This window comes from Perna viridis, chromosome 14, assembly GCF_037379345.1.
Source record: "Perna viridis isolate PV_CMFRI_1.1 ecotype Kerala chromosome 14, ASM3737934v1, whole genome shotgun sequence".
NCBI lineage: Eukaryota > Metazoa > Mollusca > Bivalvia > Mytilida > Mytilidae > Perna > Perna viridis.
Genome location: NC_142458.1, coordinates 17,611,619 through 17,714,966, shown reverse-complemented (window position 1 = coordinate 17,714,966; position 103,348 = coordinate 17,611,619). Strand labels below are relative to the sequence as shown.

The 103,348-nt window shown below is 32.4% G+C and overlaps 4 protein-coding genes and 1 long non-coding RNA gene across 17 annotated transcripts; 2 read left to right on the top strand and 3 right to left on the bottom strand.

Annotated features, from left to right (window-relative positions):
• Window positions 1-15,921: 15,921 nt before the first annotated feature.
• On the bottom strand, window positions 15,922-28,697 carry LOC148598455 (uncharacterized). 3 transcript variants are annotated; one of them, XM_088562378.1, is made up of 10 exons: window positions 28,536-28,697; window positions 26,464-26,655; window positions 24,201-24,301; window positions 23,279-23,402; window positions 21,367-21,501; window positions 20,267-20,443; window positions 19,596-19,727; window positions 18,447-18,494; window positions 18,050-18,122; window positions 15,922-16,576 (listed from the first exon to the last, which is right to left on the bottom strand). In XM_088562378.1, exons 1-10 carry the CDS (start codon window positions 28,579-28,581, stop codon window positions 16,057-16,059), a joined length of 1,548 nt encoding a protein of 515 aa, XP_088418504.1. In that variant the 5' UTR covers window positions 28,582-28,697; the 3' UTR covers window positions 15,922-16,056. The 3 variants fall into 3 exon arrangements, with proteins under 3 accessions (XP_088418504.1, XP_088418505.1, XP_088418506.1); XM_088562379.1 differs by having other exon boundaries at window positions 26,464-26,616; XM_088562380.1 differs by having other exon boundaries at window positions 16,434-16,612.
• Window positions 19,643-21,711, top strand: LOC148598456 (uncharacterized). Its single transcript, XR_015918743.1, has 2 exons — window positions 19,643-19,953; window positions 20,303-21,711. It is a non-coding gene; the product is annotated as an uncharacterized LOC148598456 (long non-coding RNA).
• A 2,315-nt stretch (window positions 28,698-31,012) lies between the features above and the next one.
• On the top strand, window positions 31,013-46,291 carry LOC148598454 (proton myo-inositol cotransporter-like). Its single transcript, XM_088562377.1, has 9 exons — window positions 31,013-31,613; window positions 35,706-35,865; window positions 36,292-36,503; window positions 37,384-37,495; window positions 38,297-38,460; window positions 40,556-40,694; window positions 41,390-41,628; window positions 42,557-42,709; window positions 45,358-46,291. Exons 1-9 carry the CDS (start codon window positions 31,091-31,093, stop codon window positions 45,522-45,524), a joined length of 1,869 nt encoding a protein of 622 aa, XP_088418503.1. The 5' UTR covers window positions 31,013-31,090; the 3' UTR covers window positions 45,525-46,291.
• A 2,147-nt stretch (window positions 46,292-48,438) lies between these two features.
• On the bottom strand, window positions 48,439-64,141 carry LOC148598453 (uncharacterized). Of its 3 annotated transcripts, none has more exons than XM_088562382.1 (10): window positions 62,807-64,141; window positions 58,699-58,884; window positions 58,337-58,437; window positions 55,280-55,379; window positions 54,754-54,867; window positions 53,211-53,378; window positions 52,296-52,433; window positions 51,225-51,302; window positions 50,068-50,149; window positions 48,439-49,386 (listed from the first exon to the last, which is right to left on the bottom strand). In XM_088562382.1, exons 1-10 carry the CDS (start codon window positions 62,853-62,855, stop codon window positions 48,942-48,944), a joined length of 1,461 nt encoding a protein of 486 aa, XP_088418508.1. In that variant the 5' UTR covers window positions 62,856-64,141; the 3' UTR covers window positions 48,439-48,941. The 3 variants fall into 3 exon arrangements, with proteins under 3 accessions (XP_088418508.1, XP_088418507.1, XP_088418509.1); XM_088562381.1 differs by having other exon boundaries at window positions 50,035-50,149; window positions 62,807-64,138; XM_088562383.1 differs by having other exon boundaries at window positions 50,035-50,149; window positions 58,699-58,773; window positions 62,807-64,138.
• On the bottom strand, window positions 58,895-95,662 carry LOC148598452 (uncharacterized). 9 transcript variants are annotated; one of them, XM_088562387.1, is made up of 12 exons: window positions 95,369-95,648; window positions 90,165-90,333; window positions 88,796-88,904; window positions 83,987-84,133; window positions 80,524-80,706; window positions 75,717-75,836; window positions 73,272-73,340; window positions 71,844-71,921; window positions 70,606-70,687; window positions 69,463-69,878; window positions 64,164-64,430; window positions 58,895-61,851 (listed from the first exon to the last, which is right to left on the bottom strand). In XM_088562387.1, the coding sequence occupies exons 2-11, from the start codon at window positions 90,225-90,227 to the stop codon at window positions 64,417-64,419; spliced, it is 1,281 nt and encodes a 426-aa protein (XP_088418513.1). In that variant the 5' UTR covers window positions 90,228-90,333; window positions 95,369-95,648; the 3' UTR covers window positions 58,895-61,851; window positions 64,164-64,416. The 9 variants fall into 9 exon arrangements, with proteins under 9 accessions (XP_088418513.1, XP_088418512.1, XP_088418510.1 ...); XM_088562386.1 differs by lacking the exons at window positions 58,895-61,851; window positions 64,164-64,430 and adding an exon at window positions 90,756-90,776 and having other exon boundaries at window positions 69,006-69,878; window positions 95,369-95,647; XM_088562384.1 differs by lacking the exons at window positions 58,895-61,851; window positions 64,164-64,430 and having other exon boundaries at window positions 69,006-69,878; window positions 95,369-95,647.
• Between the last annotated feature and the right edge of the window lie 7,686 nt (window positions 95,663-103,348).

The window sequence follows — 103,348 nt, the reverse complement described above, 5'->3', positions numbered from 1 at the left end:
TTTGTCGAATTGAAGAGACACGGATGCCTTTTGTTTTGTTTGTGAGTCCTTAGGCTCTCTTTTCCTCCGAAGATTAAAAAGAAACATCGCAATTCATAGTGACAGGTTTTCTTAATAACAGGGTTCTGTAAAATGTTTTATTGTATTTTATATTTTTACATTGATTTTTTTAGTAAAGATAAATCTTCAATTAGCTTCAATAGCTTGATGTTTCATTTTTTTTTAATATCGACAAACGAATAAGTATATTTAATTTCACTGTTTTTAATTTCTGAACTTTAAAAATAGTACTCGAAACTTTAAAGAATCTGTGTTCTATTTTAAATATATGTATCTGTTATTTGTATTTGACAAAACTTTTCAGCAACATAAATTCCTTATTACTATATGAATCGTTGGCATTTTGTTTTTGATAGTGTCTTAATCACGATTCAGATCAGGTGAGATCGCGAAAATATAATAGTTGTACGAAGTTTTTATAACTATCAAAATTTAGCACGTGCGTCAGTTGATGAAGTGATGTAACAATGGATAGTTTGCATACATTGCATCACAAGAATAATTTGCTGGCGTAATTTGTGCTTTATTCGCAAGGATATTAAAATTCTTAAATGATGGGTTACGACATATTTCTGATTCTGCCAGTTCTCTTGAAGATAATGCAATTTCAGTCCCGTGTAGCGAAAATGTAAGAAAATACCATTCTTTTTTGAAGTCCAAAAAGAGATCAGGATTAAACTTGTTATTGTCTGTTAACTATCCATGTGCTATGTTTGATTTTATGACAGCACGTTAAGGTATATAATGTACCAGTTTACAAGCATTATTCACGTATATGTATAATTCGTAAGTAGACAATTTTCTTCTCTAGTACGACAGCAAAGGATACATAGCCCTGCATTCAGAACTACTGTACATGTACGGCATTGCATTAGTATTTGTTCACAAAATATTTACAGTAATTGTTACAAGTCCAAATTTACCGGTTTTTGAGAGAGAATAAAACGTTATACGTTATTCTATTGGCCTTCATTTACTCTTGATCATAAATATGGAATACGTTTAATTTTTTGTCAGTATGTATCTTCATTTCTTTCTTCTGATTTAGAAAACGTAAAATCAGTTTATAAAGGTAAAATATTATCATGTCGTGGCCTTATACTACTGGTGTTGTTTAAATATCGATTAAAATAAATAGTATCACGAATCTGTCCAATCACGAAAGGGCGGCTATGCATAAAGATGTTCTTCAGAGTTCTTTATCTGCTGTTCGATGTTATCCAGCTGATCAATATGCCACCAAAAGTTCCAAAGCACAAAGGATGGCAAACAGAAGATTTGCGCCACTCTGGTTTCACCAAGGATAAAATTACCCTCAATATGCGCCAAGGTACATTGTCAAAAATCCTCCAGGGCCAAACTAAGAGAAGAACCATGATACCACGAAAGACGCCGCATTTTGTACTGTATTTGTAGAAATAACCGGAAGAAATCGTCATCAATCTTACGACTTCAATGGCAATATTTAATTAATACAGAATTAATGTTAGACTTTCACGCATTACTGTGTGTAGACGATTGCTCAGTCGGGTCTTAAAGCATACCGATCTGTCCACTGATATCTGATTAAGACTTAAAGAAGCAAAGACGGCAAGCATGGGTGCAGTTACACCAACGCCCAACTTTGAGATACTGGTGTCACCTTATCTTCACTGGTGAATTCAGGCTTTACCCCATAGATTTGAAGGAAAGGTGCGAGAAAGGCGCTAACAGTGTGAACGGTTCAGGTAGGACTGCATTGTTGGTACGTACTATGATGACTGGACGTGGTTCTTTACATATTTGCGGTGGAATTCATTACGGTGGGAGAACTGATTTAGTTATGCTCCGAAATACCGTCATTGACGAACGTTATCGGCAATTCCTCCAAAACAACTAGTATTCTGTATGTAAGGCAACATCTCCGCAGAAACTTTCTGCTACAATATGACAATACTTCGCAATATCGTACAAGGTTAGTACAGAACTTTATTGACCAGCAGCAGATTGGTCAGTTGCCTTGGCCTCCGTATTCTCCCGCTGATTACCAGATAGAGAATTCATGGGATATTCGGGCATCAACACCAACAGACTGATTGAGAAAATGTCAATATTCAAGCCATATTTGCTAGTCAGGGGTCTACGCTAAATGTTTATTATATTTTGTCATTTAAAAAACAAGACATGATACAATTATAGTATTTACGATTTTGCACGAAAATCTAATGTAAAATTTGTAATTCGTTAACCTAAAAAATCAAATTCTAAACAAAAATCCCCGACTTTTTAAATGTTTTGGCGGTAAATTATGGTATTTGTTAATTCATTTTTGACAAACATAACTTTTTCCTTAAACAGTTTTCTATCTGCAAACTTGTTGATCATAAATAATATACATTCCATATTTATGATAAATAGTATAAAAGAGGAATCCTACACAGATAATTGGCGCATGCCTGTTTCAAACTGACCCGATAAGTTCTTGTTTTAAGTCAAACATTATCAGCAAGTACTCATCAAAGGATTTTTCACAAACAATACACAGTATGTTAATGTAAACATTAGATGAAATGCTAGGAACGATCGGCAATAACTTGTATTTACACTATTTACATCTCTTCTATGGAATGGACTTTCTACTCCCATTACCCCCATTCCCGTTTATATTCAAAGATAGAAGAATTTATGTTTACAGAGTGACCTAACTCTGCAAACAACGAAAATGACAACCGCCATAATCGCTATGGCCCCTTCTATTACTCCACTAATCAAAGGACCTGAAGTAGTTTGACATTGTTTTTGAATCGCACTGCTATTGGATTTCATAAATAGTATTATCTGACAGTGTGTTTTTTATTATTCGGGGGAATTCTTTTTTAGGACATAGGTAATATAATATTTACAAATGTATTTCGAATTGTACTAGTTTTTTGCTTTAACATATAAATAAATATTTTTCAATAACACACTGTAAAGTACTTTTATTCGTAGCATCAGAGTATTGCTACTATATCTTTGTTAAATGCTACCGCTTTTGCATTTTCTGTATATACATCTAGAATTGATAAGATACCGCAAAACTTTTCCTGTTCGTAGGGGAAACATTTTTGTGGTCTTCGTGGACTGGCTAAACCAAGAAATTTGGTTCCCGACGATAAGGAAATTTCCGATTCGTGTGTATGGTACAGTAGTTAAATCAACAAATTCAAGAATCTACGAACTGATCATTTTCCCCTAAACCACAAAAATGTAGCCACGCACAAGATCTTATCTAAGACAAAATGTGATGACAAAAACTTCAAGGATAATTAGTGGACGATGTTATTCTTCATGACATCAAAAACATTTTCAGGATTATAAGAACAGAAACTAAAAACTGTAAAGGGGTGCGCTCATGTGTAACGCGATCAGGTGTAACGGTCAGAGTTTTTATTACTATTCACGTCTTGAGTAGTTTCTTTAACTGGGGTTCTTTTAGGGGAAATTACGTTTGCGTATGAATTTGTAACATTCGTTTTTAATTCAGATATACTTTTCTGAATATTAACAAAAAGCTTATTGTGGCGAGAAAATTCATCATCAACTGTTTGACAAAGGCATTGTACACTTGATAACTGAATTCTACAACGGATTTTAAATGCTGATTTAAAAGTTTATGGCTTGCATCATACTGTGTGAATTTCCTAGTGCAGTTTTGTGAGAGGTTTTCGATCTTTCCGATTAGGATCTACCTTTAGTTTATTGTCCTCTTTCTTTAGGATGTCTATTGTTTTCTTATTGTCTTTATCTGTTTTTTTTTCCAAATCACTAAGTCTCTGTAGTACTGTTTGTAGATTAACTCTAGTTTCAATATCAGACAAAACAGAGTTGCAATTGGGACGACGGGTCTCATTTGCCTGTTTGTGTTCGTCTTTGCGAAAAACTTCATAAATGTTACATTTGTCGCCATTTAGAAACATGTACAGAAGGAAACAATCCCGTGCTTACTTTTGTGTAGACGTGCCTTTTGTTGTACTAATCTAGTAAAAAGGGACCCTTCAGGACAACCATCCAATGACTTTGCACGATTGACGAGTATTGTGCGATACCACGTGGTTGTGTTTTCACATTCATGTGTAAGTTCTGTAAGTTTAGAAGTGTATTTTCCTTTCGGGAGGTTTAACAGTTCATTGTCTAAATTAGTCATAAAGTTTTTATCTGGGACGAACTCTTGAGATAATGGTAAGTCATTTAAATCAGTCAATGTATTACCGGTACATATCTCTTTGTTTGAATTTTCGTGAACACGAATCGGGGTTTGAGGGTTGGTCAACATATGAAGAAATTCACTATTCTGAGGGGAATACTCCCAGAAGGATGTCTCCTTTACATGATGTATGACTGGTAAAGATGTCAATAGAGTCAGCTATCTTGATTCATAATAACCCCACTGTTCCTTAATGGTCCTTCCCACAACGGGCCATGTTACCCTTTAAATTAATGGGCAATTCCAATAATAACTACCAAGTTAAAGACTAAACACTTTACATGAACAAAACAAGCTACGTATATACATTTGAACAATATGCATTACACATACATGACCTACATGCGAACAGCTGAAGTGTGTCATTGCAAGGTCTTTCAGTGACAATTACATAAACAATACCAGTAGTATTTACCCGTCTACCAGAAAGGCAGCTTATTGGTTCAGTTTCGTTTGTTTCTTCTCAAATATGTATATAGGGAATGACGTAAATTCTGCATGTCTGTTTATTTTCGAATATCATAAAAAATGTAACATGGACATAAATAAAATAAAAAAAACCAAGCAAATCAAACAAACGATAAATCAGAAAACGACACAATGGGTAGGGAAAAATAAACAGAACAAAAAATAAAGAACGACAACTACAAACACAGTTTTAAGCATTACAATACGATACTTGTAACTTGTCTGTTCGATGAAATACACAGATATATTTAGCTAACCCTATTAATATAAAAAAAAAAACACATAAAAGATTCGAGTTAATATGAACGTTTCTCGATAGTTAATTTGTCTTACATTTACACACGTTGTGATATTGTTGACAAAAGATCGTACATGTACTTAATTATTTTTGTCGTATTGCGAAGATTTTTAATTTTTCTCTGTTAAATAATTCGCAATGTAACCAATGATTTTTTTCCAATAACAACTATTCAAACTCAAATTAACCAAATGAAACTTTGACAAGTACTATAAACTTAAATATACATGAACGTGCGCAGTCTAAAAGTTTCCATTCCGAAGAAATCAAAGATGTTAAATTAGCCTATAAATCTTAAAGATATGAAATCCACAAAGAAAACAAAACATTTTATTTCTTTTACCATACCAATACTTTATCTTCGAAAAATTCAAACTGTATAAAATGCTACAAATTGGATGCATTTGAACCCACATTGTTGTCTTTTCTAGTGTGACAATTAAAGTGTGTTTCAAAATTTCAAATATTTGAATTAAACGTCAATTTCTTTTCTTGATTATCAGTGTGTTGGCATATGCTTGACACGAACTGCAAATAAATATCTTCAAATTTTCGTAGTCGTATATGTTTAAATGGAATATATCAATGAAATGTTAAAAAAATATATCAGACACAAGGGGGATATTTGAATTTTCAATACCTTTGATGAGTGCGAGCATTTTAAACCTCAAATTTGAATACAAAAAGTAAAAATTCAATGGGTTTTTGTTTGTTTGTTTATTTGTTTCTGTTTTTAAGTTTTTATTTGTGTGTGTGTTAGTGTTTCAGTATGTTAGCATAATTTTGGCATAAAAAGCAAAAGAAAAGAGTAATCAAGGGAACCAAGATTCTAGCGGTAATTAATAATTCAAGGACAAATAGCAGATTTGGAAACTAGACATAAACAACAAAGAAAGCTGGGAAACCTCTTAATATTATATCCATAGAATATTAAAAATATATATATATATATATATATATATATATATATCAGAAAAGAGAAATATCAAAATTCAGAAGAAAGGGCTAAAAGCTGTGAAACATCTTTAAATTTTGCTAGTAGAAGATCTAAATATGAAAAGATAGCCATAAAATATATATACATACAAGGGCAAGTACTCCATTGCATTGCAAAACCTCAAAATTGGATGACAAACTATAGAATGAATGCATTTAGACCTATATGGTTACTTTTTGCTAGTGCAAAAAGTTGTAACCTTTGTTTGGAAACCTTAAATATGTTAATAAAAAGTAAATTTACACTGCGTTTTGTTTGTCTTTCAGCTTGTTAGAATACTTTCGACGTATACAGGAAGTATAAGTGCTAAAACTATGAAACAACTGAAAATTCCTTGTTAGAAAATCTGAATATGTAAAATTATCCATAACATTCTTTTTTTTACTGCGTGCTATTATCTTTTCTACGAATATATCAAAATTGGATAAAACACTATAAAATGAATGCATTTAGATATATTGTGATACTATTTTCTACCATAAATTTGTTTGAAAACCTCAAATATTAAAAAAAAAGTAACTATCTACTGTTTTTGATTGTGTATGCGTTTGTTTTTATCTTTTTAACGTGAATAGCCAAAAATGTAAAAACCTTGAAACGTCTTCATGATTTTTCAAAATAGAAGACATGAATATGTATGTTAAGTACAAAATGCACTCATATGACATTTGAATAATATTTTTTGTAAAATAAATTTTAGATTGATACATCATTGATACAACGTTAAATATTCTCGAGGGTATTTTCGGACGAATTTATATTTTTATTTATTATTTTTATTAAAACAAAAGAGCCTCGTGCAGGAAATTGATCATTTCGAATTCGATCACTCGGGGTATAATAAATGTTTTGAATTGCTCTTCATTTCGCCACTTTCGCCGCAATTTTGTTAAAAGAAAATTGTTACAAATCAGGACCATTGATAATAATATTTGATGTAGTTATATCCTTAATCTTTTGCAATATTACGATATCAGTTGTTCTAGAGCCAACATTATAAACATTTTTGTCTGCTTAAATTAGATTTAGATTGAAAGCCAGAGAATGCCAAACAAATAGAAGAATTATCGTCGGAACTTTCAACCTGAATTTAAGTTCAAGTTTTTACTGTATTTCTACTTTATATCGGATGCACATATTCCAGTCTATATTTTGTATATAAACCTAAACTAGTGGTGCATTTATTGGCAGGGTTAATATGATTAATAGATGGTATTCCTGTTTCAAATTAAATTAAACTAGACTGGTAATGCACACCCGAATTAGGAACACATGTAGTACCCTTAAAAGTGACCTTTTCCAAAAATTTTATAATATGGGCTTTGTAGCTTTAGATTTTTTTGTCTTGTAACAACCGCATTATTCAACGGCGGCATAAATTCAGAGCTTACACGACTTGGGTGTTCCAATTCATATCGATATAATTCTATCTGGCAACACTAGTACACATTATGAAATAAATTGTGCAACCGAATATTCTGTACGCTTTCTGAGGGAATAAATCTTTTCCTTTTGCGATAAAAGGACCAGGAAAGTATAAGTTAAAGTACTATCATGTTATTTATTTATTTAGAAGAACTTATTAGAGCTAACCCCAGCTAGTAATTAGACTGTTTACATACCCTGAAAATATTCAATGATTATTTCCTCTCGAAAAACTGAAGTCCATGAGTAAACGCCTTCTTTATTGCAAGCAAAGGGGGGTGAGAGTGTTTTGTTGACCATTAAAATTTATGAAGTGCTTTGTCGTATGCCAATCCCAATACTGAACCAGGGGGATATTTACCATTGTCTGAAAGAATATTAACAGTTTCTGTATCATTTCATACGTACTTTGATCACTATTATTTTGTATTTACGGGGATATTACAAGATTTGTTTCTAATTTTTACAAGTGACACAATAATCAGCACAAACCTTTTTGATGGATGTGTCACCTAACAAGATACGTTGGGTGTCGATCTTTATCCTTTTAACGGACACCGAGTGGCGTATATTTGCGTAATCGGAACTGCTTGGTTTAATTTTTTATGCCGTCTCGTTTGGTTCATATTACGTTGTTTAGAAGGACAAAACAAATAAATATACAATATGACATTTCAACCTTATCAAAATCCTATGACATGACTGAAACATAAAAACAAGATACGAAACAAACACAATCAACTCAAGCAATGTGGACAACAGATCGACGACATAAACAACGGAAGATGAAGCAAACAAGACAATACAAAATATAAACTAATGCACTCGCATTATGAATATGAACACCTACAACAAAAGATGGGATTGACATCATTTGTTACGGTAGGATATGAAATCATGTGGGCATCAATTTAGCATGACCATGACTGTCAATCTGGTAAGGCGTTATGACTTCACGAGGACGAGGATAAGGTGTCACTTATTTATAGGTTAAGGTGTAAGTAAGCATCAGACGAAGGTTTTTCAGTTATCAGTCTGTAGATTTCCAACTGATATATGTAGATCAACTGTGAGAAATATCGACATCAAGGTCTTTTAGGGGAAAAGTCTTTTCCATGTAACAGAAACTAAATAAAATTGAATAGTCGCTTCTCTTTATTATAATATTCCTTGTAAATGAAATCTTGGATTCATACCAACTTAAAAATACAGGTCGGCCAAGAGTTGCGTACCGTTCTTCAAGACAGATATTCCAATAATCTTCCAAACTCGACAACGATTATGTCGATTAGAAATGTCAATACATTAACAAGATCAAAGTCAAAGTACTTCTTGTTATAATCATTCGGTATTCACGAATACAGTCTTTTCTTTACCATATACTATATGATAACTTTCCGTTGTTTTGTACTGAAATATTGGTAAATAAGATCACGTAGAACTGAAACATTGGTAAATAAGATCACGCAGAGCTGAATGTTAAAGTGAGTTGTACAAGGTGCATAAACTAGTTTTTTTGTTTTGTTTTGTTTTGTTTTGTTTTTTGTTTTTGTTTTTAGTTTTTGTTTATTTTTTATTGGTACTATTAAAAATACGATATCAAAAGAGAGATACGTCTGTATGTCATTTGATTTTTTTTCTGAAAATGTATTAGATTGATGTTACTTGCAGAGTTGATGCAATTACAGCAACACATTAGTTCATTGTACATGGCTACACATGTCAGTAAAGTTGTAAAGATATTGTAAAAGATTTAGTACTGGCAATATTCCCAACATAAGTATAATACTAAATGAATGTGTTTAGTTGCTAAGTGAATTGTCATGACCCATTTCCTGTATTAGACACTCGATGTCGTTGTGTATTTTGTACATATACAAATAGGTGTTGTAAAGGACTTCGTCTGCTGATACTATGACATATATGTCACGAAGATCTATATATAGTCTTCTTGTTCTACATATCGTCAACGATTCATGTACGGCGCGATTTTAGAACTTCTCGAGTGACTCATTTGAGGAAACTTATTAAAAATGTCTTGATCTTCTTTTCTTAGTTCCTCTCTTCTTTTTAAACTCTTCTTATAAGTTAAAGCTAGTGTCGAAACAAAAAAAATGAGAGATACATAGTATCTGGTAACTTACAATTATGACTACAATAAGATAGCATTTCCATAATTGGTAATTGTATATGTAAAAGTCCGCACCACGGACCGTTGCTAATGTAAATTCTTGCTTGTCGCATTTCCATGGAGACAGCAATATACGGTCTTTGCACATTGATGCCATACATTTGTGTTGACTATCGACTGTACCATTATGATCAAAACCTTTTGAAAAACAAAATATCAGTAAAAGAATAAGACTTTTTTTTCATGTGTAGTGCGTAAATAATTTACAACATTCCGTATTGATTGTTAATTACATCATTTTGTAAACAGTAAGCTTTTTTTATATTACGCTTGCAAATACGTGTGAACACAGATGCATTAAACAAGTGTTATACTTCAATTTCTCATCGTTTGTGTGCACTAAGTACTTGCATTCAATACAGATTATATATTGTAAGGAATGAAGTCACGCATGATTTGACTTATTCTCAGACAAACTGTTTTCTTAGAAACCTTTTTATCATTTAGAATTTCCTTGAATGTTTGATACAGTTGGTTCTTACGTTTATACAGTAATCTCAATACACCTGGTTTATCCCGAAAACCAGATGAAGTATCATTTTGATATACTCCTTTAAAATCATCATCTGCATAGCACTGACATTCCTGTGTACTATCCTTTTAAAATGAGAAGATGCATAGAAAGCAAAATATAATAGATCCACACAAAAGAACAGTGTACTAGTTGTTGAAATGAGAAGTAATTGTCACTTGTAGTGAAACTCACCAATGCTACAAAGGCTATGAGATGAGTCTTTTGATATAGAGAATAATAAATATAAAATTTGTATGTTTGCGTTATAATCACCATGTAATTTATCTTGTCTCTGACTTGTAATTTTAAGTTAATACTTTTTTTTCTTTGGGGAGTGCGGAGGGCATTTCACCTCAAAAGGATTCACATGGAATATGTTTGTAAAGAAATAAAGAGCGAGACGCCAATTTTATTTTAGTGTACGTTAAGCAAATATATATTTTGTTGCTTCTTTCCAATGCAATCCACTCCAAAAAAGGTAAACCTAACCAAAATGTTTGATTAAATACAAAAAAATAACGACAGTAATTAATAGATATGTACTTTGCAACTTATTTTTACACTACTTATGCGTTTTATCTTAATGCAATTTTTATTCATTGTAATTTTGATATCAAAAGGATATGTCAAACCTTTGCAGTCTTTACTTTGAACGACTAAAAACACTGAACAAAATATATTTTCTCCATACAAATATTTTGTAAGATTCCATGGCTAGAATAAATATTTCAAAGAAGATACCGTTTAAAAGCTTCAATGTGTGTATTGATTCTCTTAGCAATATAATGATAATTAATTCTCTACTACATGGTGTTTGTTATACCTGGTAACTAAAATATGCCGAAGTCTTACATTGGTGTTGACAATACCCTATGGAAATTTGTAAGCTAAATATTCTTCGTGTTCGTCCAATATCATAGAATCCTAAAACGAAATGTAGTGAAGACCACTTAAAAAGTACCGTTGACACCAGGGATCTTACTATTGCTATAGCTTGCTAACCTAACTGTATTTGAAACGTGAGTTGATGTGTTGTTTTAGTTATGTTATTAATCAAATCTTATTTGAACATCGGTAAACTACTTCCAAATTCAGCGTTGTTTTGTATTACAATGTATATGCTCTGTAAAGTGAGTTAAAGGCCTCACACAAATGATGTGTGAAATAAAAGAATAGAGTTGTTTTTAATATTGAAATATATTAATCTATTTTCAGAAAAAAATGGTATGTTCAGATCTGCCTATTAATATTGATTGTTGTATTTGAATCAACCTTTCCAAAATTTGCATATACACAATACACCTTTAAGCTCTATCCACGGCGAAAGTGTTTATATTTGATAACCCCAATCCAAAAACTCTTTATCCGAAAGATCTTCTTCCATGGATACCAAAGTGTTATTGTTTATCAATCCATTGTTTAAGCATTTCTGGAATGCAATGAGCCAGCTTATTCCAAGGGGATAGCAGTGTATTGTTGTCAAAAAGCCTAAATAACTGATATTCTATATAGAGAATACGTGTTCTGTTACTTTGATAAGAAATAAACGAGCACTAGCATTCAAATAAATTCACAAAGAGCGTATTATCCATAAGATGAATTAGGATACATTCAAAGTATAATCTTAACATATCAAAACTAGAGACTTCATAGACTGACATATCAAGAAAAGAGACTCCATGATAAGTCACAAAATAGAGAGAACAACAACTATTACACGTAATACTGAATAAGATCTATTATTAGTGTATCCTGGTTCCCGGGACTATGTTCCAGGTATTAGCTACTAGCAATACTCTCTCACGAGATATTTGTATATGTGTAACATACTGAATATTGCGATCAGTCTATTATTAGTCCTACTCTTCTATATGGTTTATTATTTACAGTCAACATTATATAAAACGAGATAAAATAGTTCAGAATAAATGTTGTTATAAAAACTCAGGATAATTTTACTTAACCGCAGTGACAAATGGTGATTACACTACGAAAGTGCATTACAATAAGTGAAGGTTATGTCAGTTAACCCATATGAATTAAGAAAAGGAAGTATAAGCGAGATAACGATGAAACAATGTTATGACATCTAGGGACACCTATACACAGATGATACGTACATAATTCTGTACTTTAACGCGGTTTTTTTAAAAGTTTTGTGCAAATTTAAGTTAATTTTCTTTGTATTTGTGTAGACACATATCCTACCGAGCAAACGAACAAAACATAAATAAAACAAACACAAGAACAATTCATTTATAATGTTATTGTTTCTTCGTTATATTATTTTTTCATGTTTTTCACAGCATTGTCAATAATGGCCATTAACCTTACCATTCTGAGATATCGTCGTTCAGAAAACATTGTCTACTTAATCATTTTCAAAAGAATGTGTGGTCATCGTTCGGGAATTAACACCACCAAATTCCCTACAGTCTATCAACACCTTTATCAACATGATCATTCAATCCTCTCTATGAAAGTTCGTATTTTAGAATAAAAATTACTATTCTACGAACAGACCCCTTCTAAGTAAAAACTATCGTAGGGAAAGAGAGGTGTACTGGATACGCAAACTAGGTACTGCAATACCTTACGGCTGCAATGACAACATCAAAAGTATAGGAAACTTTTCAGGCCAATATAACAATAGCATTAATGTGGTGAATTTATTTGACAAAAATCCAAGACGGGGAAGGAGTAATAGCCATCGCCAATATACGTCATCTAAGTTACAAGATGTCTCCATAGATGGTCTCCTTCCTTTCATACAAAAACTTCTTGGACTTCATCACATTAGAAACACATTTTATTCTATACCTCTCACACTACTACACTCCCTTTAGAAAACAAGTCTTGACACTCCTGTTTCTGATCCCACCTCATCATGACTTGTTGCCATCATTTTGGATATTGATTTCCAAAGACTCTTTAAACAAGTCTAAAAGTGTGAAAAGTCAAGATGAAAAAAAACCGAATTTCTTCCACTACCGCTTGTCAACAAAGGTATAGATTTAATTAATTTGGCTAATATCCTCCATCACAAAAACGTCACCAACAAAAATTCTCCCATATTTTAAAGACGAATCCATACCAATTACTTCATATTTATATACTTTACCCATTGCATCAAAAATTTTCAATTAGAAGATTGTTGCAGAACCTCGAGATTGAGGACTTCAAGGCTAAACCACATGACTGTTCTTGTAACAACTTTCCATTCAAATATGGTCCTTCTGGTTACTTCGTTACGGGAGATTGAACCATCATCGAAAACGAATCTCTGCGTAATGTCCTTTCTAAAGGTCCCAAGTACCGTGAACCATGCTCCATAAATTTGATTTATAACTTTTAAGTTCTTATGGATGCCGTCGAGGACTATGCAAGAAAATGAATAAAACGAGAACAAGAAGACATTTATTCTCTGTCAGAGTCGTTAAAGGCCGTTAGGTCTTTAATTTTGAAACGAATGAAAGTTTTATGTAGGTCAATGAGTGCCAAAACTACATCAGTTTTCAAAGACTCCGATGTAGCAAAAATATTGTCTACTATACATGACAAATATGTTATCGTACCAACAGACAAAGACCAAACATTGTTTTTGTCAGCAAAACGTTTTACATCAAATGTTTATTATCAGAGGTAGACGTAGAAAATAAAAGCAGTGATAAGACCTATACTGCTACCACACTCTCCAAAGAAGAGATTGTGAAAAACCATAAATCTGTGCTATCCTCTTTTAGTCTCTCTACCAAGGAGGATGATTGTTATTTACCGTCTATGTACTGGTTTCCTAAACTCCACAAGAATCCATACAAACACCGTTTCATAGTTGGATCTGCAAAATGTACCACCAAACCTCTTTCAAAACTTTTAACTTCTATACTCACAACTGTCAAAGAGGGTCTGCAGTCCTACCACAACACTTGTTACTCCCGTAGTGGTATTAATTCAATGTGGATCCTGAAAAATTCGAAAGATCTTTTGGAGACAATCAGTTCAAGACTATTATCTGAATATAATAGCATTAAAACCTATGATTTTTCAACTCTGTATACTTCTATTCCCCATATTTAGATAATATCCCGACTTAAAAATACTATACATCGTTTTTTTTTTTGTTTTTTGTTTTTTGTTTTTTGTTTTTTTTTGGGGGGGGGGGCTTTCAAAAAACGATAGTACACCTAGATACAAATGTATAGTTCTTAGTAGAGATTCCTCATACTTTGTAAGAAATAATTCCAAATATTCTTACAAATATACAGAGGAAGATGTTTAAACAATGCTGGAATTTTTAATCGACAATATATTTGTCCAGTGTGATGGACGTGTTTTTCAATAAACGGTCGGCATTCTAACGGGAACAAATTGTGCTCCTTTGCTTGCTGACCTATTCCTTCACTCTTATGAGGCTGACTTGATAACTGATTTGATCCAAAAGAAAGAATATCGTTTGGCTATATCCTTTAATCTCACTTTCCACTATATAGATGACATATTATCTTTAAACAATCCTAATTTCGGGGATTTGATACATCGCATCTACACCAAAGAACTTGCAATAAAGGATACTACAGACACTATAAGGTCAGCCTCATATCTTGACCTACACTTAGAAATCGATGGTAAATGAAAACTTTACGACAAACGTGATGACTTTTCATTCAGAATTGTCAACTTTGGCAGCATCCCTTCAGCACCTGCGTATGAACTGTTCATATCACAACTTTTAGTTACTTTATGTTCTTTGTTGCGTATGTCTGTTTTCCATGTCTGGGCTTTGTCCCTGAATTGCATTCTTTTGATTACCCTATAACCTTGGTTTCCTTGATTACCCTTTAAAAGACTAACCATACAAATAAGAAAACTGCTTTGCCGCAACTCAAATTATTAATTATGGGTGAGTCATTTTCTGATCTATCTGTTCACACAAAGCACAAAAATAGAACATGATACACCTTAACGTCAGGTTTTGAACCGTGACGGGGTTTTATCAAACATAAATTTTTGCGGTTTTGATATAAAGTTTTTTAAAAACAACAATCGTACAGAACGTAAATTTTGTTCATCATTCCTCTATGCAGAAAGTGACAAGATATGTAGGTCTACTAGCGAGGCATCTTAAATAAGGTGGTATCAACTCAAGTTTAAAAAAATAGTTTCATAAAGGTATGCTAGTAAACGATTTAGTTATGTATTTATTTATTTATTTGTTGAGAATAATCGTTTCCAACGCTGATATCGAAAGTATAAACTCGTCAGATATTGGGATAATGTTTCTAGGTGATAAGGGCATTCACTTTGACAGATTACTAATATGATAAAAAAAATAAAATAATTAACCAAAAATTGACTACGAATGCCGGAGAACGCATATATTTAACGAACGAACGGAACTTGTTCCGCACATGGTTCAAATCGTCATGCGTTCCTGACGCGAGCAAACATTAAGGTAACACCCTATACATTACTGCTATCTCAAAACATATTCTTAGAATGATAATACCATTAAAACTACAAGCATTAGAGACACATCTGTCTATAATTACAATGTAAAAAAGTAGAGGTTTGCTTTTCTATAAAGGACAAATTTAAATAAATATTGAAATGAATTTGGGAAGACAAAATTGTTTATTTTGGTGTTTTTTGTTTTTTTTTTTCGTGGTATGATTCCTATGCAATAGTGTACATGTGGTGTGAAGTGGAATAATACTAACATTGGACAATAATCAGAAAGACAAACTAAATTACAATATTAATTCAATATATGCGTTCAAAAAATGCTGCAACTGTTCAATGTTCAAGACGCAAAAAAAAGAAGAAAACAGCAGAAGAAAACCCTAAAAAGATCATGCTTTCGGAACCTGACTCTATTCACTTATGTTTTGCTCTGATTAAGTTTGGCATATTCATGCTCAACTGAAATGTCAGCGGTATTAGTACATGCATATGCTTCGACTCTTTCTCCATTCTGCAGGTCTGTGTAAGGATGAAGTTCCGAGTAATCATGCCGTTCTGTGCGATCATGAAGTACTGTGTAATCACGGCGTTCTGTGTGATCATGTAGTTCTGTGTAATCATGACGTTCTCTGCAGGTGTGATTATGAAGTTCTGCGTAATCATGACGTTTAGTATGATCACGAATTTCCGTGTAATCAGGAATCTCCGTGTAATCATTCACATCATTGGTCCTTTCAATAATATTAACGGACTGGCGCACAAACTGTCTCCTTGGATTAATTTCACTTTGTGTAGAAATTGTCGGGTCGTTATTCCCAGTGAAGGCTTTGGGTTCTCTGTGTTTTGTAACAAGCTCGTTCTTGTATGTAACAGGATCATCGCGTATTTTGTCATTTTGGTCAGCTCTTTGAGTTTGTGGTGTGCTTTCAATTTTTTGCCTCCAATTAAACAAAAATTAAACACTTTACTTTTGTCTAGTGGATAAAGAAATAAAATATCAGACAAATATGCTGAAGATGTCATTTTTCAAGATGTGAGGATCCAGTATAGGTTTATAAAGAAATATTTATTGGACTTTACCGCTTGAATCTGTTTTAACAATAATGTGAATGATGTAAACAAAAAAGTCCCTGGCGAAACTGAATACCTAAACAATATTATAGTATTACAGGACGAAGTGTCAATTACGTCATATATATTAATATGCTCTTAAACACGAATGTATCAAAATCGTTCTGTCGCGAATGACGTATGCAATTTGAATTTTAAACATAGGCGGACATCATGTGTCAGAAGTCTCGAAAATTCCCAGAGGTCAAAACATTTCGGCAAAGCGATGACAAGCGGTGCAGTATCAACAAAGTAAAATGTTAATTAAGTGTAGGATACAGAGAAATCTTATACTATTGACGTCATAATTTGTTATGGAAACAACAAAAGAGACATAACTTCGCTATAGAGCAATCAGGTTTTACCGAAAATGCAAAATAGAAAATTATCAAACCACAAATTATAGAAAATGAGTTGTTTGATATATTCATTAACAGGTTAATACTTGTACCAAAAATATACGTTGCTTCGACATGTTATTGAATGTGCAGTAACCACCGTTGATACACATCCCATGGTTGCTATTTATGGCAAGTATCAAGAAACGTTCAATATTAAACTTCTGATTGTTCATTACTAGGAAGTAATCACTGATCACATGGCGTACATAATACTTTTCATGACATTGGTTAATAAAATAAAAAAGTTGTGTAACAAAAGTTGTCAGTTGTATCATTTGCTCATATGAAATACAATTGCACATTTTTGTGTGTTCGTTCTTAATCGTGACTATGTAAGTAAGTTACATTTGTTTAAATTTGCCAACCTGAATTGTAGTTTGATAGAATCTTATTTTTGGAATGGTAAATGTGCTAAACCTAATGAAAAATTAAGCCTTTTTGTCCAAATTTATAAGTAACGGGTATTTTATGTTTTAAACCATGTAGATAATGCAAAATGTTATATCAACTATATATGTATTCTAAACTTTTGACATGTCTTCTTTTAATCACTTCAAAATAAAAGTGAAATTGGTATTTTATTGTGACGTCATCTGTGAAATGTGGGGACAGTTTTACAATAAATACAGTGTAGTCATATGTAAGTCCATTGTTTTCCAACTGTTGTAAACCACTATTTTACCACTGACTGATACAAATCTCGACTAAATGATGCAGGTGTACAAGACAACAATAGTGCAAGAAGTTGAACCTATACATATAAATTAGAAAATTTGTATTTTTCCAGTGCAAATATCATTTATGTAATGGACCGTATTGCACGACATTATGGCCATATTTATTTACTTATTTGTTGGAATATAATGGTTTTTGTTTACATTAGATAATATAAATAATCACCTTGCGAAATAAACTGTGACTAATACAGATAGAACAACGACAATTACTCCACCTATGGCACCTATTATTGTTCCTAAAACAGGTAATAATGAAATAAATTATACAACATCAGAATAATTGCAGACAACAAAAAGAAGTAAGCGAGCAATAGACTATAATATTGCGATATCAAAAGTAAAGAGTTTCTTCATTATGAAACTAATAATAGAGAGTGACATTTCATTCCAAAAGCAAGGTTATGAATTTTATATGTATTGATTGTTGTGAAATTTGTTTTTATTTCACATTGAATCTTATTACAAATACTATAATGAAAAAAGCAAATTAAATCAAAATAGGAAGGCAGTATAACCAGCCAGGTTATGTTTAAAAAATAAAAATTAAAAGTGACAGGTACCTATATTTATTGAGCTATTCATATTTTCACTTTCATTTTTTGTATAGCCTAAAATAAAGACAAAACGATTATTTATCTGCCTTGCAATTCGATAACTAAGGTACATGAAATTCTAAGATCGCGTTTTTTACCATGTTTACAGGAGAACTATGTTTGTTTTAATTGTTTATAATTTGTAGCTTGCTCGAACTGATGGGCGGCTTTCAAATGAAAACAAATTTGGTTCCGCTACTCGCTGACATTTTCATTCAATCTCATGAAGCTTACTTCATAGGTGATTTTAGCCAAAAGAAGGTGAAAGAAACACACTTTGATCAGTTTCTTTGGTTTGGACTTCCCCTGTGTGGATGGCGTTTTGCCTATGGACAATCCTAGATTCGGGGATTTTTTAATACATTCCGGGGAGCTTGAGGTAGATAAAGCACACATTAGACACCTCAGATCAAGCATCAAGGCTAAACCTACTCTCATGAATCGATGGAAAGGGAAAATCCATAACCAAACTTGCGCAATGAGTTCTCGTTCCGTATCGTCAACTTCCCTTCCTGTGGTAATATATTTTAAATACCTATGTATGACATTTTCATATCTCTAAACGCCAGAGCTTACCATATTACACGAACTTTTCATCCCACGCAAATGACGCTGAAAGATTGAAGTCATCTCTACAATAGTTTTATAGTCGTCGTCATGAAGTGATCGTTACAGCTTTTTTATCTGCTTTCAGGACAATCGATTTTGCCATCGTGCCATGGTTTTCCCGGCCCGGGACATTTTATGAGCAATTGTATGGGTGTTTCTAGAAAAGCAGAGGACGCTTTCGCTAGCGGTGCTCTTGATCCATTCTCACACTCTTAGTGGAATCAATTAACTTGTGTTTGCTCAATTAATTTTGTTTCTTTTTGAGTGTTATTTAGGTTATTGCATGCATGTTCATAGATGTGTGTGTGTGTGTATTGGCCTTGTTTTTTCTTTACCTGATTATACATGTATGAGTTTTGACACCTGTCGAATAACTACCTTTATATATATATATATGTATTTATTATTGGTTTTCAACAACAGATGAACGCAAAATATTTCTTAAATCATGCCACTTCCTTTAACATGGTTTCATTTCCACAACAAGAAACACTACTTGAAACTTACCTATTGGATTCGTCCTACATACAAACCATTCCAACTTAGCAGAGCAATTGATATCAGTTACCTCAATGGTTGTGTTTAAATCAATCCTTTTCCCAGCACGACAAGACAAAGGTTGACCTAATTCCTTCCGTTCTAAAGCGAGATTGAAATTATATAGATGGAGATATGTATTAAAACCAATATTTAACTGAAATTTGTTTCTATGTTATGGAAATGAAGACATGGTGTAACATCCATTTTTTTGGCCGATGTGAAAATAATATGATCATCATGTGATAATCATTGTTTTTGAAGCAGAGACGCTACAAAGCCTTGGGTTGTGAAATCATTAAATTAACAAAGGCAAAATAATTTCTCGGTAAGTATTTCGAATGTGATGTTTTATGTTACGTATATATTTGGAATTTACGAGATAATGTCTTCTATCACAGTAAAGACGTTTTTATGATATTGCACGGTTATCTTTTGATATGATATTTCGAAGCTTCTGTTCTGGTATATTTATAATAAGCAATTTTAAGTGGGAATCCTAAGTAAAAAGAAATAATACATACATTTATGAAATTAAGCATATAATAAAATTATGTTTACGTGAAATTAACTCTTTTTGTGATTGATTTTATACAGTTAAAAATGCAAATTTAGGAATTAAAAATTTCGATTCTTCAAACCTTTAAAGTAGTATACTTCTATCTCTCCACGCATAGTATTGGTCCATGCCAGTTGATCAACATTGCACACGGGTACGGACGATGACAAGAGTAGTTTGCCCTCTTTCCTGCATAACATTTCAGCTTCATAAAAGGACATGCCCGTTGTGATTTCTCTGTTTGGAGTCGTACCATTTTCTTAAATAGAACATTAGATGTTACACATATGAAACACTCAAAGGACGTCTAATGGCGGTTTTACATGTGGCAATCCATCTTTGTATTGAAATGATAATATCAAACGCAATATGAAGAGAAAGTATCATTATTGACCAAGATCAAGTACGTTGGATATTCGATGTTAGATATTCGACATTCAATTTTTTCAATAACAAACTGAATACGGAATGGTAAAATTTTACAGTTTGATATTCAGTTTTTGCATGTGTTTAATGTTAGATACCCTGTATTGGTTTATTGTACTCTTTTGAGTGTTAACAAATATACATCCAAGACCTTGTGCAGCATTGTTAAAAGTTACTCTATTTATATGTACATGTATATGTTACTTGCATTACGGGTTAGCATACATGTGTTGTTTCGTTTTTATTTTCAGTTTACCTTTATCTTGCTGAAGTATATGGGTCAAATATTTCTTTGTGTCTGTGTATAATGTTGTTTTGGGGCCAGCTGTATCGTGCCCTCTAAGGGTTTTCTCGTCATTCATTGAAAACCCATCCCGGAGGGGTTTTTGTCTTCCTGACATGTTCGCCATGTCAATTATCGATATTTGTAACTACTATAAAAAATATTATACGAGTCTTTTTGTACAGATAACTCGTATTGATCTACCCGTTTATGTCAAAAAGAAAAGCAAATATTATTATGCATGATATCTATCGATTTATATATATTTTTTATACGTAGCTTACGCTCCCAATTTTGTAATAGTCTTGATGGGCATTTACTTTTATATTACAATGATTTTACTGGGAGTAAGTCAATAGTGTTTGCTATCAAATATTTTAGATTTGTTCGATGAAACCCCTGATTTGAACTTCAAATTTCGTTTCATTTGATATGTACATGCGAATAGAAATTTTAGTTAACATCTTACTTACGACACACAGTCCGTATTGTGGAATTCTTTCTTGAACATTTCTCAGCATGGTATTCAATTTTCCCCTGTTTACATTTTGCTAACAGACAGATTTCGTTTGCAATTATGTCTTTATCCTGGTAATAAACATCTAGTCCTTAAAAAGCAAAACAACTTTATATAGGTGCGTGCAAAATGGAATCATTTTCAATCATGATCATATCGTATTCTGTAAAATTGTAAGCAAAGTAAAAAAGGGCTATAAGGTTGATGGTATACTATGCGATTATTGTATAGATATTCGAGATTTATGCTAAAATTGGAATTCAATTATTCAATAGCTTACGAATAAAATGTATATACTACCCGGGAAAGTGTTCTTCTATATTCATGCAAACTTCTTTTATTTATATACCAATGTCCATATAAAATTCAGACACTGCCTATAGTAGAGGTGCATAAAAGCCCCTTGACAAACGATGCTTTTTTGGTCTACATATTCTATACTTTTACATAATAGTCCTTTTGAGAAAACCATACATTATTCTCCCACTCAAATCAACCAAATTAAACCAAATAAAGAACGATAACCCTTTCAAATTGCATTTTTTTTGTACTTTCATACATCTCTAATTTCATATTTATATTTCGAAAGTGCAGTAATCCCATGATAAACTACGACTGATTATGTGATGTGTAATAGTTTCTGAAATAGAATTGAAAGTTATTTCAATTGATTTCTGACATGCATGAATCACCTCCTGTCTGATTATTTTTTAATGTTATTTAAAAGCAAATAAAGGCCTATATGTAATCGAATACATCATGAGTGTGAAGGTTTGGTTGATTAATATGATAAACACTAATGATGTTCGCTTCTTATGATAAGTCATTTTTGTCAGACTTTCGGACTCCTCTGGTTTTATCTATTTCTTAGCAGAAAAACAAATTTGCCTAGTAAAACCCACTTTTTTCATAATTTAATTAAAGACACCTTGAAATGTTATTTGAAAATATTTTTTGTATAAGATTCATGTTATGTCTTCGAGGTTTTGAATATATAGAACCTACTTACCTAAAAACCCATGGAGAATCAAGAAAAATCCTTTTCTCCCTTAACTTTCAAATACGTTCACCTGAACGATCTTAAAGTATCATTTCACATCCCCCACCTTTTGCAATCCTAGTTTCTCTAAAACAGAGCAGCGAACATCGGTGGGTATTTCTAGAAAAGCAGAGGACGCTTATCCTACAGGAGCACCTAGTCATTGCTCTCAGTAGAGCGGAGTCCGAGTTGTTCATTTACTTTTTTTTTCTTTGTATGTGTTATTTTGGTTATTTCATGATCGTTGCTGTATGTGTCTGTGAACTCAATTAAATAAGTTATGGACTGGTTGTTATATTTTTAAATAACCTCAGTCATGAGGTACACACTACACGTGCAATACATGATTAAAGTTATTTTAAACAGACAAAGAAATGTCCCAGTCATTCCTTACAATTTAATATCTTAATTCAAAATTAAAATAGTCAATCTGCAACGAACGTTATATGATGTCACATACATATGATAAATCACATATATGGAAAAGCGTAAAACAATTTCAGCCAATCAGAAAAGACGTTTCATCTAAAAATTAAATTTGATTTAAGGAGGTAGACCTAGGGTAAGGGACATAACTCTTGAAATCAGTGATAAGCTTGTATCATATTTAGTTTTACCAAAGCCTATCAAGCTTTTATTTGAAACAAAATGAAATCAGTCCAAGTTTATTTGATGCTTACATGACATTGATGTAAAATGCTGAATACAAACATTCAAATGATTTGTCATATAGTTGCGTACCTTACTTTAGGTCTAACTCCTTAACTTTTATCGGTAAAGGTTTCTCAAAATGAAAACAGATTGTAATTTTGAAAAATGATGTTTTTACTCTTAAATTCGTAAACCAGCATGTAATCAGTTGAATTTCCTATACAGCTTAAGCCGAAGTTATTCGCATGTTCTATTTCTTCTGATTTCAAACACTGAAATACTATGTGGTTCAAACCCTGAGCCTGAAAAAAAAAGTGATTTCGATAAAATATGCATAAAACTACGAAATCACATTACGAATACTTTCGATGTCCATTTTTCATTCTCATTGTCCAATAACACAAAAAATAAATCCCGAAATCAAAAAGAAAATGCAACAAGGCACTGATACATAAAACGAATTGCTCATATATGCAGAGTTAAGTAACATGATATATACTAAGATAAAAACCTATATGAAAGTCGAAATCTGAGATAGATTGAAGATGCTACACCATGTGGTTTTATAATTGCATAGATACCTATTTGTTGATTCGTGGTGCTTCAAAAACACATCGAACAAATGATGCTTTTTTGTTTAATTTACTACATTTTGCACGATATAAAACTCCTTTCTTTTTTTCAAATATGCATTTGTGAGACAACCATGTATTCATCTCCATATTACTGCAAAGGTCGACAACTCTTTCAAAGTGAAAATTTCATACAAAATCTATATGGTGTCTATCTCAAAAAGGCAAACAACCAAATGACATACTGAGAGTGATTAATATGTGATACGTTTCTGAACAAGAATTAAAAGAGTTAAATTTGGTGTCATATATGAAACACCTCCTAGCTGATTTACACAGAGACTGCTATTTACATATGATTTGTAATTATTGCAAACAAGCACACAATCTTTCAATTTCTTTGTACAACACTGCATGCGAATTTATTTGCAAAATAGGCATTTCTATAATGGAAGATCCATTATTTTGACAACCAATCAGATTTGAATTTCAATTATACATGAAGATACTTTGCCAATAATGCCATACCGCAAGGCCGAAATACGGTGATATGTTTCGGTGAAAGAATACTACACATGGTCCTAACGATGCATGAAACGTCTGCCTGGATATGTTCTTTAAGAAGCATCCTAAAAAGAAATACTGTTATTTGGCTCTGCACTTTTGAAAGCAAAAAAAAAAAAAAAAACATATTGATTACTTTATCAGATGACATGGCGAATGATCATCCCGACCATTTCATATGAACAAAATGCACTATACTCGGCGTCACATAAATAACATACTGTTAAAATTTGAATAAAAATATTTTCTACGACTTTATTGACACCTACCGTCGTTTAAATTGTCTTAAATGACTTGCTCATTCGTTTAGCCAAACGGCTTCTCCCTGAACAAGTCGCTTTTAGCTTAAATCATGCGTAACAAATCCTTACGGGAAAATCCCATACTAATATCCGCCATGTTGGTTTCTACGGGACGATTTGTTTACAAACGAAGTTCGTAAGTTCCCGTCGAACTCCGGTGACAATCGTCTGCTTGATTAACTTCTCGGTATTGTACGTTGTTCGCGTAAAATAAATCCGAGATATCCGAAATAACGCCGAAATGCATTCTGGGTTCTTCGGTTTTTGGACAAACCATTTAAACGTTAACAACATCTCCTAGCAACCCGATCACTGTAAACATGGCCGACTTTTTACAATGTAAATATTGGCACCTAGAATTAAAATCTGACCGGAATTTAACGATTCAATGTTTAGGGAGAAGCCGTTTGGCTAAACGAATGAGCAAGTCATTTAAGACAATTTAAACGACGGTAGGTCTAAATAAAGTCGTAGAAAATATTTTTATTCAAATTTTAACAGTATGTTATTTATGTGACGCCGAGTATAGTATATTTAATCTGTTAAGTAGCACGCAAGCTAAGAATCGTGAAAAATGTGATTCATGGTAGGGAAGCCAACATATTTTTATTTTTGATAATCAATTTAAAATGTCATAGTGAACAGAAATTAGCATTCGGTTTTTCATATCACCCGTGCTCTTAAAGGAGATAAAAATTATATAAAATGCACTGTAGATTTTAAAATTAAGGGAGATTACTCTGTAAATAATACTCATATACAATAGAACCTATTGGAATTTTCACTGTTGATTATCTCCTAAGAGCAGGCAGATTTGAATGAATAAATGAACGTTTCATATTATTTGGGGCGAATTTACTTCTTGTTAGAATTATAGACCCATAACACAACTTAATTATAAAAACAAAATAAAAATATGTGGCCTTTTTGGGTGTATCACATTTTTCAGAATTTGCATGATTTTTACAAAGACTACTACTTAATAACATATGAACACAAAATTACACATATTTCATCGGTTAATAGAAATAACGGACATCCTGATTTATTATTAAACAATACATAAAAAAATCTTCTTTGTTCGAACCCCCCTCGTGCTTAAGTGCCAATCTCTGTAAGAATCAGGCAGTGGGTGAAACATGGTATTCAAAAACCCACTATTTTGAAAGTTTAATTTGACCATTTTCACCACCAAACTCGAGGAAAAAAGAAAAGATTGTCAAAATTGTTTTTTTTTGTAAATTGAGATATATATTCCTTGAAATGCATGAATGAAAATGAACAATTCAAGGGTATATTACGCTGTCAAACCCATCATTATTCTAATATACTATTAAACAAATTCTTAGCAAATCCAATGATGCATAGATCAAATAATGTTTTTTTTTCAAATAGAAAAAAAAAAGAATCCTTGAGCGAAATCATATTGTCAGACTTTAGGTTTTTTTGTATGCATGTTTCTGAATTTCCCATTTTTCCTGATTCTTACGAAAACATATACTGAAGAATTTGCTCAGTATAAGCGGGCGTTTGGTTATATTGTCGATTCAGGTTCAAATTAATTGAATTTTCATGAAACCGGATATTCTTCTGAATATATTGAGGGATTGCTGGTTTATCCAAGATTCTATTTTTGACGTATTTCACTGTAGGTGAGGAAAACGCGCAATACAACTATCACGCAATCAACTGTAGCAAACAAAATATATAAGAGAAGACGACCACAAACAACAACAAAATAAAAAAAAAAAAATACAGTGTGGTTTTTGCCACTGGCTAGTGTTAGCCACACAAAAGAAGATTTAAGTCCCCTAACAAAACGTCTTGAAATAAAATTCTGATTTTTGTTCCCAATATTTCACAAGAAAATGAAAATGACGATGAAAAAACAAATGAGGATTAAAATCATTAAACCACATAATTACCAATAGGTTCAAACCATGGGGTAAGCGCCTTATACTTGATACTCCCAATCCAAAACTGGTTGTTCCGTAAACCCTCCAGAGTTTGTAGGGTTGAGTAGTCATATTCAAGTCCTAATTCCCCACATTCATTAGAAGCTTCATTCCAATCTACACCTGTCGTAAGGTTTTTTATAATAACTGTGTACGTGTAGACTTAAACAGAAAATGATGATTATGTACTTTTCTACGTTATTAGCATTTAATGTATTTGTTTTGTTTTGTTTTTGTTTTTGTTATTTTTTGTTCGTTTGTTTGTTTTTGTTGTTTGTTTTGTTTTGTTTTGTTTTTTGTTTTTTTTTGTTTTAGTTTTTAGTTTTTTTGTTTTTTATTTTTTGTTTTTGTTTTTTGTTTTTTGTGAGGGGGTTGCTGACATTTAATTTATCAGATAAATGTGCAACTTGCACTCGTAATTTCAGTAGTTTACGTTCGCAGACGATTTTGTCTAAACCGTCTATTTGTGCAAAAATCAAAATGTATCTCGTTAATATCATACACGTCTACGTTTTTCTTCGCTTGTACATTATGTATGAGAACGGAAAATTTACATTGTAAGGATGAAATTTTCGATTAGCATTGAACTCAATTTGATATTACTCTCCGAATCAGACTCAGGTGCTGATTTCAATTGACTATATAGGTCATAAACCACACACACACACATATATATATACAGAAAGGTCTGAAAAATTCCCAGCGATGCAAATTTTTGGTCGTTCCCTCCGTGGGACTCGAACTCGTACCGCTATGGCAACACCGCCTGCACAAAGTCCAGCGCCTTAGACCACTCGGCCAGCTAGGCTATATATATATATACATGTTTGTGTGTGTGTTTGTGTGTGTGTGTGTGTGTGTGTGTGTGAATTTTTCAGGCCTTGCAAACATTTTCTTCAATTCATACATGTAAGCTTCATTTACATCGAACGAGCGAGTGATTAAAAATTTGTAATTTCCTGCCACGCTTACCATGTTTACCATGTTTACAGTTGTTATTCATGTTGTTAACCAATTAAATACTTGTTGATTTACGAATGTTATTCATATTTTAAAAAATTAGTTGGTAGTGTTCAACTAATCATTATGGTAGTGATATGGATAACCCAATGACTTGATGACTGAAGGGGAGGTCCTTGATGACGTAGTTGATGTTGGGAGAATTTAGGGTGTTGTATCATTATTTTTTATGGATTTATTCATGGGAGAAACACATTCCCCCTCATTTCTTTTGGGGATTAAAGGATTTCTCCACTCTTAATAGTTAAATTTTAGATTTTAACCCACTTGCTAAAGCTCGTGGGTTAAAATCTTATATTGAGCTATCTCGAATGGAGAAATCCTGTAATTCCTTTGAGACTGAAGGTAGAATCAATAAATCTTCCCTATTTAATTTGATCCGATGGAGCAGTGTAGCGAATAGAGTCGTAATTTAATTTGAATCGATCCTCTATCCTACATAATAATACCTAGATGAGCTGTCCCGTACTATCATACAACGTGTACTAAGTTACAGCCTCATATTAAACCAACGATAATGAAAGACCCGGCCAGCGAAAGCTATATTATATATAGATTAGCTGGCCGAGTGGTCTAGCGCGCTGGACTATGTGCTGGCGGCGTTGCCATAGATGTCACAGCGGTACGAGTTCGGACAATTCGCAAATTTGACAGTTCTAAAAAATTGAGAGAAACTTGTGGAACGAAAGCAATACCCGTACTTGCTTGTAACCAGTTGTTTTGATTGAGAAAAATCGCTAGAAATGAGAGAAACTCGTGGAACGAAAACATTACCCGCACTTCGGGTCATAACGGTTACGAAAGAGTAATCATATCACGGAAATAAAGATATTAGCGGAAGTCAACCGATTTTACAGGAAATCGCATTCGTGCTATTTTGAATGTTGAAAGCAAGCCAAAATCAGTGACCGAGAATATTTGAGGATTAGCGACTTCGACGACTTCAGTTTTTGATTTTTTTTTGTCTGTTGGGTTTTGGTAAGACCAATATAAAAAGTAGAAGAAAACAAAAGCAGGCTTACCTTGATTATATGATATAACGCATGCTATAAAAAATATTGCATCCATCTCGTAAATCTCTGATTCGATATTTTGTCATCGGTTATAAATAAGATTGAAACAGTAAATTGTATTTTTTTTCTGTATACAAAGAGTTTATTCATCGACATCACTATCTTTTTAAGACATATTACTTTCTTTATACTAAGGGGATATTGTGTTATAAATTGGTTTTGTCATCCGTATATGACAAACTCGGAAATAAAAAAAAACGTAACTACCACAGCCTTTAAAGTGCATATCGTCAATAACGAGATGAAAGTACTGTCTAAAACTTTTCACTGATACATGTATGATTATTATTCTTCTTTGAAATTAAAAATAAGATCCTTTGTAAAATGGCCTAGTTAATCGTTTCGTTTCTTTGTCATGCAGATCAATATGCTTATTTTTTTCTAACAATAAGACCAACGCATAAATTGGACTACATATTTATATATAATATGATATAACATTACATGCTACATCAGTTGTATTTAATTACCATTCTGTGTGGCACATCGTTTTTCTCATATTTGGTCATTTATGGCTCAAATATATTCAATACATCTTGAAAATAAGCTATCTAAATTTATACTGAAGCATCTGTGACGTAGATATTTTTGACTGCTGGTATAAGGAAATAGAGTAGGATTTTTTTCCGCCATTTTTCTATAGCGTATTTCAACTAAATTTTACCTATCAATATCTTAAAAAAGGCAAACTTTACAAACACTTTGATATTTCTGAAAGTATGAGGAATAAATACTGTCTGTCATGAACAGACCTCATTCTAAGAAATATACGAACCAGTGTAATCTGATACTTATATCTAAAGGTCTTAAACACAGTTTTTTAAAGATCTATTTAAACACCAGAATTTGCAACGAAGTATTTGACATATTTCGCGTTTTATTTAATACAAAAATACCAATTGATCATTTATAGTACACATTCCAATATGATATACACGTGTTTCAAGGAGTAAACTTTCATCAGCAACACTAGAATAAAAAAAATAGGAAAATCAATTAATTGCACACTAAACTATGGAAAGCCAAATCCATCATCAAGAGGGTAACTGTGTGCAATAAAACGAATGAAGCCTCAGTAATTAAGGTATTTTGAAATTTATAATACTACAAATTTTGATACATATGATAAATGAAATCTGATATATTTCAAGGTCAGACAGGTCTGACAACTGGGTTGATGAATATCATCGAGAGACAGCAGATTTTTTTTAATATATCTCCAAAACGGTTAGATTTAACCAAAATCTGACATGAAAATTTGTTGACTCATGTTGGAGTTACTGACCTTTTTGGACGTTTTTTTTTCTGTTCATGATGTTAAAAATCTTCTCCTCAGAAACTGCTCTACAGAATTCAATGAAAGTTGACATTTTTGTTTATAGGGTATCCTTAACGACAGATTTTTGATTGCTAAAAAATATGGCTGCCGTTTATAAAAATAGAACAATGGGGTCAGACAGCAAATTTTTGCATACATCTCAAAATCTGTTAGGTTTAGCCAATAGCTTTCAATTGCTGAAATGATCTTTATTATAAGGCTTACAAACGTGTCCAATGAATCAAATGGAGTCAAAATTATCTGACAACTCCTTGTTAGAGTTATTACCCTTAAAAGGCAAAAAATTAAGTGAGCGATTCAGGCTCCTGGAAGCCTCTTGTTTATCAAACATGCAGTTGACAAGTCTACAAGATTCCGTGTTTGGCAAAAACCATCGCTACTAGACTTGAAAATTACAAATGATATAAACAATGTACATACTTAGAATATCAGGACCCTTTCAGGCACAGTAATCACATTATGATGGCTTACAATTACACGTTTTACCCAATACGCAGACACATTTACTAGTATTACTGCATAGTTCAAATATGACAAACTTTGAGAAGGTTACAGCAAATATGAATGAGCTGGTAAAAGTTAATGTGCGGTAAAATTACTGCAGAGAATGTAGACAACTATATACCATAGAAAAAGATCTATATATTAAGTAAAAACAGAACTCCTTTAAGCAGAAGGAACAGGGAAATTGTTCGACAAATGTACAAATCATGATCATGAGCTCATAGCCTAAAATCATATTATCGATGAACAGGATATAGAAAATAGTCTTCGAGAAAACCAAGGAAACATTACAAGTAACACATTCAACATATACAACAACTTAAGAGTAACTACACTTACAAAGCTTGATATGTTGATTGCTTCAAAACACCAACTCTTTATAGAATTTACTTGACTTGATCGAATTTACTAATATCAAGTTATATACCAGTTGAATAATTATTGAAAATTTGTTGCATTGAATGCTTGTTTCGGTTTATTTCAATTTGTTTCGTTTCGTTTCGATTCGATTTGTTACGTTTCGTTTTATTTTGATTTCGTTTCTTGTTTTACATATACCCTTTTCCGGATATAATAACCGGATTTCACCGTAGTTTACCTTCGCCTTAAATAAACTTTGATCTGTCAACACACAAGTTATCTTCTTGAATACCTTACCTTTATGATAAACAGTGACAGTGACAGTGATACAGAGTACGAAATATTCGAAATGTCAAACGAAGTAGCAGAGAAAAGACTGCTTGTCAATTCCAATAACAAAGATAGAGCATCTTATTCGTCAGCTGATGATGTGGTTGATGGCAGTGTGAGAGAACCGGTCCACAGAAAGGCAGTTACATCATCAGAAACACAAGGATTCTCGGGATTTTTGTTGACACTTTCATTTTTCGCTGCCATTGGAGGATTTTTGTTCGGGTATGACACTGGAGTTGTATCTGGTGCTATGCTTTTGCTCAAGTCGAACTTTGATCTGGATTCATTCACTGAAGAAGTAATCGTTAGTGTGACTATAGCTACAGCAGCAGTTTTTGCAATTATCAGTGGATTTCTAAATGAGTTCTTTGGTCGTAAATTAACAATCATTTTTGGCAGCTTTGTCTTTACTGCAGGTGCAGTGGTTCTTGCAGTAGCTCAAAATGTTGCCATGCTCATATCAGGAAGAGCAATTCTAGGGGTTGGAATAGGTGAGTAGAGCATCACTTATATGCATTTACATGTATACAATAGTCCTTTTTTCCATTTTTTTTTCCAACTGTGACTTCATTTTTAAGAAAAAAATTAAGCAAATTAATAGAAGTAACTCTCCAACCCAACAGACCGGTTAACTGTCTGATTGGAACAATTGACAGCGGTAGACTTCAACTGGTTTTCAATGAATGACAAGGAAATCCTCATACCACAGGGTAAGCTGCAGCTGGTCCCAAAACATCAATATACACAGGTACAGCCAAGGAGATGCCCTTATATACTTGAGTAAACAAAAAATAAACTAAAGGCAAATACAAAACAAGACATACAAAGGCCAGAAATTACTGACTTGGGACAGGCACAAAAAATGTGGTGGGGTTAAGCATATTACACCGGATAGAAATGTTCACTTTTGACTCATACATATGTACATGTGCTGTATAAAGATACAAATGTACAGTGTATTATGGCAATAATGTTATACTGGAACCGATCCATGTGATGTGCTGTTAGGCCTAAATTTAGGTTACAGACCACCAATTCAACCAATGAGCATTTGGAACGTACGCAAAAATAGTCCTACGCAGAAATTACCCCTGTTCCTCATAGTGCTGTGAAAAAAGTTCTCATCTTATTTAAAAAATTTAAACAGTTTCTGAAAGGAAAAACATTTCTGTACATTTTATAGGTGCATTTTGCTTCTTGTGATGTGAAGCCTAATCTCCATAATGATTTTTAAATATACCCCTATCTTGTGAAAACACTGGGATTTCCTATGCTATTTATAGACCCTTCACTTCCGGTGACCAGTACTGCACTGCAAGTCTGCTAACCCCACATGCCATTCTGAGGATTGTGAGCTGACATATGTAGAATTATGCTGATATATAGTCCTCTGCAGGTTAAAGTTAAGGTAAAGTCCAGAGAAGCCATTGAATATTGTGAAATTAGCATAGAAGCCTATGGAAAGTGGAATTAGTGGTTTTTAGCCTTAAGAAGAAGCCATGGCAAAATGAAAAGTTTCTTGAAATAGCTTTAAACTACTTGAAGATCTTGTTAACTTTGCCATGAGAGGAATACACTACAAAAATCCTTCAAAATATGCATTTTTTTAAGTTATAGGTCCAAATTATGGAAAATTGGTCTTTTTGGCTGATTTTTATGTCCTATCTTGTAAAAAATGTAGAAAATTTAGTAAAAATATCAAATATTAAACTTTGAGGGCTATATTTACCTAAATATGATGGCAATAAGCACTTGAAATCAAGTTTTGTGTAGATTTGGGCAAAAATTAGGTTAGAAATGAGGAAAAACTCACTTTCATTACTGCGGTTAAGGCCATATCAGCATTCCCCTATGGCAACATGGAAAATCCATTATTGAGTACTTTTTTTGCTTTAGGTGCCCTTTACTGGTCATGTTTTAATGTGAAAACACTGTATTTACAAATTTAAAGCCAAATATATCACCTTTTGTGAAAATTTAAAGATTTAGGATTTTTGACATGTGATCAAGAAAAAGGGGGAGGCATGTCAGAAATAAATTTTTAAAAATAGACCAATTTCTCAGAAAATGATTACTTTTAAAACTATTTCTTCATTAATATTGTTAAAAAACAAGTTGTGATTGATATTTTTTATTTGAAAAGTCAGAAAAAGTTCTTTGCAAATATTTAATGCATTTAAGTATGGTAGAATATTGTCACTTTTTTGCTCGCACAACTTGGTTACCCTATATTTAAAAATCAAATATTTAAAAAAGTGCTTGTCACATTTCACTGAAACTTTGCAAATGCATTCAGTATGTGTGTAGGAAGATACCTGTATAGTTATTTATTTTTTCTAAGACAAAAAGTGACTCTTTAGGTTACAGACCACCAATTCAACCAATGAGCATTTGGAACGTACGCAAAAATAGTCCTACGCAGAAATTACCCCTGTTCCTCATAGTGCTGTGAAAAAAGTTCTCATCTTATTTAAAAAATTTAAACAGTTTCTGAAAGGAAAAACATTTCTGTACATTTTATAGGTGCATTTTGCTTCTTGTGATGTGAAGCCTAATCTCCATAATGATTTTTAAATATACCCCTATCTTGTGAAAACACTGGGATTTCCTATGCTATTTATAGACCCTTCACTTCCGGTGACCAGTACTGCACTGCAAGTCTGCTAACCCCACATGCCATTCTGAGGATTGTGAGCTGACATATGTAGAATTATGCTGATATATAGTCCTCTGCAGGTTAAAGTTAAGGTAAAGTCCAGAGAAGCCATTGAATATTGTGAAATTAGCATAGAAGCCTATGGAAAGTGGAATTAGTGGTTTTTAGCCTAAAGCAAAACATTCTGTGTTCCTGGTAACCCTACTGACCCTATTTTTTTTTATGGTGTCAGAAAAAAAAATAAGGATTTCTGGCATTTCCATCATCAATTTTTTACTAGAATCGCCTTGCTTTCCAATTCGGAGGTTTAAAATTTGTAGAAGGCAGCAATGTTGCAGTGTTTTAAATAATCTGATGTAGAAGTACTTGCAAGTTGTACATGAAAACATATATTACAGTGGTGTCATTTTAGAGGCAGTAAAACTGATAGGTTTTGGTGTCCTGCAAATCATGTAGATCATCAATCAGTCCACTTGCTTTGCTTTGAAATCCACAATAAAAGATCCATGCATAATATGTTTGTAAGGGTTTGGGATGCACAGCTTGCCCAGTATTTAATGTACAACTACATTTTGTAGATACAAAAATTACATGAGCTGTGTGCAATACTATAAAATGTATAGAATTTTGTTCTGAGGGCCACTGAATGTACATGTACATGTATTTTAGTAATATTGTTGCAGTTTGATTTTACATGTTACTAACACTACCATCAACCGACATTTTAATATCTCCAATCTTCATAGTGGAGTCACTCATGTCCTCCACTGTGACTCAACCAATGTTAAAACTGAGATAAAAGTATTAAATCTGTGTTAATTGGTGGAACACTGTGTCAGTCAGATTTTTTCTCGGTGAAATATGAGTTTTCACCCACCTTAAAATGGGACATTGTATATTCTGGTTGTTAATTGTATATGGTGCATGACTGAGCTGGGTGTGAAATTAAAGTATGGTAGAATATCAAGCTTCACCAAAAGCACATAGATCTTTAAAATATGTACAAGTTCAATATAACAATTTGTGGCTTCCACTTGAGTTTTTAAGAACCATTGCACTTGATCATCATCTATCTTTGAATTATATGCATTATCCATAGATACCATTTGAGGCTTTAATATTTCCAGTGTAATCATGAAGAAATCAGAATTACAGGATTTTGATAAGTAATTGATTAAATTAAGTTACATGTAATCAGATTTTTTGGCTCATTACTGATTACAATGATTATTTGAATAAATGTAATCAAATACAGGTGATTAATGATTATAATTACTATTACCCCATCTCTGGTCCTAAGTATCCTCTTACCGGGGTTCAACTTAGTGTAGGTCCAAGATCCAGGACCTTCCATTTCAGGCCAAGGACTTTTCAGGTTTCTTTAACATTGGCCCTGGACCATCAATACACTACATTGAATCTCTAAAGAGGACCTTTGGTTAACATCAGGTGGACTTATTATCCTTCTATCCACAATGGGAAATTTAGGACCTTGCTCTTATTTATAAAATGGATGTTACAACATATACATTTTTGTACAATGTGTTCCCCTTTTAAAAAAGTCTAGGTAATCTAGGTATCAAAATACATACTGTAAAAAATTGCAATCACATCATTCAAGCTTTTGAATTGTATTTATGAATAATTTACAGAAAATAGTAGGGTGAACGTGGCTGTCCAAAATGGTCTGTAAGGAATACTTATACTAGTGGTGGATCCAGATATTCCCCTAAAAAGGGGGGACTAACTGGCTGAAAGGGCTCACTCAGTGATTCTGTGTTTTCCATAATTTTACTATATACACTTGTAATCAATAACTTTTGGTACAAATGTAAAGTTGGAGGCCCATGCCCCCAAACTTTCCCCCTCTTTGGATCCACCTACATGTATGAATACATTTAGTTCTGTTTTACACATGCATTTTCAGGAATAGCCTCAATGACAGTACCAATATATATAGCAGAATGCGCTCCAGCAGAACTCAGGGGGAGATTAGTGACAATTAACAATCTATTTATAACTGGAGGCCAATTCATAGCCAGTGTTTTAGATGGTGCTTTTAGTTATGACAAAGTCAATGGCTGGAGGTAGATATCAAATGGGTTATCTGTACTTTTTTTCCTTTGATGTTGTCTACAGATATTTCTATATCGCTTTAGATATTCAAAAATATATCATCAAACATTAAGAGTGTGTACTTTCACTTCTAGATTTTTTTGTACAGCAAAAGTAGTTAAAAAAATAAATTTATATTGAAATTATTTACAATGCAATAGACCTTAATTCATATGACTGTATTTCCAATGAACAGAATAATAATTACTTTAAATTTTGATACGACAATATCATGTGGAAAATCTCACTTGAAATGGTAATATTTAGATTTTAAATGTGTGAGCTTTAGCCATTATAATTGAATGGAGGTGTTAAAATCCTGTATGTACATGTACATGCTTGGTTAGACTGGAATTATTTCCTTTATTTACAATATGTCTTTTATATATATTTTGTAGGTACATGCTTGGTTTAGCTGGCATTCCTTCTCTTATTCAGTTTATCGGGTTCATGTTCCTACCAGAGAGTCCAAGATGGCTGATTAGTAAACAGAAAGAAAATGAAGCAAGGAAAGTTTTAGGTCAGATTAGAGGGTATGATGATGTGGAAGAGGAAATTCAAGATGTTAAAAGAAGATTTGAAGAAGAGAGAGAACTGAGTAGACAAAGAGGTGTTTAAGCCAACTTATATGTTTACTATTATCATCCTAGATTTTAAATTATATTTACTCTCCACACTGAGGTCACAATTTTCCTCCACAGTAAAATTGCATCATTTTGACATTTATTGGACCACTGTGTCACAGAATACATGCATGTTTGGAAATCTCTCATTAGAATGTCAGAAATATGATTTTTGACAGACTTATCTGTCCTTGAAAAGCAATTTACAGTGCATTTCAATGAAATAAGAACTTATATAACTTCTTCAATGATATGGAAAGCGACTTTTTTCTTAGGTTCTGGTGGCACAAATAGTAAAATTAACTGTCCAAGTGCTAGGTATTATTAGACCATTTTTCTCACACTGCTTAATTCTAATGTAGACTGACACTTAAATTATATAACACTGAAATTTGGTCATCACATATGTATATACACTGCTATTGGTATTTATTTGCAGTGTTTAATTAGAATATAAGAAATTAATTCTAAAGACGATATCCCAAACTGAGAAATCCTCAATTAATCCATAATTACAAGGCCATACTTGACAAAAAATGGGGCCAAAGTAAACATATTTATATAATAAAACTATTGTCTAAAACATTGTTGGCCTTCTGAAAAGATCATAAATGACACAAATTTTCTGTATGTAGAAAGTAAGAGCATTGTTAGGCTTTAGAAATAATTTTTTTTACTTTAAATCCATCAACAATAATTTTCCATGTGAATATCTCTATTGCTCTCCATTGCATGACCTGCCATTTTACCCTAAAAATCAAAGTTAATGAGTTTTTCCCAAATTTGGAAGATTGTTTTAAGAAGCATTGATAGATTAAGCTGATTTAAACTTTTTGATTTTTGACTCTTCCTTCTTCATTTTTACAGGTGGGGAACATATTATAGTAAAATTGATAAAGACTCCATCAGTGAGGAAGGCATTAATAGTTGGGAGTTTTCTGCAGATTTTCCAACAGCTGAGTGGTATAAATACGGTAATGTAAGTTCACTGATGAATATCAAGGGAATTTATATTTTTGTGTTTTTTTTTAACTCTGTTTGAAAAATATGGTAAGATACATTGTATTAATCAAGGGGTTGAAATTTGAAAAAGCTTAACTCTGAAATTGCTTAGATTTTGGAAACACATTTGCAGTAAAAAAGTCTTATTTTTATCCTTGCTCTGAACATTCCAAAGGAGAGCGGTATACTGTTGTACCCTTGTCCATGTTTCTGTGTGTCCGTATATCCACGTTTCCATAACACCTTTTTCTTCACAGTTTTCTCAGCAACTACTCTTCACAGTGGTTTAAACACATTCCTTCTGTAGGTATGCCATATGGTGGTATTATTTTTTTAAAAATTTGACGACAACTTCCTGTTTACCAAGGACTTTATTTATTTTACTTAACATTTGTGAGAGTTGACATATTTGTCACAATTACCATAAGGTGGGTTCCATTTTTGGAAAAAATTGACAACAACTTCCTCTGTACTGATGAGGACCTTTACCGTATATAATGATTGAAAGCGATGGTATCACTAGTGAGCAATTGCTCACAGATTTCTTGTTCTCTTTTAATGCTGAAGGGGTATCATTGCAGCTCTGTAGTAATCCTTATTACAATGTTTAGTATTGAAATAGGTTGGGTTCAAGGAAAAAGGGTATTATTTTCTTGCTAATTTTTTCTGGAAATATACTAAACTTTTCAATAAAAGAGGGGTAACCCATTTTATTTCCTAAGATCTGCCACTGATTAATTTTCTGATAAGTGCTAGGTTCTAATTTTGTATTTGCCAGGTACTACAGTGCCACTATAATACAGATGTCCGGAATCAGAGACCAATCTACAGCCATTTGGTTAGCTGCTGTCACAGCGTTTGTTAATTTTCTCTTCACATTAGTTGGAGTGTGGTTAGTTGATCGGATAGGAAGAAGAAAACTTGTTCTATCAAGTTTAATAGGTAAAATGTTACCTACTGAAACAACAAGTATAGTCCATTAGAATTATTTGAACACATGCATGTAAGAAGGAAGACAGGGGGTAAGACTCCATTATAGAAAAAGAATTACTGTGCTCATTTGTTAGGATATTAAGGAGAAAATGATATTTTTCAAGTTTTCTAGGCAAAATGCTACATACATCTACCAGTGCTGTCTTCATCTGCAGACACTTAGTTTTCATGCAGTAATTTGAGTATAAGTCAGTTGATCTTCATGAAATTTTATACCAAGTTTCCATACTACAAACAGAAGGTTGGTAAATATATTGGTGTTATGGCCTTAAAAGGGAAGACCACCTTTGCATTAAGTCAGGCTCTTGTGATAAATCATACCTAGGTTAACAAAAATAAATAACCTTTAATGCAAAATGTGCTTTTTATAAAATGTTCAAGGCTATGCAAAGTTCAAAATCTTTGACATATATGTAGATAGCCATCTTGCAGAACTCTCCTATCTGAAGGAAGATCATAAGCAAACTTTATTGATTTTTTACAAATAGATTCCCCTTGGCTCATGATGTCACTAAGTCGGTTTGGTACTGATACAAGTACTGCAAATAATATGTAAACAAAGACTATTCCATAAATATTTCTACAATCCTGTTTATCTAATCACCAAAACATGTTGTCTTGTCAAGCTTACGATTGCACGAATGATAAAAAAGAAATATTGTAAATGTTCTTGACCGGCAATATGAACATTCTTTGGAGGTAGCCATTGGATTTTCCTCGGACATATTACTAGTCTTCTGGCTGCAAATCCCATTGTTTTTCAATGTTGTCTGACATTTGCCTACATGTTGTGCCTCAATCTCTTCTTCTGTTTATTTTCCCAAATTTGGCGATTTCTTCAGACATCGTAATCAATTACCTATTTACTTTCACTTTACAAACCGACTTTGTGATGTCACAAATTAACTGTTCATAGTGCCGCCCATAGGTGCAGGAAATTGAAATTCTGTAATTATAATTCGTGATTAATTAGTTAAGAAAAGGAAATTATTTTGTTTCCATTTAATTTGAATGAACATTTAAAAGATTAGTTTCGATATTTTAATTCTGCACAATAACATAGTCTTCTCCTTTAACCATTTTAGAATTAAAGGCCAAAAAGGCCTTGAATAAGCATTTCATAGAACTTACATGTATCTATAACTTCTGTAAAAGCATAGGAATTTAGGAATGGCTATGATATTGTTTCTCAGTTTTCTATACCTTGATTTTCAAACTCAGAATTGTTTTGGAGGTAAGGACATGAACTTTTCAGAAATTAGGGCCAAAAAGTGGGTCAGAAACTTGCATTTTATTGATGTCTACACAATAACTTGACTATATGTGAATGAATCTCTTTGAAAATATATTATAAGATGCAATACCACCAAAGGAAGACTGAGATTGATTGTTGGGTTAGGACTTACACCTTGTACGTTAGGGCCAAAAAGTTGCCTGGACAAGCAAGTGCCTCATGTCCATATACTAACTTTACTAAAAGTGAATGAATCTCATAAATTTTACTACAAAAGGAAGACTGGGATTGAATTTTAGGGTTGTGATTTGAGCTAAGTAAGAATAAAGAGCCAAATTTGAGCCAGAAGCAAGTGTTTTCATCTTATTTCTGGACGATAATTGAAGTGATAGGGGATTGATTGCTTTGAAATTGTACCACAAGCTGCCATATCCCTACAGAAAGTTTTTGATTGATGTTGCAGGTTTTGAAAATAAAGGCAAAAAAGTGACATCATCAGTTCTGGTCAAATTTTTTACCTGTGTCAAATATCTAATTGTAATTGAAATTTACAGCTGTGTCAAGTTTGAACGGTGTGTCCATACGTGCTAAATCGGTTCAAGGTTCTACCTCCGTTGTCCCATCAAGCCACAACCTGCAAAACATTTTATTCGTATAATGTAAATCTCACTGACAATGAACACGCACTGTTATAAATGTAAGGAAGTGCAAGTATTTAAGAATACTTCATTGAAAATGAGAAATCATTAAGCCCTTTTTATTCCACTGTGTGCAGCTATTCTTTTTAATTTTTTTTTTTGTGCATTTCAGGAGTTCTTTTCAGTTTGGTGGTATTAGCCATAGGTTTCCAGCTTACAGCACATAAATCACCTCCAGTCACAGTTTATGAAAATACTGCCAACCATTCCTTAAACAATTCATCCATTCCTTCTAGTTGTTTTCACTACAGGTAAGACCTCTGTGGGGCAAAGGAATAGGGACAGTTAGTTCATTTTAAGTCAAAATTTATTTAGGGTTGTTTTAAAACATTTAATGGTCAAATGAGCAGGGAGTAACAAGACATCCTTTCCCAGTCTAATCCCTGTTTTGGGATATACTCACCTATGGTTGTGTACCATGAAATATAGATTGAGTTAATTCATTATGTATATTGTAATGGGCACTTAAACTGCATATTAAATGGCCACTAAATTGGAATTTTTGCAAAATTAGTCAAATTTGACTTCTCTTAGGTCAGTAAATTCCTACTTTCTATGTACAAAACATCTTGAAATTAGTAGTGTATATATTTACATAGAGTTGTCTTTCTTTTAACTTAATATGTTATAACTTTCAATGATATTTACATCCATACATGTATAATGGTACATGTTTTTTTCCCTTTTACTCAGGTAAAATTATTTCACATACTTTTCACACAAATTTCACATCTTTTTTACCCAATTTGAACAAATCATGTTTGTGACTTAAGTCTGAGTTCAACATGAAATTGACATGAATTTTTCACATGACGTTCATGTTTAGCAAATTTCTAGTGAAAATTGTTCACATGAAATTCATTAGCAGAAAGATTCACATAAATTTCATGTGAGTAATATTTGCCTGTGTACATCACTACCATTCAAATGTCATTATATCTTTCAGTTCATGTGGGTCTTGTATAGAAGACACGCATTGTGGTTTCTGTTATATATCTAAGAGTACTTACTCGGCAACCAACGGATCGTGTTTACCCTACATAGATGGTGATCATTCTACAGTAGGGCGATGTAGTAATACAGATTTACCGACAGATTTAGTATGGGCAGATAACTATTGTCCATCACCATACTCTATCATGAGTCTTATTGGACTAATATTATATCTTATGGCTTTTGCTCCAGGTATAGTAATGCTATTTTTTTTACTAGTATTAACCACACTTATGATTCACAAATTTATTATGGTATATTACTATAAAATATTAATAAATGTGTGATTTGTAGAAGCATAGTTAAACTTATCTATAAGATATTTTAATTTGGAGCTAGACCTTCAGCTATTTTATGCATAAGTAAATATTTATGATATTTAATACTATGATCAACATTTATAATACCCATTTGTCTGAAGAATGGGGCAGAGGGTGACATATGGTCAGCATATCTAGCATCTAGCTGCTCTCTTCTGTAGTTCCAATATTCTGTTCAAATTCACATTACTACATCCACCCCATACAATACAACAGTAATCTATCATATGTAGTGTATAAACTATATAGTCTATAATAAGAAAGTACTTAATATTTGACAAAATCTGTAGAATATGTCTGTATCTAGTGGTCTTTGCTCCTGCTAAATGTGCATGTATAGTACAAATGTTGCTTACTTCGTATATAAATTTAACTACATGTAGTGAATTCAATTCTATGCTTTTTTTATCTTACACAGACATTTTATAGCATGTCTGTCCATCTATCATTTTATCTATCCACACATGGTGCAGTAAATGAAAAAGAAAATAAGCTCAATTTTGTTTTGTTTTTTATATCTTTTTTGTTTAAAGGGTAAAATTTTGAAACAAAAAAAAAAGGTGGAATGGGCTTTTTATTTGCTTTATCACAGCTATGTGTTTAATGCAAACACTGTTTGTTAAGAAATTGTAGTCTCCATTTGATCTAATGTTGTATGACTATTTATAACAAGAAAGGCAAAATGCAACACTGTTTTTATTGCTGTTTACATTTATTGGTCTTTTTTTTATCTCAATTTATCGCAATTGCTGTGGTTTTGTATAATGTAACTGTTTATAAATTCCATTGCCTGTTTGTAGGCATGGGACCGATGCCTTGGGCAATAAATTCAGAAATCTACCCACTATGGGCAAGGAGTACATGTACAGCTATAGCTACATCCTTCAACTGGACATTCAACCTACTGGTATCATTAACATTCCTCACTCTGACAGAACAAATTACTACGTATGGTAAATAACACTGTATCATTCTTACCTCTGACAAAACAAATAACTATTTTTATTTTACCTAACATAATTAAGATTAAGTATGATATTTTTTTATTTTGATCTCAAGAAAGGTTGAATAACCCCCAAAATTCATGCCTTCAGTGAATAACCCTATTATTCACGAGTGTATAACCCATCAAAAATACAAAAGCAGGTGAATAACCCATCTTTGCAAATTAAGGATGGTCTAGCACATTTGAAACCATGCATTTTTTTGTCTGTCCTTTGTTTGTTTTGGTATAATAAAACAATTACGACACTCTAATTTGGTGAATATCCAAAATTGTGAACCTCACTAAGGTTAGTCCCCTTGGGCTAAAGCCCTCTGGGAAATTACCCTAGTTTGGATGGACAATTTTGGATATTCACCTCCTCAGAGGGCTGTAATTGTATAATGACAATTATTAACACTATAACATTCCTCAAGGTGACAGAACAAATAACTTTGTATGGTAAGTATTAACACTGAAACATTCCTCACTCTGACAGAACAAATTACTACTTATGGTAAATAACACTGAATCATGCTTACTTCGCCCCGTGCAGGTCCAGGTGTCGAAAAATAGGCCTGCAGCAGTGCTAAGCTTGTCGTAAAAGGTGACTAAATAGTGCTCAGAACCCTAGCCGGGGGCTTGGGCGCTCTGCCCACAGAGCAACTGGGTTGTGTGCCCCAGGTGATGGAATGGGGTACCCCTGGCGTGTTACATGCTGGGGTTGTCGGGCTATAATATGGAAAACCTGACCGCAAACCATAGTGGTGCACCGTGTTGGGAAAGATGCCACGTTCCTCGCACGTTAAAGAACCCTACTGTGGTATTCTCCCGTAGAAGGAACCATAGGGCTCCGCCACAGGAGGCTATATTGCCCGACCCTACCCACCTCTCCCTATTTCCAGTGGCAATCAAAATTTGTCGACCCCATTATCTTTGTGTCCCTTCCCATTTTTCACTTCATCATCATTTCATGTTCATTATATCATCCACTTCATGTTCATCGCCTGAATATAGCTGAAATATTGCTTCTCTGGCGTTAAACCCCAACAATCAATCTATCAATCAATCATTCTTACCTCTGACAAAACAAATAACTATTTTTATTATACCTTACATAATTAAGATTAATTTGGATATTTTTTATTTTAATTGCAAGAAGGTTTGAATAACCCCCAAAATTCATGCTGTCATTGAATAACCCTATTCACGAGTGAATAACCCATCAAAAATACAAGAGCAGGTGAATAACCCATCTTTGCAAATTAAGGATGGTCTAGCACATTTGAAACCATGCATATTTTTGTCAGTCCATTGTTTGTTCGGTATAATAAAACAATTATGGCACTCTAATTTGGTGAATATCCAAAATTGTGAACCTCACTGAGGTTAGTCCCCTTGGGCTAAAGCCCTCTGGGAAATTACCCTAGATTGGATGGACAATTTTGGATATTTCCCTCTTCAGAGGCCGTAATTGTATAATGACAATTATTAACACTGTAAGATTTCTCAATCTGACAGAACAAATAACTACTGATGGTAAGTATTAACACTGTAACATTCCTCACTCTGACAGAACAAATAACTACTTGTGGTAAGTATTAACACTGTGACATTACCCTATAAAGAACTATTCCTATATGTGTATTCAAGTGTCACCAGTACATTATGTGCTATAAGGCCTGCTTGAAACTTTATTGAACTGATGGGCTGAGCTTAATTCTATTGACAGCCTTTTTCTAGATTCCGGTTCTGAGATTGTCCTGATTGTGATGGCCATTTTTTATATCAAAATAATGTCAAAAGCTATGGCTTGGTCCATAATATGGACGGAGTGTCAACAACATTATATACGTATGTAGTATCTAAGACCAGAAGAATATGAAGGGCTACAAAATATTCTGCCTTAAGTCAAACTTTTCGAGGTGGAAGTTTGTTTGTTGACAGTTGCACAAGTGTGGAATCATTTTTGTCTTATAATACATGGATGGATATGATTTTAACTTTTATTCATTTATTTAGTAATAATTGGAAACTATTGCCGTGTTTTAAGTTTTCCGTGAAGAAAGTTTCACATGGTCACATTTTCTCACCAAATGAGACTTCGTCTAAAGCAACATGTGATGGATGGAAATAAAGTCCAGAAAAGACCAGGAGTCAAAATACGGGAAAATACAATTTTTATGTCTTTTTTTAGTCTTTATTTCTACCCACCCTAGCTAGCAACATGGCTGTGCACTGTAAACAACAAATAAGCTTCGTCCATCATAGGCATACTATCATATAACCCAGTGTATAATTAACTTTTTGCTTAATATTTTATTTCATGCTGAGTCATGACAACCTATGTCAAGATTTTATCAATTTATTTAAAATAAACGATTAAAGGGCTATTCTGTATGTACATCTGCTTTTATTAGTTACTATTTGTTGAATCTGCTACACATACATGTATTGCTCCTTTTTGTTTCCAAAAGTCTGAACCTTTTGCACATACATAATAGATGTTATTTAACCACACCATGTTGGCTTTGGCTTTACAAAAAAAAGGCAGAGGCCTGGGAGCTTCAATATTCATTTGAAACATTTATGCTAATTTTTAATTTAATTTTTTTTCAGGCACATACTGGTTATTTGTTGGTATAGTATTGTTAGGAATTATATTTATATTCACCACACTGCCAGAAACGAAAGGGAGGAAATTAGAGGAGGTACAACAACTGTTTGAAAGACCATGGTGCTCAGGTTCTAACTATGATAAGCTGGACTCTAGTAATCCAAGATGACTTGTTTTTTAAATAAGAGAAAAAATCTGTGATACACTGTTAATGTGATACTCTTATTGTGTCCAGAACCAAAATGTGTTGTGAGAATTTTTTTTTCCTGCAAAAATTCCAATTATTGATTGTATGGAAAGTTGTAGGTGTAAAATTAATTGAAAGTTATGATGTTATGATAGAAATGGTAACATTATATATTCAATTGTATTGTGAAATACTACTGCAGAATAATTTAACAAGTATGACTTTTTGTTAATTTTTTTGCTGCAGTACAAAATTAAAAGGTGAAGAAAGGCAACTTTAAAGTTTTTAAATAGCTTTCATATAAAGGAAATGGAATGATAAGGCTCATATTTCTCATGTTTGACCCCTGCATGACTGGAAATTAGAAATTTGATATGAAAGTTTTTTTCCGCTCTTAAGAATGTGAAATGAATAATTGAACATAATTATGATGTCCTGAAAAGCACATCTCTGAATTTTCTATTAAGTTTTCTTAAATTAGGCATTTTTTGGAACATTATTTCAATTTTTGAGTGTCTCCTCCAATATGACCTAAAATAGTCGTAAATGATTTCTAAATGTGACTTAGATAGGAGTCCAAATTTGTTAAGATATCTCTGGGTCATGGTTTATGTTGGAGGAAACCTTTGAAATTACAAAATTTGCAATGAAATTTTGCTTTTTTTTCCAATTGGTTGTTTTTAGCAGATTTCTGCTTCCATAAAACAACTATGCATATCTCATTTTGTCATTTACTTCAAACCTTTTTTTCTTTAAACAAGGGGCCATATACTTCCCTTATCCGAACTAAACCTCCAAAATATATTTATCATTTTGTTATATAATTTTTCTAATTTTCCCTGTGAAAATGTTTGATAATTCACACTTTCTCGACAGAAACGTTACAACATGAGTATATATTCCCCATCACAAAATTTTAAATGTATTTTGATAACAGAAAAAATGTTAAGGAAAACATCTATAAAATGAATATGATTATCATTTGGTTGTCGTGAATAACCAAAATATAATTTCTTGTGCCAAAAGTACTTCAAGATCTAATTTGAGTGCACATATTTATGTAATGCCCTCATGAATATATTTTGATTATTAACTCTATCCAATTAATTAACCTTTTATTATTGATTTTGAGACTGATGTATCATGATATTATGATATACTACTATCTTTTATCTGTTCTGTACCCTTGTATCACATGGTAATAAACTGGAATCAGTCGTGGACACGTAACAAATTATAGTCTAATAATTGCCTTTCAAATGTTTGCTTATTCATTTTATTTAGTTTTTGGCATATACACACTGAGGAGAGTGCCTTAGTACCATTCCTTTCTTTGTAGCTGTTACATTTGAATCTTTTCTCTCTCTCTCTCTTCCTTGATTATTCTTAGAGAGAGATCAAGTCAAGTCTATTGTTTTGTTAAAATTAAGCAATCTAATTTATATTATACCTATTAATTGTTCCATATAATCTCTGCATTTACATGTAGGGTCCAACAACTTTCAATTCTACTTTTTGTTCACATGACCTTTTCAAAATTTTGGGTTTTCCCCTTGAATAATGTTTTCAAAATCATGAAAGATGAAATCTGATTTGCTGTTCAGAAAGGTCATCAGAAACATAAAAAAGAATATTGGGTGTTCCTAAATCCTACATGCATTGACTGAATGGAACAATTGATAATTTTAGATTGAAAATTTAGGTGCTGATGTAATCATGTATGGGGTGCATTAGTTATGAACGTAGAGCTACACCATATTAGTTTATTGTCTTGTTAAATATTTAGTAGTTCCAATTGAGATTCCACCATCACCTATTATCTCTTGTTCATAGTAATCATCTTATAGGTTTTAATATTCAGTCACTTCTAGGAAACGGTATGTACTTAACTAATTGTAATCAGAATTGACATGAAGTGTTGAAGGTCTATCAAAGAGTAATCAAAGGAACCAAGATTCCGGTGGAAATCAGAGGAATATAATCCAGGGACAGAGACCAGACGTGGAAAATAGTCACACTCAACAAATAACATAAAATAACCGAAATAGTACATGCAAAGTAGCAAAAGTAAATGAGCAACTAGGACTCCACAAAAAACTGTGTTAAGCGTCCTGTGTCCAAACAATTGTGTACCCCCTCTGGTTTACTTTATGAAAAAGATGGCTACCAGACAGGCCTTGACAATTTCCGATCGTTGATTTTCTAAAACTGTATTGATGGTATGTTGACAGCTCTGATCTTTGCAGAGAGTCTACTTTAGATTTATACTGAAGAATATCATTGTGGGTGTCTAAGGCTGTTAAAAACCATATGTTATTTTTACTTTAACTGATCTTGAACTTGTTGGGACACAAATATTATCAAGATTAGTGATAGTAATGCTTCATTATATGGATTTATATACTAATTCATGTGCAATTTCATTTTTGTAGTACTAAGTATTGTTATAATATAATGCATATATTTGCTGTTAAAAATAAAAAAAAATAAAATGTAAACTTGAAACTCTGGTGTGTTGTTGTAGTTTCTTGTAACACGTAACGTGTAACTACTTTTAGTCTTTTTTTAGAAATTGGTAAATAAGTTAACAGACTACACATTTTTTCTTTCCAAAATCAAGTAAAAGAATGAAAATTTTCTCCATTTCTAAACACGATATTGCACATTTTTGTCCTCTTATTCGATTAATTAATTAATACTTTGAACGAACTTTTTTCTGTCGACTTTGGTTACCGATTTGGAGAATGAATCCATACAAATTATTAAAAGATGGGAAAAAATCGTTTACAAAATTAAGGTGTTATTTGGCTTTGCAGGTTTTGACGAAAAATGTTAAAATCCACGTGCATGGCCTGTACGCGGAAGAAGGAGACAAAGATCATGTACATACACAATGTAACAACGCACATGTAATACCTGTATATTTCGTATAATTCAATATAAGATCAATCAAGATGTAACACACAAAACTAATGCACTAATATGAACTCCCACGATAAACTTCGAGTTACAGTAGTTGCTCCGGAGAAGTAAGCATGTTTTGCTCCTCCAGCTGCACCGATTATATTGAAAGTGAAGCCGCTATTTCCGTACATGAACCTAAATTGTGGTGCCAAATGTAAGAGTGATTAATTGGGTCACTGCCTGTATCAGTCATTTCAGATAACTAAGTCCTACTTTGGAAACCTTTTTTTATGCTGTATCGGAACTACAACAAATATAGACTAGGAATATATTTACGATGAAATGTGGAAAGCATTCAAGATAAAACTGATGTTTTTTTTTCAGGCATGAAAGATAAAAACTTAAATTAGTGCAATAAAGGCAATTTCACCCAGTCCTTCAAATTGCGCTTAGGATGACTTTGAATAATCCTGATCATTTCACAAATCGGAGTGTCTATACTGTATTAGTACTGTCATAAGTATCATCACCAGTCCCTCTGTTGATAGATTTATTTGTATCATATAAATCATTTATGTCTATAGCTTTTAATCCAAAGGTGTCATACTCATCCTCGGCACATTGACCTGTAATGCCATAAACGTTTCTATCATTGGCCTTCTTCCGTGCCATAAAATTGTTAAGCTTGTCATATTCTTCCTCAGTTGCAATAGCATATGTGTCTTCCCGGCAAGGTCGGTTTGGTTTGTTTTCTTTTTTAACAATAGCATATTCGGAATCTCCTTTACGTTCATGTTTACGATCATTCGGAACTGCAGAATATAGAGGTTTGGATTTGATTTGTTCTTCGACTAAACTGAATTGCGGAATCGAAATAGATTGTTCAGCATTTAATTCATGTTGGCTCGTTTCTTTTAATTTGGCTGGTTTGCTTTTTCTCCTGTTCATCAAAAATATCGTAATATTTCATTACAATCGTTATCTAATATGTGCTTTGTCAGTCGCACTAAAAAAGTGAAGTTTATTTTGATGCAAATTGGATCAGATTAATCGTGATCGCAACCTTTATGCAAAATTTCGTTTTCTCTTTCGTCTACCCGAACGTGACAGTTTATAAACAACCCAACGGACATTTCTAGAAAATCAAAGCACGCTTACCCTTCCGGTCTCATAGTCTATGTTCCCAGTTTTTAGTGGAGTCCAGGTTATTCCTTTACTTTTCTTTCTTCTATGTGATATTTTGATAAGATCATGATATTTGTTGCGTGTGTTTGATATTTTGATAAGATCATGATATTTGTTGCATGTGTTTATTTTCCCTGTCTACTTTTTGTCCTTGAAATATATCATTTTGATTTCTGTTCAAATCATGACAACCTTGATTTCTCTCTTGCACTTACCAAATTACTGATGAAATTTGTAGACTTTTTGTATATGTTAAGTAGAAATTAATGTTTAGTATCTATGAACATAATAAAATCTTATGTTAAGGTATGCAGATTCCTTTCTGTGTTCGGTAAAAAAAAGTTTAATCACTACAAAATGCTTTCATGAATTACATGTATGAATAATCCTTTGTTGCATGTACCTCCGTATCCAGATAAGTAATAAAGACACAAACACTATTATAGCAACTCCACCAATGATTCCACCTATTAGAGCACCAGAAACATTCTTAGGGTTATTAATTTTGTTCTCTATACCTAGAAAATAAGAAACAGAACCAAATATACACACACAAAAAGAAAAAAAGAGAATTGTCAGTATGATGTCGGAAACAAGACTTAGCATATGAAATTGAATCATTTGCAATATGAACTTCCACAAGCAAACCGGGAGTGACATCAAAGCGTAAGCATGTCCTGCTCCGCCAGCGATGTCGCCATTTTGTAAGTTAATATAATCCGGTTATTATATAGCACAATAACACAGCTCTATGACACGTGTCATAACTGTTTACAATTCATTTCAACTAAGTTAATGTAGTACATAACTTGGATATTGTGAAAAAAAATATCCAAAAGTGACAAATTAAATTAAGGTGATAAAAAATCAGCATAAAATATTTTCCATTATCACTAATTATTTTTAAAGGGCTGGATTTTGATATTGAATTTGATATCCCAATGCAATAAATCATGCGAAACAAATTAGCATCGTACCAAATATTTTACTTGAATATCTTAAAAGAAATGCACGAATCTCCTTATGACACAATATTACCCCATTTCCAAATAATAGATATTTTTTTTTCACTTTTTTATCTCTGTACTATAAATAAATTCATACGTATCATTTTGATCAGAATAACTCAAAATTTCTCACAGAATAACCTTTTGACGACAGTGAAACAGTGTAATTTTAGATTGTGCCGTAAATAATCTCTAAGTTGCAGGATAATTTAGTACGATAATAATGAGGAAATATATTATTTTTTTCAATGACGTTTACATGTGTAAATATGTCTATTAGTTGAACAGGTACTATATTCGCTGTGTAAAATATATTACTCTTTTCTTTTTTAAAAAAAAAAGTGTTGAAAGAATCAAATTATATGGATAACCGAATCGTACAAGACAAACCGCGTTGACTTTAGCAAAAATTAAAAAAACACCTCAATCTAGGATTTACAGTTTGTTTTGTTTAGTTTGATTGTTTGTTTGTTTGTTTTGTTTCTCTGCATGTTATAATGTTGAAATTATATCAAATGTAGTTGTGTTATGATTGGATTTCCGCATGTGTAGAAACCTGTGAAACCATTGTAAATTTAGTACTAACACTTGCTATTGGCATGAACTTTGGGGCTGGTATGTTTTTCGTCTTTGTTCTGTTCGAATGTAGTCTCTGAAGGCAAACCTTAAACGATAATTAAAGGATTGTTTTGATTTTTTTCTTTTTCTTTTTTCTTTCTTTTATATATATATGCAGCGTCTCAGAATGTGACGACTCGGTTCATTTAGATGTTAATATGTAGGATAGAGGATCAAATTAATGATGCATGTCACAACAAATCAATATTATACAACGTCTCAGAATGTGACGACTCTATTTGCTACACTGCTCCATCGGATCATATTGATACAGGGAAGATATATAAACGTATAGAAGGGTCTGAAAAATTCCCAACGATGTTAGAACTCTCACATTTGCGATGCAAATTTTTTGTCGTTCCCTCCGCGGGACTCGAACTCGTACTGCTGTGACATCTTTGGCAACACCGCCTGCATGAAGTCCAGTGCCCTAGACCATTCGGCCAGCTAGGCTATATAAAAATATAGCTTTCGATGGCCTGGTCATTCCTCCTCGTAGGATTAATCTAGGGCTGTAACTTAGTAAACGATGTATAGTGGTACAGGACAGTTCATTTAGATGTTAATATGTAGGATAGAGGATCAAATTAATGATGCATGTCACAACAAATCAATATCAATATCATTTTAAGCTCATACAGACACTGTATGTTGTTTCATTTGTTCAACATGGCCATATGTAGACTTTACGATTTATGCATTTTGAAAATGCCTTTAACAGTGGTAAGCTACGAAATTATTTCCCACCCGAAATGAAATACGACTTTATGAAAGTGAAGATGCATATAAGGCATTGTCACGCAATTCGGTTCTCAAGTAATCACATTTTCATTCTTTCTCCAAAACTCAATAGTGAATGTGTAGACAAAAATTGTCAATTAAGAAATATGAAGGAGGACCATGATTCTTAATCGACAATTTTTGGGAACTTCACTATAGTCTGCACGTTCACTATTGAGTTATGGATGAAGTCATGCATTTGTTAATTAAGATACATGTACAAAGATATTTTAATGCAACAATTACACAAAAGTCTTACCAGCTCTACACACTAACCACTCCAAAGTCGTACTGCAATTATTTGTAAAAATTTCGAATTCTATAAATGTAGAATTTGAAATGCTTTCTTTCTTTCTTCCAGAATAACAACTTATTGGTAAGTTGTTTCCCAGGGTCTCTATAAAATAAATTGATAGTTTTTTTTATTTATTTGTTTTGGTATTGTATATATATTTAAACTTCCGCATTTCAAAATAAGCATAAATAATACTTTTCTTTATTTCATTCAAATGTCGATGTTTATTTCCTTCATTTTCAGGAACGAATATAATTGCCTTAATACACCAATCTCACCCCAATGAGCTTATCATATTTCGCTTGACTATTACAGCGTACATTATTGGTCTACTGATCTGAAGTTTTATTTTTTTGAATAAAATTAACTGAAAAAAAAACAAAAAAACAAACGTTTAATTAAACAAAGATGTTGTAACACCTTAAACAAAAGCAAAAATCCCTCTGTTCATTCGCGGTTTACTTGCTTCATAAAATAGTACTTTGGAAAATTCACATTCAGATATCTGTATCTCAAAACATTTAAATACAGATATGCCAATTTTATATTGATAATACTGGCTACTCATCACAATTAACTTGTCCTTTAATTTGTGATCTGTAATAAATTTTCTACTACCGTCATCATATATATTAGATCATCAAGCTACAAATGTACACATGTACCATATATCGCAGATTAAGTATTTATTGTAAAGAAGGAATAGAAAGACAACTGCGGTACTTGTGATATTAAAATATCATACTATCTGGAGCGTGATTTTGAGATCCATTTAAATTTATACACAATAATTACGGTACAGGTTACATGTAACGATGCATTTATGTTCGAATAGATGTTGTTATCTCGTCTTGGCCTGGAAAAGGTTAAATATCTTACTATTATGGTATTCCACTTCTACAGCCTCACGAAAAACACTGGTCCAAGATATAGCATTGTTGGGAATGTTAGTATAATTTGGCGAAACAAGGTTTTTTCCATGCATACGACACATTTGTAGAGCATTAGCATGACTTGAAGTTGCTGTATCAAGTTTAGTCCCGTCGTCTATACAAAGGTAATACAAATTTAGTTTTAATAACTTATAATTGATGCAGATATTTAGGTATCACAACGATTGCATTTGTTGAATAAACATTTTCTTAAATGGTGTTAAATATACGAATACCTGAAATCAAATAAAATGCATACTTTCTATGACTTCCAGCAATCCTGGATGTTATGATATATGACATAGTGATTACTTATGATCTTTAAAAATAAAATTCTAATAGTTGCAGTCATAATCATATGATAACATGTAGTTTTAACAATTGGTAATTACGACTTATATCTGAACTTACTAATCCTATGCTGAATAAGCCTCTGAATATTAACAAAAAATCCGGAAAGCGAGAATAATAGGACAAATCAATTAATCAAGTCCAAATGCGTGGCGACCAGAACTTGAAAATAAGAAAAACTATCTGCATACACAATTTAACGAACCAATTGAATAGATTACAAACTATTTCACTGCACTGGCAAAGTGAATTCCTACACAAAACGAAAATACACAAAACAAAAAAAAAAAAAACAAAAACAAAAAAACAAAAAAAAAAACAAAACCAAAGATACAAAAACAAAAACAAAAACCGTGAATAACCGTGTTCCGAAAGGGTTTTAATGTTTTTGTCCGCTAGCAACACCCGTGATATTGCGCGTACAATCCGGTGATAGTATATCATTAATAATAAGACACACTGCAAAAAGGGGTCCCATCAAAACAATTGATATTTGAGAGATATAACTCAATTCAACAAAGTATCGTGATGTAAGTAAGAACATAATGCAGAAATAGTAGAAAATAATCCAAGTAAGACAAATGTAATCTAAATAATCAAAAGTCCATATGAAACATGGGACATTATCAACTATGAAAAAATCTCATCCAATGCATAAAGCAAATTAAATCTTTATATACATGTCGTACAGTGTGATTGTTCCATCTCAAAATATTCACAGAATGAACTGGGCGAAAAAGCAGTGCAATCGGTCTATAGAAAAATAGATATGGAAGCATTTCGTTCTCTGAGAAAAAAGTGAAATAATTTTAGTACAGAAAGATATGAATATCAAGTTTTCGCTTTACATAACTCTTTTTTGTCTACAAAATCATTTTGATATTGCCGATGATATCAGATTAAATGACACATTTTTGGTAAGTAATCAATTAAATACACAAACTGTCACTAATACACCTTTATGAAAACCTTTCTCGTGTTTTATAGTTGGTATCATTTTTTGTTTTACTTTTAGTAAGATGGTAATAAATTAGTCCAACCAATTTTTAAAGACGTGCAAAAGTGCCGTTAAAGATCTACCCTACTTGTCAAAAGTATTAAAATGAAGACCAAAGATATAATATAAAAAAGATATTTACCACAAACAACAGCTAGATCGCCTGAACCGTCACACATTCGTGGCGCCAGCATATTGTCATCAGATATGGATATGCAATTCGCATGGTTATCTGTAGCTTCTTTAAAATTGAACTCTTAAACACATACATCATTATTACATTAACTCAATACAATAATGCAGTATTTGTACATATTATTATAACGTTTTTGCATTCCGAGTATCATCACCATTCTCGAGGAAACAGACAAAAATGCTACGAATAACACAAAGCTGAGAATTGCTGAAACTTACGTGTTTATAGAGCATGACAGGAGATTTATTCCAGATACATTTTGTTATTTTGTTTTCTTTTCTTTTCTACTGAAACACGACAAATACCATTATTTAGTACCTTATTCGTTCTATATCTAAATGTAACACACGATTTTCGCTAAACACAGTATACATATTTCTGATAAAAATCAATGCAATTTTAAAAACACCTACGACAAATAACAAGTCTAATTTAATCGAGGTATGATTTGTTAGATATCTAACAATCTTACTTTCATAAACTAATAAATTGTTGTTTTTGGAGCAGTTGGCTATATTCACTTTTTCACTTCCTGTTAGGGTTTTCAAACACCGGCATTCTCCTGAAGATTCCTGGTAACAAATAGACGAGAACTATCATAGCAAGTCATCAATTTTATTTATATAAGAAAAACATACGTGTAACCTTTCATGCAGAAGAATCAATTAATGATTGGTGATATAAATCAATTAACGTATGTAACATTTAAGGTTCCCTCAAATTATGTGGTCGGTCATTTTCATTGGTTATGCAATTCAGTAATATTACTTCTATTGTTTGGTTGAACAACAACAAAAATACAGATATTGGGTTTGTAAGTTGTAACAAAAACGTAGACATAGTGGAAAACAGAGACAAACTGTATGTTTACACATTGGTGCAAATTGGTCAATTTAAACACATTCACGTGTGTAAATTTGTGCAGGTGCAACTGTATTTAGTGGGTACTTTTCTTAATTGATTGACACGTAAATGGATAACAACATTTGCATACCATCGGTTTTCAACAATTAAAGTGAGAATTTTCTGCCGATAAAAAAAAAGCCGACTGCATTTGACCCTATTATCAGTCTAAACTTGTAGCTATAGCATGTCAGTTATTGAAAGTGCTACCTGAAAAGAAATCTTGGTAAAAAAAAGACGTTTTGAATAACTGACTGAAAGGACAATGTTTTACTGTTAACGTTTTCATTGTGCAACTTCTTTTCTCCGATGTGCTACAGTTATGAATTTCGTTTCCTCTTTTAAATCTAAAACCATTTTTTCAAATACCTTTGTTATGCCATACATCTTTTGTTAAAGTATAACAACAATATAATAAGATACAACAGCGAGTGGGTGTCCGAGCTTTACAAAAAAAAAGAACAAGTCCTGGGAGCTACCGCTGTTCGTGCCAGGGACAAGGTCGGCGATATATTTCCCGATTTTTTTTTCGGGGCTTCTGATACAAGAGTGGCATAAACAATAAAAGTTAGTTACGCTGCACGTTTTTGAATGACACATTTATTTGATTTTAGGGAATCCACATTCAAGAACTTTATAATATTATGCTATGATTTTAAAGATACCAAACATATGAAAGTGTTTGTGCAAGGTATCCCAAAGTGCCAGCCTTTTTTCATGCTTGTTCTGTGCTTTTGGTATCTTATAAATTAAGATGCACATTTTACAACTTAGGTAGTACATGAAGAGGCAATGTTCCATCTGTAGAAAGACAGAGAATGCATATATTTTTTAGGTTTATGAATATACAAATATTGTTATTCCTGTAACATTTTCTAACGAGTAATTCAAATTGATTAGAAGACTATACAAGAATGAAAACCTCCATAACGTATTCAGAAGGAGTGTGCCCTATTCAAAGATATTCTAACAGTGTGTTGGGGCATTCATTTGTTCATTTCTGCCAAAACATTGCACACAATTGACTTTATTTTCAAGCCAAAAGTAGAGGATTACACACCCGGAATGTTCATCTGTACATGAAATAATGAATATGAAATAATTTTAAAGCTGTACCTGAAGTACCGAAAAAACCTAAACAAAATGAATTTTCCCTTTATTTAAGAAAATATATTGAACAAAATTATAATGTTTCACCAAAAAATAGACACAGTCGCACGGTTCTCTAGGTTAAAATAAAGTTTTATTCTTGAGGAGGCGTCTACTTATTGTACTAAACAGTATGTAGTCCGAGTTGCTTATTTGCTTTTGTTACTTGTATGTATGATTTTAGTTACTATATGTTCTCTGTTGTATATTTCTGTTTTCCTTGTCTGGTCTTTGTCCTTGGATGACATTCTTTTGATAACTGCTATAACATTGATTACTCCTTAATATGCATATAGGATGTTACAATCTACGCTGGGAATACGGGTATTTTAACAAAAAGCAACATATGAATAGTATCCTAATCAATGATAGCATTGTACTTATATGATATGCAATTTCTGACTTAGGATGAGGTTAATACCATGATTTATAAATCGGAGGGATATAATTATTACCGATGCGACCGACCAAGATAGTCATAAATATAGAAGATGTATATATTATAATATTAACTTAACTCCAAAGAGTAATCAGTGAAAACCAATCAATATTCAAGCAGAAATCAAAAGAAATTCATCCAGAGACAGTGACCAGACATGAAAAACAGACAAACACAACAAAGAACTCAAAATAACCAAAATATTACATAGCAAATAGAAGAAGTAAATGAACAACTCTGCCTACATTTAAAACTGGGAGCACGGACCGTGTGTACTGGTAGGGTAAGCGCCCTCTCCTTTTCTAGAAACTATTGACGAGTTGCTTATAAAAAGTCCAGTCCAGGGTAGATGAAAGAGGACTACTATGACACGTTGAACTATTCCGTCTTATTGCTGCAGATGGATACACCGTAACGATCCACGAGTTCATGAGAACGACCATTAAACTTCTGTTATCATGCATTCAATCTTTTAGTAACACAACCCTGCTCCAGAAGCGTAATTTTAAGAAGTCTAACGCGATACAAAAAGTCTGCGTAATTACGGCAAACTCCGGTATAACGTATGAGTTTTGATATGAAAAATTCATACGCAGATGCTGAGGGGATGTTGCCACAGATTAAAGGAAAGTAGAAAATACTGAAAGAATCGTCATTGGGTGGGTCGTATAGGTCTCCTTTACCATCGATCTCTTAGTGTAGGTCAAGGTTGACTTCGCTGTGCCTGTAGTATTTTATCTAAAGTTCTTTGGGGTAGAAAAAATGTATCAAATCCAGGAATCTAGGATTGTTTAATGATAATACGTCACTTATAAAGCGGAAAATTAGATTAAAGGTATAGATAAACAATTATCCTAGTATTGGATCAGATCAGCTTCATAAGAGTGAAGGAATGGGTCAGCAATTAGGGAAGCACTAATTGTTTCCATTGGAATACTGACCGTTTGTTGGAAAACGCGTCCACCATACCGGACAAAAATGTTGCAAAATTTCTCACGTGTGAAAATGTTCGTCATGAAAATGGGGCTTTAGACTTACTGTATAGCTGAAAAAGGGCGAAACATTGCATTCTCGTTGGCAATATCCTTTTGAACTCAGGTTTCTTGTCTTGACATGTGAAGTATTGAAGCGATAACATCCTGAAAAATTAAAGAAAAACTGTCCAATCTAAATACTACCTATATTTTAGTATTCAAAATTTTTATTTTACGAGCTTTTATTATACTTATATTACATCTTTAGAATTAGTCCGTTCGAAAGAAGATAGAATTAAACAACTCAGCATATCTTTGGAAACCTGTTATAACCTGTTATATAAGTTTCATACTCAAACACAAATATTAAGAAATACGACATGTCATTTTGAGCTCAAAGATTGTTTTAATTTCTTAAATACTTGCCTAAAAGTTCCATCCATGGAGTTAACTCCCTGTACTTTGCTACTCCTAACCAAATCGAATGGTTTGTAAGGTGTTCTAAATTTGACAACAAGGAAATATTGTATTCAAGTCCTTCTTCTCCACATAACTTTGAAGCATTGAACCAGTTGATTCCGTTTTGATACTCTTTGATAGATACTGTGAATGCTTAAAAAAAATCTTTTGTTTCTATTTTTGTTTCTTGTATGATATCTTGAAACAAAGTCAGGATTCTGATATATGACAAACTAACAGAAGAATTCAATCATAAAATTTTGCAATGCCTGTTTTTGTTGAAATCTCATAGTCAATAGTAAAGTACATGCAGTATACAAAAAAATGACATTGGTTTACCTGTTTCTTTCCTATTCCTTCACTTTTATGAGGCTAAATTTATTTCAAAAGAAGGAACGTCGTTTGCCTTTTTGATTGTTTTGTTCTCAGTTAACGCCATATAATAGACATCATACCTATCACCATTCTAGCCTCTTATACTTTTTTAAATCGATTGAAAGGAAAAACTCATGTTTTATCTGTACGACTGAATATAGCCTAGCTTGCCAAGTGGTCTAGGGCGCTAGACTGTGCAGGCGGTGTAGCCATAGAAGTCACAGCAGTACGAGTTCGAGTCCCGCGGAGGGAAGGACCAAAAATTTGCTTCGGATATTTGACTTCTCTTTTCGTTGGGAAATTTTCAGAACCTGTTATGCTTACATTATCTTCCCTGTATCAATTTGATCCGATGGAGCAATGTGGCGGATATTGAGTCGTCACTTTCTGAGTCATTTATATATATATACTGCTCCATCGGATCAATTGGATACAAGGAAGATAACGTTAGCTTAAAAGGGTTTAAAGAATTCCCAACGATGTAAGAAATATAATTTGCGAAGAAAATTTATAGTCGCTCTTCCTGCGATACCCCAACTCGTATTGCTGTTGCCAACACCACCTGCACATTATCTATAATATTGACTTGTTGTGACATATATCGTTAATTTGATCCTATAGGTTCGTGCTGTTGCTTTCAAACGACTTCATTTAAAGAGTGTTCCTTAGTAAGTAGAGAAGCCTCTTTGTTGGCAAGTATGTACTCGGTTAACTAATCATCACGGTATATATATCAGTAAGACCAATGTCGGAAGAAGTTGTGACTGGACAACATCTTGGCGGATAGTAGAAGAAAATAAGAATAATAAGAAACCGAGCAAAATCAATGGGGATCCCAAACATCGTTTTGGGAGCCCTAAAAATGGGCTTAATTGAATATCAATACTTAACGAGTTTGTTTTAATCTCATGGGCAAAGAACATATGATCCATATACAACAAATATGGACTTTTTATTTCAAAATTATATTTTTATTATATACAGAACAAAACGTTGGTATCGCACAAGTTAGAAAATGACCTTAAAATTGAGTATATTTTACCGCCACTTTCTGAAATTTCAAAATTATTTGGGGAATTAGATATATATGTATATTTATATTGATATTGCCATTTGTTATACGGACTTTCCTTTTAGACTATTCCTTCAATACTGCCTAGATTTGATCAGTTTGGTTATTTGTTGTTACCCTTCATTCACATTTCATTCATATACAGATGAATTTGATGGTATAGCATAAATAAAAAATACTTTATTACTTGAAATGTAAGTTTTGTCTTACTTTAAGAAATTTTAATATTTTTATACTCCGAGACCAATGAAAATACCCTGTTCCATGCATATTAAAAATGGACATTATTTTATATTAAAACATATACTGGCATTCTAAATTATATATTACGTATGTGCATTAAAGCTTTCAACACATTAATATTAAACTTTATGTTTGGTGTTATCATTCAACATTTTACGATGAACAGACGTATACTGTACACCATAATCTATTTCGTTTTCAAAGATAAATCCCGAAGCATACATATATAAGAGATGAATACCTCACGCAAATACAAGCATTCGTATGTCGTGCAACGTTTTTCGTGTGGCTTTCGTGTATCGTGTGCATTCTTCGTGTTTGTTGGATTGAGAACGTTTCACGTTTCTGGACGTGTATGCACATTCAACTGAACATCACAACATTCTACGACATTTTAGAAAAGAAAATATTTAAGGGAAGATTTGAGCGAAAATATATTGAAGAAGGAAATAAAATTGATTTACTTAAGTTAATTAGCATCGTGTTCTTGGAATATGGAAAAAAGGAATGTGCGTAATTGTTGTAGTGTTTTAAATATGGGATATACAATGTACGTATCTAGGCATTGCCAAATACAAATCTTGGTTTAGCTTATAGTAAAATAATCTTCATTATCCTCAGACGGTAATACACCTTAATAAGATAATAATGTGGTATTTGGTATTTCCTTGAAATCTAATTCAATGTTTGTTTTCCTTATTCTTACTAAAACATTGTATTATATTTACGACAAACGTTGTGCGAATCATCATGTTATCACAAATCTTATATAAACTTCTTTAAAAATATTATGTTATAACAGCATGTTCACTATAGGATTGAACAGATATTTTCGGTCATTCATGAATGTGTAAACGGAGTTCGGAGCTCCCAAACTCAATGAACGGCGAAGGACGCTTCAATGCACACACATTCCTTTGCACTCGTATGGGAGCGCGTAATTGGCTGCACAACGACAGTGAAGGCGGTATAGACGACGTGATAGTTGGCATTGAAAAAACGAGATGAAAACAATTCAACAGGAAGAAAATTATTAAGGAATTACAAGAAAGAAGAAGGAAAATTACATAAGGTGTTTTCAAGGGTTCAGTCAGACTCAGTTACAAGTTTCTTTCCGATAGCTTAAAATTACTTTCTGTAAACAAATTTGACCGGTAAATTCAATGTGCATGTAATAAACTATTCTTACGGCTATATCATGCCGTTCAGTTCGTTGCCGCACTTTTTCGAACTACACGGCCGCCATATTGGATTCAAATTGACTGGCGTTCATGCATGTATGAACTTGCTGGCAACGATGTTCTCGACCAATGAAAAACGGCTATTAGCATGAAGAATCTCATGACTAGGATTATATCCTTTTAACACAAAACTTGGTTTTCTTTTTTCAGCTTCCAAACGGAAAGTTATGTTTGTTATCAGTATATAACCTGCAATAGTAAATTGAATTATGATATGAATGGCCTTTATGTATGCATTAGAAGGACTTTTTGCGGCACATATAACAACCATAAATGAACATAGAAGACCATTCAGTTTGTACAGTTTGTTGTTGAAGTCCATTTAGTATATATCAACCCAGTACCTATCGAGTGTAATATCATTGGTCGATTGAAAAATTGTGATACATTTCTATATTGAATGTCGGCAAGTATGTACCTTGTTAGTCAGAAAAGTTTCATTTAGATTATTTAACTACGATATTGCAGATAATATATCAAAATGATGTTAATTTTTAATTTTTATATTTGAAACTATATGATACTTCGAATTTTGTTTCCTTATTCTAAAATATATTTGTTTGCATTCTAATAAACATGCATTAGAAGTGGTGCTACCCAAAACATGTTTACTACACAAATATACCAAAAAATAATCCACAAAATGTAACTCACAAATATAAATATCAATACAATATAAATATGGGCAAAATAACGATGTTAAACCACAAGCAATATAAACTCTCACAAAATATGGGATTGACATCAGATGCTCCGAAAGGATAATCATGTTATGCGTCGCCAGCGGCACCTGTCATATTGCAAGTGAGTATAATCCGCGAGATGCGCCAAACACTATTGACATACTGACGAAATCAATAATTCTTATAACTTAGTATCATGTTGAAAACGTAGAAGATAACTTTGTTTGAAAAATAGTGTACTAAAAATACCCGACGTTAGGTAATGAAAAGTTACAATAAAACAATCACTATTGACATTTAAAAAAAAGTTTTCTACCTCTTCTTTCCTCTATTTGATATCAATGTGGCGTATAAACATATTGGGTATTTGTTTTTGTTTTTGTCTTTTCTGTTTTGTTTTAGCACTTGTAAACATCTTCCAATTGTTTTAATTTATTCAAAACTAATAATAAGACACTTACCATTTAAAACTAACGACATACATATAAGACAAAGAAAGAATGTATCCATTCCTGGTGTTTTCACATTTAATCCTATATAGCCAATGTGTTAGTCGATTACAAACGAGGAAGTCTATCGTATATTTGTTGAAAGATAACCCAATAGATATTTGTATGTGTTGCCTTAACCCTTGAAATGTGTTATCATATACAGTACTTAAAATCGATTGACGTATTCCGTAAAACGGTGCAAGTTACCAAAGTTTTTGGTGGAATTCGAAATGCTAATTTTCTTCATACCGGTGCGTCATTGTTCTTAAATTGTCGGATTTTATTGCATTTGATAGACGTTTTTCCTCATGATATTTTGAATACTAGTATACTCCTTTTGTACAAATGTAGATGTTATAGTAATGATAAATGAATAACATACCTGTACTTATTCTAGCGTTACCGATAATGATTCAATGAAAGGGAAGATTGATAGATTAATTGATTAGCTATGGATTACTGTCTATGGCAGATATTTTATGCATTTTAATCGTACAGAAACTGCATAGTAAAAGTCCAACACACTACAACAGGTATATAAAATGCTAGATCACAGAAGCAACAGCACGTAGGTATGCATACACCCCAAATGGTCATACAAGTCTGATTCCGAACCGAGCAGTTTTCTTTCTATCTCTTTAAATGTGCGTCTATGGTAGAAAACAGTGACAACCAGTTTAAGTCTTTGTTGTGATTCGGTGACATCCCATATTCGAGGCGAGAACGCTACCCTCAGACCATGGGGACAGTTTTTTTTAAAAAGTTGTGTTACATATAAGTTATAAACGATGTCACGCGACAACATATCATAGGCACCTAGTTAAATGTCTAGCTTAATTCTCAGAGGGCATATGCAAAATATAAAATGTATGTGTTTTCTATACAAATCAATGCATAAAGATTATATTTGTTTTTTTTAAATAATTAATGATCAGTTAGGAAATGTATCAAATATTTCAATGGAAAAATCAAAGTTTTAACAATGGTCAATGTATGGTTTCTACGTGAATGAAAGGAGACCTGATATAAACATTTTCACCATAAATGTTCATATTTATAAAGCTAAAGTATATTTAGTTACAAGTGTATCAAACGATCTGTCATCACGTTAGCGCTAAATAAAGTTAGAAAGATTTGTTTTCACGACGACCTTATGCATAAATGAAAACCGGAAGTAACGCTTAATAACCATATGTGGAAATGCTGCGTCACAGGTTTTCTATCTACATTTGGGAACTTGAAAATGCAAACACGTGCCCGAAGCAAATAATACATCCCGATGTAGCAAAAACCTTGTTTACTATACATGACACATATGTTGTCGTACCAGCAGACTAAGCCCAAAACAGCATTGTTTTTGTCTGCCAAACTTTTTATATCCAATGTTAGTTTTCAGGGGTATGCGTAGAAAATAATGGCAGTGATAAGACCTATACTGCTACCACACTCTCCAAAGAAGAGATTGGGGAAGACCATGTATCTGTTCTATCCTCTGTTGGTCTCTCTACGGAGGACGATGATTTTGATTTACCGTCCATGTACTGGATTCCTAAACTTCACAAGAATCCATTCAAACAACGTTACATAGCTGGATCTGCAAAATGTACCACCAAAACTATTAACTTCTATACTCACACTGTCAAAGAGGGTCTGCAGTCCAATCATAACATTTGTTACTCCCGTAGTAGTATTAGTTCAATGTGGATCCTGAAAAAATCGTTCGGTCTTTTGGAGACACTCAGTTCAAGACTATTATCAGAATATAATAGCATTTAAACCTATGAGTTTTCAACATTGTTTACTTCTATTTCCAATACTCAATTAAAATCCCGACTTAAAAACATTATACATCGTTGTTTTTTTTTTTTGTCTAAAAAAAAAGATTGTACACCTAGACACAAATATGTAGTTCTAGGTAGAGACTCCTTATACTTTGTAAGAAAAAAATCCAAATCATCTTCGAAATATACAGGAGAAGATGTTTACAAAATGCTGGAATTATTTATCGACAACATATTTGTCCTGTGCGGTGGACGCGTTTTTCAACAAACGGTCGCCATACCAATGGGAACAAACTATGCTCCTCTACAAGATTAAAGTCATCACTACAGAAGTTTTATGGTGGTCATCATGAACTCGTGGATCGGTATGGTGTATCCATCAGCATCATGAAAACTGATTTATTCAACGGGTCATAGTTTTCCTTTCCTCGTTTGTCTACCCCGGACTTGACTTTTTATAAGCAACTCGGTGGGTGTTTCTAGAAAAGCAGAGGACGCTTACCTTACCGGTGCACCTGGTCCATGCTCCTTTAGTGGAGTCGGAGTTGCTCATTTACTTTTGTTACTTTGTATGTATGATTTTAGTTACTTTATGTTCTTTGTTGTGTATGTCTGTTTTCCATGTCTGGTCTTTGTCCCTGGAATACATTCATTTGATTACCGCTATAACCTTGGTTCCCTTGATTACTCTCTCTACTTGCTGATCTATTCCTTCACTCTTATGAGGCTGACTTTATCTGATCTGATCTGAAAGAAGAATATCATTTATCTAGATCCTTTAATCTCAGTTTCCGCTGTTTAGATGACGTACATGTATATTATCTTTAAACAATCCTAATTTCGGGGATTTGGTACATCGCATCTACCCCAAGAACTAGAGATAAAAGATACTACAGACACTTAGAAATCAATGGTAAAGGAAAACTATTGACCAAACTTTACGAAAAAAGTGATGACTTTTCATTCAGAATTGTCAACTTTACATCTGTTGCAACATCCCTTTAGCAGCTGCGTATGGAGTGTTCATATCACAACCCATACGTTATGTAAGACCTTGCCAAAGCTACACAAACTTTTCACGCTAGAATACTAACAAATAGGCTTCTGGAACAGGCAGGGTTACGTTGCTACAAGATTGAAGTCATCACTACAGAAGTTTTATGGTCGTCATCATGAACTTGTGGATCGTTACTAATAAACATAATTACATTTTTCGACTACTGATAAGTATGAATATCAAAAGTCAGAAGAAATAAATTGTTTTACTTAAACACCCTTTTGATAGATCGATAAGGTTTTTTAATATAAAAATAATACATTTTGGAGTTATGATAAAACAAAATGAATAGTTGTGCTGCTGCTTAATCATTTTGTAACACAGAAACCTACTAAAATTGCGCCAAGGTTTTTTTTCTCTAAAAACGATTACTATAACTTCTAATTTGGAATATGTCTTGTTATAAAGAAGTGACGATTAGTTGTATGCGATTCAGAAGGCTAATAGTTGGGTCACAAATACTTGATAATATTCTTTATGCAGCTAAATTAATATGAAATGAAATTGCTTGCGATCATTTCTTGATATTTTCGTAGTAATTTACAATAGATCATGAAACGTAAATTTTAAGTTGTTTTGTTTTGAAATTTTGTATATATCTCTTAAAACGGGGAAAATGATAATGATGATGACTAGTCATTACATTTGTTATTTATATATATGACTGCCCTTGTCACGCATATCATTTTTGACTTGATTTTAATCATTTTAACAGTCACTCAAATATATTTTTTTCAAATATACCACATTAAAAAAATAGAATTACTTGTGTCAATAGAAAAGCGTTTGAACAGTATATGGTAAAAGTTATCATTAAACAAGAAGACACTGGTTGATTTTTGGAAGCTTCATTATCATTTATGGCGATGAATGTTTTCTTTTTTTAGTTGCAGCAGAATGATACAAAACATAATTTTCACAGTTATCGGATTTTGACATAAGTTCTCCATTCTGATATGTGTTTTAAAATTTTCCCGAGTATTCACAATCAGTAACAGATGCGTTTGATAGAAACCTGCTATTGTGTCAATTATTTGCTCTAAAATATGTTGAACAACGACGAAATTCTAGTTTGAGGACATTTTTGAAAATTTATAAAATCCGAAATTGCCCATTCCTCAAAAACTGAAAAATACCAAGTACCTAATGGAATATTCCCATTTACTTTTGTCACTTTGTTTGTATTATATTTGGATATTTTATGTTCTTGATTGTGTGTGTCTGTTTATGTCCGGTCTTTGTCTGTGGATTACATTCTTTTGATTTCCGCTAGATTCTTTATTCCCTTGATTACTATTTTAAAATTTAAAATTGAATAAGCTAAAAAAACCTTAAACAAAGAGTAGAATAACATTGGCGTGTATATTTGTGAGAATCAATCATGGGCGTCGAAAACATAACATTATCAATAATTATTCATTATTTGTATGTTGATATATATATGATTGTAACGCATTTCGTTTTTTTATTATTGTAAGAAAAAAAAAAGCAAATTTGGCGGCATAACAAAGAAACTGAACCATTTCATTGTAAAGTTTTAAAAATATGAAAATTCCTTCTTTTTCTGGTATTTGTGGGCACACATATGTTTAAACGGAAATCAGGCATGTTCTGTTCTTTAAACATTTTTCATTAGACATAAATGTATCGTTATCATTTACTTGTGTTCACTTTTAGCATATGGCTTCCGAAAAAAAAAATCAAATTGTTTGGTCTCTAACTTTCGATTTTTAAAGGGCATGGGATAAAATTTCGAACTTCATTCCATTTTTAGCAACTTTCTTATGTATTTATAATAATAAAGAAATATGTCTTGGCATTTTTTTCAGACATTTGTAATAAGAAGAATTCGGTTTACTTCTATGGATGCAAAATATTTAAAGAGGAATACCCTGAAATGACCTTGTGGTCTACTTTTAGACACTGGTCTCCATGACAATGCTGGACTTATATCCTGACAAATAGGTGGATTTACGTTTCTAATATACATATCTATCAAACTATATGGGTCTGTTTAAATCCTATCAGGGCAGGGAGTTCGTTATCTGGCCCATGGATTATATGACTCCCTATTAGAAAGAACTCTTATGTGCTATTTAGCTACAATTTACTTTTTTGCTCACTTGTCCAAAAGGCCATGTGACCTATTGCCATCACTTGGCGTCCGTCGTCGTCGTTTGTCGTCGTCTTCGTTGACAATTTTTCAAAGCTACTCTCCTATGATTTTACATCACCATTTGGAATCAAACTTGGTATGAATGTTTCTTATGGTATCTTGCATAGCACTGATGTGGAGATTTTTGATTTGTGGAAAAAAAGGCCGCAATTATGTAAAAAAATAAATCATAGGGTTAGAAAGTCTTTTGTTTTGCATAAACACTCGTTGAGACGTTTAGGTTTCCCCTTGCCTTGATATTGCCTTAAGTGTCTATGCTATTTTACTTTTTACTATTCTTATTTGAATATTGCTCATTCTATCAATCCAATAATTTTGTTGATACTGAGTATGTATTGAGACCCTTTTTTACATCGAGTTTAAAAAAAAAATGCTGATTTAACAAATTACAGTACATGTAAAATTACAATCGCTTTTTTAACTAAATGCAGCTCTTGTATGGTATAAACTTCCCTTTTGCACCAAATACTATCCACCATCCCCATTGTCCTCATCCCCATTCACAGTTTAAAATTCCCGCTTCCCCATAGAAAAATATCCGTCCCCCATTAAATCCCCTTAGCCTATTTCTTATAAGATATTAACACTATCAAAGTAAAGTTTATATTTATATTTTTGCAACATTTTAACTGTTTTTTTTCAAATTTTACCTAATACATTTTTTATGTAAATAAATATTTAAAAACAAATTTCCCCATCCGTCCCTTTCAAATCCCCATCCCCGGAAGCAATATCCCCATCCCCTTATCTCCATTTAACATCTCCCCATGCCCAATCCCCCATATACCATATAGAATGGGAAGGTTTCCCCATACAAGTACTGTACCATAAGGTAAAATTTTTGGGAAATGTGATACATATTCCAGAACACTGCTACCAAATTAGAAGAAAACATTATGTTTTCCCAGGGTAAAACTGCAGACAAATTCTCATTCCGGTAGAAATGACCTACCGATCAGTAAGTTCACATATACGCGAGTCATTTAATAAAAGCTGAATAAAACATAAAATCTAGTCTTCTAGACAATGTTATTTTTCTTAATGTTTAAAGGATATATAATGTGTCAAAAACCTGTGCGAAATTCTAATTAGATTTTAAATACGAAGAATGTGCGTGTAGAATGATAAACTTTAAGCAATTATGAATAAGAGACAAACAAATTATCTTTACTACGAGCATCAACTTCAAATCAGCATACAATTACTCCAGGACATTTTACTTTAACCGTTGTAAATCAAGAACATAATTTAGAACGCATGTTTACATAAATTACATATAAAACAGCCCGAATGTAAAAGTGGACCTAAACTAGATTGTACAACTTGTTTTGATTAAATATGTCAATGGTACATATGAATACATTTTCTACAATTGAAATATTACGCTAAAGTGATATCGAATAATAAAACATTTTCCTATACATATTATTTAAGGAATATTTTGTATACTGTATTAACACTATACAACTTTGTATGTGCACCGACGTATTCAAAGAACAATACTAACATCTGTTATTGAAAACACTTTTATGGTGATTATAAAGATTAAAGTCTAGGGTAAGGGCAATATTAAGACTTTGTTCTCTCAATAATCAAAAACTATTGTAAATACCTTCCTGTGCTTTGTCATTTCGATTAAATGTGCTTGAACAATAATCTTCACTTTGTGACGCCATTGTATCATAAATATCAAACCTTTCACAAGATAGATAACCGCATCTGTCGTATTCGGAACATGTGCTTGCGTCATAAATATTGCCGATCTTTTCCGGTTTTCTTGTAGATAAATCACCTAATCGGTCATAATCCCCCTCTGTTAAGTCTGCGTATAATGTGCTATTATTGTGCTCAACTTTGTTTCGAACTGCTTTTTTGTTAACTTTAGCATACGTGTTGTTTTGGTTGTTTGATTCATCACCAAATGTCTGATAAGAATCATGCAAACTTTGATGTTGGATATTCTCTTGCAAATGATCGCCGAAATTTGTAGCCGTACCAAGTTGTTTACTTTTCGTTCCAAAATCAGATCTAAACGAAATTTATACATAGTACACATATTTTAGATATATAAAGGTCAAACTTTTACATCGTTTGTATATTTTTCTACATGCGGAAGAACAAAGACTATTTTAAAGTGTGATTTTTTTCTCGGTTATTAAAGAGTTGGATTTTTTATAAAACGACAAAGTATAATTGAATATCAATATACAAGAGTGTTATTCCTGCACAATAAAGCAAATACATAGGAAAGAGGTATACTCATTACAGTTTTGGAATATAAAAATACATGTGTCTTTTATTACTACATTTACTTACAATATCTAGACCGTTGTTTTGCGTTACGTTATATACTTATTATTAGATCAGATACGTTTATCCCCGTTCTAGTATGTTTCTTGGTTTTTGAAACTTCGCAAGTTATATACCACTTGACAGGTCTATCTTAAAATCGAATCGTAGTTTAAGTGATGCTATGTGTATTTAGTCCCGGCATATATATATATATATATATATATATATATATATAAACTCTATCTATTTCTATTTTCTATAAACATCTTGGTTTTACAACAGCTAGATTCAATTTTGTGATCAAAATCGACGAAATTTTCCCAAATTCGTGAAAACAACAAAATAATACAACAGAAAACATTACGTTTGTGTCATTTCATTGTTGCATAATGACCCTAAATTAGACAAAGACTGTGTATAGTTTCGTTACATATTTAGCAAAAGAAAAAAAAAGACACGTTACCTCTTCCGGTAGATAATGATAACAATAATTAAAAGTATAGTAATAAGACACACTCCACCAATTAAGCTTCCAGTAAGTATACCTACAAACCAGAAAAAGAAAAGAAACATATATTGATATCATTGCAATTTTATTTTTAAAATGGATATTTCCAAAAAGGTCACGATAAAATGTGTTAATCATAACCTGCTGTAGTATTCTTTAGTCCGTTTTGGTTTTGGTATGGATCTCACTGTCGATAGTTTCAAATGTCATAAGTTTCCGAATTGTGTTTTGAAAACAAATACACGGTATTTTCACCCGACCGCCAATTCGTAATAAAATACGAGTTAATATTGGTTGAAGAAAACTTAATTTTGAACCGTTCATAAAAGGTTCTACGTTGAAATAAACATTTTTGTACCAAAGATGCAAATGACATGTTTCTCTAAACAGATTCAGTGATTGTCAACATTAAAATTTGATGTTATTAGAACATGTAGTCATGTGTGAAATAGATACAGTATATAACAACAGTTTTGTGCAAAATTGTGCTCTATAAAAAATCCAGTGAAAGGATAGAAGAACCAACATGACATTGTAGATTCGTGTTTTTACTAATTGATGAGTGTTCATATTTTTTTGAAAAAAGTACAAAATATACTGTTATGAATATATTTATATATATATATATTTATATATATATATATATATATATATATATTATATCATAAACCGTGTACATTTCGTGTTGTTTTTTTAAATTGCATTAAAGTCATATACATGTAAAACCATGTCTTAGTCAAGATTATAAAATAAAAAATCGAAGAATAATGCTTAGACTTATTTACGCAGATTTTGAAGAATTTCATTAAAAAAAAACTAATGAAAGATATTATTACTAGGACATCGATGAATATGTAATACACTTTAAATGCCATTGAAAATGGGCAGTTTACAAAGTTTTGATCACTAGAACGAAGCGACATTAAATAAACGTGTTATTAACCTTTCTGAAAATTATTTTAGATATAATTGCAACATTCAACCATGTTTTGTTTTTTAATTTTTAAAAATTCCAAAAAAAAAAAACAAAAAACAAACAAACAAACGAACAAACAAACAATAGTGTCGTCTGCTATCGCAACTACATCGGATATTCACATGTATCCATCACATTTCTTCTTAAGACATCCCCGCATAAATGGGAAATGAGCTATTTTAACGGTATTTGGATAATATCTTGTTCGTTTCTTTACCTTTTGATTTCGTCATGATGGGAGCAGTAGATTGCTTTGTTTCTCTGACATCTGTTCTTGTAATTAAATTGACTGTTACTGAAAACAATAAGTCCTAGACAGATTCAATACATTTTGCAAACGAGATAGTATAAAAAATTTTCCGACTTTTTCCCTGCTTCAATAACAATTTATTGTTCAAACCATTATTCAGAGTTTAACAGATCGATAATTTATGGCTCGTAATATAAAACATTAAATTTCATGTCATGTACAAAATATAATTGATTAGGTTTATAAAATTGTATTTTAAATCAAAATAAATGGCGGCCTTTTTGTGATTTTGATACACTAATTATATAAAGTTCAAGAGCAATCCAACAAATCTAATAACATGATTTTGATACTTGTGAACCAGTTATTTATACAATTTCCATTATGATATTATAAACAATACACGACAAGCATAATTCGCGTCATGTCCCCAACTTGGTTCCAAATACCGTAGTGCTTTAAAATAACATGTCCCTTGGTGGAATCAATATTCATTTAATATAGTTCTATAAGTAGATAACAATATAAATGTAACCGTTGTACATGTAGAAAATTTACAAGGTTGTCGTAATTATGGTTAGGAATTTTATGCTTTGTATGCATTATAGAATAACGCATAAACAATTTCTGAATGTATTCGATTTCACTCACAAGTAGATTTTCATCAAGCAATGATGATTTTATAGTGCTGAAAATCTTTGGTAAGGCTGTTAAAAATTGTAAATTAACGAAAGCTTTATGCTATATTTTTGTTTGATGAATGGAGAATCAGTTGCATTAATATTTCCTTGATGACAGTATACACGATTATGAAGACAGGAACAAGATGTATAAATATCAAGTTCATGATCAATATATATAATTTATATATGCATGTAGATGCTTTGCAATTTTGATAGTAAAATAGAAACATCGCCGTTCAAATAAGACAGATAAACACACGGAAATATACTAATGGAAAAAAGAAACTGTACATCGCCCTTTATATTGAATAGTAATAGAACTTTAAATGCCCATAGAGTCCTAAGAATTTCAGATATGTGCTTGACTTTTCACATAATGTCAGTGTGATGAAGTAGTTTATATTTCGTCAGTTGATGCAAAGTTAGTTCTAGTTAATATATTTATTTTGGGTATGCAAAGAAAGCCGCCTTTATAAAAGGCCAAAACACAATCTGAATTTTGAACCGTATTCTATTAAGATAATGCTTTATAATTTCTAGATATAGATTGAAAAATATCGATAAAAAAGTTCGGAAATTAGTGTTCCACAAATAACTGAAATGATACATCCACAAATTTAAAGACTGATGTTGTAACTGTAATCTTTATTTTCTGCTCACATTTTAATTAAATAATAAGCATTTAGCATCCATTAAAATAAAACAAACTTACTATTGAACTTCTCAGTAATGCTTTTGTCGGTTGAACTCTTTGATAATTCATCTCTACCTTTGGGTTTCTCTACAAAACAAAACCAATCTTTTTTAATGTATTGTAGGCAGATCAAAGCTCATTTTGGTTGATTTTGTAACAAATTTATGCAATTTTTTTTCTGATAACTTCTCTAACACGATACAATTATGGTCAGTACTACATATTTTACCACTTTTATAAGAATATTTCCCCAGCCGATATGGTTTCATTCACAATTCAAACAACTTGTAAGTAAAATAAAAACTGATTTTAAATACTTTATTATTTATTTTAACAAATTTGATGACTACAATCGATAAAAAGTAACTTAAATGTTTTAAAAATCTACTCGTAATAGAAACAAGTTCCGTTTTTTATTTTTTCTACATACATGTACTGACACAATCCAATCAAGTAAAAAGTATTGTATAGACACACTCGACAAAACAATTGTGTTTTGATTTGATGTATGACTTATCTATGTTAAATGATTTAGAGTTGTTTGATAAACGCTTAAATGTGTAACAACTATTACTTAATAAAATGTCAATGCAAACAATTCCTAAAATAGATTGATTTGAGGTACAGAAACCGCATTAAACAGATACATGTGCAATTGCAGTTTTTTCCCTAATGAATTGTTTGAGGATATTTCTTCCGTATTTTACTGAACTCATTTGTGATATACCTTTTTTTCCTTACACACACTCGCCAATTCTTCTGTATCAGAATTCAAAGAACGGATAGCGTGGTCATATTTTATGTTAAGTTATAGTAAATATTATATTAAATCTCTGCACTGATCAGCAAACATTTAAAACAAATGTTGTTGCCAATACTATTTAGTTTAGTCCTTTACTAACTATTTAAAGTTGAAATTTATATTGAATAGAAAGCTTATTTTCATTGTAATGTAACATCTTTTGTTAAGATTAATTGGATTGTAAAGATGCCGACCGAAATACGATATACTCGTGTCACAATTATTTGAATAATATTCTTACTTTATATAGAAATCTTAGTAGAAATATATTCTTGGCGTAATATGCATCCCCATAACGTACTACATTGATTTTATCCTACTATTTTATAAATGTCCAAAATGACCTATGTGCCCTTAACATGTACTTAGTCAACCTGTACTTATATTAAATGATAAAAGCATATACGCTATGTATGAATTTATGAATGACAGGGGTCTAGGTACGTATTTTGAAAATTTTACATTTTTTAACATTTTAAGCTGTTTTTAAAGAAACTTTTCATAGGAAAGAACACTTCCGTTTTCAAATTATGGTCACTCGGTCAAGGATTAGTACCTTTTACGCTTATCTACCAGATCGAGATAACATTCAAAGAACAAAGATACTAAAAACAAATGTCTGTTAAATTTGATAGTACAAATAGTTATGCCTTTGTTGACAATATTTAAAAAGAACATTCAAATTCTACAATCTTTAATATAACTATTTGTCATTTGAGTACTTTCATACTTATTTACAGCGCGATTATTGACTTAATTTTTTTATCATTATTAGAAATGGACTTTTACACACGAAACATATGTACAACTCTACGCAGATAAAATGTCCTTCATTATTTTGAAAGTATAAGTTCTTGTATTGAAACTACATACAGTAACAGGGTGTTATGAAACAAACAAAATTTCAATAGTAAAACATATTTACACATTTAAGTTACTCATTTACCACCGTCAAACTGCTTTTAAAACATATGCACTATCACAGGGAAATAATTTTGGTAAACGACAGATTGTAACTCTCCCTCAAACATTTTTTGTTTTTAATATTTCATTATTACTTAGGGTCAGAATAGAAAATTCCACTTTAAAGTATAGCAATGATTTCTTTGTAACATAGTTCAATTAGCTACATTTACACGTATCATTTTTCCAGGATGACAGCAATTAAAACCTGTTTCATGTCAGATAATTAAAAAAAATGCTTATAAAATAGTGACATTTTTCTTTCAATTATTGCCTTTAAAAAGCTAATAATTATTCTTGTTTGTGAACTTTCCAAATTTAATTCATGTGAAACATCCAAGATTGTAAATGGAGAAATTTCTGTTAATTTTATACTTTAACAATGTATATAAACGTAAAGAATATTATTTTAGATAAAGCAAGGGGGATATATTGGTCGTAGATAAAGTAAGATGTCTCCGATACATGCTAAAGTTTTGATTCGACCTTTACTTTTTTCTTCCAATTTTCATAATTTCCAAAAAATGTTTTGATTATTTGTTGTACATTTGTAACCCATTGTAATAAATTAAACGGATTGCTGCATTATTCTGGTATGATGTAAAGCACAAAGTAAATAAGGTATAACACTAAAATCTATTTAATGCATAAAATTGCCTCTAGACCGCCTCACATCAACATGAACGAATAAGACATACCACTTTCAGCACAAAAAACACGTTTACGTTTATCACAAGGACAGTTGCTCCCAAGAATCGATCCATTTATCAGTTTTCCACATCGACAATTCAGCAATAATGTCATAGTGGGTAATGAATCTAAATATAAAGTAAACAAGTGTTTGGTGTGAAAATAAAAGTTTCAATTCAGCGGATAAAAATAAGTAACCTCTACTGAGATCTTCACTTACAGGTGAATTGAACAATGACATGGCATCGGCATTGCAAGAGGTTAACGATTATAACATCCAAAGTGAATTAAACAAAATGTCAGTTGTTATCACCATTGAAGCTAGAAAAAACTGTAAGCAATGCTCACTTAATTTATACCTGCCACTCGGCTTGCTGATAACATACGCCTCTTGACTAATGATCCTGCACATAAATAGTGTTTAAGGTCTTGACAAGGACTAGCCTATCTACCAAATCTGATAAAAATTCCATGGATTCTAGGTAGCCCACTTCCTACTAAAATGATGTGTGAAAATCCATAGATCTACAGTATTTAATTAGTAATCTGTAAAAGTTTCATTCAATAAAGTTCAGTGGGTGTATGAGAAATCGCAGAAAACGAAATCACCATGGGTATCCTTTAATCGATGACCACAGGTAAAATCATTGTTTATCTATGGAAAGAACCTACACATGCCCATCCCCACCCCTTCCTGAGTTCAGTTTAAAAACTGAACTAGAGATACTTATTTTCAATATACGTAAATATTAATTGACCTTTTCAATAAATTATTTATCAGATATAAAAGAGGAGTTGCAGACAAGAGATGGATACTCTTTAATCATCAACGGTTTTGCCAACGCCTTGCTACAAAAAGCTAAAAACCCTTAATCTACACCCCCCGAAAAAAAATCGTACCCTATAAATGTCATATGTTTTGGTAGGGAACAACCCTCAATCCACCAACCATCCCATCAAAAACCTTCAAATAATAACCTGAAATAAAAGGTGTATATCTTCGGTTTCAATTAATAATCTGCAAAATGTTCAAAATTTCCTTTCAGTGATGTGGGAGAAGTACTTCTTCTCTAACACTGAAGAATGGACAGAAGGACCGGCACCCTTATCACTAATTACTTTCCACTTTGCAATTTGGGGTCGAAAGTGTGACAATCAGGCTGTAATTGAAACCCGTTAGGACCATTCATCTACAGAGAGGTACAACATGAGCTATACTAAATCACAGAGGGTTGCCATAAACGACACTGACAAAAAATGCCAAAAAATGGAGCAATGTAACCGTAAACTTCGACGTATGCATCTAATTCATCTCATTTGAGAATCAATGCAGATAACATCTTCTAACATGGAACACGGTTGACTATAATCGCGTCAAAAAATATTAAAATCAGAACACACAGGGAAAGTAATATTGTGAAGAATGATCGAAGCAGAGATCTTACTTATATATATAACATCGCGAGGTCATATAAATAATAAGCAACGTCGATAAACAAAGACTCTTATCAACATTCGCATCAGCACGGGGATGTTATAGTTCTGACTAATAGGGGTTTAGATACTTTTCAGGTCCCTGTACTTGCTATTTAGCCGTTTGTCATTTTAATGGTCATACAGACTTAAGACCACAAATGTGACATTCATTGACGTAGATAGCAATTGAGGTTTTGCAAGATGAACAAGATCATTTATTATTAGCTGTAATATTTCTAATGATTGTTGAGAAGACCTGTATGTAAGCAAATATTTTACAGGGTTTATCACCACGTGAGCAACTTTCTCACGTTGCTTTTTTGTACATAGACATTATTGATGCCGCTTGGTTTTTTAAAGGCCAAGACTGCAGGCTAGGGAAAGATACTGGACTATTGTTAGCCCTTCTTTTTTGTTTCCAGTGTGATAGCTCAATGCTGAATTTGTTCTTTTGAATGGTAACTTGGGCAAAAAGCAACTTTCTATCTATTTATGAAGGAGTCTGCATTGTGCTCAAACAATGCTTGTTTATAATTTGGATGCTATTGTCGCCCTTTAGCAAACATAATATATGTTTGTTTCTAGTTTAATTGGCAACAATAATCCAAGCAGGTAGGTAGGAATTATTGTTTGACTAGGTAACTAAGCGATTTTTCTTAACTATGACGTGTGAATTATTTGTTCTGCATTGACCATTATTAGTGTATTTCTTGCATGCCCCCTCCCCCTGCCGTAACAAAATTATTTGTTCAAGTCATACATATTTTTTTGTAGTTTCAATTGAAAATTTAGAACGGGTTGATAAACTTTAATAAGTTGCAACAAAAATCAAGCAAGTACTATCTTTAAAAATAAATAGCTGACGCAGTTAAATTTTACTTCTAAGTTTCTATATTTCTTTCAAGAAAATAATACATGGCACGCAATTAAAATTTTCGATACAGTTTTTGAAAGCTGTTTCAAGTTTTCGATATCGTTCATTTAATGCTTCTAGGTTATCAGTTTTTGGCCAATCGCGAAACAGTAGACTTGCGTTTCAATAGAAGAGCATCCTTAAGGTCAAAGGGTAAAAAGCAGAACTATACCGACTGCGTCGGAAAAAAAAAGTTCAATCACAATTTCAAGAGAGAAGTAAGGGAGTCAGGAGTTAAAGGGGTAGGATCTAGAATTAATCAAGACCAGCATAAGAAGTTCAGGATATGGAAACTACTTCTAAAATGTCACGAGAAAGTGACCAGGTAAAAAAAGTTTTGGTTCATAGTATTGCTTAAAAATATTAATTTTATTATAGTTACATTGAAGAATAATTAGAAACATAACAAAATATTGGGTATAAATTTCGCACATAGTGGGCTAAATTCTATTCGCATTGTAACCTTACGGTTTTCTCGAAACACAAAACACTATACCTTTTACGGATTGAAATTAAACGAAAAGGGAAATATAATGCCAATCACTATTTTGTGGATTTATTTTTTTTTTAAACCTTACAAACATCAAAACCTACGATGACACGTTAGTACCAGAAGAGTTTAAAATTATTATTGATAACGATTGTTTTAAAGAACAGACGCTAACATATAAATTAAATTACAACCAGACTTCTTACAAAGTGATCTTCTCAGATTAAGTTGACTCTGTCGTATACGCATGTTGAAGCTGTGACAGGGAAATTTATGTTTAGCAATTATTGCTTACACAATGAAAATTTCTTCCTTGAGTAGGGATGATAAAAAGAGTTTTACCAGAGCCACTGACCGTGAAACAACCGGCTACCTTTCACCGCATATTGTAATTGACTTAATCGACGTATATTGGGTCATTTCGATTTTGGCCTTACGGTTATTAGACATATCGATGACAACGCCAACAATAGAATACAACGCCACCTGTGACCCATCACGTGACCTCCGTAGTAAAGGTTCTGATATTTCGATATAAATTTTAGACTTATAATAAATATTTGAGATGTAAGAGTTGGTTTTCATTTGTCAGTGTAATGTTACAAGTGCATATGCGAAATTTGAAAAAAAATAATACTCCCTAAATTCCAGGTACGGAAACGATTTTTAATCGACAACATGTTTGTCCAGTGTGGTGGACGTGTTTTTCAACAAACGATCGGATTCCAATGGGAACAAATTGTGCTCCTTTACTTGCTGACCTATTACTTCACTCTTATGAGGCTGACTTTATAGCTGATCTGATCAGAAAAAAAATATCGTTTGGCTAGATCTCAGTTTCCGCTATATAGATGACGTATTATCTTTAAACAATCCTAATTTCGGGGATTTGATACATCGCATTAACCCAAAAGAACTTGAGATAAAGGATACTACAGACACTGTGAAGTCAGCCTCATATCTAGACCTACACTTAGAAATCGATGGAAAAAGAAAACTATTGACCAAACTTTACGACAAACGTGAGGACTTTTCATTCAGAATTGTCAACTTTCCTTTCATCTGTGGCAACATCCCGTCAGCACCTGCGTATGGAGTGTTCATATCACAACTCATACGTTATGCCAGAGCTTGTCGAAACTACGCAGACTTTTTGTAACGCACTGCTACAAGAGTGAAGTCATCACTACAGAAGTTCTATGGTCGTCATCATGAACTCGTGGATCGGTATGGTGTATCCATCTGCACCATGAAAACTGATTTATTCAACGGGTCATAGTTTTCTTTTCCTCGTTTGTCTACCCCGGACTTGACTTCTTATGAGCAACTTGGCGGGTGTTTCTAGAAAAGCAGAGGACGCTTACCCTGCCGGTGCATCTGGTCCATGCTCCCACATTTTGGTGGAGTCCGATTTGCTCCTATGCTTTTGTTACTTTGTATTTATGATTTTAGTTACTGTATGTTCTTTGTTGCGTTCATCTGTTTTTCATGTCTGGTCATTGTCCATGGATTACATTCTTTTGATTTCCGCTATAATCTTGGTTCCCTTGATTACTCTTATCAACGTGGTGACTTTTTTGCTTTCATTGTGTTGCCTTTTGCTTTATCGTTTCGTCATATTTTGTATATGTTGATGGTTTTTTGTGTTGTCTAATAATTGTTGGTTTGAACCTATTGAAATTCTTACTAGGCAAATTAATTTTCTTCAAAGCTCTCGTTTAAGCTTTTGCATTGAGTATGCAATCTTGTCGATGCAGTGGCTTTCGATTCTATTTTTTTTTTCGCAAATCAAAATTTCCTTAGAGAGCCAAAACTGTAGTAAAGGAAATCTAACGAGATAATGACTAAGACATTGATATGCGTATATTAAGAATAACTTAATTATTGAAAGTAATTTTATAGATGGATGATTGGAATTATAAATTAAAATATTCACCTGTATTATATTCAGAGCTTTTGTATATTGTTCTATTTGTTAACATCCAGAAGCGGAACAGCGCTTGTCGTCCATATTGTGCACAGAAATTACTCAAATTGTACGGCAATATAGATATTCTATCTTCACAAGCGATTTCAGATATATTTTGAGACGAAGATGAGACTAATCTGTGTCCATCATCTGAAAGATTATATCAATATGGCATTGATGTACAAATATATAATTAAAAGCTACCGAGCGATAACATTTTTACTATTTTCTGCTTACTAGCTTATTATAATGAGATTTAAACAATATAAGTTTTTTACCTCAGTTTCAAAGTAAAATATTTGTTGATATGATCGATATAGGTACTTTGTTAACTTATGATGCATGCATGTACATGCACTAACTATGAAACTGCATATTATTTTGAAGACAATAATAACCGTTTTCTCATATATATTTTTAAATATTTTTTTAAGGTAAATAAAAGATCAAGGTGCATAATTTATTCGCATTACACCTCCTGAATGATGTAACATTCGAGCGTGTTTGGTCTGATTCGTGTACGTGTACTGTGTGATTTGTGTGCGTGTTTCTTGGCATCGTGAAGCGTGGGATTTATTTACGAATGCCTTTCGTGTGCACACTTCGTGCTTTGTTCTTCGCGTATCGTGCAGCGTGTTGAGTGCAACGGTTCTGTAATCTGATTGGATGATTAAAATAGTTGCTATGGTGAAATCAATTTTACGGAATACCGATGTGATTTTGTTTTCAATGCAAAAATCAGTGTTCCTTTTACACTGAAATGAAAATGTGTTATCAGGAATTACTACATAATAAAAATAAAGTTTTTGTTTCCAAACATCTGTATATTGTAATTTGTAAATGTTGTTGAATATTGTAAAACATATATAAGGCCCTCCGAAACGGTCGGGAAATCAGTTTCACGAACTGTACGTTGTATGCTTGTGGTACGAAAATTTATATTTTCATATTCATTCGAAATCGGTTTTTTTTACTCAATATGTCTAAATAAAAAAGATTTAATTAGATGTGTACTTTATTACTTAAATACTCACTATGTTTTACCCAATCTTTATGCAATTCAATTGTTTCATACTCCAAGACCATTGCCAATGTTTTCGCAATGTACCATGTATAACAAAAATGTACACTTTTCATACCCAAAATTCAATATTTTCTATAGTTTTAACAAAGCCCCATGGCACGTACGTTTGAATTATCCATTTATATTTAAAGGAATAACATTGTATTGCAAAAGTCAAACATATTATACAACCAAAAATCGAGTTTATTTTCCCCTATACATTTTCAATATTTGCTTACTTTTAGACTAATGGAAATGTTTTCGCCATGTATCATGTATGATTAAATAGATATTATTTTATATTATACGTATATGAGCATTATAAAATTATAAATCACTTCTATATTTATCTAAGTATAATACACAATAATGTAAACCTGCATGTAGGATGTTTGCAAGCATCATATTACAATAATTCAAAACATGCATGCTCAATCTATTATATTTATTTCGTTTCCCAAGTTAACTTCCTACATATACCAATAACAGAGACGAATATTTCCGGCGAACACGATCATTCGTGTTTCGAGATTTGTACAACGTGCTTCGTGTGGCTTTCGTGTATCGTGTGATCCGCGTGCATGTTTCGTGTGCATCGGGTGTGTGTTTCATGTACATCGTGTGCGTGCGAATTGTTGTGTTCCATGTTCGCTGGTTTGATTTTCTTTTGGTTTGTAGGGGTGCGTGTGCTTTGTATTTGTTTTTGTTTTTTGTCTTTGTTTGTTTATTGTTTTTGTTTAGGTTTTTCCTTCTTTTTTTGCGTTTATGGATTTTTTTTTTGTAATTACAAATAGGAAACATGACGCCTTTTTTACAACAAATCGGAAATGCGCGGGTGACGGTAAAGAAGCGATGGTAGTCAAATAAAAATGTAATGCAACAACCGTCTTTCAGTTTGACAGAATACAAAAAAATGCAAATGCTAGACATTAACACAAAAAGTAATTTATTAAGAATACACCAGCCCTAAGGGGCTCATGATACATTACATGTACTATAAATGGCTTCTTTATAAGAGGTAAAAATATCTTATAAGTTTTTGTTGCGTCTGGACTTTTTTGTTCCTTTTGCGTTAGAATTGTTTCAAGGAATCTGGTTTGTTTTTATCAACTTGTTTAAAAAAAATCCGTTCAGAGCAGCGGCGGATCCAAAAGGGGTGCATGGTACTAGCATCCCCTTCCTTATTGGAAAATGTGTCATTTTCAAGTGTGAAATTGACAAAAAAATGGTAAATAATATTCTAGCACTAACTCCCTTTTCTGGAGAACCCCTGCTAGTACGCTCCTTTTCACAGGATATCCCTAGTTCATGGTTAAATCTTTAACGTTTTATTTGAAGTCCAAGCATATGAAGACAAATGCAGCAAACAAAAAATTTGTATGACTTTTGTATGTTCAAAAATAAATCTCAAAACCTTAAGTCTGTTCATAAAAACGTAAGGTAGACTCGATACTTTACATGTATCTCTGTTCATAAACAGTCCGGAAACTAGACAAATTGTCTGGAAACGATTCCGTGTTATTCAATTTTAGTACAATTAATAGTTTAAATATATGAAAATGGCAACTTAAAACTCATTTTGCAAAGTCCATGTTGCAGGTCGAATCGAGAATGTTGTGTTTATTTTATTTGCTGTTCAGTAAAGAATACTTAGATATGCATTGTTATATTTCACGGTGTTTTATTATCTCTTAATCATTGAAAATGCACTAAAATGCAGCCAATATTAGGGGCATTTTTGTTCAGTGATTAAATAGTCGACTTTGCTCGGAAAAATGTCTTGAAATTCTATATATATGATCTTTACATGTTACTTATTTTCCGATACTTACATTGAACAATTGCACTTAAATAACTTATCAAAGTGTATTGGGGTCCATTGATCTTTAACCGCTCCTATAATTAATACAAGATAGCGGAAAACCCTACCTCTTTTCAGTTAGAAAAGAATGATATTAAAAAAAAATACATTGATTTATCTTTCCATTGACATATGATATAGCCGTATACCATCTAGGCCCGTTAAAGTTCGAAAAATCCTTAGCCGTCCGCAGCACTATTATAATTGTATTATTAGTTTAAAGACTAAAACAAGATAATCTATGGGTCAAAGGGAAGCACAATGTCCATGTGAACTTCTTCAAGCTATTTAAATATTTTACAAAGCTGTGTAAAATTAAGTACAAGCAGGTGCTAATGGTGAATGTTGAACAGTTTCTAATGTAAGAATATGTACATGGATTTCTCACGGTTCATGGCACTATAAACTTTCGTGATTTAACAGTAATATTATGTTATGAATCTATAACACCTTGCTGGTTTATGCATGCTTGCAAATTGAAAGCATAGAAATAAAAAACTACTCACTGCATATAGTTTCTACTACACCTCTTTGTAAGCATGGTGCCGCCTCGTTCGTGTCAGCACTATAGGTTGAAAGGGGTGAGTCCGTTTGGCATCTTCCAGTTCTGCACATTCCTTTAGTTACGTCTTCAGTCTCATCATCTGTCGTAACTTAAATCCAAAATTATACAGATGCATACATCGCTCTTTCAGCAAAATAAAAATAAGTTGGTCTGTTTAAATTGAAAAAAAACCTTTACATGCAAAGTTAGTAGCATGAAATAACTTATAAATATAATTTAAACATGGCACGCAATTTCAATTTCCTTTTTCGATACCCAGTAAGTAATCAGGATTCGGCCAATCTGGAAACAGAATTTTGATCAGGTGACTTGCGTTTCCAAGGAAGAGCGTCTTTAAGGTGAAAGAGTAAAAATCGAAACTATACCGATTTTTCTAGTTCAATTATATTATCCATATGCATGTTACCGTAGATTTCATCGATCTATCTAAACATTTATGTTAGATATATTAAATAAACTAACATGCTTGATACACAGTTTGGAAAAAAAGTATTTTCAAAGGATGAGGCTCCATAAAGACTTTGGTTAACGCTTGATCTATATGTGCATTTAACAAAAAACCTTCAAAATCACGCTTAATATCGCTTCAAAATTGACTGACTTACTTTACCTGTACATGGTTCGTGTGATCTAGCTGTCACACGATTAAGCACCTGAGGCACCCTTGTAATATAACCCTAATTACACTGTAGCCAGTGGAGTAGATATATTCATTAAAGAGATGACGATTTTGATATAGCCACTGCTATGAACATGGATGCATGTACGTGTATGCACTAACTTTGAACCACGTCACTGTTCTTTACGTGGTTTTGTTTTCTATGGACTTAACATTTAAATCAAATAATTTTTCAATATGTGTTTGCTTTTATATCAGTATAAATCGCCTCGATAAAAGATTGTTCTACATTATGATTTACTTTTGCGTTAAATGTAGTAGAAAAATGAGAAGTTTTAGGTGAGCTCGTATATGCATTAGTGTAAAGAAAGCTGTAGCACGCTGTCTATAGATAATTGTGTTTTTAATTAATGTTGCAACGCATGTTTTTTTCTTTTATACGATCCGTGGAAAACACTGTTATAAAATCAAGCGCGAATAAAGTTTTTTATCCGCCGCTCCTGCTTTTATTTTGAAAGTCGAAAAAAGCCATTTCCTTTGTTTGCCTGTAAAAAAATCCAAGCTCTTTGTATTTATCTGTTGCGATGATTAAGCACAGTTCAACACGAGAAAGTTACTTCGACTGCTTTCTCTATCTGGGAAAATTCTTCAATGCATAAACATTTACAATGTGCATATATCAAACATGTCCCTACAAGAACATATGTTCGATATTGCAAAGGTAATATATGAAAAATGTTTCAGTTTTAGGCATTTTTGTGTTGATAGATACAGTTACTTAATTTACTTGTATATAAACTACATTTTCCAACATTTCTTTCGTATTAAGTGAACGCATACGCCAAAAACATGTATACACTTAAAATACCCGTATTTATATCAAGTATTTTGATGCACCGTTCAGGGGGAGGAGAGATGTACATGTAAAATCTTCATGTTCATGTGTAAATATCTGTGCTGAATAGCTTAAATGTAGTTTTAGTATTTTTGTTATGGCTGGTCTAATATAATATTTGTGCTAAGCGGTCCTGTCTTGCTAGTTTCATAATTTTGTCGTCTTTTCGAATATTATATGCAAACTTTTATATCAGTCAGCTGCATACTGTGTTACGATTGTATTAGATCAAGGTCTATAAAATTTTGTTATCCGCCTTTTGAAAAGAAAACAAAATCTGTTGGAGGATTAGATTGGATGCGATAATGGCTTATAGGTTGTCAGGTTATACATGTATAAGCATGGCCTGACCGTGATACATCTGAGATTTGGTGGTATAAATATCTACGTGACATATATTGAAATTAGGTTTTGAACCTTAATTTAAGGTATGCCAAACAGTAATGCATTTTAGCGTAGATACGGTTCCCAGTGATATTAATCTTTGGAAACTCTAAAAAAGGAGACCCCCTGTTATTTTGATCCAAAATTGATCAGCCTAAAGCGGGAGACTTTATACCTATATAGATGCATTATTTCAAACTTTCCCACATCAATTAACTACTTTTCGTAATAAAAAAATTATAATAAAAAATTTCATGTTTCATTCTCGTTTTATATTTCAAAACTTCGCTAATACTATAGGAATTACTGATTAAACTAAAAGTATTGATTAAAAAGGATTTGTGCATGTACGTGCTTATTTTGTATCAGCTATAATTGTACTCGGAAAGCATTTAAAACATTGAACATAGCTGGTTTTAAACATATACCATTTCCTCCTAAATTACACGTTAACAATACCCGAGTGAATATATATATATATATATATATATATATATATATATATATATATATATATGTATATATATATATATATATATATATATATATAGATATATATATAGAAAGGTCCGAAAAAATTCCCAACGATGTTAGAACTGTCAAATCTGCGATGCAAATTTTAGGTCGTTGCCTTCGCTTGACTCGAACTCGTACCGCTGTGACATCTATTACAACACCGCTTGCACAAAGTCCAGCGCCCTAGACCACTCGGCCAGCTAGGCTATAAAAATATAGCTTTCGCTGGCCGAGTCATTCCTCCTCGTAGGATTAATCTAGGGCTGTAACTGAGTACACGATATATGGTTGTACGGGACAGTTCATTCAGATGTTATTATGTAGGTTAGAGGATCAAATTAATGATGCATATATATGTACACTCGTGTATTGTTAACATGTAATTGAGGAGAAAACGGTAACAAATAATTTGTATATTTGTCTCATCTCTGTTGATTCTGTTTTCAAAGGAACATACTCTCAGACTCGATGATTACCGAATTTTATACAAGTTTGATTCAAGTTATACATTATTTTACGAAACGGGAGACAAAAACGATTAATTGCCTAAAAATTTATAAAATTCAGAAGTGAAGTTACGAATACAGACATCCTTTACAGGGCTAAGTGCGCGATTGCACCAATTCAAAATTAAATTACCCAACAAATTAGTACATTAGGCACTGAAAGTCAATTTTAAAATATATACGCCTTCGTAATTGAAATCTTCAATGATTATTTCATATTCAGACATTATCACTACATAATTCTTTTCTCTGGCCGTTTCTAGAACGCAAAACCATAAAATATTTATATTACATCTATGATATGGTAACATATTGTGTTATCGAAAGTCCATTCACCTCACATATTAATTTTAAAACACACACACACACACACACACACACACACACACACACATAACAGATGGGCACTAAACAGATTAGAAAAAAATAAATCATGATACTTGTTTTACTCCATGAACAGGTTTCCCTCCACTCCCTGTTGCTAGATATGTTTAACAAATAGTGTAAAGCATAACATAATTTTACTTTATTCAACAAATACTGATTGAATATGCAAATAACGAAAATGTATTTTTTTCTTTCGATTGTGTTTAAACGAAGATAGATTAAATGGTTTTATTTAAATAGTGGAACAACTTCGAGTTTATTAAAGGGAGATTTTATTTCTTCTTGTAGGCGCTACCACGCCGTCTGACTCTCATCCTTTATGAGTTTTTTTTTGTAAACAAACCTTCGTTGTAGACGATTTTAACAACTGTTTTAGTATTGAGTAACACATAAACATTAAACGTACGGAAGACGAGAATGAAATGTTTGGAAGGTGAACGCACTACAAATAGTATATCTCCTAAACAAAGTAAGCTCGAAATAACAATAAAGATTAACTTATACTCTTGTTTTATTCATATTTGTTTTAAACCCTTACATTTATATCTAAGCGTTTATATTTAAGATACACAACTCATTTCTTCTTTTCTTTATTGATGAATGAACTTGTCTCCATCGTCCCAAGTTTATATTCAGAATCATAACTACAGTATTTTACATTTATGTGATAAGTCAAAATTATATGATCATTTAGTTTACAAATCTTTTTATCAGTAACATTAAAATATTGCTACATTCTGATATAAGTCCATTAACTACAGCAATGCTTCTGTGTATTTCTAACTTTCTCTGGTTTTCTAACGTATTATGTTGAATAAGTAGTTAAAATACATGAATTATGAATTGCATTGAATGACAAGTATTATTTCGTACTTCTTTTAGTACTAATGTCGAAGAACTGATTCAAACTATTTTTAATTGTGCTTACGTGTTTATGCAAAATATGGTGGGGTCAAGTGACAAACTTATTTTTTATGCACAGGGTTTTGCAATATACACCATGCAGAATACACACACATTTTGCATCGAAACTTGTAATTTGTTATGTCTCTACTGTAACACACATTTCTTACTTAAAAATATTACACTATTCTAAATGCCAATTGCTATTGAATGAGTCATATGAAAGTTTAATTTCTTAGCAACAAAGAATACTCATATAGATTTTGTTCTTTGAGTAGGAATATTTAGATTATGCTCGTAGAAATAATAAAATGGTGTTTTTTCTTATTGTGTGAAAAGTCTTTCTGAAATCTAGACGAACAAGTTCATTTTGTCTGTAGTACATGCATATAGTATTTCATTTTTAAGTTGATGTCATTATCAAAATCTCTGGTTTCAGTCATCTTACATAACAATGTTTAAACTTATATTTCTATAGTATTAGCATATATTTTGAAAAAAAAGAAAAACAAAAATTTATATTATGTCTGCATATATTACCTGTGTAAATCTTTATAACATTAACACTGTCTTCCAAATTTCTGACGTTACGATTATTTATACTTAAATGCAGTTTGTCCAAATTTTGAAAGCATGAACAAATTCCGGCCTAAAAAAAGAGACATTCAATTAATGTAAGTATAGATATTTATTTTTGGTAAAAGTGTATATTTTGGTATTAAGTATTCATTGTAACTGTTTATAACACCCCAAAATACTAGACAAATAAATATCAAAGTTCTAAAAATGAAATTTCAAATTATCTAAAGACACATGTCCGAGTAAATAAATAATAAAACCAAAGGGTTACTAATATTGTTTAGTCTTTCATTTCTTTTTTTTATCTATTATTTATCAACATGTTATATATTGAAAGTTCGTCCATTCAACGCTTAGTGTATTAGGCTAATGTATAAAACGTTAAATAACGACATTTATAATGTCATGCGTTTCTAGCTCACACATTTGTATAATATTAAGAATCTAACACCGCTGAAAGTGCAAGACTGAGAAATCGCAGGTACGTAAGTGTAAAATTTCAGTTTATATTGAAGATCTGGTCGTGTTTAAAAACATTGAAAAACTTATCCGAGTGATAAGTAAGCCAATTACGAACGCATTGCTTGCCTTAATTCCTTACTTTGACACGATGTCGTAAAAATATATTGTGTCGTCAAGATATAACATCTAGTACATGTAGTATGGCTAATTTGATGATTTTCCTTGTCACGAATGTGAAGATAATAAGAAAAACTCAACTTGTTAAATGTAAATAGTTGGAAATAAAAACATACAATTATTTTTTTTTCAAATATGAAAAATTGATATATAATTCATGAACTGTTCAACTTTTTAACGAAACGACATACATGTAGCTACAGATGCACTTTTTTAGATTACCTTGTAAGCAAAGAACTTTAACGGAGAACACAAGCTGTAACAGTTTCCAAAAGAAATTTCTATTTGTGTCCGTCTTGGATTTACATTATCGATGCCGACACAACCTGTGGAAAATCAATTTCGCATTGCATGTATGCTTTATATGCTTTATAGTTGATTTAATATACGTTTGCATTTTATCAACCAATGCATTATTAGGCTGTATTTTATGCTAAAAATGAAAATTGGTCTTGATCTACGTCTCTAGTTTCGCAATAATTTTGAAAAATAGAATTCATCTTCATTTAATTCGAACAAACATTTACCAAAATTTAAAAAAAAACAAAACAAAAGGCTAGCTGTGAAACTGTGTGCTAACTATAGTTCATATATTCGTGTAGAAAACTAGTATGATACCCAGAGCTCATTCAATTGCTTTTAGTTTAAAAAGACGGCATAAAACATTTCAAGTTGTGTAAATTCAACTGACCTTCAAGACGAATCCAAGGAGTAACAGCTGTGTACTCTGGCAGCCAAAACTCAACAGGCTCATTACCTATTTCTTTCGTCAATTTTGTTAGGTTCCTCTCTATCGAATGGTTTTTAGAATGAATGTACAGCGTCTCTCCATGTCAGTAATTGTATAGGGGTATCAGAATCTTCAGACAGTAAATAAAACATAAGCACATTAGTTAAATTACTCATTTTGGTGTTTTAACAAGGATATCTCTATATTTGATTCGCTTTATCAGTTAAAATGTAATAATGCAGATACCACAATATCTAAGAAATTCAGCATGCTCTTAAACGGGAATTTGGTAAGGATTTCGTGAGACCGTATTAGTCGTTTGATTCAGTCTATACCGAGACGGATGCATGCAAAAGGTGGGCATAGCAGATATTGGATTTTGAATTGCCTTCTTTTGCACCCTACAGTATTTGTATGGGATAAACTTCCAATTTTATTGGGTAAGGAATAGGGCAATGGGCAATGGTGCCTTGGGTATGAGATATATGAATAGGGCAATGGGGAACGGGCGAGGGAAAAATCTGATTGGTCAATCAAAAATTATTATACTACCTTTTTCCGCAAGCAGCGTTCCTATCAAAATTCTATAATTCTATGACAGCAATTTAGATATATTTTTTTTAAAAAGCTTGTTTTAGAGTAATTTGTAATGATCACCTGTGTTGAAGTTCATTATCCATTAACATTTTAAAAATATTTACCGGAAGTACAGTTATATTCCGGTCATTATGAATTAAAAACATTCGTGCTAATACGATTTCTAAACATATGTCATTTTTGAAAATTTGGATCGAAATAATTTTGTGTCGGAGACACTCGCATGATTTTAATATTGAAAAATTAAACATATTGAGCGAAAGAAGACCACTAAAAAAATAAAGTTGTGGATTCCTTTCTAATTTGCAGAAATATGTCATTTGTCGCGACATCAAAAAGGGTAATAATATTACAATGTTTATATTTTGAACAATAAGTTTGAACCACTACTGAAATTAAAATTGTTTGCATCCTTACAATCTGCAGAAATAAGTACTTTTTGAGAAAATGGACTGCAATTAATGTGTCACAGCCACACATATGATGTTTATTTTGACAACTTTAACATTTCAAAAACTAATATAAGACCATAAAGGTCATTTCAGGTGATCACACTCGTTTAATGTGGAAAAAAAATATCTCATTTCAAGAATTTGCTTTGAAATGTATATACCACAGCCATCAACATAATGCTGATATTGACAATTTTAAAATTCTTTACAAACATACACTTTGCAAAAATGTGTCATTTTGAAGATTTTTGACTGAAATATTGCAGTGTTGCAACCACCAACCGGATATTAATATTGCCATATTCAATATTTCAAACAATAATTTTGGACCATTACTAAAATTACTTGTACGGAAATGTCAACTGGAATCCATTGGAGTCTAAGTGGACTAAAACAGAATTCCAGCAGAATTTTGAAAACAAAATAACTAAAATCCCCCAGTTGAAGAGCAAGATACGTAAGAAATGACTATTCTTGCTAAGAATTTTTTTGTCTTGCTTTTAATTCCTGTACAGTTCTTGTTACTTTTCTGATCATTACCAGGACAGTAACAGGATTTTCTCTTATGAACCAAATAGGAATTTTTAGCTTTGTTATTTTTAGAACTGGATTTATTTATTTGGAAATTGTAATGTGTGATGTAATATTGCTAGCCAGGACTTGAATTTCAGGTTTCATTAGCTTGTACTCAACACTGTGAGATTATGAAGGACCCCCCTCGGTTAAGAATTGTTTTCAATGATATTAAAATCTATTTATTCAATCTATTGCAAAATATATTGTAATGAAAGTACAAACACATTAGTATGCAGTATTCTTAATTGTTAATTGTTTGAAAGTATCCCTTGGCCATTTATAATTATTCTCTGATACCCGTTGTGATCCCCTCATTCCAACATGCATTGATAAGCACATGACTGAGTTCATGAGTATTTGAAAGTTGTCCGCCATTAATATCATGTAGTTTAAACCAAGTCAGGGAATTTTGCTCCTTTGTTCAGATTTCTTAGTGAAGAATAATTATCAGAAGGAAAAATCAGAGTGACTGCATTGTTCAGATTTCTTAGTATAGAAGATGCAACTTTTTGTGTTCTGTCAAAAATGATGAAAAGCTGCATACATGTATTTGACTTTGATGTAAAGGAGAATGCTAGGAGGACATTTGGTAAAGAATTATCAAAAGTAAACATCAGAGTGAATGCATGTAGTGAGTGTTGAGTTTTTGTTTTGTTAAATTATATGCCTTCGTTGCTATATACTATTTGATTGAATGGTTCAATGTTAAACACTTAACAGGACGTATAAAACAAAGTGCATTTTGGATAAACTAATACAGGAAATATTTCAATTGAAAAGACTATGGTCAATACTAGTTAATACAGCTTCTTTTGTGTTTGATAGGGTAGTTTGTATGATTATTAGAACTATTTTAACTTTTGATCTATCAGTCACTCTTACAGTAGCCCATCACTCCTCAAATATTATATAATATCATCTGAAGGTCTTAAGATAATCCAAAGTTAACATTTGGAGACCTTGAATTAAAGTCTGAAGGTGCCAGTGTCAGTATCTGTAGTTCAACCAATATTGTGCCTTAAATCAGTGGCATGTTGGGCCTATATACGCCCTTTGAAATAAATAGAATGTATGTGTATTTAAGTCTTATATATCTCTTAAGGCAAGTAAAGTTTATTTACCTGAAAAGGTAAATATGAATTTTCGGAAATTGGAAAAGGAGGGAAGGGATGGTAATCAGAGTTAAAGGAATAATATGCTGATGCCAACCTTATCTTTTAAGTCTTTTTTTTTTTGGTCAGATACCTATCTAGGTCATATCCTCATTAAACAAGAATAGTTTTTTACAATCTCATATAACTTCTTTTTTTGTTTTGATAGCAACTATTCTGACCATTCATGCTTTTTAACAGGTCTTGTATCATCATGGTGCAAAAAAAAAGGACAAGAAGCAAATGCGACCGTAGTAAAAGCAGCTTAATTAGTAGATAACAGAATGTTTTATACATGCAAGGCAAAAAGTCATGGACCTTGAAGAAACCAGAACTTTTATGAAGTGTAACTGATAGTCTAAGAGTTATAATAATTTATGTGTTTTTATTAAATTTTGTATCCATAATTGGTTTTGTCCTTTTTTAAATTCAGACAAGATTGTGTACATAGTTTTGCTAAAGATCTGGGTTAAGATTTCTGAGAACTATAGTTCATATGTCATATCCTTTTTTTAAAGAACATGATCATGAGGGAAACTACAGGATTTATTGCATCTGATAAAGACAATAGGATTATTGATATGAGAGCAGGATTCTAGACACATTTTTAACTACCAGGATTCTTAGTTCAGAGAAGGAATCCAGAATCACAGTGCTATCAATTGTTGAGAAGAAATCCCTTTTTAGGTCAGAGCAGGATTCCCGGTTTCAGAAATGGGATATCTTCCCTGCTACTTAGAATACTTCGGCTCATTTACAAGTTGGTTTCCATGTCCTGCTCACAACAGGATTTTGTTACTTTCTATCTGGAGTCCTACCAAAATTCCAGTTGGAATCCGTCTCTTGGAGTACGGGTCGGTTTTTGTCGTACAGGTAAAATTGTTCGCATCCTTACAAACTGCAGAATTTTTTTTTTCAGGAATTGGACTGAAATTAATGTGTCATTTCGAAGATATTTGACTGAAATATGAGTGTCGCAACCACCAACCGGATACTAAACTTGCCATATTCAATATTTCAAACAGTACTTTTGGACCATTATTGAAATTAAAAATGTTTGCACCCTGACATTCTGCAGAAGTATATCATTTATCATTTTTGACACACTGGACTGAAATTAATGTGTCACAGCCACAAATATGATTCTAATTTTGACGATTTTAACATTTTAAACAGTAATATAAGACCAAGAAGGGAAATTAAAGTGGTCGCACTCATTCAATTTGCACAAAATATCTCATTTGCAAAGTGTATGGGTGCGAACGCTTACACTACCGGTGCACCAAATCCCTACCCCCAGTTTTTTTTTCGTGGAGTCCGAGTTGCTCATTTGCTTTTGTTACTTTGTATGTATGATTTTAGTTACTCTATGTATGGGACAAAGACAAGACATGGGAAACAGACATACACAACAAAGAACTTAAAGTAACTAAACACATACATACAAAGAAACAAAAGCAAATGAACAATTCGGACTCAGCTAAAAACTGGGAGCATGTACAAGGCTCACCGGTAAGATAAACGTCTTTTGCTTCTCTAGAAACACCCGCCGAGTTGCTCATAAAAAGTCAAGTCCGGGGTAGACAAACGCGGAAAAGGAAAACTATGACCCGTTTTCATGGTGCAGATGGATACACCTTTACGATCCACGAGTTTATGATGACGACTATAAAAATTATATAGCGATGATTTCAGGCTTGTAGCAATTTAACCCTGTTCCAGAAGCCTATTTGTTAGAGTTCTAGCGCGATACAAAAAGTATGCGTAATTTCGGCAAGCTCTGGCATTATGTATTATTTGTGATATGAACACTTTATACGTAGATGCTTTAGGGGGGTATGTTGTCACACATGAAAAGAGAGTTGAAAATTTTGAACGAATAGTCATCACGTTTGTCGCAAAATTAGGTCAATATTTTTCCATTACCATCGATTTCTAAGTGTAGAACAAGATATGAGGCTGTTCACAGTGTTTGTGATATCCTTTCTCTGAAGTGCTTTGGGATAGATGCGATGTATCAAGATTAGGAAGATTAGGTATCCAGTACAAAGAGGAGAAAAATGTTTGTATTTTATCAAAATCCATGTGCATTTATATTGTTTCATGTGTTTGCTTTCATACACACTAACATATCTGTGGATCAGTATACAGGTTAATCACATACTGAATGTCACAATGTCAAGTAAAGGAAGTGTACAAAGAGATTTAATAAAAAATCTTTCAAATATAATGATAGAATTATAATACTATTATGTACCTCTAAATCTGATTTTCATCAATACAAACTACTTTTTTGTGACAAGCTGCTACATGATCGGCTAGAGACATTTTAGTGACAAATTAACATACCGTCTTAGAAAATTATTTAGATTTCTTTACATATACTTACAAAAACCTGTTGTGTACGTCCATATACTTGTAACAACAATGAATGAAATCAAGTAAAAATTTTGTTTCTCCTCCATCTGCTATACAACAAACATATTTTAAGTTATCAGTAAGGAAGGTTTAAAAACAGCGTGTTTCGGTAACTATATATTTCTATCTTTCAAATAGATTATATGAACAATGAACTTCCTCACTTGAGTTTCTAAAACGTAGTACTGATGTTTTCGTCGCTGACAGTAGAAAAGCTATACTTTTATACGGGTGCACACATTTTGTATCGATTTGTAGATGTACTTATGTAATAGTTATCACAACTTAAAAATAATCGGGTTGTACTTGTTTGTTTGCTTGCTTTTCTCTTGTTATTGGATAAGATATTACCAATTACCAGTTCTCAATGCGATAAATTCAACCATTTGTATTTGAATGAAACATTTTTGATGTACCGTGTATTAAACAAAATCGATAAATGTTGTCCTTAGTTTTTGTAGCGTAACATGATACGTTGGCATTTTCTATAATCACTGAAGGACCATCAGCACTTGCTTGGGTTGTGGTAAAGTGTTGGTCTGTCTTAAATCAAGCAAGGGATGATTCATTATCTGTCAAAATAATGAATGAAACAATTAAATAAACTTGTTACGTCCTAAAAGGAACTCTTTTTCATATTTATTTCACTGGATTTGCTTTATATCGTAGAATAATGCTAGATTATATTGTAAATCTTCTGGCAGGAAATTTTCCCGTACTTTTCTATAGATGAACGAAACCAAATTCTAATTAATACTATCTCTATTTACCAAATTTCGTTTACACACTTATTTTTATACAGTCTCTTATATGACTACAATTTCCCTTTCCAACAAATTAATCTTCATGCCATTTATCAGTTTTCCTATATTGTTATAGGAAGTTTTAATCATTAATCATTAGAGACGGCAAAAGGAATTCTAAATATTCGTTAAATTACCGGAATAACTGTCTAGGTTCGGTGTAGATTGCAGGGTTTTATCACGACTTTTCCAACCGGAGGTATTCTTACAAATAACAGACGTCTTTTAAAAAAGTTTGTACCCTGCATTTTCAATATTGCTGAAGCTTCAATGTACCCTAATGTAGTGTGGTGTTGCCCTTCCCCTTTTATACGAGAATAAGACCTTCTGAAATCGACATATACCCCTTTGAAATTATTTCGTTAACAGTACATGTATTTTCTTCAAACATCTGCAAACGATCACGTAACGATGTAAACACTCGCAACTATTTTTAACATATAATAAACATTCTTGTCTTATTATTCTCAAATTGAACTGCGATTTGTTTTCTTTTCTATTGAATACATTTTTATCCTTTTCATCTGGTTTATTTAGTGCATTGATACCATTATCAAGTCAATAGTAGTCATCGTAACTGTTTAGATGCATTAGAAGTGGATTAAACATAAATGTGTTTGTTTAACTTTGCATAGGAAACACTTCCTTGTTTATTAGCAAACCGAAAACGATGGTTTTAATTACTAGACAGAATTTTATGAAGGTGGGTATTTTTTAATCCATTTTAGGAAATTATATGGGGAAAACTGTATTTGTTATCAAATGCCTACGGAAACAAGGATGTTTGCATATTTTGTAAATCCCTTTTTACAGTTAAGCACTTACATTGTAGGCCGTGAAGAAATGCAACAAAACAAACGGTAAATTCAATAAGTAAGTAAAAGCGCCAATAGTGGTTATTGATTTATTTCGAAACTAAGGTCATGATAGAAACTGACATTTGTTAAATTCATTAAGAATATACTATCGAAAGACTTTTATATTAATTAAGTAAAAACATTGAGTGTGTCCATATTTTGTCCCCTGTGAAAATATTTTGTAAATTGTTCCTATTAACGACTTAATACTGGTCTACCTAAGCATATTACAAATCTTAAAAATAAATTAATTTACAACTTCAATGACGCATTTTTTTACCAGTAAACTGTTTTAATAGGCGAGTGTCTTCGACATTTATACTCACTTGCAACTCATTACTAAAGATTATATGACTGATAATATTGTATGACGGTCTCCAAGGTATACAAATACAAATTATTTAAATTTAAATTATTTTACGCAAATGGATGCAAATTTATGATGGTACTTCTGGTTTTCCATGAGTCTTCCTTCTCTAACCTCAATATCATCTTGTTCATTGGTCAGTTAAAATATTACTTTTAACCATATACGAACTTTATGATTGAGGTGAACAAATCAATACCTACTTTAACATAGGACTGTTTTTACATGTATGTATTTAATAGTTAATGTCGATAAGATAAAGTGGGAATTTATCACTACATCATTTATTCAGCATCGGTTTTGTATGATCGGGGTAAATTACCAGATACTGTTTTTATCTATGATCTGACCTAATCATATTTATCCGTTATTTTGAATGTTAAATAAATGTGTGGGTTGGTTTACAAACATTAGGTACAATTATGTGATTGCCACTACAGGGAGAGCATAGTTTTGTGTTGATTACAATCATTTCGTTGCCACTTCATGGCGTTCATATTTTGTTTATAATTGGATCTATCACTTAAATTTAAATAGTTTAACATACTTTTATTAGCCTCCACAGAAAAAAGCCTCCGAACACCATGACATTATTTCTAATCATTGTACTAAGGAGTGGAAGGCGTCAATATTGCATATTTGTTGAACAATTGTCTTATAAATGATAAAAAATAACCTAAAAGCGTTGATGTACAAAGTTATTACTTTACAAATCGGTGAAATATATGATTGTGGTTCGAAATATGATCAAATAGAAATAATCGGATAACTAACTTAACGAACGAACGAAATGTGAGAAGCAATAAAAATGCATTCGAGTTATCTTTCTTTTCACAGAAATATTCTAAACAGACAAGTTCAAGATCTGGATACGAACCTTCTTGACGCAACAAGTCCCATTTGTACATTCGAGTTATTCCCCTTTCGTTAGTTTCTTGGAATAAGTTAGTTTGCAGATTGCGTAAATGTCGAGTACAATGCAAAACACAAAAATGATATGTGATTTGCATGCAACGGTAGGGTTCACACTTTTCTGAATGATTAGAAGGGATGAAATCTTGAATGAGCCTTTTCAGAAGAGGGAGGGGTAATTAAAAAGATGCACTAACTATTTAGACTTGCATACTGCCTACATTTCTATTTACGTTCCTGCAAACCCCACGAATGATTTGCAGTGGATAGGTTTGGGATTGATTTAAAAAGAAAATGGTTAAATTAAAGAGAGGTGGGGATAGTGTAGTAAAAAACTGGAAGCCCAGTTTGTCACAGGAATCCCCACGTTATTTGTTAGTATTGTTATGTTTTTAGTAAATGAAATGTGTTTATTAGACACTAATGATGCTCCCGGTCGCCAGATTTGCAAAATTAATATTATGATTATTTTTGTATGAAGACATCGTTTTCAGTTTCAGAAATGTTATGTATGGTTGGTTGATGCAATATATATTTGGCTTGTTAGGTTAAACACTGGAAAAATACTTGCGATGAGAAAAAGAAGACTGATGGACTGACTGATGGACATATAACCGTAACTTTGTTGCTTGGTGTATATTTCTGAAAAAAAAGTAACAAAGTCCAACTCTCACCCAATTCCGTAATGTTACACAAAAAGCAAGATCACATGACCTTGCACACCATCATTATGTGTAGAAAGACCCGGCAAAAATATTTTAGATGTAATTCGAAAAACTACAGTAGTAGAAATTGAGTAAGAATGGTAAAATCTGGGATCACCCTTGCATAGGTTATATACTACGAGGGCTGCATATTTGATAGTAGGAGCAGGTTCCGACCCTGTGCTTCAACCATAAGAATTGTGCACGTGAATATACTCTAGAAGAAAACTATTTGTATTGCTAATTATTTTCTGTAGATCCAGACCGATATTCGTATACAATATTTTTCCCATCTTCATAAAACATGTAAATACGAATAAAATAATAAATCATGTAACATTATCTATCGAAATTCCGCTGAAAACTAAATTAACCCCTAATACACGGAAAAAACTGGACAACCTTGTGAAAAAAGTAAATGAAAAGCATAATCAGAATAAAAAAAGAAAAAAAGACTTAAACATTTGCAAATAAACTTTAAATCAATTATTAACTATAAAACCATTATTTTCATGCAAGCAAAAGATCATACTTTAAATTAATAATAAATAAAAAAAAATGGCGGGTCCAGAGGCTGACACAAAAGAAGATACTTTCTCTAGGCCGAAAATACGCATAAAATTCAGGTTTGCTATACAATGCTAAAGAACAAGTTGTTTGATTTCTTTTTCATACAAAGTATTCCTTGTTTTAATCTTAACAGTAACGGTGTGTATGTATCACAAAACCTGAGATAAGGGCGATAATCATAATTTAAAATACTGACTCTTTTGAAATTCTTTCGTTGGATAAGGACATTAGGTACTTATGTTAATTATCCGATTATCTCTATTCGAAGATATCGCATAGTTTCATTAAAGAGCAATTGATACTGACAACGTTTAAGTACAGTAGGATAGATGCAACACAACATTAACGATGCGTCGATTTACATATTTGGTTAAAGGCTACACGAGACAAGTCTTATATTGAATGTCCAGTTATTATTTAAGATAAAGTATGGGCTCTAAAAGAGCCTTAATCGCTGACAAAGCTTAATAAGCTGCATTCTATTTTTTGTCAAATCTCAACGGCTAATTTGTGCAGGCTAACACGAGGAATAATCATACCAAATTGAATTATGTCCAGTAGTTTTTAAGAAGATTTGTCATCAAGTTATTTATGAAGTAATAACATCATAAATACTCAGAAATAAATATATGATATATGTTATCTGATCCCGTTGTTCTCTTCCTAGAGACAGCGGTCGTATTTTTGACGGATCAAACATCAAATTATACACTTTGTGTAGAATATCCGAAAATAGAATCATATAATCTTAGCTTTTTGTGGAGCCAGAGCTCACTTGACTTTGTTACTTTGTATGTATGATTTTAATTACTGTATGTTCTGTGTTGTGTATGTCTGTTTTAAATGTCTGGTCTTTGTCCTTGGATTACATTCTTTTGAATACCGCTATAACCTTTGTTCCCTCGATTATTCGTTAATTGAATTATATCTGGTTGTTCAAGAAGACATGTTTGGCGATATGTTCATCTCGACGACAACGACAACAAATATGACAAAGGACGCCAAATAATGGAAATAACTAGATAATTTCATTGCGTGTATACAAAGTGAAAAAATAGTTAACCGGACCAAGGGACATATTTTCTGACTCCTTCACTCCAAAATGTTATGATATATAACAGTAACGTAAAAATATGTTCGACAAATTCTACACAAATTCAACCAAAAGTATTGATCTGCTATCGAAAGAATTTTTATTTTTTTTGTATTTGAAAATTACTCAAACTATCTCATTTTAAAGAATAATCAAGGGAACCAAGGTTATAGCGGTAATAAAACAAATGTAATCCAGGGACAAAGACCCGACATGGAAAACAAACATACACAACAAAGAACATAAAGCAACTGAAATCATGCATACAAAGTAACAAAAGCAAATGAGCAACTCGGACTCCACTAAAAACTGGGAGCATGGACCAGGTGCATCAGTAGGGTAAGCGTCCTCTGCTTTACTAGAAACACCCGCAGGATACATATATTACAGAATATTCTAAGTGTGACATCTACGAAAAGAACAGAAGTAAAGGTAAATTATTTTAATAATATTTTTTATGTTAATTAAGTTGAAATTTAAAACAAATATATATATCAAAGATATGAATAGTTCAAGTTTCGGTATCTTGTACACGCGTACGTGTTTCAAAGAAAACAGCTCCCTAGAGTATTATAACCAAATACGCAGGAAATTCAAGATTCAAAGAAAACGATATACATCTAGTGAACGTAAGACAATATCGGAATAGAAAGTCAAATCCATTCCCGATACTTTCAACTTAAGATTTGTCAATGGCACTTTGAACGTGTTATCATTAGTGCAATTCTGCGGGAACTTTGTGATATACACTGTATTGTTTAACTTGACAAGTGTAAATGTACAAGTTGACATCAATTGTATGATAAAAAAAAATGATGTTGACAAAGTCAATGCCTGTAATGGTTTTGTTTTCTTTGTATCTTGATTTGATATTTGTTTGTTGCTTGTTTTCTTCTGTAACATATTATTTTTCACTTTTCCACGTTTTCACCAATGATTTCTATTTAACCTTTGTTATCTTTAAATATCTATGTCGTTTTTTAAATAATGCAAGATATATACTATAAAAATAAGACCTTGTTCCTTTTTTTTCATATCGACACAAGTTTTTACACCATTCAAATATAAAGAGAATAGATATATGGAATACATCAAAGAGATAACTACTCAATCGGGATGAAAATGGCAGCTCGAGGCCACCCATGGTTCTTCAATGAATGACATAAAACCCTTGCCCAATAAGACAGGCTGTAGCTGACGGCATCAGAACTTTATACAGAGGTACAGAGTGTAAGTATTCTCAATGTGCATGTATAAACACTCACTGTTTGCATTATTGAAGGCATCATTTTCACACAATTTCATTACAAAAACACTAGTAGTACGGGACAGTTCATCTAGTGCTATTATTAATGATAGAGGATCAAATTAGTGATACACGTCACAACAAATCGTTAATAATTAGATTAATACTACGAGGAGGAATGAGCCGGCCAGCGAAAGACATTTTAATATAGCCTAGCTGGCAGAGTGGTTTTGGGCGCAGGACTTTGTGGAGGCTGTGTCCAGAGGTTTACACAAAAGAAGATCCTTTCTCTGGGCCGAAAATACGCATAGGATTCAGGTTTGCTATATAATGCTAGACAACAAGTTGTTTAAATTCCATTTCAAAGAAAGAATTCCTTATTTTGAATCTTTACTGGAACAGTGTCTCACAAAACTTGAGATAAGGGAGATAACTACAATTTAAAATACTGACTCTTTTGAGATTATTTCGTGAGGTAAGAACGTTAGATATGTATGTTGGCCAAACAAAAACGCCAACCGTGTTGCTGTTAATGCAACACTTTGTAGCTTATAAAGTACATTACATTTTGGAAAGGAAAATATGATAAAAAATGTGTAATTTGGAATCATTGAAAATTAAGCAAACAATATAAAACTTTTATTGTACTGAAGTTTGGGGACGATTGTTAGTAGTTTATATGATGAATTGAATTTTTGAAATTATTGCAAGTTATTATTGCGGTGGACTTGTCAGTTGAATTCAGAAAGCGCTTAAAGAAAATTCCCGCATATATAATGCAAGTCGATTCCTTTTTTCACAGCAATAAAACATACATTTATAGTTTTACAGTATTTGAAAGTTCTCTATTCGAACTAATGATTATTTATGAAAACAATGAATCGAATAATGCGACAACGGGCAAAAAGCATTATTGTTTACGTTAGTATTGTAAGATCATGCTTAGAAGTTTCTACCATGTGGAAAATTTCTTATATTCATTGATTCTTAACTAAAGCTCATTGTCAATAAACTGAATATAAATTGAACGTAATATTCTGTTCCCGTCTCTCCAAATCCTTTGAACCATCTAACTAGCGTATTCCAGTTAGGTAGCTTTATATAGTTACTGTGTAAGTTTGTTTATAAAACTAACAGCGTTATTTATATTTACGGTACTTGGTAGAACAATAAATAGTTACGTGTAAGTTAATCATGTTGATTTTATGAATATAAAACCAACGGCAATCACTGCAGATAGGCATTACAAACTTCAATAAACATAAGGAACTGCATTATGTGGTGCATTAGATGGACCATAAGTATAATGTTAATAATAAGAATGTTTGTTACTTTACTAGTGCTGATTCTGTGTAAAAAGTTGTAATTTTTATTTGATTTATATTCCAGCCTAAAAACA

Excerpts from the sequence above, each read along its gene's own strand:
- LOC148598455 (XM_088562378.1), bottom strand. The coding sequence starts at position 28,581 with ATGGATGCAATATTTTTTATAGCATGCGTTATATCATATAATCAAG. Across the intron at positions 21,502-23,278 it reads GCTGGTTTACGAATTTAAGA|GACTAGATGTTTATTACCAG; the intron begins GTAAAAACATCA and ends TTGCTTTTTAAG. Across the intron at positions 18,495-19,595 it reads ATGTAGGACGAATCCAATAG|GCTATACAAAAAATGAAAGT; the intron begins GTAAGTTTCAAG and ends TCTTTATTTTAG.
- LOC148598454 (XM_088562377.1), top strand. The coding sequence starts at position 31,091 with ATGATAAACAGTGACAGTGACAGTGATACAGAGTACGAAATATTCGAA. Across the intron at positions 38,461-40,555 it reads TGTTCTATCAAGTTTAATAG|GAGTTCTTTTCAGTTTGGTG; the intron begins GTAAAATGTTAC and ends TGTGCATTTCAG. Across the intron at positions 40,695-41,389 it reads TCTAGTTGTTTTCACTACAG|TTCATGTGGGTCTTGTATAG; the intron begins GTAAGACCTCTG and ends TATATCTTTCAG.
- LOC148598453 (XM_088562381.1), bottom strand. The coding sequence starts at position 62,855 with ATGGATACATTCTTTCTTTGTCTTATATGTATGTCGTTAGTTTTAAAT. Across the intron at positions 50,150-51,224 it reads AGTTCATGCCAATAGCAAGT|GTATAGAGAACAAAATTAAT; the intron begins GTTAGTACTAAA and ends CTTATTTTCTAG. Across the intron at positions 49,387-50,034 it reads TTACTTATCTGGATACGGAG|GAGAAAAAGCAAACCAGCCA; the intron begins GTACATGCAACA and ends TTTGATGAACAG.
- LOC148598452 (XM_088562386.1), bottom strand. The coding sequence starts at position 90,227 with ATGAGCCTGTTGAGTTTTGGCTGCCAGAGTACACAGCTGTTACTCCTT. Across the intron at positions 71,922-73,271 it reads CATTACTGAGAAGTTCAATA|TAACAGTCAATTTAATTACA; the intron begins GTAAGTTTGTTT and ends TATTGTTTTCAG. Across the intron at positions 70,688-71,843 it reads CATCATGACGAAATCAAAAG|GTATACTTACTGGAAGCTTA; the intron begins GTAAAGAAACGA and ends TCTGGTTTGTAG.